The sequence below is a fragment of the Notolepis coatsorum genome (genome assembly GCF_963971535.1).
Source record: "Notolepis coatsorum genome assembly, chromosome: 11".
Taxonomy (NCBI): Eukaryota; Metazoa; Chordata; class Actinopteri; order Aulopiformes; family Paralepididae; genus Notolepis; species Notolepis coatsorum.
Window position 1 is genome coordinate 84,259,760 of NC_140175.1, and position 144,179 is coordinate 84,403,938.

Here is a 144,179-nt window from a genome sequence, read left to right on the forward strand (position 1 = left end):
TACACCACCTAGCCGCCCAATTTTCTATCAGCTTCTATCTTCTAACTCTTCAAAAATGGATGTGAAAATACCCCCACGTTTATAGGGTACAAAGAAATTGTGCATGGAGACTTATTTTCCACAGTTTACTGGAAAAATAAATAATTCTTCAAGGGTGTAGAGGTCAAGCTACTGGTTAATGACATCTCCATGTAGACATGTAGTGTGGCTTTCTCAATGACTTCTGTGCAGTCCAAACATGACACGCTTATATTATTTCAAAGTAATTATCAGACAATACAAAAGTTATTTCTGTTTGATCAGGAATGTTCTAGGGAACTCAACCAATGGTTAGTAAATCCAAGTGTGCATGTGTGTGTGGGGGGTGGGGTAGCACTGTTAGGATATTCCTTTATTGATCCCCTTGGGGAAATGTGGGCATCATATCATAGTAGCAATGTAGCATAGGGGAGGGGATGTACAGGTATGGGCAGGGTAATATATTAAAGCCATAACTATAGTGTTAACAATATAAATAACTCTGAATATAAAAATATGAGGAAGATACAGTATACACAAGGTGCAGGTGAGGGTCTGTACCCTAACTGGCATGATATACGTCATACGTTATAATCTTAGTGGTCAGACTTTCTAATAATTCTCGAGTTCTGCAGCTGTTAGTCCATGCCCACAGTTGTTGGAGCCTGAAGGACTGGCCGAGACGGTTGGTGGAGTGTCTGGGGAGTATGAGTCTGTGGATGAACATGCTCCTCATCTTAGCTAGCTCCTCATAGAGGGGTTCTCCAGGATAGTGGCCAGCTTCCTTCTCATCCTCCTCTCTGCCACCACCTCTAGTTTGACCAGCTCGAGTCCCACCACATGAGCTGGCCTTCCTCACCAGCTTGGTCAGTTTGTTGGCGTCCCTCGAGTTGATGTAGCCCTCCAGCATACAAGGGCAAACAAGAGGATTCTGGCCAGTACAGACTGATAAAACGATTGCAGCAGTCTATTGCACACATTGAAGGACCAGAGTCTCCTCAGGAAGAACAGCCTGCTCTGTCCCTTCCTGTAGAGGGCCTCCGTGTTGTCCGACCAGTCTAATTTGTTGTTCAGGTGTACTCCAAGGAACTTGTATGTCTCCACCATCTCGACCTCATCCCCTTTGGGGAGGCCTCTTCTTGCCTCTTAGGTAGTTCACCTCCAATTTCTTGGGCTTGCTGATGTTGAGTTGGAGGTGGTTGCTGTCGCTCCACCCTACAAAGCTCTCCACCAGGGATCTGTACTCGTCCTCGTTGTCATCTGTGATGTAACTTACAGAAGTTCTCAGATGACTCCTCCATTGCAGGTGGCACCTGCTCGAGTTATGGCAGTCGGAGGTGTAGAGGGTGAACAGGAAGGGTAACAGCAGAGTTCCTTGGGGGGCGCCGGTGTTGCTTACCAGTACATCCGACTGCAGTCGTCTGTTGGTGAGGTAGTCAGTGATCCAGGCCACACTCCAGCAGCATCACTGTGAGCTTCTCCACTAGCCGCAAATGCTGGATGATGTTAAAGGCGCTGGAAAAGTTGAAGGACCTGATTCTCACTGAGCTGCACGGCCTCTCTAGGTGCAAGTAGGCTCTGTGGAGCATGTAGATGATTTAGTAATCTAGCTGAAGTTTTTATCCAAAGCGACTTACAAATTGTAAACAACAAGTCAGCAGGAGGGGTACATCTCTGGCAGCTAAGGGTCAGTGACATTGTTCAAATAATGTTGAACTTGAGTGTTACACTCGGAGTGCATAGTAGCATAGATATATTAGCATTATAGGTAGTAGTATAAGTAGGTACATAATAGTAAAAATACAGTAATTGTTTGAAGAGGTGTGTTTTTAGTCGATGGTGGAAAATGTCAGCTATCCTGACGGTTTTGTGAAGTTAGTTCTACCATTGTGGAGCGAGGATCGAGAATAGCTGGCTTCTCTTTCCCCCTGGATAGGATAGGAGTGAATCTGAGACGGCCAGAAGATGCAGAGCATAGGGGTCTTGAGGGTGTGTAATTAGAGACCATTGACCAGAGGTAGGAGGGAGCCGTTCCCCTCGCTGCACGGTATCCCAGGTCAAGGACCTTGAAGCAGATTCGTGCAGCAATGGGAAGCCAGTGCAGCTCTCTAAGAAGTGGGGTAACAAGGGCTGACTCGGGTAGATTGGAGATCACTCAGGCGGGCCGCTGCGTTCTGTATGAGTTGAAGTGGCTTGGTGGCGGTAGGCGGTAACTCAGCTAGCACTGCATTGCAGTAGTCGAGGCGAGACGTGACTGTTGATTGCAGGAGTTGAGTGGCTTTGTTTGTCAGGAAGGGGCGGATCCTTCTGACGTTGCTCAAGAAGAATCTGCATGTTCTGGTTGTTGAGGTGATGTGAGCACAGAATTTCAGCCGGTCGTCAACCTCGATGTTTGCCTGGTATACAAACTGCAGGGAGTCAAGCAAGTCACACACCATTATTGCCCCATCTCCGCCCTCTACAAACATGGGAACTCTCTAACCCCTGTCCCGGGAGGATGCGACCCTCTCTGCGCCGCCCCCTGTCTCCGGCCGACTCGGAGTGTTGGACGTCCCGTGATGAAGACCGGGAGGACACGATCCTCTTTGCGCCACCCCTTTGCCTCAAATAGATCCGCTATCAGCTCTATCTTTAATCTTTCAAAATGTTCAGTTGCTATCGCATGCACTTATCTGTGTTTCACTACACACGAGTGCATGCTTACCAACTGTTCGCCTGTTTTTACTGCAACACTACTATCACCGACATCTAAGAAGGGAGATCCCCCCTTGAATGGCCCTTCTAAGGTTTCTCTCCTCCACATTGCCTGTGGTGCATTTTTTCCTATTCCTAGGTTTAATGTGTTTTTCCTTACCTTCGCGTGGGGTATGTCTGGGAGTGTTGCATTTATTTTGCATTTATTTAAAAAATGTTGGACTTTATGGTGACCTTGTTTTGTTCTTGACTTATTGTGATGTGTCTTCTTGACTTGTTTAAAGAAGACGTGTCCGGCCCATGGGGACATTAACGTGTGTTGTCGGGCCTTACAAATAAATTTGATTTGATTTGAGGTGCTGCAGGACCAGCCTCTCAAAGGTCTTCATGGAGTATGACGTCAGAGCAACTGGCCTATAATCATTGAGGGTGCTTGGGCAATGGGCATCCTTTCTTGGCCACCGGGACAATGCCTTTGGGGTGCTGTGGTTGTTTCAAGTTCAAGTTTCTTTATTAGTTGACATGCAAAGATACAGAATACCTTCACATGGAATGCTTTTTTCTGTTATGCTCCTATGAGGATCATACACATACAGCTCATTACAGTAATATTCCACAATTATTACATTTTAGATAGTAATAATGGTACAGAGCCTTGAGACAAACATATGCATATTCACCACCGCAAACAGACAGGTTGGTTCTTCATGCGGGGAGTCCCTGGGGTGTCGGTGGGTTGGGGGAGTTCAGTGGTGGGGACTGGCCGGGGTCCGTCGGGGCACATGCGGGAGACTGGTGTTTGGCTCTGGGGGAGGTCTGGTTGGGGCCGTGGGTGCCGGCGGCTGCTGGATCATGGGGGTTCACATGCTTGTGAGCACGGGGATGTTTCATGTTTGGTCATTGTATTTGGTGAATGGTACGGGTGTGGGTGTATTCGGGCTATTTGTGTTTTCCTTCGGTCATGAACATGCATTATCAGAGGGGGGGGGGGGTCTTGGAGAGGGATGTGGTGGGGATTGATGTGTGGGGTGTTTGGGGTACTGGCTGTTCCGGGGGGGTTCACATGCTTTTGAGCAACACTGTACTTATTTTATGCCTATTATTGTCTGCATTTTCTACATTGCCCTACTTTTATTGTCTTTTTATACCTATTCTTATGTCTGCACATTATGCATTGCTTTTATTCTGTCAACTGTATGCAAATTCTATGCATGTTCATTTTCTGCTATTTGCTGTGAAGCACTTTGAGCTCCATGTATTAAAGGTGCTATATAAATAAAGTTATTATTATTATTATTATTATTAATGCAGGTCTCCAGAGCTGAGGCACCCTTCCTCCTAGCCCCTTTCGTGACTGTGATGCACGCCAACATGGTTTGGCAGAGTGTGGATTCACTCGGCCAAAACATGTTGGCGTGCATCAGTCACGAAAGGGGCTACCTTCCTCCAGCCTCAGGGAGAGGTTGAAGAGGTGCAGAAACGGTGCTGCCAGAACACGCCAACATTTTGGGAAATTCGCTTATCGTCTTTTCCAGAGAGAGACAAGAAGATAGATACCAGTCTCCTCTCTGTGCGTTCAGTAGAAAGCTATCTGGCTGCATGTTAGCCTAGCTTAGCACAATGAATGGAAACGGACAGTGCCGGTTAGCCTTCGGGAGAGGTGTTAGTTGGATAATGCCTAGGCTAACCGGTCATGTCCGTGTTCCTTTAAGCACCCTGGGGTTGGTGTTGTCTGGTCCTCTGGCCTTGTTCACACTGATCTTGGAGAGCTGCCTCCTCACCTGGCTGTTAGTGATGGTCACGGGCCGGGTGTGGGGGAGGGGGTTGCTCAATAATAACAAGACAACCAGGTAACAATACAAGACAGACACATTAAAGAAAGGCAACGGTATTTTATTCAAATAATGAACTGGATACAATATGTAGAGAATTATTTATTTTCAGTTCCCGTTTGTCTTTGTGAGGAGAACTCCTCGTTTCATGCTATGACAATCCAGTGGTAATTAAAAGTATTCAATATGTTGACATGCATTTGGTGGGGAGGGGGGCAAAACTCTCACTACAATGAATGACACTATTTCTACAGTACGTAAAGTAAACGGTAAAGGTAATCGTATCGCCTATAGTAGCCCTTCTGAGAAGAATGGCTTAAGACTGTGATGAAACCCAAAAGGTTAAATATCATCCATCATAGCACTGTATGTATAAACATGGATATCTTACGGCTTTCTGTGGGTTGCATTCTCTCATGTTGCCTTCATACAAAAACCTACGGAGATACAGTATTACCAGGGAGCAGGAGAACACAGTTAGCCAGATAACTTATATATCATATTATACATGGTATTACATGGTAAAAAAAAATTAAAAAGTATAGCTATGTTGTTTTTTGTTTTGTTTTGCTTTGTTTACTGGCTAAGTATATTATATTGGATTTTAGAGTAACATCTTTCTGCATTTATTCCATATTGGCCAAGGGGGAAAGTTTTCACACCATAAGAGGGGAAATGTCTTGTTTTTTCCCCCGTTGTTGCTGAAAAAGTGTTGTAATGAATTAATCCCAGTAAGTGATTAGTCCATGACGATCATTCGTGTTAGAATGCTGTGGGGTCTGGGGGATTGGTAACTATTTTACATTAACTGGATATTCAGAACATAGTCATTAGTCATCTATGACAGTGGTTCTCAAAGTGGGATCGGGGAACCCCCAGGGGTCCTTGAGAGGGTCCCTGGCAAAATGAGTAATAGTTTAATTAGAAAAAAAAAACTTTAGCCTTGAAGTTTATCCCAATGAGAGAATACAAGAATGACTATTATGATCATAGGTTTCACCCTCATCTCTTATCTCTCCACCTACATACATTATAGACAATGGAATTATGGACTAAATCACATAAGTCCCTGACCTGTTACGTGTCAATTTGGTGGTCCTTCACATGGAAAAGTTTGAGAACCATTGATTTATGAATGCATTATGCTTGTGAAATAACAGTGTCGTAACACATTCATGACATATACATATTTAGAGTTGGAATTCTCTGTATGCCTGTGAAGACCCCCAGCTACACTGACTTGTAGAGGTGGGGGGAAATCAATACAGCGATATTTCGCAATATTTTGCACACCGATATTATATTGATTCAGTGGAGCCAAGTATCGATATAAACGTTTCCTTTTGCGTGACAATCCCATTTTTGCGCCAATAAAAATGCGGCAATAAAAATTATTGGAATGAGGTGAACAGACTGAAAACGTTAGATAAAACAGATGCTGTATATATATATTTATATTGCAGATGAGGACATAATTTGCAGTTAGGTAGTAAATCGCATTACAATACAGACTCTAGTATTGTGATAATATCGTATCGTGGGGCCTGGTGATTCCCATCCCTACTATTAATGACCAGAGACAGAGTTGGACATTCTCTGTACGCCTGTGAAACCCCTCTACTACACGACTGACTTGTGGATATGTTATTATAACCCTATTATTTCACAAGCACAACGCGTTCATTAATGAACACTAATGCGTTCTGAAGAAGCGTCCACTTAATGTAAATCAAGACATATAACTGAGGTAGGCTTTAACATTGTATGACAACAAGTCAGGACTATGCAGCACAATTATTATTATTATTAAATTTTTTGCTAAATCCTGGGAATAAAACCATCACGGATGACGTTCACTGGTGTTCCAACAAAACCTTGACATCCGTGGTACGAGACAATCATTTCCTGTAAGTGCCCTTCAGATGATGCAAGATAGAAATCTCTCCATAGGACAATAATGTAAACAGAAACTGTCACCTGAGGGACGTCAGGAAGCACGAAGTTAGCTAGAGAACTGATCATCTGTAAGTATTCATAATGAGAGATCATCCATTGGTTTTGTTGCAAGACATCCATAGGAACCAATATTGAAAATTGAATTTGACTAAACTATTTAAATCATGTGATTTGTTAACCTTTATTTACCCAGGGTATAGGTTTGCTGAGCATGGATGCTCTTTTTCAGCAACGCCCTGCTTCACACTCGCACAGTTCCACACATTCACACCTGGGAGCCGCCCAGTACAACCACAGGCTGACACCGTTGGCCACTGAGCAGCTACACTGGGAGTTTAAGTGCCTTGCTCAAGGACATTCCAGTGGTTGGTACTAAGGGAGGAGGGAGGGGAGTTTTTCGTTCACTTTCCAACCCAGATTGTTCCGTCCAGTCCGAGGAATCGAACGGGCGACCTTCCAGTCACAAGCTGGCTTCTCTAACCTTCAGGCCACGGCCGCCTGTTTTCACAGTCATCTAGAAAACGGTGTCGTTGTGCTTGTTGAAATCCCCCCACCCCAGGCCCCTGCCTGACCCTTATGTGTAGATTCATTCAATATTAAACCAGTATCATATTTTTCCATCGCTGACTATGTGTATCTCAGCCACCACCACCATTAATAACCCAACAGCCCACCCCAGCCTGACACCACCACTAATAACCTGACAGCCTGTAAAAATCACTGCATTCCGATACCAAGTGGAACATGACAGGCTGACTGACGGGGCCCAGTGTTGCACCATCCAGAGATACACTTCTTATGCATAGTAAGGGTCTTAAAAATGCACCATATACAATTCAGAGAAGTCTTTTCAAACAAGCAGCAGTGACATGCAAGAAAATGTGCAAAAACTAAAAATAAACATTAAATGTCCCTTTTCTCATACATTCAACACCTAACTGAAATAAATCCAATGTGGAAGCATTGATTAATGTGTATTTATCCTAAATGTATTGAGTGACACTACTACTACTACTACTACTACTACTACTACTACTACTACTACTACTACTACTACTACTACTACTACTACTAGTATTAGTACTAGTACTAATACATGCAAAAGGGGAAAGTGGAAAAAACTAAAACGATAAGGGCTGAAATCGAATAAATAGGATGACTGCTCTGGGATCATCTCAAATAAAATAAAAATACAATCCAAAATAGAAAGAGAAAATACATAATTGTCCTGGGTACATATTCTGCAGTATAGTCTATCTTAATATATTCCAATTTTGTCTATTTAATCATTTACAAATCAAGTTCAACATGTTTAGAGATATGCCATGCATAGATTGTACAAAAGGTCTGCAGCCACACAAACAAATAAGACCATTTTCTTCTAAGACCCAATTGAACAAAGACAGATAAATAACACATCATTTTAAAGGTCTTTAGCAGTAGTCTATATATAATTGAAGTTAGTATTCTGTACAAAAACATAATCAATGTATTTTTTTGGTGTCCTTAAAAAACACGACACAACGTTAAATCTATTAGCATACAATATTAAATCAACATGTCAAAAACAACTACAGGTTGACTTTGAGCTTCAACAGCCACCATTTTGTGCTTTCAGTACACATACCACCATGTCCACCCATATTGAGGAGTCAAAGAAATAAAAGATGATTATTCTTCTGGCACGATTGAACGTTTTTACAAGCACAATAATATTCCCCAAACTTGCTAACATCCTATTCTAGGTCTTAAATCAGGATAAGGCAGTACGGTCTGTAATTTACCTGTGAAATGCTGAAACGCCCCCTTTTTCCTGATCCTCCAACCGCAACTGTTGCTTCCTTTTGTCCGAGGGAAGCGACAGTTGTGATTGGAGGATCGAGAAAAGAGGACTGGGTTTGAGATCCATCGTTTTGTAGCAGTCGTATCAGGGGGTAATCTTTGGTGTCTGTTAAATATCCATCCTGGTTCCTCTTCATTTTGGCTCTAGTGCAGGTTGTAGCACTGGAAACAGTTTGTATTTGGATAGATGATTATGATTAAAGCACTACTTCTACGCACTGGATGTACAATTATTGTGCTTTTTGATGGAACTTGAGCTAGATTAATAGTTAATTTCCTATTTCATCTAGCTGTGGTAGTCCACCGCGGCTGAATGGAGAGGAAACACTGTACAATGTCTATATATGCATCTTCATATCCTGATCATTAATAGTATTAATAATTAATTAATTAATTAATTAATTAATTAATTAATTAATTAATAATACCCTGTATTCAAGAGTAAACTAAATATTGCTAGTATTGCCATGGTAATGGAACACACACACACACACACACACACACACACACACATACCACAAAACCCAAAAATATGTAGCAGGGCTATTCGCAGCATTTCAAATTAAACGTTCTCACAGTTGGGATATAAGCTATATATATATACTAGGGTATTGTAAATAGGTAATGGCTACTATGTGCCAGCTCAAAGGCAGAATATTAATGTGCATGTAAAAACACTGGTTGGTCACATACATGAGATTTTCTTTCTTTGCTTGTGGTTTGTGCTTTCCATTTGTCTCCCAGCTACAGCTCCATGACAGAAGAAGAAGAAAAAGGACAATCCAGCTGAATCTGGTTTATCCAACCCCCTCTGGGGGAACTAGGAAGGCCAAGCTTATTTCAGGGACTAAAATGGCCACAACCCCAAGCCAAAAGTGTATTAAAAAACATGTAGGTTATTTAAATACCCTGTGAAATAAAAAATAGATTTGTCAACGTGTTACCTCCTGCCCCTATATGTACCACCTTATAGAATCTATATTTGTCTATTAATATTAAATCAATATTATCAGCAATGGAGTGGAGGCTCACATCAACAACATAATGAAGGCCCACATTAACAAGGGAGTGAAGGCTCACATCAATGGAGTGAAGGCCAACATCAACAACAGAGTGAAGGCAAACATCAACAACAGAGTAAAGGCCAACATCAAACAGAGTGAAGGCCAACATCAACAATGGAGTGAAAGGCCAACATCAACAACGGAGTGAAAGGCCAACATCAACAACAGAGTGAAGGCCAACATCAACAACAGAGTGAAGGCCAACATCAACAACAGAGTGAAGGCCAACATCAACAACAGAGTGAAGGCCAACATCAACAACAGAGTGAAGGCCAACATCAACAACAGAGTGAAGGCCAACATCAACAACAGAGTGAAGGCCAACATCAACAACAGAGTGAAGGCCAACATCAACAACAGAGTGAAGGCCAACATCAACAAAGGAGTGAAGGCCAACATTAACACTTTCAGTGCCAGGGACGTCATATCTAGTTTTATTAGACCCCCCACTGAGTGCCGATGACGACAAATATCGTTTTATTGTTTTATTAGCGATCTGAAATCATATTTCATCAACCGAGTCTCCCGTTGGTACAGCAGCCCCTACAGGAGCTCAGAATGGAAAAAAGCGCCCCCTATCGTCTATCCCTGTGTAACTGCAGGTCAGTCGCTTAGACTGACCTGGGATCTGTAGATATGTAGGGGCGGAGCCAGCTGGTTCCTTGTGCTGGCGAGCAGTCTGATCAACATGGAAGTCATCGCGGGACGGGAATCAGCCTGGAATATATATTTACAGCAGCCAATACTCAATCAATAAGCGTGATCGATATTTGGAATGGCGATCAGGAATTGGAATGATCTTTTTGGAGAACATCTGATCTGAGGTAAGGAATCTATTTTACCAGTCTTGGGATAATCAGAGTTGTATTCGCTGAGATATCAGCGTTTGCCCTATGTGTGATGTGGCTGTGTGCGCAATCGCTGATGAGGAAATAAGAGAATCGATTTTTCAGATCGCCTCTATAGCGTGCATACGTACACATATACTATCGATAATCTAGCGTTTATTTGAAAACGTTTCATAAATAGGCAGAAAAATTACAACGTTTTTGTGTATTCTAGAATATTCCAGTAAATGTCTTTTATCATGGAATCTTTATATTTTCCTTGAAAACGAGGGCTTTTCAAAATGCTATAAAACGAAAATGAACCGATAAAAAAACAATCCGCTTCGACAATGTTGACTGGAAAACGAGTCATTGATAAGCGACGGGCAGATTAGACACATAGCCATAATTTAAAACATAGATTAGGCGTTTTTAATGCTAACATTGAAGTGGGTCGCGGCATTCAAGGAGGTTCCGGGGCACCGAGCTCCGGCACGGAAAGTGTTAACAACAGAGTAAAGGCCAACATCAACAATGGAGTGAAGATCAACAACGGAGTGAAGGCCAACATCAACAAACAGAGTGAAGGCCAACATCAACAACGGAGTGAAGGCCAACATCAACAAACAGAGTGAAGGCCAACATCAACAATGGAGTGAAGATCAACAACGGAGTGAAGGCCAACATCAACAAACAGAGTGAAGGCCAACATCAACAACAGAGTGAAGGCCAACATCAACAATGGAGTGAAGATCAACAACGGAGTGAAGGCCAACATCAACAAACAGAGTGAAGGCCAACATCAACAACGGAGTGAAGGCCAACATCAACAAACAGAGTGAAGGCCAACATCAACAACAGAGTGAAGGCCAACATCAACAAACAGAGTGAAGGCCAACATCAACAACGGAGTGAAGGCCAACATCAACAAACAGAGTGAAGGCCAACATCAACAACAGAGTGAAGGCCAACATCAACAATGGAGTGAAGATCAACAACAGAGTGAAGGCCAACATCAACAAACAGAGTGAAGGCCAACATCAACAACAGAGTAAAGGCCAACATCAACAATGGAGTGAAGATCAACAACGGAGTGAAGGCCAACATCAACAAACAGAGTGAAGGCCAACATCAACAATGGAGTGAAGATCAACAACGGAGTGAAGGCCAACATCAACAAACAGAGTGAAGGCCAACATCAACAACAGAGTGAAGGCCAACATCAACAACGGAGTGAAGGCCAACATCAACAACAGAGTGAAGGCCAACATCAACAAACAGAGTGAAGGCCAACATCAACAACAGAGTGAAGGCCAACATCAACAACGGAGTGAAGGCCAACATCAACAACAACAATGGAGTGAAGGCCAACAACAACAACAACAATGGAGTGAAGGCCAACAACAACAACAACGGAGTGAAGGCTCACATCAACGTCACGTGCACCATTTCTCCGTTATCTTTGTTCATGTTGGCTTGATACCATTTGATCAGACCCAGATTGCTCAGTCGAGACGTGTGAAGTTCAGATAAACCAGATTCCACTGCATTATTACAACTTGATTGGCTGCAGACCCGTCGATAGAACTAACACTTAAAATCAGTAAGCTGTTGTACAGTACAGTACCTTCAATTTTGCGTGGCGAAAATCTTAATTATTATTATAAAAAAAAATTTAAAGCTTTTGTTTTCTATTGGTTGCTCAAAATGAGCCAGTGGTAAAGATTAAAGACACATAAAAGGTAAATGTATGAATATGCAGATGATACAATAATAAAGCTCATACGTTGTTTTGCATCAGGAAAGTAAGTCAGATTCATACTATGAAGTAAACCTTTTCTTTTTTTCACACCTTTGTATCAAGAAACTGTACAGAAATATTTCTCCTTTCAAGTAGGGGGGGGGGGGGGGGGGCAGAAGTCTCTGGCTGAAAATATACTGCCATCCTTCATCATAAAAAACACCACCATCACCTGCTGTGCTAAACCTATTCTACCATTACGGAGGCTTCCCCTGCTTCATCACATTGGAGGCGACCCGCCAACGTAATAAAATGTTCCCGTCACCCCCGAAAAAAGAATCTTATTTATCCAAAACAATTTTGTATCTTTTACTTACATAAGGGTTCTAGGTGCATGAATTCCACTTGTGTTTTGCCCTTGAATATGGATCCTAACCGGGTCCCAATATCCTTTAGTTTGCTCCAAAAGTTGTCTCCAATAGGGTCTTCATGCCCCCCCGCCCCCTAATAAGTGTTTAAGCTCGCCCCACTGGTGACGTCATCACCCAAGTCTCTCTGAAAGCCCTGACCGTTGCCCCTGCCGTAAACATGGACATTTTGGTGGAGTGGAGAGAGAGAAAGACAGGGTGTCCAGGGCCACAGTAGAACACACAGCCGTACAGTAGAAAGACAAGAGTGTCCAGGGCCACAGTAGAACACACAGCCGTACAGTAGAGGCCTGAGACCAAGCATGCCGGGACCACAAATGCATGCAGGAAAAGAGAAAGAGAGGGAGGAGGAAGGGGGGAGGCTCCCTTCAGGAAGTGTCCGTGTTTTTCACTCACGTCTTTATCCAAAGTCCTTCAACTTACCACTAAAGTCCTTTCAAACCTACGTACATATGGAGGAGTCGATGTAACAAAGGTGTTTTCATTCTGTATTTTAAGTGCCTAGGATCTTCAGAGATCCTCCCGTGTCCTTCAAGCAGTCCTCTCCACGTCCCAGGGAGGCCTTGGTGGCGGGTCGGTTGTACCGTATATATAAAACTGTGAGTGTAAAGGGGTCAGGCTGTGTAGTTAGCTGGCTGGCTGGCTGGACTCTGCATCAGGACAGAGCCTCGTCCTCGCCCACGTAGGGCAGGTCCATACTCCTCATGCCGTCCGCACTCTCACGTTTCCTAGGAAACCAAACGGGAAAGAAAACAGGGTTCAAGTTTAAAAGGAATTCATCCATTTACTGCTCCGTGCCTCCTGACAATACTGTACCTAGACAGTGTTGAGAGATCGCCTTAGTAAAAGCTCAGGAACCGCTTAGCTGTTATCAAGCAAGATGGCAAGCAAGGGAAGTGATTCTGACTAGAGCTGGGTCGGATGGAATTGCGCAAATAATTCTTAGCGCTTGGTGTCAAGGACGGGTTGGGTTTACCACAAAGTACAATACCACGAGTGCCACAAAGTGTAGTCACTTTACCGTATTGTGCCGAATATAAGACATGTTTTTTTTCTCCTAGACAACATCCTATATTGAATAAAACAACGTGTTTTATTATCATTATTTTCAAGGTTTGGTCTTTAAAAATATTTTTTTTCAAAATGAGTCTTCTAATCAGGGTTGTCTTATATTCTAAACGTTACACTAGCTTACGTTTCTGTGATTGTCAACTTATCTGACACTGAGTTGTATTGATGGCATAAACCCCACCTATCAGACACTCCAAGCCTGTTTAGGGAGAAAATTAAGAAACATTCGCAAAAAATAGTAATTGTGCCTATAAGTGCATTCTGGGAAGCTTGACTGGAGATCAAGTGCTCCGGTCGGAAATATGGGGTAACTGTGAGAATGTATATATTTTTTGGGGGGGGGGGTAATATTTACTATACAAAGCATACAACTAACAATACAACTTGCAACAACTAAAGTGAAACTAACTATAAATATTTTACCATATAATAACTAGATATATAATTTTATTACGATCAACTACCATGCTCTCCACCATTTTCACCATTGTGAAACGTCACATCTTGGAAACGTGGGTAATACGGTTCAGAGGAGCACTTGAAGGCACAATATCTGATTCTAGAAAGTAGTTACTGTAGCTGGACAATCAGGGCAAAAAATGGGCCATGTGACAGATAGGAGATATAGAAGTTGTTCTCTTGTCCTGGGGAAGCAGGGGAAGGGTTTACTGATGCATCATGCAAAAGAACAAGTAGCAACCGAGAGAAGAACGGGTGCTTTGTGAACGGTCACATATGTTCCCTTGGCTGGTGTGAACGGTCAAGGATCGGACGGCCCGTATTCTGGCCGTCACGCACTCGCGCGCACATTGTGCTCGTCTATCGGCTCAGGGCTGCGTTTTCGCTGATCAACCAATACATTGTTGGAAAGTTGAATTTGCTGCCTTTCGTCACCACACTCACCCTATTGCGTGATTCCATTCTCGAGTTACAAGACGAAACATCCGGCGAGCGTCATTTGATAAGCCGTGACCACGTCCGGTTGTGAACGGTCCTGAACTGACCAGTCATCGCTGATGGCGAAAATTATTGACCACCGTTGTAGTCAAGGAGCATCGGCCCCGAAAGAGATCTCAGATGGGCGCCCAGAGTGGGGGAAGGTGACACGAAGAAGTCCATTGTTTTGACGAGAGCCTCTGAATGAATGGGAGTGGATGGCCATTTAGGACTGTATTGATCTATTTATGACGTGAAATAAATCTTGTACCGGTACCGGGCCGATCTGGCTTAAGAGGTTAACATGGCTGGTGTGAACGGTCTGCTAACATGGCTGGTGTGAACGGTCTGTTAACATGGCTGGTGTGAACGGTCTGTTAACATGGCTGGTGTGAACGGTCTGTTAACATGGCTGGTGTGAACGGTCTGTTAACATGGCTGGTGTGAACGGTCTGTTAACATGGCTGGTGTGAACAGTCTGTTAACATGGCTGGTGTGAACAGTCTGTTAACATGGCTGGTGTGAACAGTCTGTTAACATGGCTGGTGTGAACAGTCTGTTAACATGGCTGGTGTGAACAGTCTGTTAACATGGCTGGTGTGAACAGTCTGTTAACATGGCTGGTGTGAACAGTCTGTTAACATGGCTGGTGTGAACAGTCTGTTAACATGGCTGGTGTGAACAGTCTGTTAACATGGCTGGTGTGAACAGTCTGTTAACATGGCTGGTGTGAACGGTCTGTTAACATGGCTGGTGTGAACGGTCTGTTAACATGGCTGGTGTGAACGGTCTGTTAACATGGCTGGTGTGAACAGTCTGTTAACATGGCTGGTGTGAACAGTCTGTTAACATGGCTGGTGTGAACAGTCTGTTAACATGGCTGGTGTGAACAGTCTGTTAACATGGCTGGTGTGAACGGTCTGTTAACATGGCTGGTGTGAACGGTCTGTTAACATGGCTGGTGTGAACGGTCTGTTAACATGGCTGGTGTGAACGGTCTGTTAACATGGCTGGTGTGAACGGTCTGTTAACATGGCTGGTGTGAACAGTCTGTTAACATGGCTGGTGTGAACGGTCTGTTAACATGGCTGGTGTGAACAGTCTGTTAACATGGCTGGTGTGAACAGTCTGTTAACATGGCTGGTGTGAACAGTCTGTTAACATGGCTGGTGTGAACGGTCTGTTAACATGGCTGGTGTGAACAGTCTGTTAACATGGCTGGTGTGAACAGTCTGTTAACATGGCTGGTGTGAACGGTCTGTTAACATGGCTGGTGTGAACGGTCTGTTAACATGGCTGGTGTGAACAGTCTGTTAACATGGCTGGTGTGAACAGTCTGTTAACATGGCTGGTGTGAACGGTCTGTTAACATGGCTGGTGTGAACGGTCTGTTAACATGGCTGGTGTGAACAGTCTGTTAACATGGCTGGTGTGAACAGTCTGTTAACATGGCTGGTGTGAACGGTCTGCTAACATGGCTGGTGTGAACAGTCTGTTAACATGGCTGGTGTGAACAGTCTGTTAACATGGCTGGTGTGAACAGTCTGTTAACATGGCTGGTGTGAACAGTCTGTTAACATGGCTGGTGTGAACAGTCTGTTAACATGGCTGGTGTGAACAGTCTGTTAACATGGCTGGTGTGAACGGTCTGCTAACATGGCTGGTGTGAACGGTCTGCTAACATGGCTGGTGTGAACAGTCTGTTAACATGGCTGGTGTGAACGGTCTGCTAACATGGCTGGTGTGAACGGTCTGCTAACATGGGCACCGAAAGGAAACTGGCTGCTGTTCCTGACACTTCCACAGGCTGTGTTTCTGGCCCAAGTGTATTATGTGGATCTTGAATGGTATTGAAGATAGGTAAGCTTGGGTTAGCATTAGCACAGTCCTACAGGCATAGATCCAATGTCATACCCATGCTATTTAAAGGGATACCATGACATTTAAATTATTAGTCTGTTATCTTTCTTTACTAACCACTTGACCCATAATGTAGGGCTAAAATCTCTACGATGGAAATTAAATAGCCTGAAAAACAGTGTACAAGCATTTTTTGTATTTCTCATTGAAGCTACAGTAGTTCAACAACAAATCCTACCAAGTTGTTTCCCATGATGCGACAAGTGAGAAGAAAAATAACAGACTACAAATGAAAAAGGCAGTGAAGTATTACTTCAAGTAGTCTTGGGGTAGGTACCGGATATGTTTGGTCAGTTCGGGTTTGTTCTTCAGTTGAGTCGTAAAGCAAACATCGGACGTTTATCACGCTGTACCGAATGTCATTGGCTGTACGTGGCTTCACTGCGATAGCATCAAATCTGTAGCTGTGTCAAGCTAGCTTAATTAAGCTTAAATAAGACTTCCTATGGAGAAGTTTTGCCATCAAAATAAAAGCGCCAGCCAAGCCAATTCATTCATCACGTTAGCACGTTAGCTAACGTTAGCCAGCTAGCAGAAAAGCATAGCGGTGGGGCAATGGTCTCAAAATCTAGAAATGTGTTCGCACCTGTGAACCCTTGCTAGTTTAACACAATCCCACGTGATAAAGACAGTGTTTATTTCTCATTTATTACATGGCGTTTTAACATTCGCCAAAATGCTTGATTGTGATTGGTCAATAGCGCTCGGTTGCCCCTGACAGCGGTCAGTTATTTCTCGATAACTGACCGCTGCCATGGGCAACGCGCAATAATGACCGCCGATACGGGTAACAGAGCGCTATTGACCAATCACAATCAAGCATTTTGGTCGCAGTCACGAAAGCGCTCAGCATATGCACAGCTGCACTGATCAGGTGCAATCAGTCCACACACCTGCCGGCTGCTGGCGATGACAGAGGAGCCACAGAACAACTGCGTCTGCATTTGATCTCGTCTTGTCGATGGTGTAAAATGAATTAGGTATATTGTTAGTAAGTTAGCCATGTAATAAGCGGGATAATGTATAGCTATACTCTGTCATTGTCGCAAAATAATTGACCTTCACTGCGTTTAGAACTCTGTGTCTGTCAATTATTTTGCGACAATGACCTCGTAGCTATACATTATCCCTTATATAACAGCTAGTTCAGTCACTCGATGACAGAATTGACACCATTGCCATGAAGCCACGTACAGCCGATGATCTTTGGTACAACGTGATGTTTGCTATGAGACTCAACTGAAGAACGGATTTGCCAGGCCGAACATATCCGGTACCTACACCAGTATTCTGTACCACCTAAACAGCAGTCAGGCAGGCAGGCAGGCAGGGAGGGGCTGCTGGTGTAGTCCTTTACCTTCTTTGGTTACTATGAATGTAGCAGTGTTTCATATTGCGCACTTTGCCTTTGCTGCTGGGCCGGAGGAGAGGAAGAGTCATGGTAAGAGCCTGCTCTGTGTTTGCATGACAAGAACTTCAATAGAGGCCTTGCACGGAATGTCTTCCAACATGGCTGCCTGTAACATAGCAACCGTTTTGTACATGGCAATGGAAGAGACAGTGGTTGCCATGTACAAACCAACAGTTGCCAAGTGTTGATATATGAGAAACATATCAACAGAAATGTGTAATTTGGTGTCTAATTACTGGATCTTGTAAACAAGTCAGTGGAACAGTAATATATGCTTTCCCAGTGTTTGACCTACTCTACCACTGCACAGAAATTAGGCGTTTTCTTTTGAAAGACGTTACCAATGGTTACAGGTAGGCATCCTGGCACACTCCTACGCATAGCAGTCTAAACACATCTGCCCGAATGATGACAAAATTGGTACATCCACAATCACATTCGTTTGAAAGAAAATGCAGCTATAATGTTGAATTGGGTATATACAGAGTATCACTAATAACTAATAATAATAAATTAACCCTTTCACTGCCACAGGACAGAAGGTTAACCCTTTACTATCACACAACAGACGGTTAACCGTCTAAGAAAAACATACCTTTATGGCTGCATTGATTGTCATTTCATTGTCAGACCAGGCAAATAAACAATGTTGCACAGACGCTGTGAAATTAAATTATTTAAAAAAAAAAATCAAACGATTTTCTGGTCTTATTCATAAAAAGAGACAAAATATTTACTAATGGTAAATAATATAATATGATTTATTCAATATGTTAATGAGTCGCACCAGTTGGTTTACTTCCTGTTTGGGCAGAGATGTGGGAACGTCGTCCAACTCTCTGCATAGGAGAATGGGTATCACTTTATAATAACACCCTGTTATAATACATTTATAAGGTATTTGTAGATAATGAACTAATCATGAACAAACCATTTATATACATTCATAAATGATTATTAAATCATTTATAACTATATTTGTATACCATTTACAAAGTATTTATAACGCATTAGTGGATAATGAACTAATCATGAACAAACCATTTATATACATTCATAAATGATTATTAAATCATTTATAACTATATTTGTATAACATTTACAGATTAGTTCTACATTATTTATAACTCATTATCAACATTGTTTGTACTTGATTTGTTCATCATTAAATAATGTTTAATGTGTAGTAACACATTTGTAGATGCTTTGAAAAATGGATATGAAAAAACGACTATAGTGTATCTCCATTTATTTTTCATGTTCAACAAATGATTTGTTAAGACATTCATAAAACATCTATAAATCATTTGCAGATGCTATCGTGGGGGCCAATCTAAAGTGAAGCCTATTCATCATTAACAAGTGTCTAATACAGTTAATTATTTGTTTACTTTTTCATCACATGTTACAAATGTTGTAGGCAGCTTTCGGATACACCCTTCTTTGTGACATCAAACAGTGACAGAATTAGGACTAAAGATAAATGCAATTTTATTAACATATAAAATACATGTGCATGACATATAGTGTAACATCGGGGGGCACTAGGGCCCAGGAGTACCCTGGCCAGGTATTGAAGAGTATCTAGAGAGGAAGTATCACGCGAGCGAGACTTGACGTCACGTGTGTTGCCGTCTGTTTGAATGGAAGCACAAGTTATCCGTGCTGCGTCTATACTTTCGCTTTTAATAAGGTATGAGCAGGTTAAACACCTTTTTTTGGTGTTTAACCTGCTTCTACAATGTGTTACTACACATTAAACAACATTATTTAATGATGAACAAATCAAGTACAAACAATGTTGATAATGAGTTATAAATAATCTAGAACTAATCTGTAAATGTTATACAAATAGTTATAAATGATTTAATAATAATTTATGAATGTATATAAATGGTTTGTTCATGATTAGTTAATTATCCACTAATGCGTTATAAATACTTTGTAAATGGTATACAAATATAGTTATAAATGATTTAATAATCATTTATGAATGTATATAAATGGTTTGTTCAATAACAGGGTGTTATTATAAAGTGCTACCGTAGAATGCCATGGAAGAAAGAGAACTACAAAGATTCTGTGCAAGGCCTCTATTCTAAAAACTACTTTAAGGAATACACTTTTTCAGGTGTACATTTGAAATTAGTTTGAAATGAAATTAGTTCCATCTGAGAATGTTGACCACTTTCAGTGGCCAGTAGTCATATAATGTGCATTAAAATCCTTAGAACCTACTGTGGCAGGTTGGAACATGTTGTTTCCTAGTTTGAGATATAAACGAGCCTTACTGGAGTAGTTGCCCCTGAGCGTTCTCGCTGCCGCGGTCCCCCCTGCGAGCCCAGTCGAAGGGGTTCCCAAAGGACCGCTTCCTCAGCATGGTCCTCACCAGGATCTGGGGATGGTCAATTGTAGATGGACTGCATTTATATAGCGCTCTTTTATCCAAAGCACTTTACAACTAATGCCTCACATTCACCCATTCACTCACACACCGATGGCGGAGGCGACCATGCAAGGTGCCAGCCTGCTCATCGGGAGCAGCTAGGGGTTACAGTAAAGGTGCTCCCATAGTCGAGCGGACCGTAGACGGTGCGGACTCTGCGAATGTCCGCGCGGACTCAAAGTGGACTCCAAGTGCGAAGCTCCAATTTTCTAATGCGCGGACGTCCGCGGTGCTCACTTGGTGTCACATAAAAGGCTGCTCTGCGTTTTGGTTGACATCGACCTGCATTTAATGTGACGCAGATCTGCATTTTGCTCTGACCACTCGCTCCGTGCCAAGTGAGAGTAGGGCAGGATCATAGCCACTTATATACTATTCTGAGAAGATAATTCATCTGTATCGCAACCGAGTCACAGATTTTGTCGAGGCAGGTAGCATTATGTAGGGAAAGATGAAATGAAATAAAGAAATATGAATTAAAAAAGTTAAAACGAAGTTTAGCCTATTAAATTGTTTTAGAAGCCTATAGCCAATGCCTGCGTGTACATATTTTAATGCTATGTGGACGACTGGCCGAGGACTGCGAGGAGGGGGAATTGCAATTATGTACAAGCACAACTTTGACTGTAAACAACTGTCATCGGTCTCATCATGATTAAATGGGTAGGATTGGTCCGGTAAAACGTTGGCAGGTAAATGACGCTAAATTTAGTTTTACTATCGCTAATCATCACCCATTCCAATTCATATACATTTGGACCATGATGTATTTTTTCATCATCTGAAGAAACTTGAGATGTTGGAATGGCTTTTCTAAATGAAGTGTGTAAAACTGCCAGTTTTATTTCGAAATATTGGAAACGGAGATAACACTCTTTATTTTGACATCGGAGGACGACGACATGACAGTAGTTGAACAGCGTGGGAAAACTGGCGCAGGACATGTAGGAAATTGGTCCGCAGAGGTACGCTCAACTATGAAAGCTCAAAGTGTCCATGCGGACCTCGCAGAGTCCGCTCCGCGCACTGTCCGCTCGACCATGGGAGCACCTTAAGTGTCTCGCTCAAGGACACTTCAACACACTGCCTGGGAGGAGTCGGAGGCGACTGCTCTACCTGTACAGAGGTGTTTTTGGCCAACAGCTAAAACATTTGTGCTGAGCTAGGCTAGCTTGCAGACGGATAGCTTTCTACTGAAACACACAGTGAGGAAATTGGTATCTATATCTTCATGTCTGACTCTGGAGAAGATGGTAAGTGCCTTTCCCATAATGTCTGTGTGTTCCTTTAATAGATTACATGTATCCCACATTTATATAGTAAAAAAGAAAAAAGGATTGGGGCTTTAATGAGTAGAATAAATAGAATAGAATAGAATAGAATAGAAATCCTTTAATAATCCAGAGGGAAATTCGGCACTACAGATTGCTCACATTGAACAACAATAAACATTTAGGCAGTTAATGGGACTAAAATAGGAATAAGAATATAATAATATTAAAAATAAGAATAAGATTGAATAAAGAATAAAATACGGTCCGGGATATACATTCTGGTATGTATATACATTCTAAAATCTTAAATATACAACTATCGAGCCAAAAATATACAGAAATATACAGTAAAATGTACAGTAATAAGTGTCAAAATGTTAAGTGAAAAGTCTCCAGGAAGATGAGTGACAGCATCAGCTGAATGAGCTCACCACGGTGGCCAAGCTGGGGATGTGTTTGACGGAGTTCTCCACCTCCTCCTCGGTCACTTCTATCAGCATACAGCAGTTGTCGTCCTCTGGGGGGAGGGGCTCTGCGCCGTGTCGCGTCACCCACGGCTGCACCTGCACACCAGGAAGAAGAGGAGGAGGCGGGACTTAATTTAACACTTTCACTACCAAATGTTTAACCCTTTCACTGCGACAATACATAAGGTTAACCCTTTCACTGCCACACGACAAAGGGTTAACCCTTTCACTACCACACTACAGAAGGTCAACCCTTTACTATCACACTACAGACGGTTGTGATAGTAAAGGGTTAACCTTCTGTAGTGTGGTAGTGAAAGGGTTAAAGCAATTTCATTGACTTCTTTGTTAAATAAACTAATAATGACTATTAGAATAGTCATAATAGCCATGTACAATAATACTGTATATACCGTATATATACAGTATATTTGTATATTTATATTTACTGTATATATTTATCGACACCAGTCTGAAAATACCTGCATATAATCCTGTTTACATACTATATCTACCGTAATTCCTCTAATAGTAACCCCGGCTTGTATTTGTTTCAACTGTAGCGGGTACCAGGCTTGTATTAGGAGGAGGCCTGTATAAGAGGGAGGCCTATATTTCAAATTTTCAAACGGATCATAATGAATAAATCAACATTTTGTGTCAGTTTGAACCCAGTAAAATGTACTGGGTTTATTTATTGAAACCAAGTACTGTATGAAATAGTAAACAGTGCAATTACAGGTGGTCACTGGTCATTTCAACGTTTTCAAAGTGAAATCAAGGTACTAGCTCAGTATGCAGCTCAGTATATTAGTAACCCGGCTTGTATTAGGAGGCCGGCTTATAATTGCTTAGCTCAAGAGCGCACCCGGCCATTAATAGAGACCCGGCTTGTATTTGAGACCCGGTTACTATTAGAGGAATTACGGTATATCTGTATATATCCCTTACCTACTCAGTATGACCCACTACTACATAGTGTATCTATTTATACCTCTATCACTATTTATACACAAATCACAACATGTAAATAAGACATTGTTTGGAGTTGTTGGAAAGTGTATTTTGTTACTTTTGATGGTAGGCTAATGGTCCCTATCCACTTCCAGTCATTGTGTAAGCTAGCTAGCGCACTGCAGGTCACTCTCTCTCTCTCTCTGCACTGCGCGCACAGAGATGAGAAAGGTACCTATTTTCTTGTCGGACGATGGCAAATAAGCTAATTTCCTTGTGTTCCTTTAAAGCTACAGGTGTATGAAGCAGACCTTAATCTGTGGGACTGATATCCTGGTCTCTGGGTTCTTGTCCAACATCTTCAGCAGCAGGTCTTTCAGGTCCTCTGAGATGTCAGCGCTGTGGGGAACAGCAAGAGGAACCCGCCGGGTTAAAGCCCCAATAACAACAACAACAACAGCTCCTGAATGTCAACACAGGTGTTTGGATACATTTCCTCCCTGGTCCTGCCCATGCTTTCCTGTGTTCATCCTTTTGACCATGACCCCCGACATATGGTGTCTCCTGGTGAGTTTGTATATATTATGTAATATATCATTATAGTGTGAATAAAAAAAATTAAATCAATCAATAAACATGCAGTTCTACATTGGGAAGCTGTAAGAGAACTACACACAAACACAAGAAATAAATCACAACTTGCATAAAATGCCATCTGGTGGCTGGTTTGATCCAAAGTGCCTTACATACTTTTTATGTATGGTTCACCCCAGTGGGAATCAAACCTCTAACCCTGACAGTGTTAGTGCCTTGCTCTACCCATTGAGCTACACAGGGGAATCAAACCTCTAACCCTGACAGTGTTAGTGCCTTGCTCTACCCATTGAGCTACACATGGGAATCAAACCTCTAACCCTGACAGTGTTAGTGCCTTGCTCTACCCATTGAGCTACACAGGGGAATCAAACCTCTAACCATCACAGTGTTAGTGCCTTGCTTTACACGGGGAATCAAACCTCTAACCCTGACAGTGTTAGTGCCTTGCTTTACACGGGGGAATCAAACCTCTAACCCTGACAGTGTTAGTGCCTTGCTCTAGTCTACCCATTGAATGAACCGAGTTGTACTTACTGTTCAGGCAGCTCAACAGGCTGGGTCTTGATCTTCTGATGCAGACTGAGAATACGCTCATCCATAAACGGACACTGGAGATTCAACAAGCAGAGCCGGTGATCAGCAGAGTGGAGACAGGCTATACTCTGGCTGCCATGTTGCTGCCACTTCTCTACAACTACAGTGTTGGCTAAAAGATTTCCTCCGTTACAGTGTATAGAACTCTGTTTACATCTGTAGGCTCCTGGAGATATGTCAGTACGCACATGGGAATCCACTGCTTAAAACGTGTGTTTCTACCTCTTTTATCTCCTTATTTTGTTATATTTCTTATAATCTATATATTTGATTGTCCATTTATGTTTTCTAAAAATTTCTAAACAATGGCTGTGTAGTGGTGTTGACAACGTTTTCACTTATGTTATCTTAACTTAAGGCCGCCATTTTTTAAATACCTAACATTCTAAACGCCAGCTCTTGCATAGAGTTAAAATGCACTCAGTCGGCATCCTGAGCAGGATATGGAGCCAACATGGCTGCCACGCTGAAAAGTACCTGGCTCTGTATATCAAGAGAATTAACGGTGAAAAAGATAATAAACTCTAAATGAACTGAAGATAATTATCTGTTGCACATGAGTGATAAGGACTCACCACTCCGAAGACAAAACAGTACAGTGTCACACCCATGGCCCAGACATCCAGAGCCTGCAAAACACCAGGAGGGGAACATTAGGGTTAAAAAAGAAACTGTACACCAATCAAATTAATAAATTTCAAAGAATGAAGGGCCTGCATTTCACTGCGATAACTCCAGAGGGCGCTATTTAACTGCAGTAAAAACACTCTAAAAGGTAAAGTGGGCATTTGGTTCAGCAACCAAAATCAGGCCATTTATTATAAACAGATGATCTTTTATTTAATCTGCACATAAAGCTGAAACACCACAGGGGAATTGTATGTAATAATGTATAGACGGTTTCAACTTGACACCATGAAACATTCCAAATGGACCCACGTCTATTTCCTAAATGCTAAAGCAATAACTGACGGGAAAATACACTTGGGTTCAAACTGTTCCCTAGCAACAGAAGTCCAGGGAAACCATTTATACAACGAAGACAGACTTCTGTCTGCTGTATTCTTTAGCTGTGACCAGCAGCTCTATAGCTATGTTGCTTGGTCCACAAAAGTGTCCCCACCCTCTAGAGGCCACAGTTTTTGCCCTAGGAGACTGAAATGTGTGTGCGAGTGTGTGTATTAGGGCTGACCTCGACTAGTCGAATAGTCGACTAATCGATCGAAAGGAGCTGTAGTCGACTGCCAACCTCTTAGTCGAATGCAATTATTATTTTCTTTTTTATACACTTTTTTTTATAATTTTTTGTAATCATTCTTTCCAAAAGCAAAGAGGCCTAGAAGCGTGGCTAACGCTAATGGTGCACATACCATCGAGGCTAACTGCCTAAGAAAACGGGCACAGAGGCACTGAAAGAGAATTTCACACACTAGACATATCAAGATGTATCCATCAGTGGACCAATTGCATGCTTTCGCAGAGGAGAAGAAGCCTTCAGTCAACTTCTTCATTTATTGTTTTGCATTCGGGGGGGTAGTCGACTACCAGTCGACTATCTGCAAATTTCGGCCAATCAAAGTCGACTATACAAATCCTTAGTCGGGGTCAGCCCTAGTGTGTATCATGTGATTCATGTCACAGACAGTATCCGCTTGTTTACCTTTCCGGAGAAGTTCTTCCTGGTCTCGGAGAGCGCCTCGGGGGCGAGGAAGGCGGGCGTTCCCACGGTGCTCGTCAGCAGAGCGTCAGCCCCTTCGAACTGGTTACTGACGCCGAAGTCTGCGATCTTGATGTGGCCGTCCTCTCCTACCAGCAGGTTGGATGGCTTGATGTCCCTGTGGATGATCCTCTGGTAATGCACTGGGAAACATTCAGGAGGGAAGAGACACACACATCATTACGTACGGTATACATGATGCATGTACAGGAGAGGATAGGAGAGGAGAGGAAGATAATAGGAATGTAATAGAGCAAAGAGGAGAAAAGAGAAGAGGGCAGGGAGAGAGGAGATGAGAAAGAGAAGACAGAGGAGAAAGAGGAGAGAGAAAAGAGGAGAGGAGAGAGAAAGAGGGGGAATGTAAAGGAGAAAGGAGGAGAGGACAGGAAGAGAGGAGAAGACATGGTCCGTAGTGCTAGCGGTACAAAGTCAGAGCAGATCATCTCACATCAAAATGTTCACCAATTAGAAATGTGACTAAATTGATTTGATAAAAAAATGCTTCCCAGATTATGAGACATGACCTTTGAAAAGAAACAGTTTGGTGTTTAATAAGAGAAAGAGAGGGCGCGGTCAGGTGGCGTAGCAGAGATTGCGTTCGTCACCAACACCGGAGACGCTGGATTCGCCTGTTCGAATCCAGCTCACAGCTCCGGCGTTGTCACCAGCTTGGCTGGCCGTTCACACTAATACAATTGGCTGTATTAGAGGGTGGGAAAGCTGGCGGGGTGGGTCCGGGTCGTTGTAAACAGCGACTCCTACAGTTCGGTCGGGGCGCCTGCTCAGCGCGGATAGGATCTAAGGGGGGTAGTGTGATCCTTCCACACGTTACACCATCTCAGTGAGAGTCCGCGCTGCCAGGTGAAAAGAAGCGGTTGATTGGCTAGACGTGTGTCGGAGGAAGCACGTGGTAGCCTCCACTCTCCCAGACCGACTGTGGGGGGTAAGTGCGCAGCGACCAGGAAGGGGATTGGGAATTGGCATAACGACTAACATTGGGATGGGAGAAAATCTGAGGAAAAAGGAGGGGGGAAAAGATCAATTAAAAAAAAATTAAAATAAGAGAGAGAGAGAGAGAGAGAGAGAGAGAGAGAGAGAGAGAGAGAGAGAGAGAGAGAGAGAGAGAGAGAATTTTAAAACCCCTAGGGTACACATATCCTTCCCTCTCTGCCCTCCTCTGCTATGGAGGAATACTTCAAACACCAATACAGGACTAGGACATGGAGCTGAGATACTAGGCTTATGAAAGGATATCAATAGGGTGGCCAGACAATTCCTGCACCCAGGCCCCATATGAGCAACTGACGCCAATGGTCCTCACCCTTAGCTAGCTATAGGCTGTCTAGAGCAGTGGTTCCCAGTCATAGCTAGCTATAGGCTGCCTAGAGAACATCTGATGAACCTCTGAATAAGAACCTAAGAACGTCTGGTTATCCTCTGAATAACAACCTAAGAACCTCTGAATAAGAACCTAAGAATGTCTGGTAAACCTCTAAATAAGAACCTCTGAATAAGAACCTAAGAACGTCTGGTGAACCTCTGAATAACAACCTAAGAACGTCTGGTGAACCTCGCACAGTTGATCAGTTAGTTTCATGTCATGCCTTGACATTTATATCTGCAACCCACAAAGATACCGTAGCCTGGAGAAAGGTTCCCATCCTCAGCCCCCAGAGGTTCCTACTGAACACATGTAATCTACCCTGTGACCCCGTGGCTAGGAGTTATTGGTGGTCTAGAAAGAAGGAAGGAAGACTCACAGAACTCGATTCCCCTGAGAAGGTCCTGGAAGTAGAAGCGAGCCTGGTCCTCAGTGAGAGGTTTGTCTGTAGGCACCTCCATCACAGCACTGATCTCACACACACACACACGCACACACACACGCACACACACGCACACACACACAAAAACATCCAGGAATACAAACACTTAAGTACACACACACAAGAGAATTAGCCGTCAGTACTTAACGTGATTGAGCCGATTCCAGCTTTACATTGAGTAACGAGAGGCTTAACTCACCCTTGTTTCACCAGCTCAAACACTGTGGGAGAGACACAGAGAGGGTTAGTGCTGCAGAACATGATATCCAAGATGATCTGAGACCAGTCATAGTGAGGTGTGTTATCGTCATGTGACCAGAGCAGTCTGATCCTAGGTCAGTACTCCTTCTCTTGATAAATACCGTCTATACTGTTCCTAGACCGGGGCCAACTGCATCCTGCAGTAGGACTGGTCAATAACTCAATATCATCGTCTAGCCTCTTTCAATGGGGTCACAATGTGATGGACATTATGATCAGGGATTACAATTATGTTTCATTTGTCTACATTAATGATAGCAAGCAAATATCTCTGATAAATTAAGATCTGAGGGAAACATTTACGTTTGTATTTGATATAACGTTCTACATTGCCACGCAGTTCAATGTGATGAACATTGTATTATTTAAGATGTGATTTAAAAAATGTGAACAGATAGTGTCATATACTGTATATAGATATAACAATAATAATAATCTGAACATCTTCCATATCACCCAACCCTGGTCAGGTATAACTACACTATCCCTGACTTCAAACATGTACTGTAGCTGTCATGAAATACTAATGATCCCTTATTGATTGAACCCATTAAAGAGTTAGCCTGGACTGTACAGGGATGATTGATGCAGCGTGGAAGTGTCAGCTCTTAACATACTGTAGGACTATAGCTAACCGTGGGCTAAGATTGTGCGTGTGCGTTTGTGGAAAAACTACGTTGGCCTTTTAAAATTACTTGAATGTGACCCTTTCTGCATGGATGATTTAATGTGTGTGTGCATGTGTGTGCATGTGTGTGTGTGTGTGTGTGTGCGTGTGCATATGCTGTGTGTACATGTGTTTGTATGTTTGTGTGTATTGTATGTTTATTTGTGAATGTATGTTTGTGTGTGTGTGTGTGTGTGTGTGTGTGTGTGTGTGTGTGTGTGTGTGTGTGTGTGTGTGTGTGTGTGTGTGTGTGTGTGTGTGTGTGTGTGTGTGTGTGTGTGTGTGTGTGTGTGTGTGTGTGTGTGTGTGTGTGTGTGTGTGTGTGTGTGTGTGTGTGTGTGTGTGTGTGTGTGTGTGTGTGTGTGTGTGTGTGTGTGTGTGTGTGTGTGTGTGTGTGTGTGTGTGTGTGTGTGTGTGTGTGTGTGTGTGTGTGTGTGTGTGTGTGTGTGTGTGTGTGTGTGTGTGTGTGTGTGTGTGTGTGTGTGTGTGTGTGTGTGTGTGTGTGTGTGTGTGTGTGTGTGTGTGTGTGTGTGTGTGTGTGTGTGTGTGTGTGTGTGTGTGTGTGTGTGTGTGTGTGTGTGTGTGTGTGTGTGTGTGTGTGTGTGTGTGTGTGTGTGTGTGTGTGTGTGTGTGTGTGTGTGTGTGTGTGTGTGTGTGTGTGTGTGTGTGTGTGTGTGTGTGTGTGTGTGTGTGTGTGTGTGTGTGTGTGTGTGTGTGTGTGTGTGTGTGTGTGTGTGTGTGTGTGTGTGTGTGTGTGTGTGTGTGTGTGTGTGTGTGTGGCCAGGTTTGGCTGTCTGGCTGTCTTACCCATGTACAGATGGTCCTCACTGGGATCGTCTAAAACCTGGTGCCAAGGCAGAGAGAGAGGAGATATGAGCTGAAAACACTCTCTACTACAAGGATCATTACAATGGAGTCTCTACCTGCAGGGCTTACAATTCATGTCGACTGTTCCAGGACCGTGCCAAATGGTGTCTTTCTACATGTCTTTTTTTTTTTTTTTTTATCTACTGGGACCTTCCGTAAATCTGTTTTATGCCAGTGTCGTATTAAATATGGATCAACCAGTGAAATATGGATCGTTGCCAAGGTGACACACTGTCGCCACCATTGTAAACGATAGGAAATTAACTAAATATTTTAAATGATTCAATATTAGCCATGCTCCCATGATATTGTTAAAAATCATTACAGCCTACCCTATCTGAATGTCTCAAATCAACCACAGGATATGTTTTAATGTGGTTTTATTAAAACGTATTAAACATACCTCTGACTAACGTCCTCTCTCCCTCTCTGTGTGGTGGTGTTTGTGGGGGAGGGGAGTAACACTGTTGTTCATGTAAATCTTTCTTACACAAGACTACTGAGATGAGTAACAAGCTAGGGGCATCCATAGAGAAGTTATACAATTTTGTTCTGTGTGCGTGCGTGTGCGTGCGTGCGTGCGTGCGTGTGTGCGTGTGTAAAAAAAAATAAATAAAAAAAAAAGTCAGAAAGACAGAAAGTCTACACTACAGGGAAAGTGAGGACAGTAGCGCTCTGGCCAATCACAACCTCTGCCACCCAGGGAACACAAGAACACAAAAACTACAGTGCTAAAGATATTATGATAAAATATACCTGCAAGCAGGGATGTGGGGGCCAGGCATACCTTTGCAGACATTAGTCTACAGATTATGTGAACAAAGTTACATGCAGACTGGTGAAAATCTGTAGGAAGAGTAGCATTTTAAGTGTTTTTCACAGGAAAATTACGTCATTGAGGGCGGTGAAGTTGGCTTGAGCGGAACCGTTTTTCAAAAACGGATGAAGTGCACAGGGCGTAATAGTAATGAATAACTACATGGACAGGTCGAGATTCGAACTCTGGACCTACTGTTGGCCACTGGCCACATGCCAAACATGCCACTTGGTGACAGAGATCACGTGAGGGTCCCTAAACAGTCTGCGGCTGTGGTTGATACATTAAAGCATTTCCGTTTTTTTTTTTATCCTCTATTTCTCCGCCCTAATTTTTCTGTGCTTTTTCCTCCCATCCCAATTTAGTAGTTATGCCAATTCCCCCCTCCCCTACCTGGTCGTTGTGCGCATGTGCCCCCTACTGGTCGGTCAAGGGAGCCCTGAGGTCTACCACATGCTTCCTCCGACACATGCGGAGACAGCCAGCGGCTCTCTTTTCACCTGACAGCGCGGACTCTCATTGGTGAAGTGTAACGTGTGGGAGGTCACGCTGCCTTCACCACTTCCTGCCTTTTGCTGTGCAGGCGCCCTGACCTGTAGGAGTCGCTGTCCACAACGCCAGATTACCACCCCATCGACTTTCCTCCCGCTAACTCAGCCAAACGAGTTAGTATGACGGCTGGCCCAAGCCGGAGGCAATGCTGACACCCAGATTCGAGACCGGAGTCTCTCGCATTGGTGACAAGCGCAATCTCCGCTGCGCCACCCAGCCGCCATTACATTAAAGCATTTCTGAGACATGACTCAACATCCCGTTTGGCGGCTTTGTCACCAAATTCAATTGGATGAATGAATTGGAAAATCAAAAACAAAAGTCATACCTGTGTAGACATTAGGGTTGGGTACTGTTCACATTTTAACCGGTACCTGTGAATCGATACCGGTACCCAACAGTACCTTTTTTCTGTACTTTAGTCTCAAAAATTTTTATCTACCTACCTCAGTTGTAAAAAAAAAAATCCAAACTTCAAATAATTTATTATCATTATTATTTATTTAGAACAATTTGTTAATATATATATAATATTGCAGCGAGCGTTGTCTGCATCTAGCTTTGTAAAGTGTAACAACACTTGCGACCGTTTTCGGCTTGCCATTGCCCCGACTGCGTGTAGCTTTATGCCAAGCAAGCAGTGCAAAAATTTACCGTAGTGGCATGCAGTAATGCGCCTTTCATTTTCGCGGAAATAGGCTGTCTATTGCCATTCTCTTTGACAAACTCTAACCTTAACCAGCTCCTTAACAACGCCTAAACTTAACCGTTCTAACCTTAACCAACTCCGAAACAATGCCTAACCTTAACCTTAACCTTAACCATGCCTAACCTTAACCATAGAAATTATATTGCCATTCTCTTTGACAAACTCTAACCTTAACCAGCTCCTTAACAGCGCCTAAACTTAACCGTTCTAACCTTAACCAACTCCGAAACAATGCCTAACCTTAATCGGCGAAAGAATACACGTTAAAAAAAAATCACGTTAAAAAATATTTTCGATGGGATTCGAACTCGCCAGCAAACAAGCCATAGGATCCACAGCCATGTGTCCTTGCCAATTGAGCTATTTGTTGGATACTGAATAATGGGCGGTGACTTATATATATTGAGCTCCGCTCGTGTCGCATGCGCGGGCACCTCGCGCGAGCACGCCGGCGCACGCACGCACCTGAGCGAGCACGCCGCCGCCGCCGGTGCACGCACGGTAGCATTTGTCTGAAAAGAAGGGCGCTTTACCGCACTAGCGTGCGGTGACGAATGCGGAAGCATTTTTGCACTGCTTGCTTGGCATTAACGTACAGGCGCCCCGACTGCTTTGTAGTTTTGAGAAGCTAGTGAAGGGCTACATCTGTTCCTCCCTCCCCAACACCTTGGACCCCTGCAATTTGCATACCGCCCCAACAGGTCCACGGAGGACGCCATAGCCCATGTGCTACACACAGCAGCATCACACCTGGACAAGAGGCAGGGGAACTATGTGAGAATGCTATGTATTGACTACAGCTCAGCATTCAATACCATAGTCCCCTCCAAGCTCGTAGTCAAGCTCAGAGACCTGGGCTTGAACTACGACCTCTGCCAGTGGGTCTTGGACTTCCTGACAGGAAGACCCCAGGTGGTGAGAGCAGGCAACTGCACCTCCTCATCCATCACTCTCAACACAGGTGCCCCCCAGGGCTGTGTTCTGAGCCCCCTCCTCTACTCGCTGTACACACATGACTGTGTGGCACAGCGAAACAGCAACACAATCATCAAGTTTGCTGATGACACAGTTGTGGTGGGCCTGATCTCTGCAAACGACAAGAGAGCCTACCTGGGAGAGGTAGAGAACCTGGCGCTGTGGTGCCGGAAGAACAGCCTGAACCTACCTGAATAACGTGGCCGTTATTGGCCGAGATATTATGGCAACAAAAGTGCAGCGCTAGCGTACGTCTGTTACAACTTATGATTTTAATGATAATCAGCTCTATAAAGGACAAATAAAGCATTGTTAATTTGTAAGAAACATAAATGAAAATGGCGCAGGGTAAGTTATATTCATTATAGTTTGTGAAAGTTTTATAGAATCATAGAATGCGTCCGTATTTGGGTTACCTGACGTCACCACCACAAACACCGCCAACAAGTGTTGCGAGGTCTGTCCATGGCTGTATCACTTCAAAAACCAACCACTCACCTCAACCAGCTTCACTACATTGGGATGATCCAGCTTTTTCAGGATGGCAATCTCTTGGTAGACCCGCTCTAGGGGTCCTTTGGGCTGAGGGGGACCCTCTGGGACAGCTTTGGCTCCGCGGGGAGGGGGCCTCCCTAACGAAGAGAAGAGAAGAGAAGAATGACACATATCCCCATGAGGGATAATACAGGTTTCTACTAGTACTACTACTACTGCTGATGCTACTACTACTACTGCTGCTGCTACTACTGCTAATACTACTACTGCTATTACTGCTGCTACTACTAATGCTAATACTGCTAGTTTAGTTTTTTTTGTTAGAGGGACAACATACATTAAGGAACATTTTATAAAATATAATGTAAATGTACCCAATTGTTGCCTAAAGGCACATTTACATTGGCAGTCCCCCTGCCAGAAATAATGGGCTAGTACCTAGTACAAAAAAGATGAAAACACAAGTACAAACACATTAGCAATAATATACATAATTCAACCCTTGCAATATACACAGTTAAAAATACTACTGCTACTGCTACTACTACTACTGCTGCTACTACTACTACTGCTACTACTACTACTACTGCTGCTAATACTACTGCTACTGCTACTACTACTACTGCTGCTACTACTAATACTACTACTACTGCTACTACTACCACTACTGCTGCCAAAGTCTGTCTTAAGAGAAGTTGGTTCACTCTGCTGCCATTTTGATACTGTAACAGGGACTAATAAGAGCCTATCTCATACGTATCTAAGAATCTGTCACACATATCATAGTTTTTCTTTTATATTTGAAGTCACTGGTAAATTACTGACAACACAGAATGGTTAATTTGATAGAGAAAGAACACATTCCACTTCAAAATACAGTAAATTATAATGTTTCTCAACATAAAAAAAACACTCAATGTTTGATGAACATTGTTACTCAGCTGTAACAGTTGTACCCTTCCTGCTGACTTGTCATACAGAACTTGTTAGTTACTTTGGATAAAAGTGTCAGCTAAATGACTAAATGTAAATGTAACAATTTTATTATTTTCTCTCTCTTCTATATTTCCCCTCTTTCAAAACCACAACAGTGCTCCATCTCATTATATAGACTGGCTCTGCTACTGGATCGGGACTTACTTGGGAACAAAACCTTCATCGCCTAGAGAGAAATAAAAGAGAGAGAGAGAGAGAGAGAGAGAGAGAGAGAGAGAGAGAGAGAGAGAGAGAGAGAGAGAGAGAGAGAGAGAGAGAGAGAGAGAAAATGAGAGAACAGAGAGACAGGATTGGATATCAAAGGTTAATAAACTAGGCCACCAAGATGATCATGGCTTTACACCAGCTGTCTGGAGGCAGGGTGGATGTTACCCCCTGCTGAGATCTCATTACATCACCTCCAATTAACTGTAGCTTAACATAACATCACACTTAAATAGTTAATATGATTAGCTGTAACATGATGAGCATCCACTGTGTGCCGCAGTACAGTAGCTGACAAGGTGTGTGTGTGTGTGTGTGTGTGTGTGTGTGTTAGAGTGTGTGAGTGCTTGTATGTGTGTATGCATGCGTGTGTGCGTTTGATGAGCCTGCAGCATCTTTCACACATGAACGGTGGACAATGCCCAGACAATCAGGTGCATCACTGCCTGGAGTTGCCCTTCCACACATGATGTCGCACACAGCAGGTGATTCTCCATGACAGACGCGGTGCCTCGGTTGAGCGAGGGCATGGCGCAGAAAGGGATTTTTTTTTTTTTTACATCTATTCAACTCACATATAACTCGACATTGTTGCAAAAGGAGGGCAGCCTCAACTTTTTTCAAGTTAAAATAAAATAAAGAACTTCTGTGAATCTGTATATAAATTGTTTACAATCAATACAAAACATTTGTATTACTCATGAACTGTTCATTTATGTAAACACTTTGGGATGACGAGCAAACAGCATTTCATATCTCTCATCCTCAGTCGAGGAGCCAACTGGCCAGCATACCATCTTGATTTAAAAAAAATCTCCTGTTTCAAAGAATTATTGAGCAAAATCTGAACTATTCATATGAATTATGATCACTTAATAATGGTTTCATACAGGCTAAAACACTGTGAGAAGCACTCATTTAACCCTTTCACTAGAGAAGGTTAACCTTTTCACTACCACACTACAGACGGTTAACCATCTGTAGTGTGGTAGTGAAAGGGTTAACCTTCTGTAGGGTGGTAGTGAAAGTGTTAACATTTGTTGTGTGGCAGTGAAAGGGTTAACCTTCTGTATTGTCGCAGTGAAAGGGTTAAGCCTTTGGTAGTGTGGTAGTGAAAGGGTTAATATGAATTATGATCAGTTAATAATGGTTTCATACAGGCTAAAACACTGAGAAGCACTCATTTAAGATAAGTCTCTCTCTTGGCGTGCACTTCCACACCGTCACTTTTGGAACATATCGGGCGCACCTCACAAACTCGCTCAAATCTTGATCTCGACTCAAATTCCTTGTGTGTCTTATCGTTGGTCAGGAATGAAATTGAAGAGAATGAGATAAGACAGATTACATTTAATCCACAACCCATATGTTTTCATTGAACTATCAGTGGGAAAAGGCCATCTGTATGCAACATTGTGGTGTATGGAACACGGTTAGTCTACAATAATCAACTCGCTGTGTGAATTCTGCAAACAAGGATCTGATGTATTCTAACACAGGCTCAGTTGGTCAATACGCAGAATTAAGAGGGTAAATCATTTGAACAATTGTGTTCGCAGATACAGCCCCTACGATGAATGTGCAGTTAAGTCCAGTGCATGTGTGAAAGGCATTTGTGTTAGTGTGTGTGTGTGTGTGTGTGTGTGTGTGTGTGTGTGTGTGTGTGTGTGTGTGTGTGTGTGTGTGTGTGTGTGTGTGTGTGTGCGTGTGTGCGTGTGTGTCTGTTTGATGAGTCTGTGTGTGTGGTAAAAATAACTCACATAGTAGGTGTTGTCATCTTCATTGTACGCCAACTTAACAACACCATAGGAACCCTTATCAGAGAAGAGAAGAGAGAGAAGGAGGGAGATGGAGAGAGAGGTGAGAGAAGCAGTGAGCAAGATAAATATAGAGAGGAAGAGAGTGAGAGGATATAGATGAAAGAGAGAAGGAGAGAGAGAGGAGAGTGTGAGATTCAACAGCTGTCATTTCTTCACACTAAATATAATAGAGCAAACAAACCAGAAGACGTGGAGTTAAAAACAAACACACACCAGCATAGTATACACACACAAGTACACACAAACAGGAACTATACACAATAACGTAAATGTGCACACACAGACACACAGTACATGAACATGTGCGCGCACACACACACACACACAAAGTGCATGCAAACACACACCACTCCAAAGCTGTTGAAAGTGAGTGGGCTGAGAGAGAACATTCAAAGAGGAGCAGCTGCTTAATACTGAGAACAGAGACGCTCAAATCCTCTCTATCCCTCTCCTACTCTACTCCCAGCCCTCTCACTCTCCCTCTCCATCTCTCACCCTCTCTTTCACATCCCCCTTCCTCTCTCCCTCTCTCTCTCATATGAGTCTTTGAAACATAGAATATACTTTATGTTCTCAAGCTCCCCATCCCCCACAACCAGGTAAGTCTAAAGAAAGTCTAAAGAGCCAGGCCAATTAGTGGCTAAATACTCTCTCTCATCCTCACTCTGCAACGCACGCACACACGCATTTAAGGGCTGTAGGGCTCATCTCTATGCAGATGACACTATTGTCTATTGTGCTGCTGACTGTACAACTAGCCGTTGAAAAATTAACAACTCTCATTTAATACTTTGCAGAATGCACTTGTTCATCTTTTTTTTTATCCACTTTTTCTCCCATTTCTATATTTTCTCCCATCCCAATTTCGTAACATCCAATTCAACCCTCCCCTGTCACGAACGCTGTTTCTTGCCTCCCACAAGCCGGCTGCAATGTGGACTAAGTCATACATAGCACAAGTCCCCTCCGGTACTTGAGGTAACAGCAGTGGCATCTTTTCACCTGCGCAGCTCGATCTCTCAGTGGCGAGGAGTAACGCGTGGGAGGCTCACGCTGCCCTCGACACTTCCTGATTCTACTGCGCAGGCGCACCAACCGACCTGTAGGAGTCGCTGTCCACAACGCCCGATCCCCACCCATCAGTTTCCCACCCCCTAATACGGCCAATGTGTATTAGTACGGACGACCAGCTAAACTGAAAGCAAAATGTGGAGCGCTGGGCTCGAACAGGCAAGCCCAGCGTCTCCAGATTTCGTGGCGAGCGCCTTGCCCACTACGCCACGTAGCCACCCTGCACTTGTTCATCTTAAACTGGTACTCAATGCAGACAAAACAAAGATCATGCTGTTCTCTAGAGCGTTTGTGATAATGATAATAATACATTTAATTTGGGGGCGCCTTTCACGACACCCAAGGTCACCTTACAGATCATAAAAACAAAGCAAGGCAGTTAAAAGTCGAGGTTAAAAACAAAACAAACAACAGGAAGTATAAAACAGTGAAGTTAAAATAACAAAACAAACAAACATCAGGGGGTATAGAACAGTGACACAGGTTATAGTGATATGCAAGTTTAAACAGATGGGTTTTTAGTTGTGATTTAAATGATAGGGAGTCAGACTGTCTGACTGACATGTGGGGGCAGGGAGGGGGTGATGATTTGCATATATTATACAAAGTGAATGGATCTATTATTGAGTGAGTTAAAGAATATAAATATCTTGGCATCTGGCTTAAATGCCATGTAGATTATCTTGAAAGTAAACTGCGACAGAAGGTTGACTTTTTGTACAGAAACAAACCCTATTTTCCTACACTTAGCAGAAGGAGGGTCGTTGATTTGGATTATGGAGACGTAATTTATGGACATGCTGCTGCTTCCACTCTAAAGCCTCTGGACTCCTCTTATCGGTCCTTGCCCCACAATGCTCTTTGAATTGAATTCCTCTCCTCCCCTGCTGTGTGCGGTTGTCTATCGTCCACCAAAATACAACAGTGACTCAGGAGATAGAGCAGTCGTCTGGCAATCCGGAGGTTCCCGGTTCGATTCCCGCTCCTCCTGGGCAGCGTGTCGATGTGTCCTTGAGCAAGACACTTGACCACTAATTGCTCCCGATGAGCAGGTTGGCACCTTGCATGGTTGCCTCCGCCGTCTGTGTGTGAATGGGTAATATGTAAGTAACAAATTGTAAAGCGCTTTGGATAAAAGCGCTATATAAAAAAGCAGCCATTTACCATTTACCATTTATCCAGGATTTTGAGAACTTTGTCTGAAACCATGGTGGCTTTCGATCATTTTCTAATCACTGGTGATATGAACATTCATGTTTGTTGTGAATCCAGTCCTCTGGTTAAAAGCTTCTGGTCTCTAATTGAGTCTTTCAATCTCACTCAGTGGGTCTCTGGTCCAACGCACGAAAAAGGACACACATTAGACCTCCTCATGGTTTGAGTGTCTGTGTAAAATAAATATGTGATAGTGCTTGCATTTCTGATCATATGCCCGTTTTATTTTCTGCTGTTGTCCCATGCTCTGTAGTTGCTATTTGTCCTCCTGCACACCGTTTTCGCGCTATAAACACAGACACTGCGCTGAATTTCCATACAGCTTTTAATGACTTTGTGCTTTCTAGTGTGGATGGGTATAATGCCCTTAATGTAGAGGAGATTGTTGCACTTTTTAACTCCACCTGCACCAGCATCCTAGACTCTATTGCCCCATTGAGGAGCAAACACCCCAGGGCTCCTTCGGGACCATGGATAAATGACGCTATCCGTGTGCTCAGACGCTCATGCAGGCTGAGAGAAAGTGGAAGAAGGATAAGTTGTATGTCTCATTTGGGATTCTAAAGGACTGTCTAATGGAGTATCAGAGAGCCATGAAGGCTGCTAAAACTGAGTATATCTCCAGAATATTAGCAAACCCAGGGTTCTATTTAATACTCTTGACTCTCTTGTAAACCCTTGTGATACTGCCCCTGTTGTACCATCGCCTGCTCTCTGTAATGATTTTTTTAATTTCTTTGTTGACAAAATCTTGTCTCTTCGGTCTGTACCCCCTCTTGCTGCCCTTGACCCCTCGGTTCCACCTGTGTGCCCAGCTGCTTTTGAGGAGTTTAAACCTATATCCTTGTCCTCACTGTCCGATGTTGTTCGTGAGTTGCGGCCCACTAACTGCCTCTCTGACAGTGTTCCCTCTTGCCTTTTAAAAGAGGTTTTTGATTCAGTTGGCTCTTTTATTCTTGTTTTGGTGCATGCTTGTTTTAGTTCAGGAATCTTTCCAACTTATTTTAAACATGCTATAGTGCAGCCACTAATAAAAAAAACAAATTTGGACCCTTCTGATGTTAGGCCCATCTCGAAACTGCCCTTTCTGTCCAAAGTGCTGGAGAAAGTAATATCCATCCAGCTGCAATCTTTTTTTAGAGACAAACGACATCTATGAGAAGTTTCAGTCTGGTTTTAGACCTAGTCATAGTACTGAGACTGCTCTTTTAAAAATGTTCAATGACCTTATTTTAACTGTGGACTCTGGGTGTGATGCTATTATGGTAACACTGGATTTGACCACTGTCTTTGATACGGTGGATCATAAGACCCTTTTATCCCGCCTAGAACAGTGTGTTGGTATCAGAGGTGCTGCCCTTATGTTAATTCAGTCGTACCTGACTGATAGGAGTTTCTCTGTTCATCTGGGTGAATTCTCCTCAAATGTGGCCCCTCTTACCTGTGGTGTTCCCCAAGGTTCCATCCTGGGTCCCTTGTTATTTTCTTTATGCTGTCCTAAAATAAGGACTGTCTTGAACCTGGCCGCTCTTGCCGACATTAAGATTTGGATGGATCTAAACTTCCTAAATCTTAATGACGGCAAGATGGAGGTAATTGTGTTTGGGCATCTGGACCGGTTGGGAAACTCTGCTGGTGTTTTAGGGCCCCTCGATGCCAAAAAATAATTTTATAAAAAGCCTTGGTGTCACTTATTTTTATTTAATAATTTTTTTCTTTTTTATACTCTTTTTCTCCGCCTGGTTTTCTATGTTTTTCCTCCCATCCCAATTTAGTCGTTATGCCAATTCCCCCCCTCCCCTACCTGGTCGTTGTGCGCATGTTCCCCCTACTGGTCGGTACAAGGGAACCCTGAAGTCTACCACATGCTTCCTCCGACAACCTTGGTGTCACTTTTGACAAGTGATCTTAAACTTGACAAACAGATTGGGTCTGTGGTTAAAGGCTCCTTTTTTCAACTTAGGCTCCTGGAAAAAGTAAAGCCCTACCTCTCTCCCAAAGACCTGGGCCCTCATTCATCAACGTGTGCGTAGAACATGTTCTATTTCCACACGTAAGCACAGAATTTAGAATGAGTGTACGCACAGGAATATTGGGATTCATCAACCGTGCGTACACAGGTCCTATGCTCCTCCGTGTTGATGAATACCACTTTGTTCTACCGTCAATGCTCGTGCATGATTATCCATATATGGTCATGAAAGTGAGGAAACACCCCCCATGGGATGTGAAATAATGGACTGACCCGAGCGGAACTCTGAGAAGCTTCACGGAGATTTTTCACTGCTGTCGAACCAAGAAGACACAACGCGCGTGTTTATGGGATAAATAAAAGGCGGACTTGTAAACGGTGATGTCAGATATCAACGGCTCCCTAAGACCATTGCTGCAATTCTGCCTGGACAGCTCAAAATACTAATAAAGACCGTTCGTTGACCACTGTTTGGCGTTGGTTGTGTGTCATTATAACCGTGCTGTAATATGAATGCCTTTATTAGTTGTGTTCGATTGGCTATATGATTTTTAGAGGCATCTATTTTGTTGTCGGTATTACCGACAACAAAATAGATGCCTCTAAAAATCATATACTATTAGGTAGCCTATATGAATTACATATAATAGCAGCCATAGCCTACATTATGCAACAGTAACTTGCGCATACCAGTGTATGCGACGGACCAGTGTATACCTTGTATCATATCATATTCATATAATAGTTTACTCTATCAGCATACCAGCATGTAATATGTTCTTTGTTAGAACTCAACTCGTTCGACAGGCTGACAGACGTGTACACTTACGGTGATGTCGGATATGATATCTATTAACCATTGCTGCCTGGGCAGCGCAAACACAAAGACCGCGCTGGAATATGACTGCCTTTTCCCGTGTTGTTTGATTAATACCCAGGGATTAAAGTTCTCCTCAATTTTATTCCAAATCGCGATGGATCTTCCGTCAATTTTCTACCTGCTGCATATGATTTCTAGAGGCATACTACAATCTATTTTGATGTCAGTATTGGGTAGCCTATATAAACAATAATACGAGAGCATATACAAGAACAATGAATCTCACTGCATGTATGATGTAGCCTGCCTTTCAATACATGAACTTGAATCCCATCATATACATAGTCTGTCCACTATCTGGTGTCATTGCAATGCGTTTTCTATTCTTTCTTAAGGCGCTCCCATAGTCCAGCAGACTGTACACAGAGCAGACTCCGCGGATGTCCGCGCGGCTCTTTGAGCTTTCATAGTCGAGCAGATCTCAGCGGACGTCCGCGGTCTATTTCCTACATTTCTCGCACCAGTTTTACTACATTTCCCACAATTCTGTCTGTTCTACTGTACTGGCAGATCAGAGGGAACATTATCAGCGGGAGAGAGCGAGAGGGAGAGGGAGAGAGAGAGAGACAAAGAGAGAGAGAGAGAGAGAGAGAGAGAGAGAGCGCGCTTCACGGGCTCATCTCTCTCCTCGCGCCACCAATCGCTCGCGCGGCGTCACATTAAATGCAGTTCGATGTCAACCAAAACGCCGAGCAGCGTTTTGTGTGACACCAAGTCAGCGGCGCGGATGTCCGCGCCTCAGAAAATAGGAGCGTCGCACCTGTGGGTCTGCTGTCCGCTGAGATCAAAGCTCAAGAGTCCGCGCGGACGTCCGCGCGGACATCCGCGGAGTCTGCTCTGTGTAGTCTGCTGGACTATGGGAGCGCCTTTATGCAGTAAAAAGGGGGAAGAACACTATATCGTGGGTGTTCATATGACTCTGCTTACAGCTTCGAAACTCCACTTGTTTCGTTTAACGTAAAGCCTTTTAAATATAATCAAAACGTTCCCGTGTTTCTGCGGTCTGTGCGCAAAATAATAACGAGTTGAGATACGCGGAGCGCAGTCAGTCAGTAGCCTTCACCCCGTATATTCCGATAACGCTATATAAACCATGCTGCATTCATTCTGAGAGAAAGATCTATTATTCCAAATGCTATTTATAGGGTTAACTTCTGTATGAACCGTAATTCATTATAGTTCATTGTAAAATAGCAACAGTAGTGTAATTATGGTCAAAACCCTATAAATAGCATTTGGAATAATAGATCTTTCTCTCAGAATGAATGCAGCATGGTTTATATAGCGTTATCGGAATATACGGGGTGTAGGCTACTGACTGACTGCGCTCCGCCAGTGTTGAAACTAATGCACATAAGCTCATTTCCTTGTTGTAATAATATATTCTACCACTGGGCATCAGCTAAGTGTGCTCAGAGCTTTGCGTAGACATAAGCACAAAGTCAAGTTCAAGTTGAAATTGATGAATCCCACTCTTTGCTTAGAAATGATCGTACGCACAGGGTAAGCACAAATCTGTGCGTAAGACACGTTGATGAATGAGGGCCCTGGAGAGGGTCATCCAGGCTTTCATATCGTCCAGGCTGGACTACTGTAATGCCCGACCAGCTCTCCCTACGACGCCTGCACCTAGTGCAGAACGCTGCTGCGCGCCTCTTGACTGAGCACATCAGACCAGTACTAGCTTCCCTGCATTGGCTCCCTGTTCGCTTAGGTTACAGGGGAGGGAAGAATTGGAAATACGAAATTGGGATGGGAGAAAAATAGAAAATGGAGAAAAAGTGGATAATAAACCTTGTGGCTCCCTGGTACCGATTCTGTCTTTTGACTTTTTTTGTGTGTGTGAGCACAGCGGTGTCTGTGTTTATTATTATTTTATTATTATTATTGAAATTGGGACCATATCTTCATTTTACATATATTTTCATTATGTCAAAAGATTATGATTTGAAACGCTCTAAAAAAAAGTTAGTAATATATGGGTACACATGTGTCCCTGGCGTCCATTTTCATCAGCTCCACTTCCATGTTAAAACGCATTTTTTAATCTGCACTAATTCGTTCAATTCTAGATAGAATTATCAAATGCAATCTCTTTACACAATGTCAGGCCACAAGCTTTCGACCCATGATGCTGTTAACGATTTAGAACACACGGGGGCGCAATTGCTCTACAGCCCACTTTGCCGGCTACTAAGCAGGCAGGAGGCGGGGATAGATGCTGGGGAGTGAAATACGCTGAAATACGAGCCCCCCAGGCCAGCCCCCGCTTCTATGCGGAACTGACACTAGAGCTCCATACGCGGAAGTGCGCTGGTGCTCGAGCCGACAGCGATCTGTGTTCAGAATAATACTGGGAGATCGAGTAGTGCTCGCCCGCAGAATATAATAATAATAATCAGCGCTTCCTAACGTTAGCGTCTCCGCTATTTCTTACCGAATTAGTCAACCTTTTTTTTTTTATAAGGGTAGATTCTTATTCAAAGGGATTTTGTCGAGTTTTCAGACGCTGTAATGTGGTGTCAAAAATGTATAGATATATGATGAATATGGCCGTTTCTCAGTTTTTTTTTTCAATAAAAACGGACTTGGTATCAAACAAACACGAATATAAGTGGTTAAAATTCGGAAATATTTGTAATTTGTTATGGATATCTTGAGATTAGGCTATTAATGTTAATCATGGGGAAAACTTTTTTTTTTTAAATAGTAAACGGTTAAAATTATATGACTTTAAACATGATCCATCATTTCATCTCTTGAGCCCCATGAGTGTCAGCAGTTCTAGGGAGGCATAACGAACCTTCTCACACTCTTCCTAATATACTAACATACACTCAACACTGTAGCACTCAAGTCTGAACACTTTGATGAACATTGTTACTCAGCTGCTAGAGTTGTACCCTTCCTGCTGACTTGTCGTACAAAACTTGTAAGTCGCTTTGGATAAAAGGATCAGCTAAATGACTAAATGTAAATATACTCTACTCTGTATATCATTCGGCCCTTAGATGTATCACTGGTGACAGTGATAGTACCCATCATTGTGTCCTGTATGATAAGGTTGGGTGGTCCTCTCTGGCAGAGAGACTTGCATTGGCATCCGTTTCTGTATAACGCTACTGATCTTTCGAGATTAAATAAAAATGTAATATGTATGTATTGTATAGAGAAAGAGAGACACACACACACACACACACACATATATGTATTTATAGAGAAAGAGAGACCAATTTCAACATGCACCTAATGTGCCAGTACACACACACACACACAAACTGACACATATACACGAGAACACACCCAAATATAACCGTAGATTATATATTATATATTGAGCCGTATTGTATTGTACCCATTCTGCAATCTGTTAAATAATGTTTACATCCATTTATTCTGCTAGCATTAACGTTACTACGCTGCTAGCCACAATGCTATACTGTTATAATGGCATATCCCAATCACGTTAGCACGTAAGCTAACTAAATCTGCAACCTTTTTGTGAGAACTCCGCTCTTGGTGGTCAATTGTGTTGATTGATTGATTGATTGAAAAGTTTATTAACAGATTGCAGAATGGGTACAGTACAGTACAGCTCAATACATACAATTGTTAAGGGGATGCAGACCAGAGAAAGACTTTCGTCTTGTTTCCATCAGGGTCCCCCATTTTCAATTCATCATAACATATATGACATACATGACATACAGATAGACAGTACTGCTACATCTATACATTTATGACATATCAGATTTGCAAATACAGTACTGTTTGTGATACAAAAGTGTCCAGAAAAGGAGTGTATATACATTTGGCATAGAAACTGTACATTGGAGGAGGTTGGTTGGGTGGGTTGGGTGAGGGCTGTATATTGGAGGTGGGGGGGGGGGGGGTTGGGAAGGGGACACACACACATTTTACACTGTACATTGGAATATTGACAAAGCCTTACTTGGTCATTTACTGTACAACTAGGTTAGGACATTTGTAGGGGCCAGTTTCGAATTGCAGTCTCACGTAGGTGTTTTTTGAGAGTGTTTTTGAAGGTGGGTAGTGATTCACATTCCTTTACAGCTTTAGGTAGGGCGTTCCACATTGATGTGGCATAATTGCGAAACGTGTTTAGTCCCTTGTTTGAGCCGAATCTGGGTTTTACATGATTTGTGGAGCTCCCTCTGGTGTTGTGATCGTGGTATTCACTGACCTTTGGGAAGTATTTTGACATGTACATGGGTACCTTGGTCGCGTAGTGTATCTTGTAGACCAGGCCCATTGCAAGTTGCTGTACTCTGTCGTCTACTCTAAGCCATCCTAGGTTGTCAAAGTGGGCAGGGGTGAGGTGGGTTCTAGGAGTCAGGTCAAGTAGTAGTCTGACTAGCTTGTTTTGAGATGTTTGTAATTTGTTTTTTAGTGCCTTTGAGGTGCTTTGGTACCATGAGGTGCAAGCATAGTCGTAGTACCCTTGAATGAGTGCTCCTGCTAGAGTCTTCAGGGTATTCTTGTTTACCAGAGAGGAGATCCGGTACAAGAATCGCGTTCGTTGGTTGACTTTTTTTATTACATTGGATGCCATTTTGTCACAGGAAAGATTAGCCTCTAGGATGGAACCCAGGTAGGTAATTTCATCTTTCCTTGTGATAATATTGTCACCCACTGTAACCGAGAAGCCGTCGGTCTTGCTGAGTTTGTTGATGTTAGTTTTGTTTCATCAACAAATCATCAACAAATGAGGCAGAACACAGTGAATGTATCCGTTTTTGTTTATTGCACTTTATTTCTTGCTGAAAAATAAATGCTATGTAGCTAAATGGCTCATGCAAGGTATAAACATGGTGGCTTTTGAGCAGGATGTAGAGTGACTCGTTCAACCTTTCTGATTGGTTGAAAATGGCCTTCATGTTTGAACTACATCGCCACCTACTGCTTTGGCATTGTACTACATGTATATACATCACTCGGTGGTCAGGAGACAAAACGATGTCTAACTTGCCTGCCATTACGTAGCGTTCTGAAAAACGAAACTGAAAACGAAACTGGCCCTAGTGTAACCGCAGCCTCAGGCACACATGTACATTACACAGACAACCGTGAGAGATCGCTATTTATACAGGCCCCTCGTCGTCTCTCTTATGGGCAGGTATTTGAGGAGAGGAAATGAGGCCAGGCAGCCATGCAGTAGAGCAGAAGTCAAACACAGGTGAAACTAGCAGTATGCAGCAGAGGATATGGAGAGGAAACCAGTGCAAAAGAAAGGGGGGGGGGGGGTTGGTGGTTTCAGTCTAAACATATACTTCTGCATGGGCTGTCACAGCTCTTTTCTCCCACCGACATACTGTACCTACATGTTGTCAGCGTCGTTGAGTATAAAACAAGCTTTACCCCAGGGGCGGTCAGGTGGCGTAGCGGAGATTGCGTTCGTCACCAACCCCGGAGACGCTAGGATTCGCCTGTTCGAATCCAGCTCACAGCTCCGGGGTTGTCACCAGCTTGGCTGGCCGTTCACACGAATACAATTGGCAGTATTAGAGGGTGGGAGAAGCTGGCGGGGTGGGTCCGGGTCGTTGTAAACAGCGACTCCTACAGTTCGGTCGGGGCGCCTGCTAAGCGCGGATAGGACTTGAGTGGGATAGTGTGATCCTTCCACACGCTACGCCCTCTCAATGAGAATCCGCGCTGCCAGGTGAAAAGAAGCGGTTGATTGGCTGGACGTGTGTCGGAGGAAGCACGCGATAGCCTCCACTCTCCCAGACCGACTGTGGGGGGTAAGTGCTCAGCGACCAGGAAGGGGATTGGGAATTGGCATAACGACTAACATTGGGATGGGAGAAAATCGGAGGAAAATGGAGGGGAAAAAATATCAATCAATTTTTTTTTTTTTAAACAAGCTTTACCCCTATCTAGAGTCCTCTACAGGCAAGCTTGTCGAGTGTCAGGCTCCTCATTCACTTCCATACATTTTCAGGACCATGTCTAAATATCATACTGTGTAAGCAAACTATACATTATTGTATATACAGTACGTATATGTAATATACTTTTCTGTGTCAAAGGTACTTGTAGCCATTTTCAAATTATCAGTAAAATAACAATTTCTCACTTGAGGTGTAGTTTGACCCACACTGCTCTCTATGCGAGTAGGACTACGTTCATCTCTGCCCAAACATAAAGTAAAGTAACCTGTGCTATTTTACTTGTATTATTTCCCCTCAATAAAGAACCTTCTTGGGTTCGAGCCCAGCTCTCGGCGTTGCCAACAGCTTGGCTGGCCGTTCACACTAATACAATTGGCAGTATTAGGGGGTGGGGAAGCTGGCGGGTGGGAATCTGGCGTTGTGGACAGCGACGCCTACAGGTCAGGTCTCGGCGCTTGCTAAGCGGGGCAGGACTTGGTGGAGATAGCGTGCCCTCCCTCCCACGCGTTACACTTCACCAATGAGAGTCCTCGCTGCCAAGTGAAAAGACGTCACTGGCTGTCTGCGCACGTCTCGGAGGAAGCGTGCGATCGACTCGGGACGCCCTTGTACCGACTCGTAGGAGAACATGCATACAGCAGCCAGGTAGTGGAGGGGGGGGAATTGGCACAACGACTAATCTTTTGCATTTTATTGATGTTTTTACTATGTGAAGCACTTTGTGACCCTGGTCTGTGAAAGATGCTATATAAATAAACTTTACTTAAACTTTAATTGGGACGGGGAGAAAATCAGAGAAATCAGAAACAGAAAAAAAAAAATATAAATAAAGAACGCTCTCCTGTGTCTCCCCTACTCTGTCTCTCTCTCAGCCTTCCTACTGTCTCAATAAAGAACCTTCTCTCCTGTGTCTCCTCTACTCTGTCTGCCTCTCAACCTTCCTACTGTCTCAATAAAGAACCTTCTCTCCTGTGTCTCCTCTACTCTGTCTCCCTATCAGCCTTCCTACGGTCTCAATAAAGAGACATAGTAAGGGGAGGGGACTGCCGACTCATAATTCTAGTTCATACCGATGTGACTGTAGAGATCAAAGGGTCAAGACATACAACTGTAAAGGATTACATGATATGATTATACTGTATTTAAATCCAGTTCAGACCTCTTAGTGATAATAGAGTATAAACATGCTTTGGTATAAACAAACACTGACAACCAGCTTAATATTCCATGGCTCCACAGTCAGTATCTATCCATCCCTTCCTCTCTCTCTTTCTGTAGCTTTAGAAGACTGATGCATAACTGAACTGAGGAAAATAAATAAAGTGAATAATCTTTTTTTCATATGGAAGAGAAGCAGGGGGTAGTAGATTAAATGGAGAGGCGTACATGAAAAAGAGGTTATATTCAATCCAATTCAATTGAAATTCTTTTAAAAAGGGGCAATTCAATATCATTCATACCCATAGAAAGATGTATAAAATATATACCGGTATATATTATTTGGTATTATTATTTTCTTATATATATATATATATATATATATATATATATATATATATATATATATATATATATATACATTACACACACACTCACAAATAAATAAATAAAATACATTTACATTTACATTTAGTCATTTAGCTGACGCTTTTATCCAAAGCGACTTACAAGTTCTGTACGACCGGTCATCAGGAAGGATACAACTCTATCAGCTGAGTAACAATATTCATCAAAGTGTTGCGTGTTACAGTGTAGGTTAGTTTATTAGGACAAGTGCATGACACTAAGTTTTTTTTTTTTTTTTTTTTTTTTTTTTTTAAGATAATGGTTGAAGAAACACGAGCTTAACACATTCACGGCCAGGGGTCGCTGTTTACCTTCTGTATAGAACGCCAGTGCTGTAAGTCAATGGGGCGCTTTGTTCACTTGCGAGTGCTTAAAATATATCTTATATTATAGCTATGGGTCTAATACACCCGTCGATTGTCAGTGAGTTGCTTCCAGTCAACATGCACGTACATTTCCGTTTTATACCGTTTTGAATATGAGTATAGTTTTGGTGATTCTTAGTAGGGATGCTCGATATTGGCTTTTTTACCGATACCGATATTCCGATATTGTCCAACTCTTAATTTCCGATACCGATATCAACCGATACCGATATATGCAGGGTTTCCCACCCCAAAAAACGGAATAATTTCAGGTAACTAATCATTTCACTGGATATATATATAACAAATATTGTTAGTTTTTTTCTTTTTTTAAACCAATACCGATATTTTCCAAATCACATTTTACTGCCGATATCGGCCGATAATATCGGTCGGCAGATAATATCGGACATCCCTAATTCTTAGTAATCCCAGGAAAAGACGCGATAATAGCGTTTTAGTGGAATCCACTAAACACTAGGGCTGACCTTCGAAGCTTTTTTTGGCAATCGAAGCTTCGGGGCCGAGCTTCGGTTTTAATTCTAAGCTTAAATTTTTTATTTTTTTTTTATCTTATGTTGTGGTACTTGTACAGCACTTTGGTAAACGTTGTTGTTTTTAAATGTGCTCTATAAATAAAGTGGATTGGATTAATTAATTAAGTAGCCCCTTTCGTGACTGTGACGCAGCCAACAAGGTTTCACTCGGCTGTGTGATTTAATTCAAGGTGGATCGCTGTTGTTTGAACAACTTCAGATTTCATGGGAACTACCAATCCCCAAAATCAAGAATGTTTAAGATGAATGAAGTAAGATTTTGATTATTTGAAATATGGCCTGTGTAGACTATGCACAGAATTATGTCAGTCTACAAGGTCCGGATTCTACATGGTCCGGCAATGTAGACCTTGTAGACTCCACTACAGACCAATTATCAGTGAATGTTCATGCATTTTTAAGAAGGGCTACTTCCACAAAAAAACAAAGAACTCACCAAAACATCTCAGTAGCACCTTATCTAAATGTTCTATTTCATATATGGAGATTCATATTTATTGATGTATTGCATGCATTTCTACATTTTATTTCCTATTTTGTTTATTCATCCCAGTATCTTTCTTTCTTATGTGTGGAATTCTACAAGGCATGTAGGTGTATATGTGTTTGAGGATGATATCCTTCAAACAGGCAATAGTTATGATATAATTTGGGCAGTGCTGAGCTGGGTTACTTTCCTCCAGTGTAGTTGTCCCCCGGCCCCACCCAATGGCCCCATGCACACACACACACACAGACAAAAAGCGAAGTAAAATTATTATTATTCTTTTTTAACTTCGATAATTTTTTCTTAATGTTCAAAGCTTGTGCCATTGAACGAAACTTCGAAGTATTTAAGACAGCCCTATTAAACACGTTGTCATTTTTCGCCTGATTATCTAATCATCCTGAAATCAACGCTAGATTATCGTTATTATCCTTCCTCATGCAAGAATGAAAAGGACCCTGGAGCGCGGCGCGGCGCCAACCACCCCCCCCCCCCGCAGCCAATGGTAAAAAGCCACACACAGTCCACACAGATAGCTTCAATCGCAGGAGAAAGAAATATCAGATCAACACAAGATTGGATATATAGTGTTCTTACCTTGTCTCTGATGTAATGCAAAAAAAAGAATCCAATTATCTGATCGCCCGTCCGTGCCACGTTCAACAGCATTGCATATGGAGGGGGGGGGCAGCCTCGCAGATGTATCATTGAAACAGGTTACCTCGCCGGAGTATTTAAACCCTGCCTGCACGGCTCAATTCGGCCCAGATAACAAACCACAGCGTTTCTAATGTAGTGCAGTTGCTGCCACAATGTGTTAGGGGGCGGTATTGACCGTCTGCAATCGCAGACACACTCAGAACAGTATGCACAAGGTGCCTCGATGAATTATGAATGGCAATAGCGAATAAAAGAAATAACGAGTTAAACACGTATATATATGTGGTTGGCCGTCAAGCGTCGGCTCCCAATCATGTATATATACGTGGTTGGCCAGGAATGTGTTAAGTGATTTTATAAAAAGTATTAAACAAATGTAAATAAGTCCCACCACAATATCAGCAAGTCCCACCACAATATCACAAGTCCCACCACAATATCAATAAGTCCCAGCACAATATCAATAAGTCCCAGCACAATATCAATAAGTCCCAGGCATATCAATAAGTCCCACCACAATATCAATAAGTCCCACCACAATATCAATAAGTCTCATCACAATATCAATAAGTCCCACCACAATATAAATAAATCTCACCACAATATCAATAAGTCTCATCACAATATCAAGTCAGAAACTTTTTCTGTCACCGTCCATGAGGATGTCTTGCATTTTATAGACTAACCTTTAACATATCCATGATACAAAAGCCATACAGACACTGTTGTGTTTAAATCTAATACAAAATGTATCATTATCGGTTTGAGCAAGAGAACTACGATACCCAACATCCCCAGCAGTAGTTTCTATATAACTCTATGGCAGGTCTGCAAGGAGTTGTGAAATTACACATGAACCGGATTACGTGCCACGTTTTCGCTATCTTAATCATATTCAGCTTTTCTCTTCTTGGTTATGCTCTGAAGGACATAAACTCACATCACGCTAACATTTTCTCTAGCTATTGGCTATTTTCTTACATATTATAATTGGTTACGGTTGTGTGTTTTAAGTCAAGCATTACCAAGTAAATGACAGTACCTTTCCAATCTCATCCTTCAGCTTATACTGGTTGAGCTGTACGCAGTCCTAGAGGAGAAGAGAAGAGAAGGGAATAGAAGAAAATAAAAGGAGGAGATAAGGAGAGAAGAGAAGAAAGGAGGAGGAGACAATGTGGAGAGAAGATGAGAAGAAAAGTGAAGAGGGGACAGGAGAGAATAGAAGAAAAGAGGAGATGAGAGAAAATGAGAAAAGATGAAAAGAGAAGATAAGAGAGGAGAAGAGAAAGGAGGGGAGGTGAGAAAAGGAGAGGAGATAAGATGAAAGGAGCAAGGAGAGGAGAGGAGAAGAGAAAGGAGAGGGGAGGAGAGAAAAGAAAAGAGGAGAGGAGAGAACTCAATTAGCAGATGAATGATTCAGAAGTCGCATCAGCCCTTCCAGCCTTCAGACACCCCAGACACACCACGTCCGCTTATGCTGATGCCTGCGAGTGTGACGGATGAAATCCCATTAATTACACACCCCTCAAAACTAAAACCTGCATACACAGCAGAAGTGTTTTGATTCCACAGAATGCCCCCGCCCCCCCCAAAAAAAACTGCTGGATCTATTCCAACATACACAGACAAGACACGTTCTCTAAGCTTGCCAGTGCAGCATGACTCATTGTTTTTCAGTTGTCAGCTTCTACAGTACATAACAACCTTGAAAGAATTGTCGTGAATCTGGAGTACAGCCTGTTGAAGGCAGGCATGGCTAAAGCGTGTGGCCATTATAACTAAATTATTTGAGGGTAATTCTATCTGCTAATCTCACAGCAATTAAGGATATATGGCTCATCTGGGATTCTAGAAGCAAACTGTATGGCTGACCCCGCGGTGACCGGGTGACGGTTTGGATGTTTTGAAGGAGAGCAGCGTAGTTAAAGAATCCTATCCTGAACTCGGACAATCCTCCACCCTACAATCTGGAGAATAGAGTCCTGGTTAAGGATTAGAGTCAAAAGTACAGTCGTTTCTGAATCTTTGACTACACACCCTTTTTTTTGGCTGATCTGGTGAAGTTATCTCAACAACAGGACTTGTGGGAAGAAGAAGCCCTTTGCTTATCAATTAAATTAGCTATTTGTAAGGACCATGTCAATTCAACCACAAACAAGAAAACTTGGAATAATTATGTCATCCAGCTTAGGGGGACGGGTGTCTATGTTTATAGATATTGACTTGACTGTCCATGACCTTTGGAATAACACAATTTACATTCTGGTTTAGAGAGGATGTTCCCTTTAGAAGCACAGAAAGTATGACTTTATGCCACTACTGTTAACTATTCAATCTTATCGCTTTCTACTGCATTCTTTTTTTTTTAATTCTTTTTTTTTTTTTTTTTAGCGTTTATCGCTTTTCTGGTCAAGCATGACCGACAGAAACAGGTTGAAAATGGGATGTAGAGCAGGGGAAGACATTCTGAGAAATGACGGCGGGTCCGGGAATCGAACTCGTGTCCCCCAGATCCGTGACGAGCACGGTTTTCCCCGACGCAGAAATAGCGCCGAGATATGCGGTGAGCTACGGGAGCTCCCCTTCTACTGCATTCTACCTAAAATGTGTTTTGGTTTTGCTTGTGGTTGAACCAACCAATAATATATATATAGTCAGGTAGGTATGACCTCACAACTGTGAGCATCAAATGAATGGAAGCGGATACGGACCACTAGCATAGCTGTTGGCCAAAAACACCTCTCCCAGAGTTTTAAGCTAGACTAGTGGTATGTATCCGCTTTCATTAATTTGTGCTAAGCTAGGCTAGCTTGCAGCCGGATAGCTTTCTACTGAATGCACAGAGAGGAAACTGTTATCCATCTTCTTGCCCGACTCTGGAGGCGATGGTAAGCACATTTCCCATAATGTCGGCGTATTCCTGTAACGTGCATTTCTGGGTCCGAAACTCATTCATCCGAAAAGAAAAAGGAAACAACACCACATGAACAGGGCATTTTGATCAGGGATGGGAAGGACTTGATATGTTAATAAAAATCTACCGGTCTCTGCTTCTAAGTGCGACCGCTCTAGAAGGTAAAGCAGCTATCCACTACCGCAACTAGAGGTCCTTACCTTCACATTCAGAATGATCAATATATAGACCACATTTACTGCAGCGTTCAGGAGACAAACACACAAACTAGCTTTACTTAGTTCCAGAGATGTTGATTTAACTGAAGCCTCGTGGCAGATGGAACATATAGTGACAATATCGCTTTGTCACATGAGAACTATGTTACTCCCATGTCGTTCTGGTTTTCACTCCTTCATCGCTGATTGAAATAAGGGCCGTGTAGATTCAACCTCAAATATAAAACTTGGAATAATAAGTAAGTAAGGGGGGCTGGTCCCCCCGGCAGGGCCCGCACCAGACTAAAAAAGAGAGGCGATCGCTCCTTCAAGGCCATAGCCCCCAAACTATGGAACCAGCTTCCCCTGGAGATTCGATCTGCCCCTACGCTGGAGACATTTAAGGCCCGTTTAAAAACCCACTTTTATTCCCTAGCCTTCGATTAATCCCGATTCTCCCACACCCTAACCCACACACTCCCATGCAATTTTATCCTGCCCCCACCCTCTTGTATCTCTTCTTGTGCTCCTCTGTCCCTGGTGTGCTATACTGTACTTTGTGCTCCCCTATCCGCTTGTCCTATTTTTTGAATGTACTGTCCTGTCCTGTTGTGCCTTTTTGTATTTGTGTATTTTATAGGGCATTGATTTTATGCTTTGACTGTACTGTACAGCACTTTGGTTGGCTCTCGAGCTTTTAAATGTGCTCTATAAATAAATTACTTGACTTGACTATTTAGAGCTATTAGCTAACTAACACTATAAAACCATCCGTATCTGTGGCCATACAACTGGCATTACTGTGTTTCTGAAATACCCTCCAAAGAACGCCATTTAACGGGGGCGAGACTGAACGGTAAGAGTCTAAATGGTCGTTATTGATGGTCCTCATTCCAAACTATTAGAAAATCTTACAAACAGCACCTTTAAGAGTGAAGACAGCAGCTCTTTTGTCGGGATGATTAATTTGCTTGTTTTCTCCAGAGGTGTTGATTAACTGAGGCCTCGTGGCAGATGGAACACACATAGTGACAATAACGCTTTGTCACATGAGGACTATGTTACTCTGCTCTTCACTCCTTAACAAATGTCTTCTTTTTCTTTTTTTTTACTTCCATAGCTCCTCCTTATCTGCTGAGTAGGTTTCCTGGCTATATGGTAATTTCCTGGCTATAGGGTAGTTTCCTGGCTATAGGGTAGTTTCCTGGCTATAGTAATTTACTGGCTATATGGTAATTTCCTGGCTATAGGGTAGTTTACTGGCTATAGGGTAGTTTACTGGCTATAGGGTAGTTTACTGGCTATAGGGTAGTTCCCTGGCTATAGTAGTTTCCTGGCTATAGGGTAGTTTACTGGCTATAGGGTAGTTCCCTGGCTATAGTAGTTTCCTGGCTATAGGGTAGTTTACTGGCTATAGGGTAGTTCCCTGGCTATAGAGTAGTTTACTGGCTATAGGGTAGTTTACTGGCTATAGGGTAGTTTACTGGCTATAGGGTAGTTCCCTGGCTATAGAGTAGTTTACTGGCTATAGGGTAGTTTACTGGCTATAGGGTAGTTTACTGGCTATAGGGTAGTTCCCTGGCTATAGAGTAGTTTCCTGGCTATAGGGTAGTTTACTGGCTATAGGGTAGTTTACTGGCTATAGGGTAGTTTACTGGCTATAGGGTAGTTTACTGGCTATAGTTCTGAGGTTCTGAAAACACACTAAAACACATTCAGGTGTGGGTGTTGGCGCTAACTAAAACACATTCAGGTGTTGGCGCTAACTAAAACACATTCAGGTGTTGGCGCTAACTAAAACACATTCAGGTGTTGGCACTAACTAAAACACATTCAGGTGTTGGCACTAACTAAAACACATTCAGGTGTTGGCGCTAACTAAAACACATTCAGGTGTTGGCGCTAACTAAAACACATTCAGGTGTTGGCGCTAACTAAAACACATTCAGGTGTTGGCGCTAACTAAAACACATTCAGGTGTTGGCGCTAACTAAAACACATTCAGGTGTGGGTGTTGGCGCTAACTAAAACACATTCAGGTGTTGGCGCTAACTAAAACACATTCAGGTGTTGGCGCTAACTAAAACACATTCAGGTGTTGGCGCTAACTAAAACACATTCAGGTGTTGGCACTAACTAAAACACATTCAGGTGTTGGCGCTAACTAAAACACATTCAGGTGTTGGCGCTAACTAAAACACATTCAGGTGTTGGCGCTAACTAAAACACATTCAGGTGTTGGCGCTAACTAAAACACATTCAGGTGTTGGCGCTAACTAAAACACATTCAGGTGTGGGTGTTGGCGCTAACTAAAACACATTCAGGTGTTGGCGCTAACTAAAACACATTCAGGTGTTGGCGCTAACTAAAACACATTCAGGTGTTGGCGCTAACTAAAACACATTCAGGTGTTGGCACTAACTAAAACACATTCAGGTGTTGGCGCTAACTAAAACACATTCAGGTGTTGCCGCTAACTAAAACACATTCAGGTGTGGGTGTTGGCGCTAACTAAAACACATTCAGGTGTTGGCACTAACTAAAACACATCCAGGTGTTGGCGCTAACTAAAACACATTCAGGTGTTGGCACTAACTAAAACACATTCAGGTGTTGGCACTAACTAAAACACATTCAGGTGTTGGCGCTAACTAAAACACATTCAGGTGTTGGCGCTAACTAAAACACATTCAGGTGTTGGCGCTGGCGCTAACTAAAACACGTTCAGGTGTTGGCGCTAACTAAAACACATTCAGGTGTTGGCGCTAACTAAAACACATTCAGGTGTTGGCACTAACTAAAACACATTCAGGTGTTGGCGCTAACTAAAACACATTCAGGTGTTGCCGCTAACTAAAACACATTCAGGTGTGGGTGTTGGCGCTAACTAAAACACATTCAGGTGTTGGCACTAACTAAAACACATTCAGGTGTTGGCACTAACTAAAACACATCCAGGTGTTGGCGCTAACTAAAACACATTCAGGTGTTGGCACTAACTACAACACATTCAGGTGTTGGCGCTAACTAAAACACATTCAGGTGTTGGCGCTAACTAAAACACATTCAGGTGTTGGCACTAACTAAAACACATTCAGGTGTTGGCGCTAACTAAAACACATTCAGGTGTTGCCGCTAACTAAAACACATTCAGGTGTGGGTGTTGGCGCTAACTAAAACACATTCAGGTGTTGGCACTAACTAAAACACATCCAGGTGTTGTTGTTAGTTAGTTAGTTAGTTGGCACTAACTAAAACACATTCAGGTGTGGGTGTTGGCGCTAACTAAAACACATTCAGGTGTGGGTGTTGGCGCTAACTAAAACACATTCAGGTGTTGGCGCTAACTAAAACACATTCAGGTGTTGGCGCTAACTAAAACACATTCAGGTGTTGGCACTAACTAAAACACATTCAGGTGTTGGCGCTAACTAAAACACATTCAGGTGTTGGCGCTAACTAAAACACATTCAGGTGTGGGTGTTGGCGCTAACTAAAACACATTCAGGTGTGGGTGTTGGCGCTAACTAAAACACATTCAGGTGTTGGCGCTAACTAAAACACATTCAGGTGTTGGCGCTAACTAAAACACATTCAGGTGTTGGCGCTAACTAAAACACATTCAGGTGTGGGTGTTGGCGCTAACTAAAACACATTCAGGTGTGGGTGTTGGCGCTAACTAAAACACATTCAGGTGTGGGTGTTGGCACTAACTAAAACACATTTAATAGCAACGCAATTTTAAGCCAGGTTGTGTCGTCTACTAACACATAATGTACTATGCATATGCATATGTAACGCATACATATGTGTTAGTAAACGACACGACCTGGCTTAAAATTGCGTTGCTATTAACACATGTTCTGAGGTTCTGTGTTATTTCAACACAAAGAGTGCAGAATGTGCTCGGCCGGTATAAACACTCAGAGGTACGCCTACCTGCAGGTCGGTGATGGAGACGCGGTGGGACTCCACGGTGGGCCTGCGGGGCATGCGCGGGGACGAGTGGGGAGAGGTGATGGGCGAGTAGGGCAGGGAGGGGTAGATGTAGCGTCCGTTCAGCCCCGGGGAGCCGCAGGGCGACGTGGTGGCCGCCTGGGAGCGCTCCTGTAGCGACAGCTTCCTGTCGGACATGTCGAGTTTGCCCCGGTGCTCCTGGGAGTCGGGGGACAGGGCCTCGGGACGGCCTACCGTGTGGGAGAGTAGGTCACAGGACGGCCCGCGGAAGGGAGTACCCGAAGAGGCCGGCTCGGGCGTCTCTGAACTGTCCATGTCTTCAACCTGGGATGCGAGAGATGACGTGACGATGACGTTCAACCTGGAACTCTGCACTTTATATATATATTTATTTATTTATATTTATATGTAGAGCATTGGTTCTCAAACCTTTTCATGTCAAGGACCCCCATATTGATTTGTAACCAGCTGCGGACGACCCCCGTTTGATATATATAAGATTTTTAACCCTTTCACTGCCACACGACAGAAGGTTAACCCTTTACTATCACACAACCGACGGTCGGGGTTAACCGGCTGTCATGTGGCAGTGAAAGGGTTAACCTTCTGTGAATTGTCGCAGTGAAAGGGTTAACCCTTAACGTTTTGGTAGTGCGGCGGTGAAAGGGTTAATGACTCCTATCTGAGAGGATAGTTGTTGTTGGATACATTTTGTCCAGAATTCCATAACAGTCTATGCTGTAGGTGGGGACATAACAGTGGAGAGAATTAAGCCTATTATAAGAACGGTCATTCTTATACATTGTGCTAATTCATAGTGGATAGAAGATTAATGTTATACTGTAATTGCTGGCAGTTAAATGTTGCTAAGTATCTGGTCTGGTGGAAATACAAAAGGAGAATTTCATTCAGAAGTACTAAGATGGTTGAGAAATGCTCTAAAGACCCTGTTAAAGTGCTGCTTTAGCTCTAAAAATTATCTTGTTAAAGTGCTGCTTTAGCTCTAAAAATGATCTTGTTAAAGTGCTGCTTTAGCTCTAAAAATTATCCTGTTAAAGTGCTGCTTTAGCTCTAAACGGATCTTGTTAAAATGCTGCTTTAGCTCTAAAAAGATCTGGTTAAAGTGCTGCTTTAGCTCTAAAAAGATCTTGTTAAAGTGCTGCTTTAGCTCTAAAAAGATCTTGTTAAAGTGCTGCTTTAGCTCTAAAAATATCTTGTTAAAGTGCTGCTTTAGCTCTAAAAATTATCCTGTTAAAGTGCTGCTTTAGCTCTAAAGGGATCTTGTTAAAGTGCTGCTTTAGCTCTAAAAAGATCCTGTTAAAGTGCTGCTTTAGCTCTAAAAAGATTGTGTTAAAGTGCTGCTTTAGCTCTAAAAGGATCCTGTTAAAGTGCTGCTTTAGCTCTAAAAGGATCCTCTTAAAGTGCTGCTTTAGCTCTAAAAAGATCTTGTTAAAGTGCTGCTTTAGCTCTCAAAATATCTTGTTAAAATGCTGCTTTAGCTCTAAAAATATCTTGTTAAAGTGCTGCTTTAGCTCTAAAAAGATCTTGTTAAAGTGCTGCTTTAGCTCTAAAAAGATCTTGTTAAAGTGCTGCTTTAGCTCAAAAAATATCTGGTTAAAATGCTGCTTTAGCTCTAAAAAGATCTTGTTAAAGTGCTGCTTTAGCTCTAAAAGGATCCTCTTAAAGTGCTGCTTTAGCTCTAAAAAGATCTTGTTAAAGTGCTGCTTTAGCTCTAAAAAGATCTTGTTAAAGTGCTGCTTTAGCTCTAAAAAGATCTGGTTAAAATGCTGCTTTAGCTCTAAAAAGATCTTGTTAAAGTGCTGCTTTAGCTCTAAAAACATCTGGTTAAAGTGCTGCTTTAGCTCTAAAAAGATCTTGTTAAAGTGCTGCTTTAGCTCTAAAAGGATCCTCTTAAAGTGCTGCTTTAGCTCTAAAAAGATCTTGTTAAAGTGCTGCTTTAGCTCTAAAAGGATCCTCTTAAAGTGCTGCTTTAGCTCTAAAAGGATCCTGTTAAAGTGCTGCTTTAGATCTAAAAATATCCTGTTAAAGTGCTGCTTTAGCTCTAAAAAGATCCTGTTAAATGCTGCTTTAGCTCTAAAAAGGATCTTGTTAAAGTGCTGCTTTAGCTCTAAAAGGATCTTGTTAAAGTGCTGCTTTAGCTCTAAAAATATCCTGTTAAAATGCTGCTTTAGCTCTAAAAATATCTTGTTAAAGTGCTGCTTTAGCTCTAAAAAGATCTTGTTAAAGTGCTGCTTTAGCTCTAAAAATATCTTGTTAAAGTGCTGCTTTAGCTCTAAAAAGATCTTGTTAAAGTGCTGCTTTAGCTCTAAAAAGATCTTGTTAACATGCTGCTTTAGCTCTAAAAGGATCCTGTTAAAATGCTGCTTTAGCTCTAAAAAGATCTGGTTAAAGTGCTGCTTCAGCTCTAAAAAGATCTTGTTAACATGCTGCTTTAGCTCTAAAAGGATCCTGTTAAAATGCTGCTTTAGCCCTAAAAATATCTTGTTAAAGTGCTGCTTTAGCTCTAAAAGGATCCTGTTAAAATGCTGCTTTAGCTCTAAAAAGATCTGGTTAAAGTGCTGCTTTAGCTCTAAAAATATCTGGTTAAAGTGCTGCTTTAGCTCTAAAAATATCTTGTTAAAGTGCTGCTTTAGCTCTAAAAAGATCCTGTTAAATGCTGCTTTAGCTCTAAAAAGATCCTGTTAAAGTGCTGCTTTAGCTCTAAAAGGATCTTGTTAAAGTGCTGCTTTAGCTCTAAAAATATCCTGTTAAAATGCTGCTTTTGTCATAATCACCGCAAGAGCATTCTTCACTCCTCCTCATCCCCCCTTCACATTCACCACACCCTCCTCACTCCTCTTCATCCTCCCTTCCATCCACCACGGAAGCCTCACGCCCATATATGGTCAGCACCCCTTCACCCCCTGTCACTCAACTCAGCTGCACCTCATCTCCTGATTCGCACGCTGCCAGGCACCTCACTCCTCACAGCTGTATCCCATTCCCTGCTGATGAAGACCCTACTTCTACCGGAGGATGCTGACCAGAAGTCGTCGTGGTGTTAGTATCATTACCTAGGACCTCCGTTCCAGCGAGCCCCTGTCTGGACCCCCTGGAGCTTACTAAGGAGTTCCTGCTCTCTCTCTCGACACGGACCTGTGTCTTCCGTCCGCAGTAGCACTGGAGTGCACCTGCTCTCATTTCCCCAAGAACATTCCCAATTCCTATCTGTTGTACATTTCTGGATGTAACTCTTGTCTGCTTGGGAATACTATTAAATATCCTGAAACGCTCCATTCTCTATGATTGGGCTCTGCTTAAAACCCATTCTCACAGCTTTAGCTCTAAAAAGATCTTGTTAAAGTGCTGCTTTAGCTCTAAAAAGATCCTGTTAAAATGCTGCTTTAGCTCTAAAAAGATCGGGATCATCCCTATGTTCCCCGGGTCCTATGTTCCCCGGGTCCTATGTTCCCCGCTTGATTGATTAATTGAACATTTTATAAAATTTTATTATTTTATTAATTATTAATGTCCGCCTTGTTTCGAACTGGTTAAGCTTAGGCCCTCTTTCGAAGTTGGTTAAGGTTAGAGTTAAAATGCTGCTTTAGCTCTTAAAAGATCTTGTTAAAGTGCTGCTTTAGCTCTAAAAGAAAATCCTGTTAAAGTGCTGCTTTAGCTTGATTTCAGAGTGCATTCATGGGAAAAATAAAACACAAGTAAAGTTAAATGAAAATGTTTAATTATCTGTATTTTTTTATGAAAACAAAATGTTTAGATGCACCGATTAATCCATAAAGTAATTGTTGTATGAATCGATGACTTAAATAATCTTTATTAGCAGCTCTAGTTGGTAAATCTTCGATTGCGGTTGGCAGGTCATCTACTCTGCCTGCCATTTTAGCAAATAACTAAACTACTAAACCACTAGGGGTTGGAAAAATCAATCAGTGACGCCAAGTATCAGTATTTTAAAAATATCTTATCAAATAAAACAGATGATATATTTTTATTGCAGATGTTAAAAGTTTTCCGTTGGGGACATAATTTGAAAAGGGTAATATATCGCAATATATCACAACATTGTGATATTACAATACCGTGACTCTAGTATTGTGATAACATCGTATTGTGGGGCCTCTGGTGATTCCCACCCCATTAACCACCATTTTAAAATATTGATAAAACAGTGGGAGTGTCTGGGTGAACAGAATATTCCAACCACTAAGGCCTGTAGTGGATTTCAGTTCCGCTTTCTTAGAAGTAATGAAGCCAAGTCATATCTCACCTCCTCCTCCACGGCCTCTGCTTGCGGCCGGGCGGGTTCATACTCCGTCACCACGATGAGGGACTCCATGGGGTCCGGAGAGGGGGAGGGGACGGCGGCGTGGGGGCTGTTCAGGGGCGGGGCGGGGCAGCTGCAGAGCAGGTCAGGCAGAGGCTGCTGGGACTGCTGCTCTGAGGAGGCATGGCAGGGCACGGGAGGCTCAGCAGAGGTCCAGGGACCAGACACGTGACACGGAAACATGGTGACTCTCCACCGGGAAGCACTGCTCCATCAGTACACCAGCCTCAAGACGAGGGGAGCTGCTGAGAGGGAGAGAGCGTAGAGTTAGCAAAGATAGAAAGGACACCCCCCCCCACCCTTATCTTCATCAAACAGGGACTGCAGAGAAAAAAAGCTAGTTAGAATAGACAGAAAAGGAGACGTCTAGTTCCTCATTGAACAGGAACGTCTGTGTTTTCCCATTCATACATTTATTTGTGGCGGCCAACTACAACATCAGAGACACACCACAAATAGATTTACAGCACAGTAACACGTTAATGGTGCTCAGTATGGCACAAACAACCCTAACACTAAACCTCCTACCACCACAAACAACCCTAACACTAAACCTCCTACCACCACAAACGACCCTAACACTAAACATCCTACCACCACAAACAACCCTAACACTAAACCTCCTACCACCACAAACAACCCTAACACTAAACCTCCTACCACCACAAACAACCCTAACCCCAACCCTCCTACTACCAGCACAAACAACCCTAACACTAAACCTCCTACCACCACAAACAACCCTAACCCCAACCCTCCTACTACCAGCACAAACAACCCTAACACTAACCCTCCTACTACCACCACAAACAACCCTAACACTAAACCTCCTACCACCACAAACAACCCTAACACTAAACCTCCTACCACCACAAACAACCCTAACACTAAACATCCTACCACCACAAACAACCCTAACACTAAACCTCCTACCACCACAAACAACCCTAACACTAAACCTACTAGTACTACCACCACAAACAACCCTAACACTAAACCTCCTACCATCACAAACAACCCTAACACTAAACCTCCTACCACCACAAACAACCCTAACACTAAACCTCCTACCACCACAAACAACCCTAACACTAAACCTCCTACCACCACAAACGACCCTAACACTAAACCTCCTACCACCACAAACGACCCTAACCCTAACCCTGCCCAACCTCCTACCACCACAAACGACCCTAACCATCCCCAACCTCCTACCACCACAAACGACCCTAACCCTCCCCAACCTCCTACCACCACAAACGACCCTAACACTAACCCTCCCCAACCTCCTACCATCACAAACGACCCTAACACTAACCCTCCGCAACCTCCTACCACCACAAACGACCCTAACACTAACCCTCCCCAACCTCCTACCACCACAAACGACCCTAACACTAACCCTCCGCAACCTCCTACCACCACAAACGACCCTAACACTAACCCTCCCCAACCTCCTACCATCACAAACGACCCCAACACTAACCCTCCCCAACCTCCTACCACCACAAACGACCCTAACACTAACCCTCCCCAACCTCCTACCATCACAAACGACCCCAACACTAACCCTCCCCAACCTCCTACCATCACAAACGACCCCAACACTAACCCTCCCCAACCTCCTACCACCAAAGCCAAAATTGAAAGTAAACACGGAAGGGCAAAGAAAACGTTTATAATAATAAAACATTGAAAAATAAATTGCTATGGTTCTATGAGGTACGAAACGTATTCAGTTGGTACATTAGATTAGACTCAGGCAATATGGGTGAACATTTGAATGTAGGAAAATCAATCACGTCCATGGAGAACACGAGGCTCTCTCTCTCTCTCTCTCTCTCATTCAGGAGAGGTTCTACCAGGCTACCATGAGTTAAACTCCCCTCCCATAACCAGCTCAATCCCCATCTCTGCTGCTCTCATTCATTATGCCAGGTGCTAATACCACCCGGGCCCGGCACCTCTGGGATGGCCTACTGTGCCACCTCTCTGGTGACAGGCTGGATGGGCTGCAGGCGGCTTCTGGAGAAGCCTGCAGCTGGTTGCACAAAACACTTTAAGTTTTCTCCTTACGTATGACACTTAAGACTTAACTTCTCCTTAGCTGAGTGTAGCTAAAGAAAAACATTAAGGCATTTACTCCAGTGAAGAGATTTTACAGCAGAAAAAGTCTACAGTTTCCATGGAGACTGCTCCCGTGCACCCAGCTCCACGCACTCGTGATCAGCCTCACCTGTATCGCCTCACAAAACGGTATACAGTAAAAATGGTAGAAGAAAAGCTAATTGGTCAGAGGAAGAAAAGATTATACTATTGGAGGAATACAATAAAATAAAGCAAATACTGAGCACATATTGATACGCAAATAACGGCAAACAAAAGACAAATAATGTGGAAGGAAATGGCAACAAAAATGTATTCAAGAGGTCTTGTGAAGAGGTCCATTCAAGAGGTCCCAAGCAATATAACGTTAGGTTATAACTATAACCAAGTTCTGTTAGTAATGGTGACGCTCGGCGTCACTCACGCACTGTACCTCGCTTGTGCACGCGCACTGAATAAAATTCCACAATGTACCTTTATCCCAATATTCGTCTGACCACACCCCTCATCAGCTTACCTTCATAAGCAGGTGTGTGGCCACCTACTCACCTCCTTCCCAAGCTTTCACCACAAGGTGAGATCAAGGGCTGCAGCGGCGTCGGACGCCGAGCGTCACCATTACTAACAGAACTTGGTTATAGTTATAACCTAACGTTCTGTATCGTAACGGCTCTCGCTCGGCGTCACTCACGCACAAGGGAGGCCGAGCGAGAGCCATCGGCCGACAAATACACCCCGCTGAGGCCCCCCACAACCATCAGATCAGGGAGGACCGAGCCCCCCCGACCCCCCCTAATGGAGGGCACCCCCCCTATTGGGGAATCACGGGAGGGCGACGGACCCGACCGTGCGAAGAGGCACTCAAGCAACTCAACGCACAGGGTGAGCAGACCATGGCCTGACCCCACGACTACCCACACGCACAACCCGCATGCCACCCGGGAACGAATGGAAGGAACGACCTCGTTACTGCCCCCGGAAATCACGGGGTCAAGAGCAAACCCAACCCTGTGGCAAGGCCGTAGCAGCGGAGCGCGAAGGAAGACCCAGACCCACCAAAGGGACTGGACCCCTGGAAAACGGGGGCCCGGAGAAGTCCATGATGCCAGCATCAAGACCCCACCAGGTGGTCACCTAGTGACCCCACCCCCCACATCGCCAGCGTATTCGGACAAAGGCCCCTCACAAGAGCGGGCCCTGTCCCCCCAATAGCACACCGCCTGGCACACTGACCCTGCAGGACAGGCAGCCAGCATGGCCGTAAGAACCAAAGGCTTACCACGGAAGCAGGCAGCGCACCGGGGAAAACCAGACAACAGGCTGTAACCCGAGCCTGGAGTACTGCGGACGAGACAGGCGCCAGAGGGGTCAGCTGAAACAGCCGCCCCGGCGGAAGGGGCATATGCTGGCGTTGTTGACCACCATGACAAAGCCTCCCTCAATGAGACAGCGAAGGCTGACATGATCGGCAGACGTCATGAACGTGCAGGGGCACACTCAACCGGGCAACCCGGGAGTTGACACTGCACCAACACACCAGAGAACCAACCACCCAGACGTTACCCTATGCGGTGGTTGGTCCCATAACCCCTCAAGAAAAAACTCCAAAACGTACCTGCGGGCACTACCGCAGTACAAGTGTTTTAGTTTCCAACAGGGTTATCCCAGGCCTACGGGTCGACGAAACATTACTTCGGACCGGGCCCGGCGATACGGGGAGCACAGGGTCCCCCGAGGAGGTCAAAGACCACCCCAACAGGCCCCTCTTCGCCATGCATAAGAGAAGAGCGAAAAGAATGGAGAACCAGCCCCAAGCACCCCGTACTTGGTATTCCCAGGAGGTCTCCCAACCAAGTACTAACCAAGACCAACCTGCGTAGCGGCCGAGATCTGACGAGATCGGGCGTGTACAGGTTGGCACGGCCGTAAGCCATTACGACAGTGCAGAGTACTATGTACCCACAAGGGTCTCCATAGCGCCTAACCCTGTGACACCCGGACCGACCTGGCATTTCTCCCCCTGGAAAAAGCCCAAGTCCCTCAGGGTACCAGAACAGCAGATCTGCATCCCCGGCGGACAACGGGTTTAACTGATCCGGACCAGCGTGACCAGAACCAGTCCCGTGCCCTAACCACGCCGACATGCCAACTCCAGGAGAAGGGGCAGATATGCGTGTTGATCTTAAACATGAAAAGAAGGCGCCACCCAGACGTTCGGTGCGAACCGCGCCTGGTGGCCCACCCCCAGGGCGTGAGACCCTTCTACGTATGTTCAGATCCATTCAGTCATCATCCCCCGATATGAACGAGAATCCGTCGACAACGAACATAGGTCGTCGGAAGAGGAAAAACCCCCATCCCAGTTGCTTTATAAAAACGCTGTTTTAACCCCAAGCAACCAAGGCGCGCCAGTCAGTTGCTTGATGTTCAACAGAACACCCCGAGCTAGCACTATGTGTGCGTCTGGCATATCCACATCAATAAACAGGCTATTTAGACCTTTCATTGAATCCCCAAGGCACCCAGGGGAACGACAAGAGGGGTGTGATGCTTCCTAACCCCAACTCTTTTTAATAACAAAGAAAGAAGCATCAACAACATAAAACCCAAGCTGCACAGCCGGGAGTAAAAACGGTTTACATTTTTACATCCAGTCACCCCTTACTTAGAGGGTTTAGACCGAAATTCCCCAGAAAGCCTTCCCACATGAGTCGTAGTATGAAAAAGACATGTCAACCGTGAGTCATGTGACCAACTGACTTAAGTTTACACATAAAATCGAGCGTAGCAGACCCGTAAGCCCTACGCTCTAACCCGACACTTTAACACCACAGACTAGGGCTGGGCGATATGGCCAAAAATGATATCGCGATATATTTTGGCTATATCGCGATACACGATATATATCACGATATTTTTACATTTCCTCTAAATCACTTAAAAATGCTTGATTTAACACTTTGATGCATACAGTCATGCCAATATGATGATTATAATAAGTCCCTGCAACATATGTTTGCATTATTAAACCATGAAGATGCTTTAAAAAATAATTTAATGAAAATGTACTAAGAGTAGTCTACTGACACACTAATAAAAAAAATTATTTACATCTAAGACAATTTATATAAAAACTTGTGGGTGCCTAAGACTTTTACACAGTACTGTGTTTTCTATCCACTTTAGCCAAACACACACACACATATATATATATGTATATATATACACACCCTACTGTGAGAAAATAATAATCACACACAAAGGTATAATGGCTTATAGCAGACTTAATGATTTTAGAATATTTCAGATAATGAAATTAAATGTTTATATCATCAACTATCCAGTTAGTATTTATACTGTCTGTAACGTTTGGCTACTTTAAATCATTGAATGTAGAGAGAGCGAGAGAGAGAGAGGGGGCGAGAATGAACAAGAGAGCCAGCCCCCCCCCCCCCCTCTGGGTTTGTTCTAGGTTCGCGTTTTGATCGTCTAAGCTGCCGTAGGTGATAACGTCACACTCGAATGTAAACAGGAAGAGATGGAGATGGAGACACACGGAGATGGAAATTGAATGATATACAGAAACGAATAACTAATAAATATGAAATTATGTTTAAACTGCTGTTGTAAAGCGTTGTCAATATAACCCACCCCCTGTCCTCACGAATGGAACTAGTCTTGTGGAGTCCGCTTTGACCGTTTACCAGGGTTAGCAGCTATCGCTAGTTAGCTTAGCATAATCCTAATGGATACCTTGGTTAGCAGCTACCGTTAGCTCATTGCTCGTGTCAATTAAATTACATGTTATTAAAGGTCCGCGCTGGTCTGTCTAATGAAATTACAACCGCAACATTATATCGCACTGTACAGCCCTGACTACACTAACGTTAGCCTATAGCTCCGCCGTCCCTTCTCGAGGAAAGCACTGCGAGTGTCTCGGCCGCGGGCGGTGCCATATAAACTAAATACTCGATATAGTACAGTACTACATCTCGGGTAGAACAATCCGAGATACATCGAGTATACTCGATATATCGCCCACCCCTACCACAGACCAGCGTTTCCGTTAGCCGGTAATTACCGGTATTTGACCGGCAAAATCTGTTGAAGTCCGACATATTTAATCTCTCCGGTCTTAAAGTGGAAATGAAGCAGTGCGATAAATACATATTCATAGCATCACATTAGTATTTAGATAAGCCACAGAAGAAGTCACGTTATAAAAATAAGCAGTTTCTAAGAAAAAACGATTTGTTGTGTACATTTCTGAAGCATTTAGCATTATGGGCGCGGCCATTTTGTTGCTGACGTCATACCGGGGGTTGGGTGTATACACTCTGGTTAGCTGCCTATATTGAATGGGTCAGTCAGCAAATAAAATGTTGCCTACAAAACAACGGGACCGCGGTGGTTCTGTTTGTATTGCTCCTGGCTGTTCAAACTAATTTTACCATGTGAGAGAGAGGAAAGTTGGTTAATTTCCACAAACTACCAGTGAAAAAAACAGTTGTTGACATGTTGGCTCGGGCTGGCTGCACTCAGGCGGCGCGACCAGCCTGTTGGACAGGGAAGGAGGATCTGCAGAGAACACTTCATTGCCTCGGATTATGTTGTTGGGGTGGGATGTTTGTCCAGAAGACCACTAATCAGCTGAAGCCGGACGCGGTTCCCTCGGTCTTCGACAGACAGACCGGCGTTAGCTCTCGGGAGCGATCGCTAGCTAGTTGGCACCAGCCGGGGCCCGGCGTTAGCTCTCGCTAGCTAGCGTTAGCAACCGGAGCGTCGCGGAGCATTCAGCCTGCTGGCTACACAGCTTGTGTAGCCAGCAGGCTGAATGCCGTCGCGGAGCATTCAGCCTGCTGGCTACACAGCTTGTGTAGCCAGCAGGCTGAATGCTCCGCGACGCTGGTTGAAGTGGGTCTAGGTAGCCAGCAGGCTGAATGCTCCGCGACGCTCCGGTTGCTAACGCTAGCTAGCGAGAGCTAACGCCGGGCCCCGGCTGGTGCCAACTAGCTAGCGATCGCTCCCGAGAGCTAACGCCGGTCTGTCTGTCGAAGACCGAGGGAACCGCGTCCGGCTTCAGCTGATTAGTGGTCTTCTGGACAAACATCCCACCCCAACAACATAATCCGAGGCAATCAAGTGTTCTCTGCAGATCCTCCTTCCCTGTCCAACAGGCTGGTCGCGCCGCCTGAGTGCAGCCAGCCCGAGCCAACATGTCAACAACACTGTTTTTTTCACTGGTAGTTTGTGGAAATTAACCAACTTTCCTCTCTCTCACATGGTAAAATTAGTTTGAACAGCCAGGAGCAATACAAACAGAACCACCGCGGTCCCGTTGTTTTGTAGGCAACATTTTATTTGCTGACTGACCCATTCAATATAGGCAGCTAACCAGAGTGTATACACCCAACCCCCGGTATGACGTCAGCCATGACGTCAGCAACAAAATGGCGGCGCCCATGTTGAAAACAGGGATATTATATTATATTTTTCAGACAAATAAGATAGATTTCACATTTGATTATAGAACCCTGTCTTACACAAGGTACACAACAAACAAACTAGGATCACATTGCTCACTGCTTCATCTCCACTTTAATGTCCGGTGAAAATAATTCCCTGAGTCTAAGCACAATTTGATTATTTGAATTGTATTAAAATAGGCTAAAATTAAATAGCCTATGCGATGAACGAAACAATCATTACATTTGTTTCATCGTTGCTTCTAATAATGACAACAACGTTGTCAGCGAGAGCTTAGTGCTGGGTGTGAGAACTTTTGTGAAGCTGCAGAGCCGGAGCAGCAGCAGCACAATGCAGTACTCCAGCAGTACTCCAATTCAGCCATTTTCAATTCAATGTTGGGTGGGGGGCGCTGCTGTGCGGTCCCCAGAAAAGAGCCAATAACAGCTGAATCTGCTGCTCTGCATCGACATACTCTCGCAAATAAGTCCTTGGGAGGTGGAGAGAGAGAGAGTCGTCACGCAAACCCACGATAATGTTGCCGTCTCTCTCTGCCAAATTTCTCAGTTCTTCGCTTGATATAATTAATACAAATGTCCAATATAACGGAATTCGTTAGCTCATAAAAATGTGATTATAACAGACTGTTGTTTATTAATGTCGGGCGACTGCCCACAGACACCTATTTGATTTAAAGTCGGCAGCAGCACGAGTCTCTGGACTTATTTTATTTGGAATATAATGACTTTATACGCAAAAGTAGCCTAGTTTTAAGTAAAAATATTATAAATCTACATGCCTTGATGATGTCATTATTTTGTTTTGTTGTCATTCTTTTGCCTATCAATTGTTTTTAAGCTCAATAAACTCTGACCGGAATTTCTCTCATTTGACCGGTAGATTGAAATCTACCGGACACTGAGGCCGGCAACAATTTTTTCTAACGGAAACCCTGCCACAGACCTTATGTAAAGACCTAAATCACGGAAGCCGTCGTCATAGCAACGTATATGCTATGACGGGGGGAAACCCCGCACACGACTCCTGTTTGTAATAGGAGCCGTGTCAGGACAACCCTTCCCCCCCCCCCCCCTCCCCCGCCAAGTCGTTGAACGGCTCGGCCCTGACTGGCTCAACAGGAAATGAGAAAAAATCCCCTTGACCAATCAAGTGGGAAGGAGGGGTTTATCCGGCACCCCCTCACAAAAAAAACCTTTTTCCCTACACACAATAACAACTGTAGCATTTTGAGACCTTTGGTAGAACGCTAATGTATAGCGTAAGCTAATACAATGCCCGCTACCCACAGACTGTGAACAGGATTTATAACAAAACCAAGTCATGTGTGTGAGAATCCTACACCCGCTTTCTATGTTGTACATAGAAAAAACACTGACAGAGAGTATAACGGCTAGGCCGTGGAACGTGTGTATATGAGTATTACTGCAACTAACACAACAGTGTTGTGGATAAACATTACTTTGCTTAAGCAACAGATCATACAACCAGCTTCTACCTGCATGTGGAGCGTCAGGCTAAGATAGAACCTTTCTATGACTGAGTGTATGCTTGCAGACCTTGCTTAATCTCATAACACGAACGTGCCTCATCCCTCAATGTAACAATGCAGATTCACATTTCGCAACCTCATCATATGTATTGTTGAAGAAACACACAGTTTGTTTGGCCAAATAATATAGTCCCCCTTTAAGGGGACTTTTTATTTATTTAAGCACAAAATTATCATGAGGGCCGGGGAGGGTATAGAGGGGACCACAGGGGGAAAAAGTCACTCAGCGGCGTCTGCTGCCTCGAGCCGCTCGGGTTTTGCCACCCCGAGAAGCCCCGGAGGGACGGTAGTTAATCGGCTGCTGGTCTCGTCGTTCCCTACAGTCTCCTCCGGTCGTGGATGGGCCGGCGGCAGCAGAATCACCGTCTCTCCTCCTGGCCTTCTTGGACGGGCCAGCAGTGGCGGCGGAGGCAGTGGTAGGCACGGCGGAGGGAGCTCGACGTCGTCGAAGCCTTATGACTCCACCGGCAAGGATGGGAGGCGGAAAATGGGGTTGGAGAACGGATCTCTCCTCTGCCATCTCTCTGCACGTTGAGGTCATCAGCTGCAGGGCCTTCGCGAATAGTCCAGCATCGGAGAGGTTGGCCGTCAGAAGAGGGGCTCTCTTCTTCTCTGGCACTCGAGCCTGCTCCAGCCAAAGGTGGCGCTGGTTCAGGGTAGCCAGGGCGCGCACTTTCCCAGAGGCTATGGCCTGCACCTGGGTAAGATGCAGTACAGCTCCTGCCGCCTGGGTGATCTGATCGCGTTGCACCTCGGTCAGATCCGTGCCGCCCATCATTATCCCCGATACAAATCTAACCAGCTGCGCGATGTTAGAAGCAGCAGCCAGCGACTGTGTACCAGCGATAAATGTCTGGTCACCCCAATATGCCAATCGCCAAGCCGATTTTCCTTGGAGAACCGGCTTGCATAACGGCTCCCACACCACATCCGGACAGAGGAGAGCGGCCATCGGCCTATCAAGCCATGGCACGCCCTCTCTCATACCTTTGACCAACCTCGCCACCCGCGTAACTGGTACGTAGGCGGGGGTAAGTCCCATGATGCGAGACACCACCTGGCCCCGACGAACATAGGCCCCCATTGAGGGGAAAAATGGGTAGACAACGTCCACCCCTCTCACCGGGCGACGCTGCCAGAGATGACCTATGAGATCATCAGGGGCAGGAGCAGGCAATGGCTGCGGCAGCGGCACGCCGTTTGCAGCGGCAGCTACCGCCATGAGCTCGGGGAACAAAGCCTGCAGTTCCCCCTGCTGACCTTCCTCCACCGAACCCGCATCCCTCACATGCAGCAGGCTTCGACCGGTTGAGGAGCCACAGTCTGATGTGGCTGATAACAGGGCATCCTGCCGATGAGGCCGAGGTGGTTCCCCGACATCCTCGAACAAGGCGCCCCAAGGAGACATTTCTCCCCCCTCCAGTGTTACCTGGACAGGAGGGATACTCGTCTCCACAGGGCCTTCAAACAAGAATCCGTCCGACTCTTCCATGTAATCCTCAGTTTCCATCGGGCATGCAGAGACCGACGCATCCTCGCTGGTCTCCAGCAATTCCCCAAACCCAGGCCGTTCGCGCCTGCAGGACACCATCTTGCGACGTGAACGGGCAGACGCGAAAAGTTTGCGTCGCAAATTCTCCGGAACCAAAGGAACCGGCTGCTCACGAACGAACGATTCCCCGGAACCAGAGTCGGGATCAGGCCACCGCCGGGGCGGCGGCACTGATGCACCGGCTCCTCGGAGAGGCAAACTACCCATCGGCTGTCTCCTGGGCTGGGCTGGCAACCACGAAAGTGGCAGCAGCCCCGCAGCAGCGCGCACGACAGAGGCGGGAATGGAGAACCGCTGGTGAAGAGTGGGTCTACTCTCCGAGGTAGACATTATGACTTAGATTTTCCTTTTTGAATAGTTATGAGAGAAGAAAAAAATAAGCACAATGTAAACACGTCTCAACTTTCTTCAACTAGCAACACGTCAAGTGGGGATCTCCGAAGGCACTCCTTGTGGTGAAAGCGAAGAAGGAGGCGAGTAGGTGGCCACACACCTGCTTATGAAGGTAAGCTGATGAGGGGTGTGGTCAGACGAATATTGGGATAAAGGTACATTGTGGAATTTTATTCAGTGCGCGTGCACACGCGAGGTACAGTGCGTGAGTGACGCCGAGCGAGAGCCGTTACGATACAGAACGTTATTTTCTTCATTTATCATCATAAACTCGGGCCATGTTGAGGTTAATATTGAGTTTTTCCTTTACTTTGGTTGCTAAGGTCTTAATGGTTTAACTAACTTTAACGGACTCTTTAAGTATAAGACCAAGATAAGGAGAAAACCTTAAATACTTAAGTATACATTTTTGAAGAAAACCTAAGGAGAAGAACTAAGGGTGTTTTGTGCAACCGGTTTTATTTTAAAGGACACTTTAACTCAGATTTTTTATGGATAACTTAACTTACGGCGTTTTGTGCAACTGGCCCCAGGGTTCTGTGTTTGATGTTCCCTTTTTCACTACAACAGGGTTAACTGTAGTCTCTTTATGGAAAAAACAAAAGCCTTTTGTACTTAAATATCTAAGAGGACCATTTACATCTGCTAGGGCACTCAACCTATTATAGTATGAGAGAGAGAGAGAGAGAGAGAGAGAGAGAGAGAGAGAGAGAGAGAGAGAGAGAGAGAGAGAGAGAGAGAGAGAGAGAGAGAGAGAGAGAGAGAGAGAGAGAGAGAGAGAGAGAGAGAGAGAGAGAGAGAGACAACACTGTGTAGGGCAGTCATGAGGGAGCAGAGGGAGCAGAGCAGAGGGAGCAGAGGGAGCAGAGCAGAGCAGAGGGAGCAGAGCAGAGCAGAGGGAGCAGAGGGAGCAGAGCAGAGCAGAGGGAGCAGAGCAGAGCAGAGGGAGCAGAGGGAGCAGAGGGAGCAGAGCAGAGGGAGCAGAGGGAGCAGAGCAGAGGGAGCAGAGGGAGCAGAGCAGAGGGAGCAGAGGGAGCAGAGCAGAGGGAGCAGAGGGAGCAGAGCAGAGGGAGCAGAGGGAGCAGAGCAGAGGGAGCAGAGGGAGCAGAGCAGAGGGAGCAGAGCAGAGGGAGCAGAGGGAGCAGAGCAGAGGGAGCAGCCTAAGTGCCTCTTCAGGGGGCGTGAGCGTCGAGAGGAAGTACTGTGGAAGCATAATTTAATATCGGAGGTTATCAAATGGCTACTTCCCACACACATTTCCCCAGACCTCTTGGAAAGAGCCAGACGTGTGCCACAGACAGACAGAGAACAATAAAGACAGATACAAATGGAAAGAGATTGACCCCCAAAACTACACTGAACTACACTGCCTCCATCGTGAAGTTACTAACATGTTGACAGACAAACATGTAGACAGACAAACAATACTAACATGTAGACAGACAAACATGTAGACAGACAAACAATACTAACATGTTGACAGACAAACATGTACAGACAAACAATACTAACATGTTGACAGACAAACATGTAGACAGACAAACAATACTAACATGTTGACAGACAAACATGTACAGACAAACAATACTAACATGTTGACAGACAAACATGTAGACAGACAAACAATACTAACATTAGGGCTGTCTTAAATACTTCGAAGCTTCGAACATTTAAAAAAAAAAAATTACTTTGATTTTTTTTTTATGTTCAAAGCTTGTGCCATCGAAATAACGTGTATCCATTCAACTAGCTGCTGCACTGCTATGGTAGCTAGCCTAGCCGCAATGCTATGGTCGATCCCATTCACGTTAGCATATAAGCTAACAACAACAAGAGCGTTAGGGTCTCTCGCTTTTTGAGAGACATAAACTCTCCACTCTTGGTGGTACATTGTGTTGATGACTCTGCACCCCCCCTTAACAACGGTTTGTATTGAGCCGTATTGTATTGTACCCATTCTGCAATGTTAAATAACGTTTATCCATTCAACTAGCTTCTGTACTGCTATGGTAGCTAGCCTAGCCGCAATGCTATGGTCGATCCCATTCACGTTAGCATGTAAGCTTTTCGATTTTCATTTTTTATTTTTTACTTCGATTTGTGTGTGTGTGTGTGTGTGTGTGTGTGTGTGTGTGTGTGTGTGTGTGTGTGTGTGTGTGTGTGTGTGTGTGTGTGTGTGTGTGTGTGTGTGTGTGTGTGTGTGTGTGTGTGTGTGTGTGTGCATGGGGCCATTGGGTGGGGCCGGGGGACAAATACACTGGAGGAAAGTAACCCAGCTCAGCACTGCCCAAATTATATCATCACTATTGCCTGTTTGAAGGATATCATCCTCAAACACATATACACCTACATGCCTTGTAGAATTCCACACATAAGAAAGAAAGATACTGGGATGAATAAACAAAATAGGAAATAAAATGTAGAAATGCATGCAATACATAAATAAATATGAATCTCCATATATGAAATATAACATTTAGATAAGGTGCTACTGAGATGTTTTGGTGAGTTCTTTGTTTTTTTGTGGAAGTAGCCCTTCTTAAAAATGCATGAACATTCACTGATAATTGGTCTGTAGTGGAGTCTACAAGGTCTACATTGCCGGACCATGTAGAATCCGGACCTTGTAGACTGACGTAATTCTGTGCATAGTTTAGTCTACACAGGCCATATTTCAAATAATCAAAATCTTACTTCATTCATCTTAAACATTCTTGATTTTGGGGGATTGGTAGTTCCCATGAAATCTGAAGTTGTTCAAATGACAACAGCGATCCACCTTGAATTAAATCACACAGCCGAGTGAAACCTTGTTGGCTGCGTCACAGTCACGAAAGGGGCTACTTAATTAATTAATCCAATCCACTTTATTTATAACAACAACGTTTACCAAAGTGCTGTACAAGTCCCACAACATAAGATACATTTTTTTTTTTTTTTTTTTTTTTTTAATCAAAGCTTCGAATTAAAATCGAAGCTCGGCCCGAAGCTTCGATTGCCAAAAAAAGCTTCGAAGGTCAGCCCTAACTAACATGTTGACAGACAAACATGTAGACAGACAAACAATACTAACATGTTGACAGACAAACATGTAGACAGACAAACAATACTAACATGTTGACAGACAAACATGTACAGACAAACAATACTAACATGTTGACAGACAAACATGTAGACAGACAAACAATACTAACATGTTGACAGACAAACATGTAGACAGACAAACAATACTAACATGTAGACAGACAAACAATACTAACATGTTGACAGACAAACATGTAGACAGACAAACAATACTAACATGTTGACAGACAAACATGTACAGACAAACAATACTAAAACATGTGATAGAGAATGTTTTTTGTGTTCCTTAACTCATTCTGCACCATCGCTTAATGCGTTAGAGGGCGCTATTACGCCAGTGCTGTAAGTCAATGGGGCGCTTTGTTCACTTGCGAGTGCTTAAAATATATCTTATATTAAAGCTATGGGTCTAATACACCCATCGATTGTCAGTGAGTTGCTTCCAGTCAACATCCACGAAACTGTCATGGTCTTCCTCTGCCCCCATCCTGCCGCGCCCATATATGGGCAGCTTCCTGCTGCAGCATTCCCACGGTGCCAGACAAGCATCAATCAGCGCGGCTGTGAGGGATTCCCTCATCAGCAGCTCCTATATCACCTGACGGATCCTGTCGTCCCTCGTCGCAGTGTTAAACTGCCTATCTAGGTACGACGACGAACCTAAAGCCTTGCAACCCTGTCCTCGTTGATATACCTTGTCCTAATCTGTTTCTCTCTGTGCCCAGGATCACCGCTCCAGTAAACCTCCAACCTGGATGTCCCGTGCTGCACTAGGAGTGATCCTGCTCTCGTCTATCGTACATCCCTGTACCCGTTGTCCCGTGCTGCACTAGGAGTGCACCGGCTCTCGTCTATCGTACATCCCTGTACCTGTTGTCCCGTGCTGCACAAGGAGTGCTCCTGCTCTCGCCTATAACAACACGTACCTGTACATTCCTGTATTTGCCTGTAAACTGTCTGCTTGGGGAAATACTATTAAAACACCCTAAACCACTCCATTGTCTCTCCTCCTGTGTTTGCTATTGGGCTCCGCAAAACCCCCTCCTCACAGAAACAGATTGTTTTTTCATCTGTACATTTCCATTTTATACCGTTTTGAATATGAATATAGTTTGGGTGCTTCAGAGTAATTCCGGGAAAAGACGCGATAATAGCCCTTTAGTGTAATACACTAAACACGTTGTCATTTTTCACCTGATTATCGAATCTTCCTGAAATCAACGCTAGATCATCATTATTATCCTTCCTCATGCAAGAATGAAAAGAGCCCTGGACCGCTGGGCTCCCCCCGCCCTCCTCCCACCCAATGGCACACAGCCACACACACAGAGACAGCTTTGATCGGGGTAGAAAGAATCCGGCCTCGATCACGTGATTTTTTTATTCAACAAACATGACCATGTTCACGTCTTAAACTCATACTGAGGCCTTAGTTTTGGTTTTAAATTGCATATCATGATTCATTTATTTATTGTCACACAGAGCAGAAGAATTTTGCCAAAACAAACCAATAGTATCCAGCTGCAGAACGGCAGACCAGCCACACTCTCAGACCCAAATTTAAAAAATATTTAAAATTCTCACATTACATTCACCCTGAATGTTGACGTTATCCAGGTGAAAAGTTAACTTCATTCAAGCGAGGCATTGCAATCCTTGACATAAATCATTTGATGTATAATTAAATCAAAGGAAATGCGTTTGGGTCTGAGAGTGTGGCTGGTCTGCCGTTCTGCAGCTGGATACTATTGGTTTGTTTTGGCAAAATTCTTCTGCTCTGTGTGACAATAAATAAATGATGATATGCAATTTAAAACCAAAACTAAGGCCTCAGTATGAGTTTAAGACGTGAACATGGTCATGTTTGTTGAATAAAAAAATCACGTGATCGAGGCCGGATCGGATCATCCCTAATTATATTATTATGAATGACTTGAATGAATGACTTTATTTGACAATATAAAAATAAACATGTGACAGAAGAGCACAGTCAGGATATACTGCCAAGGATAAAACACAAAAAAGCTCAGAGCTTATTTCCATTGTGGTCCTTAGACTAGTAATATTATAATTAATCTATAGTTGATTTGTCTATAATTGATTACTCTATAGTGTATTAGACTATAGTTGATTAGACTATAGTTGATTATATTATATAGTTGATTAGACTATAATTGATTACTATTATGTACCATGCTAGACGGACAATAACACTGACCCTTAGCCGCCAGGTGTACCACTCCTGCTGACTTGTACACAATTTGTAAGGCACTTTGGATAAAAGCATCAGCTAAATTACTTAATTGAAATGTAAATGATTAGACTATAGATGATTTAATCAACACCTTTTCCCACATGCCTCTTTTAAAGGTTGTATTTACGAGAGATGTGCTCATCATTTCTCAAGAAATAACTCATTCAGTATTGATTAAAACATAAAAATCTACTTGGACTTGGTCGATTAATGGACTATGAGGGGGCAACCTTAGGTAATGGTTAACTCATTCAGCGCCAATCGCGAGAAAAGTCGGGTTAACTCGCCAACCGTTCAGCGCCGTTTTTTTTTTTTTATCGGATCGGGAAAGATCGGTATTGGTAGATACTCAAAATCACATGATCGGATCGGGAGCAAAAAAACGTGATCGGGACATCCCTAATTATAATATAATCTAATAAACTAGTCAACTATAATCGAATTAACTATAATCTAATCAACTACAGTCTAATCAACTATAATCTAATCAACTATAGCCTAATCAACTATAATCTAATCAACTATATGTCATAATCACGGCGAGAGCATACTTCACTCCCCCTCCTTCTCCCCTCACATTCACCACGCACTCCTCTTCATCCTCCCTTCCATCCACCATGCACTCCTCTTCATCCTCCCTTCCTCCCACCACGCACTCCTCTTCATCCTCCCTTCCTTCCACCATGGAAGCCTCACGCCCTTATTATGGTCAGCATCCCTTCACCTCCCGTCACTCAACCCAGCTGCACTTCATCCCCTGATTCACACGCTGTCAGGCACCTCACTCCTCACAGCTGTATCCCATCCACTGATGATGAGGACCCTACTTCAACCGGACGACGCTGACCAGAAGTCGTCGTGGTGTTAGTATCATTACCTAGGTACGACGCCTCAGTCTGAAGACCTGCTAGGCATCCCTGTGTGATCATCCCTGTACTAACTTCCCTCTCTTGTGCCCAGGACCTCCGTGCCAGCGTGTTCCTGTCTGGACCCCCCTGGAGCTTACCGAGGAGTTCCAGCTCCCTCTCTCAAACACGAAACCGTGTCTCCTGTCTGCAGTGGCACTGGAGTGCGCCTGCCCCCGTTATCCCCCTATTCATACCTGTTGTACATTTCTGGATGTAATTCTTGTCTGCTTGGGAATACTATTAAAACCCCTTGAAACGCTCCATTCTCCTCTCCTGTGTTCAGCGATTGGGCTCTGCTTAAAACCCATTCTCACACTATAGCCTAATCAACTATAATCTAATCAACTATAATCTCATCAACTATAGTCTAATCAACTATAGTCTAATCGATTAGTCAACAGAATCCATGTCTATTAGTGGACTAAGAATTCCTTTAGTGGAGGACAGCCTTATCATTACCAAGGTATATATCTGTGACATATCAAATATGGATAATGTGAAATTTGGATCACTTCTGTTCTGTATACCTTTATTTCACATTTCTAAGCAACAAGACGATGGGGGACCCACATAAAACAAAATTAAAACATATATTTAAACTTTTTAAACCCACATAAAACAAAATGAAAACTGTGGTTGATCTTGATAGATAAGCCTTTCAAACAGAGACTACGGTAATACAGTAAAATACAGATAGGGTAACCTGTTAAAGCTTGTAAACAATACTTTTTTTCTTATCGAGCATTGGTAACATGCCTAATATTGAAACTGTTAGTTAGCTAGATTCAAACATATTTCATATGTCATATTTATTTAGTTGATTCCCTATCGTTTACAACGTTGTCATCGGCAGTGTTGTTACCTTGGCAACGATCCACATTTCACCCTGATCCATATTGAACACAACAGCGTGGTATGGATTTCAGGTCATAATGCCCAGCCAAATGAAACGCTTCAACCTTATCGTCCTACTGAGCGTGTTGCCGTGCCGACCAGAGGTACAGGGATGACAAATGAGACAGAGAGAAAGAGCTGGAGAGTGTCGAGAAAGATGATTGAGCCTGTGTGAGAGAGAGAGAGAGAGAGAGAGAGAGAGAGAGAGAGAGAGGAGGAAAGAGAGAAAAGAGAGAGAGAGAGAGAGAGAGAGAGAACCTCAGACTGTACTCACTGTGTGATGGGCACATCCAGAGGTGACAGGCGGAGTCAAAAAAGAAAAGCCTGCACTAAACTGTGTTTCAATGATTTAGCATTTCAAGTAGGTTGGATCTTCGTGTGGGTTGGATCTTCGTGTGGGATGTTTGTGAAGGTCAGCGCGATAGTACTACAGATGAGACTTGGAGATAGGACTTGGAGACAGAGTGAGAGAGACAAAGAATCAAAGAAATGTGTGCAAGAAATGTGCGCGAGATAGAGATGGAGAGATTGTGCGTGTGTGAGATAGATGGAAAGAGACATATAATGAGTGTGGGAGACCGAGAGAGAGTGTGGGAGAGAAAGAAAAACGGTGAACAAAAGAAAAAAAGAGAGTGAGATAAAGAGACACCCACAGAGAGAAGATCACTCTGCAAAGGCAAAAGGCTTTTTTAGGGCAGAGTAGCCCTCTAACATGTGTACAGTATACCACTATATCTGTACCCTCTACATATACATTTATACCACTATATCTGTACCATCTACATACATTTATACCACTATATCTGTACCATCTACATATATATACCACTATCTACACAATTTCAACTACAATTTGGGCTTCCCACGATCATGGAAACAAGATAATCGAGATAAAACAATTATTGTGCCGCATGCCGTGTTGCTCTCATTTTGTCTCGTGTTGCAGCGCACCCTTCCTTCACAGTGGTGCGCTCCCCCAAACCCAAACAGTAGTTTCAGCGCTCTCTTTAGCCTATATAGTGTATGGCTATCTCTCTCACTCTCTCTTTAGCCTATATACTGTATGGCTATCTCTCTCACTCTCTCTTTAGCCTATATACTGTATGGCTATCTCTCTCACTCTCTCTTTAGCTTATATACTGTATGGCTATCTCTCTCACTCTCTCTTTAGCTTATATACTGTATGGCTATCTCTCTCACTCTCTCTTTAGCTTATATACTGTATGGCTATCTCTCTCACTCTCTCTTTAGCCTATATACGGCAGTCTCTCTCTCTTTAGCCTATATATACGGCCATCTCTCTCTCTCTCTTTAGCCTATATACGGCCGTCTCTCTCTCTTTAGCCTATATACAGCTGTCTCTCTCTCTTTAGCCTACTGTATATGCAGCCTTCTTTCTCTTTAGCCTACTGTATACAGGCTTCTCTCTTTCTCTTTAGCCTACTGTATACAGGCTTCTCTCTTTCTCTTTAGCCTACTGTATACAGGCTTCTCTCTTTCTCTTTAGCCTACTGTATACAGGCTTCTCTCTTTCTCTTTAGCCTACTGTATACAGGCTTCTCTCTTTCTCTTTAGCCTACTGTATACAGGCTTCTCTCTCTCTTTAGCCTACTGTATACAGGCTTCTCTCTTTCTCTTTAGCCTACTGTATACAGGCTTCTCTCTCTCTTTAGCCTACTGTATACAGGCTTCTCTCTCTCTCTTTAGCCTACTGTATACAGGCTTCTCTCTCTCTCTTTAGCCTACTGTATACAGGCTTCTCTCTTTCTCTTTAGCCTACTGTATACAGGCTTCTCTCTCTCTCTTTAGCCTACTGTATACAGGCTTCTCTCTCTCTCTTTAGCCTACTGTATACAGGCTTCTCTCTCTCTCTTTAGCCTATATACGGCCGTCTCTCTCCCTCTCTTTAGCCTACTGTATACAGGCTTCTCTCTCTCTCTTTAGCCTACTGTATACAGGCTTCTCTCTCTCTCTTTAGCCTATATACGGCCGTCTCTCTCCCTCTCTTTAGCCTACTGTATATATGGCTGAGTGATGGAACTTCTCACTCCACATTAAAACAATTACTATTTCAGAACCACATGCAGGCTAGGCTACTCTGGCTACGCTGCCATTAGCGTGAGCATCTCACAGTAGGGCTGACCCCTATTAGTCGACTAATTTGTCGAAAGGAGCCGTAGTCGACTAGCCAACCTCTTAGTCGAATACAAAAAAAATATTATAATATTATTATTTCTTTTTTTTAATCATTCTTTCCAAAAGAAAAGAGGCCTAGAAGCGTGGCTAACGCTAATGGCACGCATACCAGAGGCTAACTGCCTAAGAAAAAACAGGCACAGAGGCACTGAAAGAGGATTTCACCATCTAATGAACACACTATACTAGACAAATATCAAGATGTATCCATCAGTGGACCAATTGCATGCTTTTGCAGAGGACAAGAAGCCTTCAGTCGACTCCTTCAGACATTAAGCACCCCCACAGCCCAAATGGAATGATAAAAAAATTAATAAAAAATCAATGTTTTTTTTATTTTATATTATACTTATTATTATTTTTTTTTAGTCGACCAATAATCGACTAACGGCTAATTTTGGGCAAACATAGTTGACCATCCAAATCCTTAGTCGGGGACAGCCCTACAGTGGTGTAAGGAGTCATGTCCAGACAGAGACACCCACTGCAGGTGGCCTGCTCCGCCACCACAAGCCGTTATAGGAGGTGCAAGGCTTTACAAAACAAACCACCAGGCGATGTTCCATATTCACCATACTCACTTTGCAGCCATATTGGGTCGAGTTTGACTTCAAGATCCAAAATAGTAAAAAGAAATTGCATGCAGGAATACACAGATTGTTTTTCAATTATGGAGTTTTTTTCATGTTTTGAAATGGGGTTAGTGAATTAGTCATCGGCTAAAATAACAATGGCGGCAAGGTGGATTTGACGCGTTATTTCTTTTCCTAGCCGCATTTCTGGCAAGACGCTCTCTGATTGGCCGACGCCTGTTTCTACACTGGTTAAGCTTAGGCACTCTTTCGAAGTTGGTTAAGGTTAGAGTTTGTCTTAGAGCATGGCGATAGAACGCCAAGTAGTTTGCAGGCTGTTCGATGCGGAAATGGGCAAAGACACAGCTCGTCACGCGATTGGGCAAACATGTCAGTGGCCAATCAGAGAGCGTCAGTCAGTGGCCAATCAGAGAGAGTCTGCCAGAAATGCGGCTAGGAAAAAAAACAATGCGGATTTGACTTATTCACCTCGCCGCCATTTTTGTTTTCTTAGATCGTAGATTCTGACTGTCTTGACTACTTTGGTTCTTGAAGTGACATTTTTATAGCTAGGTTTGAACAGTGAAGTGAACGGGCACTTCCTTATCCTCACATTGCATCAAACTTGACCATTCTGGCAGCGAGGTGAATAAGGTGAGGGCCAGGACTTAATTTATGCACCATAAATAAGGGGGGCTTGCTTTATTTATTAATAAGAGATGGTGTAAGGGCGGTCAGGTGGCGTAGCGGAGATTGCGTTCGTCACCAACACCGGAGACGCTGGATTCGCCTGTTCGAATCCAGCTCACAGCTCCGGCGTTTTCACCAGCTTGGCTGGCCGTTCACACTAATACAATTGTCTGTATTAGAGGGTGGGAAAAGCTGGCGGGGTGGGTCCGGGTCGTTGTAAACAGCGACTCCTACAGTTCGGTCGGGGCGCCTGCTCAGCGCGGATAGGATCTAAGGGGGGTAGTGTGATCCTTCCACACGTTACACCCTCTCAGTGAGAGTCCGCGCTGCCAGGTGAAAAGAAGCGGTTGATTGGCTAGACGTGTGTCGGAGGAAGCACGTGATAGCCTCCACTCTCCCAGATGATCTGACTGTGGGGGGTAAGTGCGCAGCGACCAGGAAGGGGATTGGGAATTGGCATAACAACTAACATTGGGATGGGAGAAAATCGGAGGAAAAAGGAGGGGGAAAAAGATCAATAAAAAAAATAAGAGATGGTGTAATCCAGACCATATAACAATCAAAGAGAGACACTGTGACCCGAATATAGAGAGTTAGCTGTAGGACCAGGGGATGCTTTGCTCATGGGACGGGGTTGCACGCCATGCAACCGGTGTTAAATAATTACTAAGTTAAGACACAGCACATAGGCCACGATCCAGGAGACACAGCACACCCCCCCCTCACTCTCAACACACACACATTGACTTCAAGTTCACGCTGGACACGGCTGCATCTGGCAAAGCTCCAGACCAGATCACAATCAGTGTATCCCAGCGTTTCCGTTAGCCGGTAATTACCGGTATTTGACCGGCAAAATCTGTTGAAGTCCGACATATTTAATCTCTCCGGTCATAATGTCCGGTGAAAATAATTCCCTCTAAACACAATTAGATTATTTGAATTGTATTAAAATAGGCTAAAATTAAATAGCCTATGCGATTAACGAAACAATCATTACATTTGTCGTTGCTTCACCAAGCAGCCGGTCTAATAATGACATCCTTTTGTCAGCGCGAGCTGGCTGCTGATATATTTGCGAGAAGCATGGCTTGGCAGGGTGCAGTACTCCAATTCAGCCATTGGCAATTCAGCTGTTGGGTGGGGGCGCTGCTGACACCACTGCTCTGCTCTGCCTGCTCCATGCTTCACGTAAATATATCAGCAGCCAGCTCGCGCTGACAAAAGGATGTCATTATTAGACCGGCTGCTTGGTGAAGCAACGACAAATGTAATGATTGTTTCGTTCATCGCATAGGCTATTTAATTTTAGCCTATTTTAATACAATTCAAATAATCAAATTGTGCTTAGAGGGAATTATTTTCACCGGACATTATGAGCAGCACCAAGTCGTTGGGAGGTGGAGATATACATCACGGCGCAAACCCACGATAATGTTGCCGTCTCTCTCTGCCAAATTTCTCAGTTCTTCGCTTGATATAATTAATACAAATGTCCAATATAACGGAATTCGTTAGCTCATAAAAATGTGATTATAACAGACTGCTGTTTATTAAGGTCGGGCAGACTGCCCACCGACACCTCAAGTCGGCAGCAGCACGAAGTCTCGAGGGACTTATTTTATTTGGAATATATTAATGACTGTATATACGCAAAAGTAGCCTAGTTTTAAGTTAAAATATTATAAATGCCTTGATGATGTCATTCTTTATATAAATCTACCGGACACTCAGACCTGCAAAAGAAAATTCTAACGGAAACCCTGGTGTATCCACATAAGTCCATTAGAACCTTCTCACCAGATTAGCCCAGATCAAATAATTCAACTCAAAATGCCACAAGTCACTAATATACGACTAGCCAAGGGTTATAAAACCCCGGTCAGTTACTGGTCAAATACCACAGTCTCAATTAATCACAGATCGTTATCGATAGAGACACACATGCACATATGTGCACGTAAATGTGCGTACCACGCACTCATGCATGCCTGACATACAGGCTGACCAATACACACAGACAGACAACGTGCACTCAGGACAAAGACACATACACACTGGACAAGGAGCCGCTAATAAAACACCCTGACAGGGAAGGAGCAGGTCTTCTGCTTTGACTTCTTCTGGACGGACTGGACTTCACTGCTTTGACTGGACTGGACGGACCAGACTGACACAATGACTTGACTGCAGTTTCTTTTATACACGACCGGCCGGTTGTACCAACTAGATTTCAATTGTACCTTGCTTATTCACTTTTTATATTACATTGCTTGTTCACTTTTTATAATAAATACCTTCAAAAGTGTTTAATCTCTTTTATCTTTAAATATCTTATTACAACTTTCACGTCCGAGTCTAAAACGTGACACCGGCTCTGTGAGCAGAAGCACGCGCATGGGCGTGCACACAGGAATGCGCTGCACTCGTCTGATGCGCCAACTCGCTAAGTACCCACCTGGCTACTTTGCATAACAAATACATTCACACAAAACTTGTGAATGAAATGCGTTACATTCCATTCGTAGAGGCAATTAGGCATTGTCTTTAGTCTGTGCACACGCGTGGGAACATTTATGCGCATGCGCGGGAGCGCACGTGCATGTGGCGTCATTAAAACACTGTGCAACCAGCTTTGAAATCAGCAACGCAACACTGTGTAGGACTCATGTTATTTGCCCAGGAAGATTCCCCATGTTATCATGATGGCGGTTTACAAACCACCCTCGGCAAACCCAACTGCTCCGTGTGATGTCATCCACAGCACGATTGCACGTCTCCAAACCAACCATCCGAAAGCTCTAATCCTCATCTCAGGGGATTTTAATCATGTTAAACTGGACAAATCACTACCAAACTTCACACAATATGTCAGCTGCCACACCAGGGAAAATAGGACCCTGGACCTGCTTTATGCCAACATCAAGGAGGCGTACAGCTCCTCTCCACTACCACAGCTGGGCCGGTCGGATCACAACCTGGTTCACCTCAACCCCTGTTATGGGCCTCTGGTCAAAAGACAGCCTGCTACCAAAATAACAGCGAGAAGGTGGTCTGAGGAGGCCCAAGAGTCACTACAGAGCTGTTTTGAGGTTACTGACTGGCAGGCACTCTATGAGCCCCATAGAGAGGACATCGACGAGCTCACAGAGTGCATCACGGATTACATAAACTTTTGTGTGGACTCCAATGTTCCATCAAGGACTGTTACCTGCTACCCAAATAACAAGCCTTGGGTCACGAAGGACATCAAAGCCCTACTGAATGACAAAAAGAGGGCCTTCAACGCAGGTAACAGAGGAGGTGAAAAGAGTTCAAGGGCTGCTGAAAATCAACCTTATTAGAGAGGCCAAGAATAACTACAGGAGGAAGCTGGATGATAATAACATGAAAGTAGTTTGGACCATAACTGGCATCAAACCAGCGGGGGGAAGGAGAGTGGATGGAGATGTGGATAGGGCTAATGAGCTAAACCAATGAGCTAAACCAGTTTTACAACAGGTTTGGCACAGCGGCCCCTGCTAGTCTCTGTCACACTCCCGACAACTCTGAACAGAGCCTACACTCACCTGGACAAGCCTGTGAACACTGTGAGAGTCATGTTTTTTTTTTACTCCTCCAGTGGTTTTGATACCATATGGCTTGGGCTGCTGGGTAAGAATTTAGAGGCGATGCAGGTTGACACCCCCCTGGTGTCCTGGGTTGTTGACTACCTGACGGGCAGACCACAGTATGTGCGCCTACAAGACAGTCAGACAGTCTGGTCAGCAACACGGGGGCCCCGCAGAAGACAGTCCTCTCCCCCTTCCTCTTCACTGTCTACACCAAGTTCTGCCACCTTCAGAGGTTTTCTGATGACTCTGCGATAATGGGATGTATAAAAGATGGTGATGAGGAGGTATAGCGGGCACTGGTGGTGGACTTTGTCACATTGTGCGAAAAGATGGCTGGGAACTGGCTGTGGATCTGGGGAGGAGGAGTACACCAATGACCCCCGTTTCCATCAGGGGGGGTCGACGTGGACATGGTTGAGGATTACAAATACCTCGGAGTACACATTGACAATAAGCTGAATGGGTCCAAACACGCTGAGGCACTCTACAAGAAGGGCCAGAGTAGGGCTGGGCGATTAATCGATATTATCGATTAATTCGAATGAATGATTTAGGACGATTATTTTTGTGCCTTTTATTTTACAAAAAGTCATGTTTGGTGAAAGTTAGATTTGCACTTTATTAATCCCAATAGGAAAATTCATTCTTGTTTGATGATCAATAGGCACCTTTTATTTGTTTTAAGTGAAGTTTGGTGAAAAAGCAAGTTATTGCACTATTAATCCCAATAGGGACATTCATCTTTATTTGATCAAGAGTAACCTTTTATATTATATATATATATATATACATTTTTTTTTTTTTTTTTTTTTTTTTTTTAAGTGAAGATTGGTGAAAGTTAGGTTTGCACTTCAATCCCAATAGGGACATTCATCTTGGTTTGATAATTTTTTTGTGTCAAATAAAAACAAAGGTTATTTGAATGATTTCCTTGGCGTTTCTAGTTTTCAAGAGAAAAAAATTGATTAAAATCATAAATCAGATTTTTTTTTTAATAATCAGGGATTTTATTTTTAGGCCATATCGCCCAGCCCTAGGCCAGAGCCGACTCTACTTCCTCAGAAGGCTGAGATCCTTCAATGTCTGTACGAGGATGTTGTACGAGTCGGTGGTGGCAGGTGCCTTCTTGTACGCTGTGACCTGCTGGGGCAGCGGACTGAGAGCGGGGGACACAAGCAGGCTGGAAAAGCTGGTCAGGAAGGCCAGTAACGTGGTGGGGGTGGAGCTAGACTATCTGGCGGTGGTGCCTTGCTAAACTCTACGCCATCATGGACAACCCCTCCCACCCACTATACCATAGGCGGAGTTTGAACTTGACGCCAGGGGGTGCGACTGCTTGGCGAACGATACCGCGATTTTTTTGACCTTTATTTTATTATTTTAGCGTTTTTACAATGCCCTAACCCCTAATTTTTTATTTTATTTAGGTAGTACAGCAGCACACACACACACTCACACACACAGCACTACGGGGGATCATTTTTAACTGACTTACTCTTAATCATTGACAAAGTGACAAAGATAAAGAAGGAAATACTAAAATAAAAAGTCCACAACAAGTATATTGCTGCTCCACTAGACCACTTTACTGTACCAAACATGACATACAAAAATAACAAAATACTGTGCAACACTCTGCCAAGCGCACAGCCGCGCACACGTATGCATACAGTAGGTTGTCAAAGGCTGTACAAACAAAAGTTCACATTTTCTAATAACAGCATTATTAGACATGCCAATCCAACGAAAGATGTGCTGGTCGCGCTGGAGAAAAGAAAAGAAAAAGATGTTGCGTTTGTCTTTTGTTATTTGTTATTCTAAGATGCTAATTCATCTGTATCTGGATAACCAATGAACGGATTATGTCGGGGCAGGTAGCGTTATTTCGGGGAAATTGATATCTATAGTCTGGTATATTTTTCGTCCATGAAAAATGGAGGCTCTAATTATTATTATTCATAGAGACTCTCGAGCAATAATAATTATTACAGCCTCCATTTTTCGTGGACGAAAAATATACCAGACTATAGATATCAATTTTCCCGAAATAACGCTACATGCCTCGACAAAATCCGTGCATTGGTTATCCAGATACATTAATTATCATCTCAGAATAAGTGGCTTTGTACAAGCGTTACAATGTACTATCGCGCGGGGCATTCTGCTGCTGCGAATGGTGGTGCTTGGCCGCGCGTTAACCCTTTCACTGCCACACTACAGAAGGTTCGCCTTATAAAGTTATAATGTGACATGATTACTACTATAAAATGAATGTATTGTAAAACAAAACATAATAGAATTCAGATTTGTTTCTCACAATTATTATAATTTTATTAAAATAAAAATAATCTTGATTTTTTTTTTTTAAGGCAATTTCACCCCCGGCCACCAGGGGGTGCAATGCACCCCCTGCACCCCCATAAACTCCGCCCATGCACTATACACAGACTTGGCTGACAGAAGGAGCACGTTCAGTTTTTGACTCCCAAGATGCAACACTGAACCGCACAGGAAGTCCTTGATTCCAACATCCATCATACATAACGCATCACTGTGCCTCACTGAGCACAGAATGACAGTACAAACTCTGGCATACCTCCTGGACTTTTTGACTTATGACTTTTTACCTTTATGACAACACTTTAAACACTTTTCTTTTTTACACCTATTACTGTACATTTTACTGTATATTACTGTATATTTTAGAATGTATACATGTTTTAGAATGTATATCCCTGACCCCGACTGTATTTTTATTCTTATGTGATTTTTTTTACTACCTAAATGTTTATTGTGAGCGATCTGTAGTGCTGAATTTCCCTCGGGATCAAGAAAGTACTTCTATTCTAATATCAAACAGGCCCACCACAAACATATTTCCTAAACTGATAATGTCTCATCTTTCATGTACACAGTCCTTTCTGCTGGTCAACTGTGTATATATTGCCTGTCCCAGTTCAGTTGTCCTTTCTGCTGGTCAACTGTGTATATTGCCTGTCCCAGTTGTCCTTTCTGCTGGTCAACTGTGTATATTGCCTGTCCCAGTTGTCCTTTCTGCTGGTCAACTGTGTATATTGCCTGTCCCAGCTTGCCGCCACCACAAATAGCGGAGGGGAGCGCGGGGCGCGGGCACACCGCTCTGAAGGAAAGGTGTGCTGCATTTACAACACAAGATAAAGTGCTTTTGTTTTCATGATCGTGGGTAGCCAAAATCGTAATCGAAATTGAAACTCGATTCATTGCCCAGTCCTACTGGGCATGTAGTCTGATACTGGAGATATGCCGCCGAAAATTAAATCTGCGAGGAATAAGATCCTGCTCTCTGCTCTCTTCTCTCTTCCATTCCTGTGTGCAGAAACGTATCACGTTTGCAGGCCGGTCTGCTGGGGTGTCTCGTCTGTCCACCATGTTCAAGTTGCGTTTATTATCATTCTCCTCATTACAGACGAGTGTAAGGAAAGAATCCTAAGACAGAGCCACGACATGTGCGCGGTGGGGCCGTGGGACAAAGATGAACCTGGGACCTCGATGTAGCTTACTTAGTGTTGGCACACCTGTGGGACGTTGCAGTCCTCTGAATGCCACCCCTGAATATCTTCAACAACACCTTTCTAAGCAATCCTGTCTTTCATTATCATGTCCTGAGGAACACCCACATTATGGGAAATGTGCTCACCAGTCTCCTCCATAGTCAGACAAGAAGATAGCTTTCTACTGAGAGGACATTGGTATCTATCAGCCTGCAAGGTAGCCTAGCTTAGCACCACATGAATGGAAGTGGATACAGCCCATGCGTTTTTCTTATACATTTAGTCATTGTTCATCAACAATGCCATGGCTGAGCGCTTCACTTGGAGTGCGTCTAGTAGTAGAGTAGTACATAGATAGCAGCATAGTATAGTAGATATTACTTAGTATATACATAGTACATAGTAGTATAGATGATATAGTAGTAGACATAGTAACATATGATATAGTAGTATAGACATAGTAGCATATTACATAGTAGTATAGACATAGTACTAATATAGACATAGTACCTAGTAGTACATAGCAGCATAGTAGTATAGACATAGTAGTATAATACATAATAGTACATAGTAATAGACATGATAGTAGCATATTACATAGTATAGTAGTATCTATAGCAGCATAGTACGTAGTATAGACATAGCACATAGTAGTATCTATAGCAGCATAGTACGTAGTATAGACATAGCACATAGTAGTATCTATAGCAGCCAGGGGTGCAGTCGTAATATGGGCGGAGGCCAAACGGTATCCTATTATTATGCAAAGTCTAGGCACTTATCACCTATACTTTGCATAATAATAGGATGCGCGCACTTCGAAGCCCAAACGCCGTTTGACCGCGGTTGCCCAGCACTGCACCACTGATAGCAGCATAGTACGTAGTATAGACATAGCACATAGTAGTATAGACATAGTAGCATAGGCATTAAGAAAGGCAAGTTGTTGTTTTTGTTTATTTTATTCGGATAGTAATATCTTAATAAAGACGCTGTGCAAAATCCAATCCCTTTGGAACACACAGTATGAGCAGCCTATTCCCAACCATCAAGAGTATCCCGAGAACCCTTGATTAACGATTCAGAGATGATGAACATATCGCTCTAAAGACCCCGTCTTTCCACCCCCTTCATGACGTTAAAAGGAGACTGTGACATTTGGAACTCCCACTCATTTTAGAAAGGACTTTCAAATCTTGTTGAATATCAGGAGCAGGGGCCAACCGTCTCCATCCTCACTGGCTCGTGTGTCCAGTCACATGTTTCCCCACACACACAGCCTAGATTTAGGCTATTTTCAGACAGGCAGGCCCACCATGAAGAGATTTCACACAATAACCACATATTTAACCCTTTCACTAGTGTAGTGTGGTAGTGAAAGGGATAACCTTCTGTAGTGTGGTTGTGAAAGGGTTAACCCTTTGTCATGTGGAAGTGAAAGGGTTCATTGAATGCCAAAAACGAGTATATTCGTTTTTATGTTTTTTTTATTATTATTATTTATTAATATTATTATTATTATTATTATTATTATTATTATTATTATTATTATTATTATTATTATTATTATTATTCTAAACAGTCAGCCGGACCTTGTTGTGTGATCCTGGTAACTGAGTGAATTATAATTGAAATGACGATCGAATTCCGATGGCAGTCTCTCCCTACCTTTTGAACTGGTCTAGTTTCCTGTGGGGGGGTTTGCTCACTCACTGGCCACAGTAGTAGCCACTAGCCTGCAAACTGCCTCTGCAATGGCGAGCGAACTATTGGGGATTATTATGAAGAGGACAAAATGATCACACTTATGGATGATAAGGTGCGTTTTCACCAGACTACATTGGACTCAGCACTTCTGGTAAATCATAAAAAAATACTATAGAGTACTAAGAGTGGACAGGGTTTTGGTGGACCTGCTGACAAAGGTAACGTCTATTTTACCGAACCCCATCATAAAACATGCCTTTGTGATGATCCCAGCGTCATAAAACGAGTCTGCACATTTGGTAGTGAAAGGTTAACCTTTTGTCGTGTATCAGTGAAAGGGTTAAACAAAGAATCTGTCTCACAACGCAGTATCATGACTCACCATGGACACCCGGTTGGTCCTCAAGAGGACAGAGGGGGAGAAAAGAAGAGAACATTTAGAGAAATAGAGAGACGTGACCCTTGGATGGGACGCTGTGCACCAGCTAACTCTGAGCTTTTTATAACTCACCAAACACGACCTACTTGGGTCTCTCAGATAGACGGCAGGGCCCAGAGCAAGTTCAGCTCAATTGGATGTAGGAAATAACACTCACTCTCACTCTGTGAAACAGTTTGACCGGGTGAACGTGGGTTGATTTTTCTTTTACACCCGTTAAATGCACTTCAGTCACGAGGGAGCGGTAGAAGGGACTGGTTATGGAGGACTGAGATGTGGGCTGTGTAGAAGAGCAGGATTCAGAAAGGTGTTCCTATTTTTCTTTAGCCTATAGTCACACACAAAGCCTAATATTTGAAATACCATGGAGGCTGAGGTGGATTGAACGCAGTTCTTCTTGATTAAAGCATGACTAAACAAAACGTTGCCCAACAAGCTAGATTTCCTTCCTGTAAACTGTTGTCTACCAAGCTGCTATTTCAGCTAACATATGGCCATGGGGTATGCAAGGCAAGCACTCTTCATCTGAGCGTAGTGATTGATTGGTTCACACTTCACTCAAACTATAAATGGCGGGGTAGAGAGAGGGCAGGACACACAAAAGACAACTACCATGCAGCTGCTGTAGTAGGAACACGGATACTGAAACCAGAGCAATCTAATTAGATTCAAATGTATTGTCATTATACAGAACAAGTACAGTTGGTTACATCATCAACATCAGGCACGTGCAGAGGGGGGGGGGGCTTTGGGTGCCCAAGCACTTGCCCATGTGCCCCCTGATGACCAAAGTGCCCTTTAAAAGAAGATTATAATAAATTATAATACTTTTTTTGTAAAGGGCAGTGCCCATGGTCCTCATCAAGAATAATTTGAACAATTAATAATATTGTAGCGTCTGGGTGGCGCAGCGGAGATTGCGCTCATCACCAATGCAGTGATGTAAAGTAAAGGATGTGTTAGAGTATGAGGCAATGAGAACACTCTACTGCTCACTCATCTCACCTTATATCAGTTATTGTGTTGAAGTATGGGGGAATACTTATGGGACTAATATAAAACCATTATATATACTACAGAAGAGGGCTGTACGAATCACACATAAAGTGAGTTATCGAGAACACACAAATATATAATTTATTAAATCTAGAATAATTAAACTTGAAGACATGGTTAAGTTTCAAACAATGTTAATTATGTTTAGGGCAAGAAATAATACACTGCCAGAAAAACTACAAAATCTTTTTCATTTAGAAAGTGCGTTCAGTAGGAGAAAATACAATTTTAAACATCAGTTTGCACGTACCACACTTGACAGATGTGTCCTTCAGTTATTGGTGTAAAGTTGTGGAATTCTCTCCATAGCGAGCTTAAGGGATGTAATAGTGTTTATCAATTCAAAAAGAATTATAAAAAAATAAATTTAGTCAGTATGAAAATCAAATGTGATCTGAATGGTGAGATCTTTTCTTTTTTTTCTTCTCTTTCTTTTCTTCTTTATTCTTTATAATTATTATTATTATTTAATTTTTTCTTGTTTAACTGTGGATTGTGTGTTTCTTTTATAATGGTATAAATTATTATTTGTGTAAATTAGGTTGTACGCCGACCATTAAGTAAATACTTGTTAGTTTAGGAATAAGGGGCAGGTAACTATAAGATTTATTCTTCTTCCTGCTCCTTTTGTCCATGGAATGACTATTTATGATTTTGTAATGAAGAAACTATGATTGTATGATTCCATGTGGCAAATAAAAACTCTGAACTGAACTGAACTGAATGCAAGAGACTCCGGTCTCGAATCCGGGTGTCAGCATTGCCTCCGGCTTGGGCCAGCCGTCATACTGGCTCAATTGGCAGGGTCAGCGAGTGGAAGTCGATGGGTGGTAATCTGGACGTTGGACAGCGACTCCTACAGGTCGGTTGGGGGACGGCTGCACAGCAGAGACAGGAAATGGCGGGGGTAGTGTGAGCCTCCCACACCTCGAGAGTCCGCGCTGGCAGGTGAAAAGACAGGCTGCCTCCTCGTGTACCGGAGGGGACACGTGATGCAAGGCTTCTATCCTCCATACAACCGACCAGTGGGGGGCATATGCGAGCAACGTTCAAGACAGGGGAGGGGAGAATTGGAAACACGAAATTGGGATGGGAGAAAAATAAGGAGAAAAAGTGGATCCATTTTTTTTTTATAATATTATAAATAAATATTTGGTGCATGGTTTTCTGTTATGTTGCGCGACCCATTGCCCTCCCTCTTATAATAGAAATCTAGCGCAAACAGCCATAAGCAATTATTGTTAATGAGCCATGCATGCAAGTGGCTTTTAGAGTGAAATGTAATGTGTGGTGGTGAGTTTAATTAGTTTCAAAGCATTCGGATCATCATCTGTTATAGTGGGTCTGATTGTGAAGATTAAAGCAATACTTCCCTTAGTTTTCACCATATGGGCGAATATGCCTATTACCCCCATGTAACCCACTTGAGAAGTCAATCACCAAGTTTCTGTGATGAGTTCGCAAAAAAATATTTGTATTCTTGTCTGCTGTTTCTTGTCAGTTTCTGCTGGGGCTGTAAGCAATGTCCAGGTCCACCAACTCATGTCCTCTAGCAGCCTGACAGTAGTCTGCAATTGAGGAATCTTCAAATAATAATTATAAATACATTGATAAATCCCAAACTATTCTAAGGCATAATTATATAGTATGATGCAGTTTGTTGTACGATTCAGTGTTACATTCTCTGAATATTGGTTGCTAATGCTATAGTTTGGCTGGTTACATTACGCTGTAGTTGGTGTTCTAACATTTTGATAAATGTGCCCTTTTTAAAATGTGAGCACTGCCCCTCTAAAGGTCTCTGCACGGCCCTGATCAACATAACTCACTGAACACCTTCTCAGAGCAACAACAGACAACAGCCGACAGAATCAGCTTATGACCAGGCTAACCAATGTAGGGATGGGCAAAACTCACAAAATTACTATTCGATAGTCACTGGGAACTATTAAATTACTAATCGAAAATTGGTTCTCCCGTTCAGTGGTGTAACAGTTAATAGGGTCCCCTCGCAATTAGGGATGCACCGATCCGACTTTTTCAGTTCCGATACCGATACCTGGGTTTGGGTATCGGCCAATACCGATCCGATACCCATTGTCCAATATTTTTTCTCCAAATAAGTAAAGAAAAATAATTTAATCCACGTTTAAAAAGAAAAAAAATTATATATTTTGTTTTTAAGAATTGTAAAGGATCACAAGTGTGTTTTTGATTTGTTGTAAACAAAGAGAGAAAATAAACATCATTCATTCAATTAATAAACTGTATGCCTCACTGTCACTGTGTGGAAGAGACTGGGATCATTATTTTGTGCAAGGCAACATCAGGCTACATTACTTTCCTAACTTAGTGAAACTAAATGTAACAAATTAACACATAGATATAAATGTACTGAATGGTTATTTCTTATTTTATTTATTATAAAAAAGAAATTTAAAATTAAATAAAAAAACTATTTATTTTTTTACAGATTCCCGATCCAGCTATTTTACTGATATCGGCGGCCAATACCAATATCGGATCGGTGCATCCCTACTCGCAATACACTACAGACTACACAGTGTAGTTAACGGTAAAAACAAAAAGGGAAATATATTTTTTGAGACTTAACTATTTGCATAAACAATTTTTTTTTTATAATTAAACGACTATTCGAAAATCGATGTCCATCCCTAAACCAAAGAGTACACAGTGTCTGCTCATGACCAGACTAACCAAAGAGTACCCCCACCCCACCCCCCACCTACCCAACCTCCTTCAATGTACAGTTTCTACGTCAAATGTATACTCTCTTTTCTAGACTCTTTTTGTATCACAAACAGTACTGTATTTGCAAATCTGGTATGTCATAAATGTATAGATGTAGCAGTACTGTCTATCTGTATGTCGTGTGTGTCATATATGTTATGATGAATTGAAAATGGGGGACCCTGATGTAAACAAGACGAAAGGCTTTCTCTGGTCTGCATCCCCTTAACAATTGTATGTATTGAGCTGTACTGTACCCATTCTGCAATCTGTTAATAAAGTTTTCGATCAATCAATCAATCTGCTCATGACCAGACTAACCAGAGTACAGTATCTGCTCATGACCAGGCTAACCAGAGTACAGTATCTGCTCATGACCAGACTAACCAGAGTACAGTATCTGCTCATGACCAGGCTAACCAGAGAGTACAGTATCTGCTCATGACCAGACTAACCAGAGAGTACAGTATCTGCTCATGACCAGGCTAACCAGAGAGTACAGTATCTGCTCATGACCAGACTAACCAGAGAGTACAGTATCTGCTCATGACCAGACTAACCAGAGAGTACAGTATCTGCTCATGACCAGACTAACCAGAGTACAGTATCTGCTCATGACCAGACTAACCAGAGTACAGTATCTGCTCATGACCAGACTAACCAGAGAGTACAGTATCTGCTCATGACCAGACTAACCAGAGAGTACAGTATCTGCTCATGACCAGGCTAACCAGAGAGTACAGTATCTGCTCATGACCAGACTAACCAGAGAGTACAGTATCTGCTCATGACCAGACTAACCAGAGAGTACAGTATCTGCTCATGACCAGACTAACCAGAGTACAGTATCTGCTCATGACCAGACTAACCAGAGTACAGTATCTGCTCATGACCAGACTAACCAGAGAGTACAGTATCTGCTCATGACCAGACTAACCAGAGAGTACAGTATCTGCTCATGATGACCAGACTAACCAGAGAGTACAGTATCTGCTCATGACCAGACTAACCAAAGAGTACACAGTAGAAAGGAAAACAGTAATCACTCAGTGTGCACACAGCACACCCCATCTAGGCTAATGAGGCACAACAACAGTTTCCAATCACAGACACAGCTCAACACCACAATACATCCACTACGGTTTCTGGATTCCAGATGGCAGAGTTTCAAGTGGGACATTGGCACCAGCCACCAGCCTCAGGCTCATTTCCCCACATTCATACATCCATCCACTTTCAAACCAATCAATTAAAGAAGTCTTCTAAATTCACCCATGCATGAGCAGGTTGTCCTAGATTTAACCTGCAATGACATAATTTGAGTAGGAAATTATCTTAACATCAGCGAGACAAACAGCAACATTTCTGTTCACATTTTGAATGGAAGAGCCAGACCCTGGCTTGCCGTGCGGCGCAGGCAAACAGTACCCTCACCGACGTGATCCCTGCGCCGCCCTGCAGAGCTAAAGCTCCTAAACTTCACTGATCCCTCCCGATCACCGCGGCTCGCCCAAGAACAAACAGAGAGAGAGTGGGACTGTAGCCCTGCCTGCCTCGTACACAAACAGATGCTGCCCTGAGTCCAGATGCCTCTTATAACAACTAAAGTCACATGACCTCACCTTCCGTTCCTTTGCCAGGGGGAGGGTGGAAGGGAGGTAGCCAGGGAGGTAGGGAAGGGGAAGAATTATCAGGAGTCAGGGGCGCAGTGTGTGGGTGTGCTGTGGGGTCCAAGCCAAGGACAACAAACACAGGCCAAGGCATCCATACAGGCCCTGTAGGCTGCAGCATGGGACCATCTGGAGCCAGGAAGGGTTCTCAGCATCATTAAAAGATCAGCAACAACAACCATAGTCCCTGATCAGCCAGGCCCGGGAGAGATAAGCCTCTTGAGGATGGAGACGAGCATCCTCCTCGTCTGAGCACACAGAAGCATTAACACACACCCGGAGAACTCCATGAGAGTGAAGCCGCCCCCGGGGTGGTGATTTGTGAAGACTGTAATATCATGACACAAGCTATAGCCTGCCACCATAATGTATCCTCTAATCTCTTTTAGCCATGATGCACCAATGCCAGGAGACACAGACTCAGACATGGCTTTCTATTCACAGATAACAGAGGATAGATAGTGTGCTAGCATTAGTTATTCCGATGATGAAATTATATTTACATCAAATCATAACAATTCATGACCAATTATTTAGGCCTATATTTCCAAGGTATACATTTTTTTATGATGATAGGACTGCTTTCCCCATATAATTTCCTATAGTTAATAAATTAGTAAATAGGCTGCTAGATCAATAATCTGAAAATGTGCAGTACTTCACTGTACTTGCCAAGTAAACTAAGCAAAATTAAATAACAGTTCAGTCGACAAAGAATAAATCTTTAATTTGTTGATAAGTATAAAAACGTGAATTACTGTAGGCCTAATTTGGCCTATAACAAATGTTATTGACGTTCTCTGGTTGGTCTAAATCATACAAGAGCCTATTATAGCACACAACCTCATCCCATTATATGGTAATGGTTAATCCCATTATAAATAAATTGTGTGAGACATGAATCTGTAGTTCAGGGCAATACCAGCACACAAGGCTTGAGCTGCTTCTGAAATGTGAATGCAAGCAAAGGATATTTTGGGGTTGAAATTATGCTTTAGGTGATCTGGAAATATGCATTAGTGAATCGGGCAAAGAAATTGGTAACCCTGGAACGTTGTATCAAAGATTAGTTCTGGATTTCAGTAGTGGTCTGGATCCAGTTTCAAGACAACAATTCCAGACCTTGCCAAATGGCCCACTGAAGAAAGCTCTCCTATACAGAATACAATTTAGTGTGCAGTGCATGGACATAAACATTACAAATACAGTTGACTAGTTGATTAGCCCTCTAACGTTAAGTAGTCATAAACATACCCTAAATTAGGTGCATGGAGATTATATATATATATAGAGAGAGAGAGATGGGGGAGAGAGAAAAGGAGAATGCAGCCTCACGCGAAACAAACCAACACAACACCCTATTAGTATTAGAGGGGCTCGTTCGGATGATCATGTAACCTTACTTACAAACAAACAAACTCATTGTTGGACAAACTGCAGCAGTGTTGTTCAGGTTAGATGCAGCAGCTGACATTACGTTACGATGATGCACCGTCCGTGCAGCAGTCTGTCTGTCTGGTCTGGCGTTGCTCGCTATGTTACCATCGCTACTTCGATATCTGTGCATGATCGTCGAAATAACTTGAGGAAAGCAAACACTCCTTTGTTTTAATGACAAATAAAAGGTTTCAGCTCAAAACCAATATCAAGCTATAGCCTAACGAATAACGATAGCAGCTGTCTCAGCTGTCAAGACAGATGTTTTGTTGTTGTTGGTCGCGGGGGGCGACGAGGAAGATGCTCTGCCGTCTTGGAAATGTCCAACAACATGCTCGTCCATCAGCCTAGAATAGATTTTTTGAACTCCATAGCTGTTGTCAATATCTTACCTTATCATGTGCAGTTCAGAGCTGGGGCTCGTTATGTCCAAGATGTGGGCTTGATGATGATAATGTAACGGCAGCTGATGGTGCCTATATAGACCACTGATGGTGCGTTCGGGGTGCTTTTCGTAAACTGGTAATGTTAGGTGTGTCACACGAAAGATATACAAATATTTTATTAAAAATATACATTTATATGCTATAAATTGTGGAGAACAAACGTATGTTTTTTTGTTGGTTTCTTATTGGTCACGTTTGGAATTAGTTGTTTACATGCAACTAGGGTGTATGTCATAAATGTATAGATGTACTTACAGTACTTATACTGTCTATCTATATGTTAATGAATTGAAAATGGGGGACCCTGATGTAAACAAGACGAAAGTCTTTCTCTGGTCTGCATCCCCTTAACAATTGTATGTATTGAGCTGTACTGTACTGTACCCATTCTGCAATCTGTTAGTTTTCAATCAATCAATCAATCACAGATATATGAAAACGTTGTCCGATACCAATAACTGCTAGTCTGGCTATACTTAGGTTGTATATGTGGTCTTTATGAAGAAAATAAAAGTTCATATGGTAAACCAGTTTTGTACATTGAAAGTGATGACATGAAAACCTGCATGGGAAAAAAAACACCCAGCTAGATAAAAAATAATCATTTGGTTGCTCAATTCTCACATCTGCCCCATACATTTTTTGTAATATGTTCACTGGTATGCGGTTTTGCTCATTAGACTGCTACTTGTTTTTTATTACAGATGTCACAACACAGCTGATTTAGTGATTGATTGAAAATTGTATTAACAGATTGCAGAATGGGTACAATATAGTAGGCTACAGCTCAATACACACAATTGTTAAGGGGATGCAGACCAGAGAAATACTTTCGTCTTGTTTACATCAGGGTCCCCCATTTTCAATTAATCATAATAAGTCAATATATTATAATAAGTCAAGGTATTATCATCCATACTGATTGATTGAAAAGTTTATTAACAGATTGCAGAATGGGTACAGTACAGTACAGCTCAATACATACACTTGTTAAGGGGATGCAGACCAGATAAAGACTTTCATCTTGTTTACATCAGGGTCCCCCATTTTCAATTCATCATAACATATATGACATACACTGTATCTGTAGTTTGTATAACAGCCTTTCAATGTTCCGTGGTACAATTTCCCAATGGATAACTCTTAAATCCACAACTTTACCAATCTAGGAGTGACTGAACGCACCATGAGCTGGAGGGAACAGTGGTGCTGCGAGACCAGCCCAGCGGAACAGACCCCGTGTGGCAGATGGACGAAGTACTTGAGGATTAGCAAATGTAACAAATCCCACACGTCTGATATTAAACATCGGCAGTGCATTACCCATTCCCCCTTATTTAACTAGCTCCATCTATTATGACCACAATAAAAAAAAAAAAAAAAAAAACGTGTTCTGACTGGAGGCCCCGACGACACTGAATATTAAAGGGGAACTATTTTACTATTTCTTACACTATTTGGGCACTTTTACACAATTCCTGTGAGTCTACGGAACACCTCTGTAATATATATATGTTTTTTATTCATTGTTTTGTATTTCTAATCAAGTCCTCAAAAACAGCATTTTTCTACCTCAAGATCTCGAGCAGTTTTGAGCCTGGGCTCCAACCACTGTGTGCAGCTCTACCTGATGCCACACAGCCACATTATCATGCAGCTGAGTTTCTCTGACATCACAAATCATCACATTTTCAAATGACTCAGTTCAGTGAGGGTGAATATTGTGAGAGGAGAATTGGAAGAATGCGCCAATATGAGAATTAGAGACATAGATCATATTAATATAAGTTCACATAGCTAGGAAACAATGCTAAAAGGCCATTTATAAGATAGTTCCCCTTTCAGATTTGTAGTGGTTTGGCTCCACCTCGTGGTGAAAAAGCTATTTGCAATCAGCATCAATCAGATTAACTGATCCTCAGCTGGCTAAATGGATAACTCTGAAAAGATGGCATTCGGATAGTTTACTCTAAACCAGTTTCCTTTGCAACGCCCCCCTTACAGATCCTCAAATAAAATGTTGTAAGGAACCCAATCTAAATGTTTTGCTGATCAAAGCCAGGGTCTCCCAGTCCCAACATATTGAAGTAGGTGGTACATCGTTTTCTGACCACCTAAAAGGAAAATCCAAACTTCTGCATAGCAGCATGTTGTCTTGCACTGGGGCTTAACAAGTAGTAGTAGTATATTTTCCATGCGTTTGGAGTGTTGGCAACTTGGACCACTTAAGATTCTTAAAAAGCCAAAAACATTAAGGCAAGTGGATTTCAGACTTGAAACTATTAATGTCAACACCAGAGCCATATCACAACTGCAACATTGGTAAAAAAAAAACACAAGATATTCTGTCAATTTGCACTCTTAAATGTAAACAGTCAGTTAAGATAGATGCTCAAATGTGCTGTAGGTGATATTGGCATTTTGGCCAATTTTCCTGTCAAATACAAATGTATTAAGATCCAGCATATCCCAACAAGCCTAACATTTTGTCAGAAACATGGAGTTTATGATATACCACACAGCAGCCGGTGCACCAGGCTCACAAATTCAGATCAAACTGTCAAACTAGGCATTGTAGATCAATTTATAACAAAACACAATTATTGTGCTGTAATGATAAGCGCTCAATGAAGAAACACACTCCTCACTACACAAATAAAGTCTAACATGCATATAAATACTTACTATGGATCTATAGACCCTAATTGTATATTACGTGGCCCACTGGTCCCCAAACAGCATTGCAGACTTCCAACAGACTTGTGGCCACTTTGATATATAATTCTATTCTAGAATTAAGATCCAGTTTATTGCATGTCATGCATTTCTAACCTAAAATGTTATCAGAAACATATTTCAGTGAACAGTTTGGGTGGAGAAAAAAAAAAATTATGAGCAAGCGCAAGCCGCCATGTTTTTCCTACAACCCACGCCCCAGAGTTCTCTCTCCTGATTGGAGAAAGTGGAAACGGGACAACAGGAAATGCATTTTGCGTTTACTGCAGAGACCGGGAGACCCATGTTACTGACCAAACACCTCAGTGATAGCTGTCAGAATGTAGAGCCACGTAACACTTATTTTTAACCAAAAAAATTGCACTTACAGCTCCTTTAAAATCAGACGCAAGACAGAATCTTAATTCAAGTTTATTTTCATTAAAAAAGAAAAAAATCCCAAAGCTAGTCTGCAACGCATACCAATGGACAAAGAATTACAACTAAATGACATCCGATTCCAAGAAGCATGGGAGAAAAAACATAAAAGTAAAACACTGTACAATAGAATGATGTTAAAGATAAACAAAAGTAGAAATTATCGCCTCTTCTGGAAGATGTTGCCTCTTCCCATTCCTCCACGACCACGGCCCCTGGCTGCCACTGTAGGGAACAGACACAATTCAGTTACGATGCAATGGAACCACATGCATTCCTGCTGGCTTTGGAATCTGGGTTCAAATCCCAGTCAAGGAGATATAAGATATTTTATACATTTCTTTCACAGTTCACACGCCATTTTCGGAGGCCTTCAATAGCCTAGGATCAAATCCCACCATACAGAACCTTCTCCCCTGCGTATCGTAAACTCTAGTGGAAGTGAAGTTACTTAAAGGATAAACCACGAGTAGGTGTGTTAAAACGGTTTTAAGGCGCGACGTGGAGGCGAAGAACCACCTGAGGTGTAGCATGAAGTGCCTTAAAACCGTTTCACGCACATCTACATTATTACATGCTTATACTAGGGCTGGGCAATTAATCGAAAAAAAATCACGATCTCGATTCATAGACCTATGCAATCTCATTTTTTTTTTTTTTACTTTACTTTTTAAATTATTTTATTGAAAAAATAAAAATCGTGAGAGCATCGTGATCTCAATTCTGAGAGAAAAATCGTGATTCACATTTTAGCAAGAATCGCCCAGCCCCTAGCTTATACCATGGGCACATCAAAGACAAAAGATGTGCCACTTATTGATATTCTCAACATTAAAATATAAAGAAATGTTATTTACGCTTTGCTCACAGTCATTATAGTCCCTCTGCGCTACCTTAGCAACTGCTTGACAACCACCCGTCACTTGATTGATGCCAGTTAACAGTGAATATGATCCGACACCATGTTTGACAAAAAAGCTGGCTTGCTAGGCAGACATCTCATTGTCCTCAAATCAATAAAAGAAATAACATTAAATATGCGGTCAGTCATAGCCTCAAGTACAGCCATTGTTGGAAGTTGAATTTCGAGGACAGGATGTGCCAAGAAGGGATGATGCAAATCCAGGAATAAGTAATCTGTTTTGCTAACTGTCTTGGACAAAAGAATAATACTGCGTGGGTAATTGCAGAATAACTATACATGCGTAGAACACAGCAGTGCAAAGAAATTAATGGTGTGAATTCATTCATCAGTGCTACTGGTGGGGTCCACTGTGAGTATGACACTTTTATGTTCCTTGTAAAACAGGCACAAATACGAAAATTATAAATAAAAGTGCCCATTATTAGGCTACTCAAATATCTTCATTCATAAAAAAAAAAATGTATGTATGCTGCTGAATATTTATGCCTCATCGTCTGTGAGATGGCGAGATATGCAGTTGGCGCTGTGTGAGGCCACGACGTGTAAGCCAATGAAAACAATGGGGATTTGAGCTAAACTTGCTTGGGAATAGTTAAGACACGGGCGGCGTGCGATAAGTGAAGGGATTATGAAGTGTAGGTTGGGTAAAGGATTAATTTAGATGGTGATTAATGTTGTGCTGAACTACATGTGCATTCAACAGTTAGCCATGCAGTATATAGAAAAATAATCAACACCAATACAGCCAATCAGAATAGAGTATTCACCCAGGCCATGGTATAAACAAACGAATCCTCTGCATTTGACCCATCCTAACCACTTAGGTGCAGTGGGAAGCTACAGACAGGCGCCCGGGGACCAACTCCAAATAATCCAGCATCCTCTTTTATGTTAGCGAGTATTAGCCCTAACATTTGCTACCAAACATCAGAGCCGCAATGTCAGCTACCAAATACAGCCAACGATAGCTAGCGTTAGTCAAAGATGGCCTTTGATTAACAGCAGCTAGTGCTAGCTGCAACATTTGGTAGCAGATATTAGCGCCAGATATGTAGCTAATGTTAGCGCAAAATGCTAGGGAACAGCAAAAGAGGAATGTGTTAAGACCCTTCGCACTGTGATGCAGTGGTAGTGTGATGCAGTGGTAGCCTTGCCCCTTCCTGTGCCAGAGAGACACCACCGACCCTGAGCTTTTGAGGATGGCAGCCTTGCCCCCTACCTACCCCAGACTCTGCGAATGACATCACTTACCCTGAGCTTTGAGGATGGCAGCCTTGCCCCTTCCTGCCCCCGAGCCCTGGTTCTTGCTCTTCATACTCTTCAACATGGGAGCATTCTTTAACATGTCCGGGAGGATGAGGAACCGGATCTTGCTACCGCGGATGTAGACCTGCTCCAACTGGGCCACCCTGCCATCACGATAAGTCACTGTGATGTTGGACATCTGCAGCGGAGGGGGGGAATTAGATAGATACTTTTATCCAAATCACTTTACAACGTATGCCTCACATTAACAGCGGAGGCAACCATGCAAGGTGCCAACCTGCTCATCGGGAGAAGTTAGTGGTTAAGTGTCTTGCTCAAGGACACTTCGACACTTTCTTTTGTGCAAAAAGATAAAAGCCAATAACATACTGGAATGTTGAGACACAAGCTGGGATGTATGGTACATCATTTGTGTGTGAAAAATATCTTTAAAAATAAATAACTAAACTAAAAACAGCCTCTGTGTAGCTAGTCTAACCTAGAGGATGTTGGAAGTGGGTATATATATATATAACTCCATTGCCCAACAGTGAGAATTCTCCTGCCCTTCTGTACCATTTGGTGAGAGCAGTCTCCCATCCCTCAGAACAGCCATAGACAATTGCTCTCTACTCTACCACTGCACAGAAATTAGGCATTTGAGGTCTTTTTGAAAGTGGTTACAGGCAGCCATACCGGAAGAAAGAGTAAACAAACATTCCATTGCAAGGCCTCTTATTGTTTAGTTTGTTCATGACGAAGAACCGGCACAGAGGAGCAATGCACCCACCTGGCAGTTCATGTTGTCCTCGGCCTCGATAAGCTTCCCTCTGTACACCTCTCCAGTGTTGGTCTCACAGGTGACAATGTGGCCCTCGGCCTCATGAAGGACCTTGATGGGAACGCCGATGGACATGATTGTAGTTCAGCTGAAACACACAATGTTTAATGTTATATAGGGCTGGTTGACTAAGTCTTGTGTTGTAAATGCAGCACACCCTTCCTTCACAGCGGTGCACTCCACCCCTCCCCCTCAAACAAAAACAGTAGTTTCAGCTATTTATTTTGAAACATCTTTTCTTTTACCAGTACTAAATTCTACTTGACACCAATGTTGAATTGTATATAGTTTTATCATATACAAGTGATTTGATATGAAACATGATGTTAACCGCCACTTACCGGTAGTTCAACTGCTATTTTAACATGATTCATTCCCACTGACTTGATTTAACAACTAAACAGCATTCATCAAGCCTAAAACTTGAGCTTTGTTGTCATGTACTGATGGGTGGAAGCCAGTCGGATTGTTTGCTAGGTTTCTTTTCATAATTTTGACGACTCAGAATCAGAACAAATTCCTGGATGAACGTTCAAATGAAACTGATCGTTGATGGCTAAAGTTAGCTAGCCAACCACCAGCTAGCCGACTAGATTATCTTTCTAAATGTACGCGAACTGCGCGAGATTATAATGATGTTTAAAAAGCCTACGTTGAATCTGTTGCTTAAAAAAACACCCATATTCAAGGAGCCCAATTTCTACGGAATACAATAGTTATTCGCATGTGTTCCCTGTTCAACCATTGATTCAATGGATTCCAACAAATAGCTGGAGCCATGTTGGCCACTAGAACGAATGAGGTGTGCGGATGAAAACGAAACAACACAGCCACATTTGTTGGTTGACGTAAACGCAATATTAATATTCAAAACTGCGATAATATTTACCTTATTTCCGCCTTGGAAGATAGATGTTTTTGTTGTTTTTGAAGGGGCTTCGAAACTACAGCAACGTGCACTCGGCGATTTCGAGTATCTTTTGAGCCTTTTCCGCCTACCCACAATGCAAGTGGATCCGAATAGTGCTTCCGGGGGACTGGAGAGTGAAGCTTTCTGGGACTAGTAGTATTTTTTGTTCGCTTTGATTGAATTGATTGAAAACTTTATTAACAGATTGCAGAATGGGTACAGTACAGCTCAATACATACAATTGTTAAGGGGATGCAGACCAGAGAAAGACTTTCGTCTTGTTTACATCAGGGTCCCCCATTTTCAATTCATCATAACATATATGACATACATGAATGAATGAATGAATGAATGAATGAATGAATGAATGAATGAAAACTTTATTTAACAGATTGCAGAATGGGTACAATACAGTACAGCCAAGGGTGTAAAGTACTTGAGTAATTGTACTTCGTTACAATACTTAAGTACTGTTTTGGGGGATTTGTACTTTACTCGAGTATTATTAGGTTTGTATACTTTGTACTTTTACTCCATTACATTTCAGAGAAAAAAAACATACTTTTTACTCCTTACATTTAAAATGCAGACCTACAAAGTACAAAGTACAAATCTCACAGGTCCAACAATTTTAATTAGTATATTTGAATTGTTTATCTGGCCGAACTAACGTTAACGTTATTAATCCTGCCACCGCAGGTAAACAGCCAATCAAATCCCCATCAATGGAAAAATGAACCCACCCATACCCATGCTGATTGGTCCTTGTGCAAGACTAGAAAGCGGGGATCTTTGATTAAACACCTGCTATCAGAACAATAGACAGTCAGATCTGCATTATGCTGTGGTTAATATTGTGATATTATTCAGGGTACTCCAGTATTCTGTCTTAATTATTGTGATATTATTCAGGGTACTCCAGTATTCTGTCTTTAATATTGTGATATTATTCAGGATACTCCAGTATGCTGTGGTTAATATTGTGATATTATTCAGGATACACCATTCTGTTTTTAATATTGTGATATTATTCATGCTGTGATGTGAATGCCCTCCATGTTAGTTTACCTTCAATGGAGAAGTGCATTAAATAATTTTAATGCAAAAAAAGTGTCCTCTAATCTTTCATTTCAGCATTGTCTATCGCAGAACACATTCCATTGTGGGCAGAGTGTATGCTTGGTTTCATTCCAGCCTTGCCTAAACACCAGCTGATGATTTCACTAATAGGCTCACCTCTTCAACTAACTCACCTGGTGCAATGTGTAGTTAAAATGAAAACTTGGCCCACGATGGAATGAGTTTGAGACCCCGTCTATCCCTTTTTTTACTTTTACTTTTTAGTACTTAAGTACATTTAAAAGTAGGACTTTTTTACTTTTACTCAAGTGTGTTTTTAGCCAGATACTTTGACTTTTACTTGAGTCAGATTTTGAGACAGTACCCATACTTTCACTTAAGTATAATTTCTGGGTACTTTTTACATCAATAGACCTGAGAAAGACGTTTGTCTTGTTTCCATCAGGGTCCCCCATTTTTCAATTCATATAGACATTTATGACATACACAACATACATTTACATTTAGTACTGATACATTTGTGACATAAACGGTATTCAAAAAAGTATATACATATGATGGGGATGGGACTGTACATTAGGAGGGGGTGGGTGGGTGGGAGAGAAATATACATACGGCGGGGAGGGAATATATACATGCGGTGGGGACGGGAGAAGACTGTCTATTAGGAGGTGGTGGGGGTTTTGGGCATTTACGGTGGCCAGTTTCGAATTGCAGCCTCCCGTAGGTGCTCTTTAAGAGCGGTTTTGAATGTGGGTAGGGATTCACATTCCTTTACAGCTTTGGGTAGGGCGTTCCACATTGATGTGGCATAATTGCTAAACGTGTTTAGTCCCTTGTTTGAGCCGAATCTGGGTTTAACATGATTTGTGGAGCTCCCTCTGGTGTTGTGATTGTGGTATTCACTGATCTTTGGGAAGTATTTTGACATGTACATGGGTACCTTGGTCGTGTAGTGTATCTTGTAGACCAGGCCCATTGCAAGTTGCTGTACTCTGTCGTCTACCCTAAGCCATCCTAGGTTGTCAAAGTGGGCAGGGGTGAGGTGGGGTTCTAGGAGTAAGGTCAAGCAGTAGTCTGACATGTTTGTTCTGAGATGTTTGTAATTTTGTTTTTAGCGCCTTTGCGGTGCTTTGGTACCATGAGGTGCAAGCATAGTCGTAGTACCCTTGAATGAGTGCTCCTGCCAGAGTCTTCAGGGTATTCTTGTTTACCAGTGAGGAGATCCGGTACAAGAATCGTGTTCGTTGGTTGACTTTTTTTATTACATTGGATGCCATTTTGTCACAGGAAAGATTTGCCTCTAGGATGGAACCCAGGAGGTAGGTAATATCTTCTTTCCTTGTGACAATATTGTCACCCACTGTAACTGAGAAGCCGTCGGTCTTGCTGAGTTTGTTATTTGAACCGAAGAGAATGGACTCTGTTTTGCCCATATGTAATGATCAGCGAGCCATATGCAGATTTTGCCTAGTTCTGAGCTGAGGGTTTTTTCAACCTGTAACTTGTTCTTGTCAGAGACCAGCAGGGCTGAGTCGTCCGCAAACAGGAACAAGTTGCAGTCACAAGCTGACGACATGTCATTTGCATAAATTAGGAACAGTAGCGGACCTAGTATGCTTCCTTGTGGAACACCACAGCTCACTGTGAGGGGGGGGATATGGTACCGTTTACCTCCACCATCTGCTCTCTCCCCTCCAGGTAGGATTGCATCCAGCTCACTGATAGACTATCAAAACCAATTGCTTTTAGCTTGTCAATCAGAATGGTGTGATTGACAGTGTCGAAGGCCTTTTGTAGGTCCAGCATGAATGTCTCTGCACTCTGCACCTCAGTCACATAGACGACCTGGATGGCTTTGCTTTGCACATGTTTATAATTATAATTAGATCAATTCTTTTTGAGAATTTTTTTTCTTTACTTTACATGTTGACTTTCACTTCTCAACACAGATTTTAATGTAGGTGCCTGGGTGTAATTTCAGTAAATGCCAAGGTATAGACCACCGCAACACTTCCGGGATTCTGAAATCGGGGAGGAGATTGCGGGGGGAGCATATGAATGAATGTGGATGAGAGCCGTGATGTAAGTGGTTGCAGCTACGGCTGTGGGGGTGCTGGAGACATGATCGAATAGACTTTTATGCGCCTGAGTTTCCTGAACACGGCGCGACCCATTCCTAATCGATCAGAACTAAATCGGCCCCCTTGGTGGATTTTTTTGTCAAGTCAGTTGTGCAATAGTCACTTTTGGTGAGTTGTTTCTATACAATTCACTTATAAGACATTTAGGTATGAGACAGGCATTTAGTATAGAAATGTGTCAACAGACTAAAGCAGGGAACCACAATATTTTGCATACAAATTATGCTGAGAATGTAAAAGCATAACTGTCTATTATTTTTCTTGCAATTGAGCCAATGTTCCTTGGTTTTGAGGTGTGTGTTCAACAGAATGTAGTATCATAACTGTCTATTATTTTTCTTGCAATTGAGCCAATTTTCATTAGGTACGGTTCTGAGGTGTGTGTTCAACAGAATGCAGTATCAAAAACACGTTCACAAAAAGTAAGGGTTACTGAATGCTGAACTGCACTGTTATAATCACTAAGCCATTGTAAGACCTTACCTACAGTATGTCCCTGTATCACTTGTCTCTGCTGCCCTTTGACAAAAAAACATCCATATGTCCATTCTCCATTTTTCTTCTTGCGGCATATTTGAGTTAGTCACCTAGTAAAAGTGAAATAATTGACAATATCAAAACATGCTAGAGCTTTACCGAATAGTTCGAAGCTTCGTTCATAATGTTGACATTCGTATTCTAAATCAACGTACAATTAAAAAAAAGAATAATAATAATACTTCTTTCTTTTCTTTTTTAAATCTTTTTCCCCCTTCTTTTTTCCGTTTTTCTCCCCTCCCAATGTTAGTCGTTATGCCAATTCCCAATCCCCTTCCTGGTCGTTGCGCACTCTACCCCCTACCGTCGGTCTGGGAGGGCGGAGACTATCACATGCTTCCTCCGACACATGTGTACCCAGCCCACCACTTCTTTTCACCTGGCAGCGCGGACTCTCACCGAGAGAGTGTAACGTGTGGAAGGTCACACCCTCTCTTAGATCCTTCCCTCGCTGTGCAGGCGCCCCGACCGAACTGTAGGAGTCGCTGTCCACAACGACCCAGACCCACCCACCAGCTTCCCTCCCGCTGACTCTGCCAATCGAGCCAGTATGACGGCCGGCCAAGCCGGAAGCAACGCTGACAGCTGGATTCGATACCAGCGTCTCTTGCGTTTGTGACGAGCGCACCACCCAGCCGCCCAATTGTTTTTATATATATTAATTTGCCAAGGTATGGCGAGTGCGGCTTATAGCTATACCCAATCAATATTGACTGTTTTGCCTGGAATGTTCATGATAACACGCTATATAACCGCGATAGCATCGTAACATTATTGGCCGGGTATAAGCGGTTTCAACTTGACAACATAAACATGGACCCAAGTTTACTTCCTGTGTTTGCTGATATTAATAACTGACAAGGGAATAAACAGGGTCCAAGCTGTTCACTAGCAACAAAATTCCAGTCTATAAAAATTGTTTAAATTAATAGTTTATGTGGTTAAAAAACTAACTACCTACCTATAGTTTACCCATATACCTCTGTATGATAGAATGTGCAATAGTGCTGTATATACTGTATATATACATTTATATATTATATGTTACAGCATATATATATATATATATATATATATATATTATATATATATACACATATCCGTCTTAATATACATGCATATAATTCTTATATACACCAGCATATATAGCTCTGTATGATAGCATGTACAATAATGATGTATATAATGTATATATGTATATATATTTATTATTTCTTACCATATATATATCCACATCTGTCTGTACATACCTGCATGTAATTCCTTTTTACATATCTGTAGATTCTATATCTATATCTATACATATCCCTTACCTACTCTTACTAGTTATGCTTCTGGCCAGTATGACTACTACCATAGTGTTTTTATACCTGTATCATTAATACTACAACTCTGTGCATACATCTGATTAGCACTATTACTCAGTAGTACTAATCTATATATTGTATACCCCGTTTTATCTCATGTACATTGTATATTGTATATAATATAATCTACCAACACCTTGAAATTATGAAAAAATAACAAAGCCTTGGCTTATAGGGACTGTTACCTTATCATTTAATTAAACTGTAATTAACACAATACAATAATTCAATGACATCACTGGAGAGTAAACTAATTTATTCTCAAACTAAATAAATGTGTGCAAACAGTTTTTAGAGTTTTGGGATGTGTGTGAGATTATGTGCAAAATAAATCAGCATTGTTCTTTGGTGAAGAAGTGCCCCTTTAAGAGTTTCATCTGTAGGTTTTCCTTTTCTTTTTTTACTTTCTTAATTCATTGTGAATCACAATATAGATCTGTTTTTTTATTCCAGTCCTTACAAACATTACCAACATAAACGTTAGGTTATGACTATAACCAAGTTCTGTTAGTTAGGGGCGATGCTTGGCTTCGCCTTCTGCACTATCTCGCGTACGTGCACGCGTACTGAATAAACCACAAATGTACCTCTAATACCAGTATTAGTCTGACCACACCCCTCATCAGCTTACCTTCATAAGCAGGTGTGTGGTCACCTGCTCTCCTCCTTCCCAAGCTTTCACCACAAGGTGAGGTCAAGGGCTGCAGCGGCCGTCCGAAGCCAAGCATCGCCCCTAACTAACAGAACTTGGTTATAGTCATAACCTAACGTTCTGTATCGTTAGTGGCTTAGCTTGGCTTCGCCTTCTGCACAAGGGAGGCCAAGCGGAGCCACTTGGCTGACAAATACACCCCGCTGACAGCCCCCCAAAACCATCAGAACAGGGAGGGCCGAGCCCCCCCGACCCCCCCTAATGGAGGGTATCCCCCCTATTAGAGGCTTCACGGGAAGGCGACGGACCCGACCGTGCGAAGAGCTCTCAAGCAACTTAACGCACAGGGTGAGCAGACCGTGGCTTGACCCACGACTACACACACGCACAACCCGCATGCCACCCGGGAACGAACGGAGGAACAACCTCGTTACTGCCCCCAGAATCACGGGGTCAAGGGCAAAACCCAACCCCGTGGCAAGGCCGTAGCAGCGGAGCACGAAGGAAGACCCAGACCCACCAAAAGGACTGGACTCCCTGGAATGGGGGCCCGGAGAAGTCCATGATGCCAGCATCAAGACCCCACCAGGTGGGCACGTAGTGCCCCGCCCCCCACATCGCCAGCGTATTCGGACAAAGGCCCCTCAGTCACTGCACCTGGTATTCCCAGGCGGAACCAACCAGGCCAGTAAGCCGAGCGGGCCCCGTCCCCCCAATAGTACACCGCCTGGCACACTGACCCTGCAGAATAGGCAGTCAGCATGGCCGTAAGCACACAAAAAAGGTTAACCAACGGAAGCAGGCAGCGCACCGGGGAAAAACCAGGCAACAGGCTGTTAACCCTAGCCTGGAGACTGCGGACGAGACAGGCGCCAGAGGGGACAGCTGAACACAGCCGCCCCGGCGGAAGGAGCGTAAGCTGGCGGTGTTGCATGACCAAGCCTCCATTTAACAACCCCCACCCAGAGGGGTCGAGGCAGAGAAGGCTGACACGATTGGCAGACGTCATGAACGTGCAGGGGCACCCTCAACCGGTGAACCCGGGAGTTGACACTGCTCCAACACACCAGGGAATCAACCACCTCGGTGTTACCCAATGCGGTGGTTGTTCCTATAACCCCTCAAGAAAAAACTCCAAAACACACCTGCGGGTATACACCGGCTATACCGCAGTACAAGTGTTTCAGTTTCCAAAAAGGGTTAACCCAGGCCTACGGGTCGCAAACATCACTTCGGACCGGGCCTGGCGGTACGGGAAGCACAGGGTCACCAGAGGAGGTCAAAAAACCACCCCCACAGGCCCCTCTTCGCCATGCGTGAGAGAGGAGCGAAAAACAATGGAGAACCAGCCCCTAAGCACACCGTACCTGGTATTCCCCGGCGGTCTCCCAACCAAGTACTAACCAGGACCAACCTGTGTAGCGGCCGAGATCCGACGAGATCGAGCGCGTACAGAATGGCATGGCTGTAAGCCATGACGACAGTGCTGAGTAAAAACATACCCAACCAGGGTCTCCATAGCGCTTAACCCTGTGACACCCAGACCGACCTGGCATTTTTCCCCCTGAAAAAAAGCCCAAGTCCCTCAGGGTACCAGAACAGCAGATCTGCATCCCCGGCGGACAACGGGTTCAACTGATCTGGACCAGCGTGACCAGAACCAGTCCCGTGCCCTAACCACGCCGACATGCCCCAGGAAAAGGGCAGATATGCGTGTTGATCTTAACATGAAAAGAAGGCGCCACCCAGACGTCGGGACGAACCGCGCCTGGTGGCCCACCCCAAGGGCGTGAGACCCCACTACATATGTTCAGATCCATCCCGTCATCATCCCCCAGACATGAACGAGGATCCGTCGACAACCCACCCAGGTCATGGGATGTGGTCGCCGGAAGAGGAAAAACCCCCATCTCAGTTGCTTTATAAAAACGCTGTTTCAACCACAAGCAACTAAGGCGTGCCAGTCAATCGCCTGTTTACAGCGAGCTAGCACTATACGTGCGTCGGGACACACCCCCATCAATGAACAGGCTATTTAGACCTGCCATTGAATCCCCAAGGCGCCCAGGGGAACGACAAGAGGGGTGTGACACTCCCTAACTCCAACACTTCTGGAATAGAAAGAAGGAAGCATCAACAGTATGTATCCCAGTCTACACAGCCGGGGTAAAAAATGTTCACATTTTTACATCCCACCACCCTCCCATAGGAAAGAGACGGGGATCCCCAGAGAGACTTCCCACGCGAGCTGTACAGATTGAAAAGAATATATTGCACCTTGAGCCATGTAAAAAACTGGTTTTAGGGCCTCCGGGGAAGAGGCACCGAACCCATACACACTCAATAAACGAATTGAATCGAATATACATACAATAGAAAAGGACCCTTCTAGAGGGTCCACTCACTTTGACAATCTGAGGAGGAAGGCTCTGTACTCTGATGGAGGCTTCCTCACATGGATCACATGGAAGAAGGAGTCCGAACTCACAGAAGGCCTGAGTAGGCGCTTGGTGAGGAGGAGCCCTGACCACCCCCCCTGAAAACAGATCCATCACATGGACCTGAACAGCACACGGAAGTCCTACCAACAGAGACGCGCACGGTGACGTACTCTATGGCGGGGGAATTCCTGCGGTGCACACGCCCAATATACCAGGCCGTGGGACCAGGAACTCCCTCCCCCCCCCCCCCCCCCCCCCCCGTAACGTGCCGAACCGCCACGTGACGGGAACCTTGAAGGACAGGGGGTGTACCCCTGACCGACAGAACAACGGGGAGAGGAAAGGTTACCAGTTCACCCCTTTACGACCCCACACCCATGATACGACGTAACGACAAAAAGAGAATATGACACAGTCATAGTCAACCCTATGAAGCGTTTCACAGCTCCACACAGCGCACGAGCTAACCTGCTATCTGATTTTTACTAAGGAAAAACACAGAATAGAGAGGGCTCTAAGAACCCCGGTCCAACATACACATGTGCTTCTGTGGTCAGTACAACCCAGTTGTAGGTCACATGACACACACAACCCATCATCATCACAATGAGAGAATACATCATTCTTGATTAGTATCGACCACAGGCCTTGCTAAGCCCACATGACAGCAACCAAACCAATTTCCCTTTAGGAAATAAGTTTCTCCAGCAGACTTAGCACAACCTCAGCAATCAAGCTGAGAGTTACATCGTATCCCTACCACACAAAAGACACAATTAATGCACAACATGTCTGATAGGAGGTGATAAAGTCCCCAGGGAACCGGGGGGGGAAAAACACAATCCTCCTATTTTACCCTCAATACGGCCAGTTAAAACAGGAAAACCTGTTAATGTGTGAACTCACTGTCCATTGTCATTACAGTCTGAGAAAGAACATTCTTTTACTCACTCGTCACCAAGCATAGCTTCATAGGTTAGTTGCCTTAGTAGTGAGTACACGGTACACATAAACACCATGATGTTTCTCACACAACAACCAGATCAATACATCACGACCTGCACAGAGAAGCTACTGCCAGTGACAAAAACAGCTCACACACAACCCGCAACGTATCTCAAATGCATTGCAACAACACACGTTTTGGGAAAAAACACCGTCATTCACAATACATTTAGCAAGGTAAAACCAGAAGACGTGTTATGAGGGTCTGGCCAACCCCGTACCTGCCCGGAACGCAGATCAGCGAAGTGCAGTCATAAGCCACCGTAGAACACAGCCCTCTTTGTTGACGCAATCCCCGTCTAGGCTCAGGCAGGGTTGACGAACATCCCCTGTCAAAGATGACGTCGTGGTCAAGAGTGTAAAACATGTTAAAAATCAAAGCACGTTCAACAGAATAGCATCAAGCTAACGGCTGCTCCAACCGTTCGGGTGCTATCGCTTCCGCTCGCGAGACGCCGATCTACGACGCACGCGATCAGGAGCGAGCTCCCGGCGGCGCGCGAGAAGCCTAAGCTACCCCGCGCCAGGCCACCGACCGGCTAACCGTAAGCTATGAACATGTAACAATGACATAACACTCACCCAGACAGGCCGCCGTTCTGAACCCTCCTCACTTTTTAAGAGAAAAGAGAAAACAAGACGTCAACACCGCTTCACAACGGTGACATTAACACGTCCGGCGGAATCAGCACAGTACCAACTGGCCTGTATAGCTGACTTTGAACATGAATCTGCCGCTATCGCACATTACATGCACATATCCCCTCGTGAAGGAATACTCTCATTTGGATATGAAAGATGGGGTCTTAACACGGTGACAGAGAGAATCCACTCGTCCAGAACACACAGGGATCACCAGTGTCAATGGTCGCGGCCCACTAGTTAAAACTATAATGGTCGCCAGACCAAGGCCTTCTGTCGCCTAGACGGCTAAACAAAGGACCCTAGCCTGGGGCCGGTTTCCATAAACTTTGTCTAGTAGCCCCCATAGCACTAACAGACAAGTGGAGCCCGCCAGCAAACACTACTCACCCAACCTGGAACGCACCGCTCCTCACAACAGCGGCATGTCCGACAGTTCAGCTGTGGCCTGACAGGTTTCACCCCAACAAACACAGCAAGGAACTGCAGTTGAGAAGCATGCAGCGGCGTGCTCCCAATACGAAAACCGGTGGAGGGTTTGTAGAATGATCATCATCTTCTAGACACTCCAGTACGAAGACAATATCGCCGTATTTTCTCGAAAATAGTGAGAGAGAAAATAAAGATATGATGTCAACGTATCCTTGTTTCCCAAGCTGTTCCTAATCCAATTTCTTCCATCATGGTGTCAAGTGTGGGGATCTACCGAGGCACCTCTTCCTTGTGGTGAAAGCGAGAAGGAGGAGAGCAGGTGACCACACACCTGCTTATGAAGGTAAGCTGATGAGGGGTGTGGTCAGACTAATACTGGTATTAGAGGTACATTTGTGGTTTATTCAGTACGCGTGCACGTACGCGAGATAGTGCAGAAGGCGAAGCCAAGCTAAGCCACTAACGATACAGAACAAACCTTTTACAGCAAATACCTGTTTATTGTTAGTAAGTCAAACAACTAGAGAATGCTAACATCTTCATTGCTATTCCTTATTTTTAGTGGTGGGGCTACCATTTCTTTATGTTTGGATCACCGATTGGGCCTTTAAAAAACAAACAAACAAACAAACAAACAACAAGCTGTAATGTTGGACATATACAGTCAGGCCCGGACTGGCCATCGGGACGTTCGGGACGAATCCCGATGGGCCGGAAGTAAAGTGGGCTGGTCCAAAAATAAAAATAAAAAAACCTGCCCACATAGGGTAGGGCTGAAAAAGTTAGATGTAAAAATGAAAATTGACACAGAAAGATGCTTAAAAATAGCCTACTAGCTCCTGCAGTGATTTCAGTCATCTCCCAGGCTACATGGTCTGTACGGCGGGCCGGTGTGGGCCAGTGTGAGTCGGTGTGTGGGCCACTAATGTGGGCCGGTATGTGGGGCGGTGTGTGGGCCAGTGTGTGTCGGTGTGTGGGCCACTAATGTGGGCCGGTATGTAGTGGGCCAGTGTGTGAGTCGGTGTGTGGGCCACTACATACCGGCCCACATTAGTGGCCCACACACCGACACACACTGGCCCACACACCGCCCCACACACCGGCCCACATACCGGCCCACATTAGTGGCCCACACACCGACTCACACTGGCCCACACACCGGCCCACACACCGACTCACACTGGCCCACACACCGGCCTGGTGTGAGTCGGTGTGTGGGCCACTAATGTGGGCCGGTGTGTGGGCCAGTGTGTGAGTCGGTGTGTGGGCCAGTGTGTGGGCCAGTGTGTGGGCCAGTGTGTGTCGGTGTGTGGGCCAGTGTGTGGGCCAGTGTGTGAGTCGGTGTGTGGGCCACTAATGTGGGCCGGTGTGTGAGTCGGTGTGTGGGCCAGTGTGTGAGTCGGTGTGTGGGCCACTAATGTGGGCCGGTGTGTGGGCTGGTGTGTGGGCCAGTGTGTGAGTCGGTGTGTGGGCCACTAATGTGGGCCGGTGTGTGAGCCAGTGTGTGAGTCGGTGTGTGGGCCACTAATGTGGGCCGGTGTGTGGGCCGGATTCAATTCCATAGTATGCATGCTTGCTCGCACAGAAACAGTCCATCCAGATGATGTAGCCTACACAGCGCTATACTACAGATACACTACCCAGAGCGCACCGACACACAGGTGACAATAGTGTGTGTGCGTGCGGGCCGGAGTGACTCTACGTCTCAGGCTGAATTTGTGAAACACAGAAAAAAGGCATTTATAATGCATGTCCCCTTTAGATCAACTTTCCAGCCCCCTGTCAACTGTCAAATGATGTCAACTGTCAACCTGAATTAACATTCAGTATTCAATATGGTCTGATATTAACATTCAGTATTCAATATTGTCTGATTCAATATTAACATTCAGTATTCAAGTAGAACAGCTAGCTAGCCGTTGTGGACACTCACCTTTCCACAGCAAAACGGTAGGCAAGGCACCTTGGTTGAGATGCAGGCTTCAATCTATGTTGTCTATCGGTTCAGTACTGTTCAAAGATGCACAATGAGATCTTCTTCTTCTTCTTCTTTAGAATTTCCGGCGAATTGTTGAATATATATAGAACACAAATGTTCTAGAATGTTTGATTATGACATCATACTGTGACATCACAAATGTTCTAGAATGTTTGATTATGTCATCATACTGTGACATCACAAATGTTCTAGAATGTTCTATTATGACACCATACTGTGACTTCACAAATATTCTAGAATGTTCTATTATGACATCATACTGTGACACCACAAATGTTCTAGAATGATTGTTTATGACATCATACTGTGACATCACAACGTAACATGTTTGCGAGACATTTGAATAATATAAATAATGTTTGGTAAGGCTGTCCCCGAAGCCTGTTTTTGGGATTCAAACTTCGTCAGGGTTCTTCGAACGGACGTTCGAACCTTCGTTTTTAATAAAAAAAAGTAAAATAAAAAAAATAAAAGTATAATATTCTTTATTTTTATATATATCCTCAAACTAAATCCTCATTTTGAATAAAGTGATTCAAACTTCGTCAGGGTTTTTCGAACGGACGTTCGAACCTTCGTTTTTAATGAAAAAATAAAAATAAAAAATGTATTATTTATTTATTAACTAAATCCTCAATTTGAATAAAGTGATTCAAACTTCGTCAGGGTTTTTCGAACAGACGTTCGAACCTTCGTTTTTAATATAAAAAAAATTAATAAATAAAAAAGTTCCAATTTATTTTTATAAATTCTTTATTATTATTATTTTTTATATCCTCAAACTAAATCCTCAATTTGAATAAAGTGATTAATCTGATTAAATGAGTATTTTTTCTTTTATTATTTTGTTAGTGATGTAATCAAAAATAAAACGATAATATACGATTGGTAAACACTCTGATTAACCAAAACACTTAAAAAACTGGATGGATTATTATAATAATATGTGGTTGGCACTTCTTTATCGTTGCTATTGTAGATAACTGTGGCAATTCTAGAGTTAATACATGTAAACATTTTTATTCATTGATAACCCAAAAAAAACAGTATCTACTTGAGGAGAGAATGTGTATATCTGTGTTTTAACTTTGTGTACACACTTACCGCCCATAATGGGAGTAGGTATGCGTTACTCATAAATTGTTTCTGCTTGGGGAGAAGTCTTGGTTTTGGGGAGAGTAATACTTAGGGTTTCCAACCTGCTCTACTTCTAGAAACAAAACAGTGAACAAAATGTGTATTTTAACAGCTTTAGGGGCTACAGGCGTGTAGTTCACCAGTTTGATAAGAATCTATTATTTGGGAAACAGAAAATACTCTGTTACACTATAACCACTTGGCTGGGCGTGGGCGATATGGCCAAAAATGATATCGCGATAACGATATCGATAACAATATCATCTCACGCAATATCCATAATTATCGATATTGTTATAAGTAAAACAGATGTATGTTTATTTTGCAGCAATTCTTTGTCGTTGCCGCCATCTTTAGTGTTACAGCCCCTCACACTCCAGTTTTCAGGCTGCAGTTGGTTTGAAAGCTAAAGTAAACAGGCTTCTCTGCTGGCTGTGGCTCCAGGGGAGTTGAACAGTTCTGGCTCTGCTAGTTTCTTTTCTATCTTTTGGCGCTTTTTTGGTGGACAAACCACCGCACATGTGCACTGTGACTCGTGACTGGAGACTAGCTCTGCTAGCACACATAGCCTACTGTGTACAGACGGTTTCAAACTGTATTTTACATTATAAAGAAAACAAGAGGATTGACTTCCGGTTTGACCGCGGAAGAAAATGGCAGCTTAACTCACGAGCTCCCCGACAGCAAAATGATATAGCCCCGGAAAACATTTATTAACAACACCAGGGTATATACTGTATTTAATAGGGATGAAAGAAGGGGCTATCACAAGACGTAGGGCGAACACGATTACAACTGGAAAAGACGACGGAATGGCAGAGAATGGCGATACAACGGGAGGAAAAGATGGCGACGATGAATCTGAACAAGAAGCCACGCTGTTGAACATCTACAGGGAGCTTAAAGAGTTCAGAAGAGATAATGAGCGTCAATTTCGGGAAATAAAAAATGAGATGAACAAAATGAACGACAGACTTGGTGAGGCGGAGGGGAGAATCGGAGAAAATGAAGATGTGCTTGATGCGGCGACGGTTTTGATCAAGAAGCTAATACAAAGACAGGCCGACACGGAGGCTAAACTGCTCGACCAGGAGGGCAGAGCGAGGAGGGAGAACCTACGAGTATATGGTATCCCAGAGGATAAAGAGGGAAAGGACATGCATGGATTTCTAGAAGGCCTGTTTAAGGACGCACTCGGCCTGCCTCGTGACATGGACCTTCATATCGAACGAGCACACCGGGCATTAGCCCCAAGGCCTACCAGCCCGCAGCTGAAACCACGGTCAATCGTGGTTAAGTTTGGGAGCTACAAAATGAAGGAAGAGATAATACGCCGGACGTGGCAGAAGAAAAACGTCTCATGTGACAATGAACGTTTCTTTGTCGATCATGATTTCCCCACTGAAATACTGAAGAAACAAGGAGAATATGCCGAGGCCAAGAGAGTGATGAAGGAGAGGAATCTCAAGTTCCAGACACCGTATCCTGCGAAAATGAGGGTATTTTACGAAGATGGCACCCGCCTGTACCAGAATGCGGCGGAGGCGACGGCGGATATGGCAAGACGTGGCTTCAAGATCACGTGGTGAACCCTACTGCCGACCCAGATCGAGAGGAGATACTGCGGCTGTCTACCTGGCAGACAGTGGGAAGAAAACGGGGACCGGGAGGCGGCATACAGGCGACGGAGAATGAAGGCCCCGCACAGCAGGGCAATGAACAGCACGGGTACCGGGAGAAACTCCAGGGATTCAGACGGGGACAGTCGGAGGCGGTCAATTAAGATAACGATCAAGAAGCACATGGATACAGATAAGTCGCAGGGGCATCGTCATAGAGTAACAAACATCGCAAAGTGCCAATTTGTATAAAAGAAAATAATAAAAAAATATATATATCCTGGATAGATAAAAAAGGGATGACGAAATGAACCACAGTCCAATATGGATATGACATAGAAGTTACAATGTACCAATATGTATCTAGGGGATATACAAATGTTAATTGTTGGAAGAGAAAAAACGTCGCCATTTTGACAAGTTCAGTTGAATTGATCACACTGTATATAGACTACAGTGTGAGCCATACGTTACATTAGGATTAGGGTATACAAAATAGTAGGGGCACAGTTTTGGGCAACCTGCCTTGTGCCAAATGCACTCCTCTGTTAGACGAGGGGGACCAAAGTGCACAGGTGAGTATCGATCTCACCCTCGGTACAATTGTTCTATCTGGGGTCATATCGAACGTAGCTTGGGTAAATGTGGGGGGGGGGGAATGTATTTATGTTTTTATGTGTTCCTTTTTATTTCATCATATACTATGCTGTTGTATGTATATCATCACCATCTCAGGTCCTAGATATGGAAATATGGGATATAGCGCCCCAGACATAGAAGCACTACGTGCAGGCAGGAATGCACAGGGGAAATACATTACAAGGGATATGGGGCTGATTAAAATAGTATCGTGGAATATAGACGGATGTCATCATCCCATTAAAGAAAAAAAATACTGACGTTCTTGAAACAAAAAAAGACGGATATTGCACTAATTCAAGAATCACACCTGAATGAGGAAGAGTCGGCCAAGCTTAAGAGGGATTGGGTGGGACAAATATTCTATAGTACATTCTCTTCTAGGAAGAGGGGGGTGGCAATATTAGTGAGAAAAAACATAGACATTAAGGTGCACAACAGTTTCTCACATGATGAGGGGAGATGGGTTATATTGGATGCTGATTTGGAGGGACAGAGAACTACATTAGCTAATATATATGCGCCCAACGTGTCGTCCTCAGACTTTTTTCATGAAGTATGTGAGGTGATTAGGAAGATAGGGAATAGCAACGTAATCATAGGGGGGGACTTCAACCTGGTTGGAAACACCTTGCTGGACAAGTCATCTCAACCCAGGACCGCCGACAACGCAGGGAGACTTGCGGTCGGTATACTGGTAGAGGAATTGGGTCTAGTGGATATCTGGAGGGTTCTGAACCCACAGGAAAGAGACTACACGTTTTACTCTCACCCACATGCCTCATACTCTAGAATTGACTATTTCCTGATCTCTAGCGCGCTGGTAGAACAAATAGCAGATAGTAGGATAGGGAACATTGTAATATCTGATCATGCTCCGGTTGATTTGGTAGTCACATCCATAGAGGAGGGGCAACGGTCTCGGAGATGGCGATTCAATAACCTAATGTTGAATGATGAGGTGTCATGTGCATACATTAGAACTATATTTAAGGAATTCTGGGAACTTAATGAAGGGTCAATAGATGATAGTGGCATAATGTGGGACACATGTAAAGCATACATGAGAGGACGACTCATACAATACAGTGCAATACTAAAAAGGGCAGAGAAACAAAAAATGACAGCATTGGACGAGGAAATTAAAGCACTCTCGAAACAGCACAGTCAGAGACCAGACCCAGAAACGTGGAGAAATTTGAACAAATCCTTAATATGAATTGAACAACATATACCAAAAAAAGGCTGAATATGCTTTATTTAGGACCAACCAAAGATATTATGAACAAGGGGAGAGAGCGGGTAAAATACTAGCAAATCTGGTTAAACAAAGTATTATATCCTCAATTCGTAATAAGAATGACAAAATTATTACGGACAAAAAGGAAATTAATAATGTTTTCAGGTGCTTTTACCAGGATTTATATACCCCACAGGCGGCGGTGGATCAGGTAAAAATGGACGCGTTCTTCAACAAGATTGAATTACCGTCGTTATCGAAACAACAAGTAAAGTCAATGGAGGGGGAGGTCTCGATAGAGGAAATACATGCGGCAATCAACAGCCTTAAATTAGGTAAAGCACCAGGAGATGATGGGTTTACTCCCGATTTCTACAAACAATTCAGTGATATAATCTCTCCAAGACTATTGAAAGTATATCAAGATTCACTGTTAAAAGGGAGCTTGCCCACTAGCCTGATATCGGCCACTATTACGTTACTACAGAAAAAGGGCAAAGACCCTCAATACTGTGGGAACTATAGGCCTATATCACTGAGCAATTTGGAAGAAAAAGTATTGGCAAAAATACTAGCGAATAGAATAGAAGATGTACTACCAAGTTTGGTACACTCAGACCAAGTGGGTTTTGTGAAGGGGAGAAACTCAGCTGATAATATTCGCAGACTCCTACACATAATGTGGAAGGTTAGGAATGATGTAGAGCCTACAGTGGCCTTCTCATTGGACGCCGAAAAGGCCTTTGATAAGGTGGAATTTGCATTCTTATTTCACACGCTAGAGCGCTTCGGATTTGGACCATCGTTTACTGGATGGGTAAAGCTGTTGTACACAAATCCGATGGCCTCTGTCTTGACTAACGGGATCGTATCCTCGCCCTTTGGTCTAGGACGGGGGACGAGGCAAGGCTCTCCGCTTTCTCCCCAAATGTTCGCGCTTTTCCTTGAACCACTTGCTATCGCACTAAGGACTAATCAAGACATCAAAGGGGTAATAGCGGGACAGGTGGAACATAAACTATTTTTATATGCGGATGATATCTTATTGGTGTCCAGCAATCCCCAAACAGCAGCTGGGGTCATTGGAACTGTTATCGAGTCCTTCTCCGAAATTTCTGGATACACAATCAACTGGAGCAAATCAGAAGCAATGCCTCTCTCTAAGTGCTGTCCCCCTGCTATTAGGAGGGGATGGCAGTACAGGTGGATGCCGTCAGGGTTGATATACCTAGGAATAAAGTTGATCCCAGGTCTGAAAGAGATAGTACAAGCCAATATTGCCCCTATAATCGAACACGTTAGTGCTCTGACCCAGAATTGGGCCAAGATGAATATGTCCCTCCTTGGGAAGATAAACTTAGTAAAAATGATATTGGCTCCCAAATTAAATTATATCCTATATATGCTGCCGCTGACTCTCCCGACTCAGTTACTCAAACAGTATGACAAAGTCATTAATGTATATTTGTGGGGGGGGCAAAAGGCCACTGTTTGGTCGGGCCAAAATGTATGCAGCAAAGGAAAATGGCGGCTTATCCCTGCCTAAGCTAGACTGGTATCACTATGTGTTCTCGCTCTCCCAGCTCTCCAAATTGAATCACTCGACTGAGGAGGCACCTGCTTGGGTCAAGATAGAGGAGGAAATGGTGTATCCCTCGTCTCTGGAATCCTTCCTGACACAATCAGACAGACCTATACCTCTTAAGAACCCTCTAATGGCGTTTGCCAGGGAAACTTGGAATCAGTCGCACAGGCTGACTGGTGATAGCCCATATCTGACTACAAGAGCCTCTATGGTATAATAAAAAACTAAAGATTGGTAAGAAATCAGTCATATGGGACGACTGGATTAAAAGGGGGATAGATGTACTAGGTGATATAGCCGGGGAAGATGGGGTTTTACCTTTTGAGGATATTAAAGAGGATTTTGGTATAGATAATAAAAACTTCTATAAATTCCTACAGATTAGACATTGTATATCGTCATCAATGGGAGGGCCAAAGTGTGGCCCGATTACTGCAATTCAAGAAATATTTTATAAAGGATGGCGTAGGAAAGGCGGTGCGTCAAGATTCTATGATGTTATAAGAGAATACAATGCACCCAAGTTGGCGGGTCTGAGGCTGAGCTGGGAGAACGATGTACGTGAGGATATTACTGAGGAAATGTGGGAGAAGCTGGTGTCCAAATGGGGTAAATTCTCTCGGGAGGCGCAATCACAACTTATTTTTTACAAAGTGTTGAACAGAAGCTATTGGACGCCTAGTAAACTGGCCAGACTGAAATTAAGGGACAGTGACATCTGCTGGAGATGTGAGAAGGAGACAGGCACTTTACTACACATGCTATACGAATGTGAGAAGGTCCGGAAAATGTGGGATCAAATTGTGATATTTCTAAGTAAGGTTCTGAATGTGAAGATAAATAACGCCCCAATGGCATGTGTTTTGGGTATAGTACCGAAAGGGATTAAACTGCCTAAATACCGGGGAATGTGGTATAGAATGGCCATGATATCAGGATGTAGAATTGCATTAAGACATTGGAAATCACCTGTTGATATTACTTTTAAAGAATGGATGGAACTAATGTTCCGGACAGCATCATATGAAAGGGTGACATATAGAGTCGCAGGAAGAGAGGATATCTTTGCTGAGGTATGGGACAGTTTTCTACACCTGACTAAACGGTCTGGGGACGAATGATTAAGGTGGGGTTTCAGTATTATCAATGATGAAGGTGAAAAATGGGATCTGACCTGATGGTACCTATACTTTATATTGTATTATGTATGTATATGCATTAACTTATATGCATCTTGGTTATATATGTACTAGAGGTGGGCATAGATGAATTTTTTTTAATCTAGATTAATCTATCTGCAATCCTGGATTAATCTAGATTAAAATGGCTAAAAAAAAAAAAAAAACCTGCCGAAGGCATTCAAAATATGTGTGTTCTACCCAAATAATTACCAGAAGTAAGTCCTTACTTTTTCTTTCCTCCTTATGTTTCTCAGGCCAGGTGGCCCATTACACCATGAGCCCATCTCCCGTTTCCAAAATGCATTACAGACTGTTTGAAAAAGCTGTTTTGCTATGATAATTGGTAATGAAATATCAAAATAATGTTCAATAAGATGTACTTGTGTTTAATAAGTTGTTTTATTCAGAAGTTAACACAAATACATAATATTACCAGTACTGTTGTGAAGGATCAGATTAAACCGAATATATATATTTATTTATATATATATATTTAATTGTATTTGTATATCGTTTGATATCCCCTGTATATTCCTTGTACAATATGCACTGAATATCCCTTTAGTCTACTAAACAGCCCATAATAGTTTCATTCTACCATTGGACGAGAACCTGGCGCCAGGTTGCCATACCCCTAGGTCCAAGTTCAATTGTGCCGCCTAACATGTCGTGGCAAGCCCCGGTTCCGCGCAGGAATATGTCGGGCGAAATACGAATGGTACTATTTGTTCATAGCGCATATATATATGGCGCAAGTAAAGTAGAACTTCCTTTTAGTCCAGTTCTTTACCCTCCAACAGAGTGACAGACGCAAAGCCTCCCCACGACGCACGTGTGGTGTAGTAAGGCCTACTTGGCCCAGAATAGGCATTGAGATATCGTGTAGATTAATAGTTGAATAGTCATAGTTTGGCACTATACCGTCGAGTTGGACGTATTCTATTAAGCTAATAATAGTCTATTTATGTATGGTGCATCGTTCGGTTAGAGTTCTAAAGTTATCAGTACCCCCATCGTTCCTGACGTTATCTGGACGCTTAACCAGGCTGAGCAGACCCCTAGTGGTGCTTGCATCCGAGGAGCTCCGGGCCAAGAGCGACTGGACCTGTATATTGGATTACTCTACCCGGACGACGGCGAGCCTTCCACGGCTTGGATTATGCTTTGGGTGCTTTGATTATTCCATGGATAAAGGCCAACACTGCGGAGTGTTGGAACTACCCCCCGGAGAGGACTCCAGGTGAGACGGCGCTCTACACCAGTGAGGTCGCCTCACGTCTCTCCGTTGTGGACCGGCAGCTACCGTCCACAGAGGGTCCAGCTGTATTCGTCTGCGGACCGAGGTTCTGTGGGCACCGTGTCCAAGACTTTGGATTCTCCCAAGACACCGTCGGCCAGATGGGATACCGCCAGCGGCTTCTCTAACCCCCCCCTCCTACTGTCTTACAACCAGCGGGACCCCCCCCCCCTTAGTGTATCCAGCTATAATCATTTTAGTACCATCGCTATCGTTTCCTAACTATTCCAGGTTGTATACTTACTCCCTGCGTAACCAGAGATTGGACATTCAATGTTTATTTACCTACGAATACTCATTTGCCATAAAAGTGCATGTTTCATATTTCAAATCATAAATGTAATTAAGTGAACGTTGTATATACCTTTTGCTATATAAAATATTCGATTTGGTACATTTGTGTGGATTCGTTTCATCAGGTGGGAAAGTGTTCATCATACTTATATCATGTACTGGATGGCCAGAAGTTAAAGTACAAGAGGTAGTGGTATTAAATATCATATCTAACAATACAGTCAGGGAATTGTACCCCTCAGTTACAAGTACAGTACAGTATCTAGCACACTCTCAGGAGCAAAACAGAAAGAATCAACTGCTCCAGTGGAGTTGCTCAGTGGCCAATGGTGTCAACTGCAGGTTGTACTGGGCAGCTCCCAGGTGTGAATGGAAAAGAACATCTGTGCTCAACGAACCTACCCTGGGTAAATAAAGGTAGAAAAAAAAATGTAAAAAAAAAAAAAAAAAAAAAAAAATTAGATTAATGCGTTAATTATATTATCGCGCGATACTAGTATAGCGTTAACGCAGCACGTTAACGCCGTTAACGGCCCAGCTCTAATATGCACATATAGTAATGTTTTTTTTGTAAGTATTTTTTATAATTTCCATGTCTGTTTTTGGTATGTCTGTATAAGTCTTTTGTATGTTTTATATGTCTATACGAAAAAGAAAAAAAAACAAATCTTGGAATTTGCATATTATGCTGTTGAAAGATATCTTTGAATATTTGTAAGATTTGTGCAAAAATATCAATAAAAAAAAAGAAAAATAAAGAAAACAAGAGAAAAATATATCTCAATTTGGTCAGTATGGTAATTTGGACAAGCAAAGCCATTACTTTAAGTTGCAGGCAAGAAAGACAAGTCTGTCCACTGTCTCTGGGTTTGTATAATATATATATATACCATCTTATATATCTTTACATATTGTTTTCAAGTGCATTTTTTTGGGTCTCATGAGTGTTTTACAAAGGTGTGAGAGAGAGAGAGAGAGAGAGAGAGAGAGAGAGAGAGAGAGAGAGAGAGAGAGAGAGAGAGAGAGAGAGAGAGAGAGAGAGAGAGAGAGAGAGAGAGGAGATAGAGAGAGAGTTTTAATATGCTCCATAGTTTTAATATGCTCCTCTGTACAGCACTTTGTGCCCCTGTGGCTGTTAAAGCGCTTTATAAATAAAGTTGGATTGGATTGGATTGGAGAGACAAACAGACACGATATAGACAGACAAATGATCTATATCCTTTGCTATTTTAAGCTTGTTCTGGAAGAAATTACCGTGAGTGTCAACCTTTAGTAATGTCCTGTCTTTAGTTATCCTAAATAAATCTTATACAATTGATATCTTAATTATAACTTATTAACCTTAGTTGTATAGTGCATAATGAAACGTTTGTCAATCTGTATTGTTCTAGAGAAAGAATGGGCATTCATTCAAGTCAAAGTTAATTTATCATGGATGATTCCATCATTCCAGCTGTGAGAGAGAGAGAGAGAGAGAGAGAGAGAGAGAGAGAGAGAGAGAGAGAGAGAGAGAGAGAGAGAGAGAGAGAGAGAGAGAGAGAGACACACACAGACAGAGAGAGAAAGACACACAGACAGAGAGAGAGAGAGACCTGGAAAGCGAACAGGCTCTTGGAATGGGTGTCTGGGAGGAAGTGGGGGGTCTTTCGATGTTGATTAAACGGCAAGCAACTAATGTCATGAGTGCAAAATTAAAGGACAATAAATCTAATCTAACTGAAATTGTGTAGCACAGACCTTTCTATGGATCAAAACCTCAATATTATTATGGTGTAGTTAATACTTCATGTATCCTTAATCCCTAGGCTAATGAGGCACTAAGATGTTAGTAAAAAAAAAAGAAATGTATGCCAATGACAGGAAGTAATGGTATATGTGTGTGTGTGTGTGTGTGTGTGTGTGTGTGTGTGTGTGTGTGTGTGTGTGTGTGTGTGTGTGTGTGTGTGTGTGTGTGTGTGTGTGTGTGTGTGTGTGTGTGTGTGTGCGTGCACTGTGCACAAGTGCACATCTAGGGGCGGGGTGTAGATTTTGGTCTCCCTGATGTTGACTCCTTAGCCACAGCCTTGGGTTGTTTAATACTGGACGAATGTTTCATAACGGCCGTTGTGTGGGCCGGTTTTGGGGCCGGTGCGTGGGCCGGTTTCGGGGCCGGTGCGTGGGCCGGTTTCGGGGCCGGTGCGTGGGCTGGTGCGTCTGAATGTCCCGGGCTGAATTTGTGTCCCAGTCCGCCCCTGTATACAGTACACATGTTACGTATCTTGTGAAAGCAGCATTGAGTCAGTTCATTGGCAACAGAACAAGGTGTGAAAACGGATGTTTCAACAAACTGTTGGCACCTTGCCCACACATGGGTTCAGTGGCGGACTGGCCATCGGGACGTTCGGGACGAATCCCGATGGGCCGGAACCGAAGTGGGCTGGTCAAAAAAAAAAAAAAAATGTGGGCCAGTGTGTGGGCCGGTGTGTGAGTCGGTGTGTGGGCCACTAATGTGGGCCAGTGTGTGGGCCAGTGTGTGGGCCAGTATGTGGGCCGGTGTGTGGGCCGGTGTGTGGGCCAGTATGTGGGCCAGTGTGTGGGCCGGTGTGTGGGCCAGTGTGTGAGTCGGTGTGTGGGCCACTAATGTGGGCCAGTGTGTGGGCCGGTGTGTGGGCCAGTATGTGGGCCGGTGTGTGGGCCGGTGTGTGGGCCAGTATGTGGGCCATTGTGTGGGCCGGCAATAAAACAATAAACAAGTTGCATAAACTAAATCAGATTAAAAATGATCACAGTTCTGGTTTGCCTTAAGATGCAGTTTAAGATGGGTCTTGAACATGGAGTATGTAGGGCACTCTCTAATCACAACTGGTAGGCTATTCCAGTAGTTACCACCTTTAACAGAGAACACAGTTTTTGCAATGGTAGTATACCGAAAAGGCACCTTACAGTCCCCTCTACTGATGGCCCTGGTGGTAATGCCAGTGTCTGCTTTCTGTTGGATGAACTCATTCAATGGGGGAGGGGCAAGTCCATGCAGAACCTTGTTGCATGTTATGTTTTTCTAAAACATTACAGTGATGAAATGAAATTGGTTTCCTATCAAATACTTTTATGGCTTTTTTGTAGAGTAATTCTATTGGTGTAAGAGTAGTGACATATGAAAGAGACCAGTTGATAAAACAGTACTCGATGTGTGATAAAATCATTGAATGCAGAAACATCCTTGCAGCATTAACTGGCAGGCAGGGCCTGATCTGCCTGAAGTTTTCGATGTTAAACTTGACTGTTTGTCACTTTCTTCACATGACTTTTTGAAGGTCAATGTAGAGTCCAATGTGACCCCAAGATACTTGAATTAATGGGATCATCCTTATGTTCCACGGGTCCTATGTTCCCCGGGTCCTATGTTCCCCGCTTGATTGATTAATAGATTGACATTTTTATTAATTTTTATTATTTTATTAATTATGAATGTCCGCCTTGTTTCGAACTGGTTAAGCTTAGGCCCTCTTTCGAACTGGTTACGGTTAGAGTTTGGAATCAGGGCTGGTGGTCTAAAAATTTCAATCAATCAAAGCGGGGAACATAGAACCCGGGGAACATAGGACCCGGGGAACATAGGACCCGGGGAACATAGACATGCTCCCGAATTAATGTACAATGTTCAGCTCCGCCTCTCCCAGAAACACATTAGAGTGAGTGACCTCTACTGGTGACTTTGTGAACATCATAGACACTGTTTTCTTGGTGTTAAGTGAAAGACATGCTTTTGTTTTTGTCTTGAATGAGACATGAGACATCAGTGAATGAGATTCACGTTTCCTCCCAACCGCGAGTAGGCCTAGAAGCGCAGAAATGGAGAACGAAAAAAAAAAAAAGTGGAGCTGAAAAAGCTAGAATAAAAAAACAAAAATTGCTAGTAAAAGATGCAGAACGATGTTCTAAAATTACAGACATGTTTAGTAGAGGAAGGGCTCTTGTTAGAGTAGCTGCTGCTGCTAATAATGATGAAGTTCAAGTGGAAGGAACCAACAGTAACATGACAGGTGCGTGCAGTAGCCTAGTGCATATTCTACTGTTGGTGTCTGCCGGTTCATGAGGGCTAGCTAGCCTATACTAGCTCTTGCAGTGATTTCAGTCATTCTATTACAAGACAATGTACTTTCCGTATTCCTGATTCCTTACAGCACGTGGACATAAATAGTCGTGACTCGTGAAGTTTTTTCTCTGACTAAAAGTTTAGTTAGCAATGTTAGGACTAGTGCCCACCACAGCATCAGAAGCTAAAGTGCTAACCTAGAGAGCCAATCAGAACCTAGGACGGGCTGCAAATTAATCGGCTACTAATATTATAATAGTAAATACTAAAATAAAATACTATTATGTTCCCTTCCAAATTTTCATGTTGATATAATATTGGTAATCTAATTGATTGAATTGATTAGTTGCCATTTTACATGCTTAAATAAGATGTACCTTAGAATTCCCAACTGTTAGCCATGTTCTCGATATGATTAGTCTCATCTACATGTTTGTAAATAACCACAGCTAACTAGCTTAAGCTAACAACTCGGTCAACTACTACCCCGTAGTTAAACAAATGTGATTGCATATAACAGCTAACTGCTACAGCTAAGTTGGTAGTTAGCCTATTCCATTAATGTTGAATGTATTTATGAAGGTTGTTGATGGTGGTTGGCGCTGAATAGCAGACATGATTCCGTCAGTCTGCCACAGGGCAGCTGTGTTTGCTGATGCTGCTCATGACCACCAGTAGTGTGTGTGAGTGTGAATGCAGAGAGAGAGAGAGAGAGAGAGAGAGAGAGAGAGAGAGAGAGAGAGAGAGAGAGATGGCAAGCAGCCATGATGAAGTTGAGCTTCATCCAGTAGAATGAAAACGTTTATAAAAGACACCTAGATCATGACATTACTTTTCAAATTGTGTATTATAATGTGTATATTTTAGTGATGTCCAATATTATCGGCCTACCGATATTGGCATTAAAATGTGATATCGGAAATTATCGGTATCTGTTTTCAAAAAAAGAAAAATTAAATATTTTAATTTTTTATATTTATTTAACCTTTATTTACCCAGGCAAGCAAGTAAGAACAAATTCTGATTTTATTTATTGTCAAAAGTATGCATAATGTTGTGTTAATTCCACAACAAGAGATATGTAATGTTAATTACCTGAAATTATTCGTTTTTGGGGGGGAAACCCTGCATATATTGGTATCGGTTGATATCGGTATCGGAAATTTAAGTGTTGGACTATATCGGATATCGGTAAAAAAGCCAATATCGAACATCCCTAGTATATTTGTATCTTCTTCCTTACTGCCCCCACTACTGGGTCCATCACTACTAGCACAGATTTCAACTTTATTTTCAATTCTAGTGAAGATAACATGTTTTTCTCTATTGGATGAAATGGTGCAGCGATAAAAACATTGTATTCAAACATTTTATTCAATAAAGCCTCAACAAAGTGTTGGAACAGCATACAGAATATAGATGTGATGTCAGTCTGAATCAGAGCATTCTCTGCCTCATTGAATTCTGAATAATCAGATTCCAATGAACCCTCAAATTCTGAAAATGGGAGTAGTCACCACTCACCAACTTCCCCATCTTCTCTAGTCACCCCCACACCTTCTATTTGACCCATGACTTCTCAGCAGAGCCCAGACAAAACTTCCCTTTTCCTATCAACTCTGCTAATACTGAGTCACTATTGAGAGAGAGAGAGAGAGAGAGAGAGAGAGAGAGAGAGAGAGAGAGAGAGAGAGAGAGAGAGAGAGAGAGAGAGAGAGAGAGAGAGAGAGAGAGAGAGACTGAGAGACTGAGAGACTGAGAGAGACTGAGAGACTGAGAGAGACTGAGAGAGACTGAGAGAGACTGAGAGAGACTGAGAGACTGAGAGAGACTGAGAGAGACTGAGAGAGACTGAGACTCTTGGAATGGGTGTCTGGGAGGAAGTGGGGGGTCTTTCGATGTTGATTAAACGGCAAGCAACTAATGTCATGAGTGCCAAATTAAAGGACAATAAATCCAATCTAACTGAAATTGTGTAGCACAGACCTTTCTATGGATCAAAACCTCAATATTATTATGGTGTAGTTAATACTTCATGTATCCTTAATCCCTAGGCTAATGAGGCACTAAGATGTTACTAAAAAGTAAAAAGCCAAAGTAACGGTATATGTATGTGTGTGTGTGTGTGTGTGTGTGTGTGTGTGTGTGTGTGTGTGTGTGTGTGTGTGTGTGTGTGTGTGTGTGTGTGTGTGTGTGTGTGTGTGTGCACTGTGCACGAGTGCACATCTAGGGGCGGGGTGTAGATTTGGTCTCCCTGATGTTGACTCCTTAGCCACAGCCTTGGGTTGTTTAATACTGGACAAGTGTTTCATAACGGCCGTTGTGTGGGCCGGTTTCGGGGCCGGTGCGTGGGCCGGTGCGTGGGCTGGTGCGTCTGAATGTCCCGGGCTGAATTTGTGTCCCAGTCCGCCACTGCATGGGTTGATCCGTCCTTGTGGGCTGCAGAGATGTAGTGAACGCTACAGGGATCGCCACCTCACCTGACACGGGCCAAGCGGCTCCCACACAGCAGAAAACTACCAATAGCCATACTGTCAACCATAAAACGTCAAATCATATGCAAAAGAAAATAATAGAAATGGTTGGCACTAGGGGCGGCTGGGTGGCGCAGTGGACATTGCGCTCGTCACCAACGCAAGAGTCACCGGGTTCGACTCCGGCTGTCGGCGTTGCCTCCGGCTTGGGCCAGCCGTCATACTAACTCAATTGGCAGAGTTAGCGGGTGGAAGTCGATGGGTGGTAATCTGGACGTTGCGGACAGTGACTCCTACAGGTCGGTTGGGGACACCTGCACAGCAGAGACAGGAAATAGCGGGGGTAGTGTGAGCCTCCCACACGTTACACCTCGCCAATGAGAGTCTGCGCTGGCAGGTGAAAAAATGTGACAGGCTGCCTCCTCGTGTATCGGAGGGGACACGTGATGCAAGGCTTCTATCCTCCCTACAACCGGCCAGTGGGGGGCATATGCGAGAGCAACGTTCAAGACAGGGGAGGGAAGAATTGGCACAGTGGAATTGGGATGAGAGAAAAAAATTAAAAATAAATTTTGGCACTGTGCACATTATGGCCTTAATCCCGTCTTCAACACAGAATATACTTTTCATTGCGCTTGCTGACTTTGTGTTGCATTTCTCTGTGCATTTTAGTTAGGACTACATTTCCCACGACCACAATACTAGGGCTGAAATTAATGCTTCAAAGCTTCAATCACTGCAATGCCAAGAGGACGTTATCCAGCCCTGCCCCCTGTCAAAACAAGTGGGGGGGGGGGGGGGATACTAACCATTGTACTTTTACTAGTATACACTCTACTTCACTTACGCCTTTTACCCCGTTTGGGGCACACTAGTATGCACTCTACTACTTGCCTATAATATTATGTCCTACTATGCTGTCTTTACTACTATACACTCAAGACAGTAGCACTGTTTGATGAACAATATCACTTACCCTTACTGTCAGAGTTGCACTCTTCCTGCTGACTTGTTGTGCAGAACTTGTAAGTCGCTTTGGATAAAAGCATCAGCTAAATGACTAAATGTAAACATTTAAATGTAAAACGAGCCATAAGGAGTGGCAGTCAGCGACACCAAGCATCAGTTAGCTGACAAAACGAACAACAATGGAGGCCTACAGAGGCCATGGTAGCTCTCCTATTGTTGACAAATAGTTGCCATAGCATGTACACAGTAATGTTCATGATATAATTTTATGTCATCAGTTCTGTCTTATCAATTTCCCTTGACTTATTTGTGTTCGTATGGGTCATGTGGTCGTCAAGGTGACATAAATGCTGCTCTGTCCGGATCTGCCAGCTATGATACTGTAAAAGGCATAGTGGAAATGGACCCAGTGAAACACTTTTTGTTCAGACTCACCGTATCAATGATCTACAACCATCTTACTATTGAAGATATAATGTTTGTAATGTTTGTGCTGGAGCCACTAGATCCAGAACAGCAACTCTGGTCAGAGAGCGGACACAGAGACAGAGAACAGTCCTTTGTATTTTAATGTTGTTCAAAAGGATTGAGTGATTGAGTGAGAATGGTATCTCAAGAGTGAGAATGAGTGAGTGGTTTTCTGCAACACATAAGCAGAACATACAATAATTAACAGAGGTACATACTTACTAATCATAACATGAACACACACAACTGTTGGCATTGGCTCAATTATCCACATGGACCAAACATAACAAAGTAACAAACTAGTCATAGTCATATCATACATATAAGTCACCTAACAACATAATGCAGGCAGTGTATAATGCATAATACATTATGACCTTTAGGAGGCTGTTGGTACCTTATATTACTTCCTCAGAAACGCACTCTCACTGTGACAGCATTGGAACACACACATATGCCAGCAAGATGGCCCCTGCATTTAACCATAGATATCTATCTTTTTTTTTTTAAACTTTGGCCATTCCCCTGGCTCTTTTATACGTTTATCGCATTTATTCTGGTCAAGGATGACCGACAGAAACAGGCTGAAAGGGTTCAGATGGGGGGGAAGACACTCTGGGAAAGGCACGGCTGCAGTCCGGGATTCGAACTCGCTAAACCCCAGATCCGTGACGAGCACGGTTGTCCCCGGCGCCGAAATGGCACTCGCGGTACGTGGTGAGCTACTGGAGCTCCCCCATAGATATCTATCTATGCATTTAACCATGCATTTAACCACACTAGGACCCCTGGGCTGTCCAGAGAGATGCCTGCCTGGAAGTAATAGGACCCCTGGGCTGACCAAAGAGTTGCCTGACTGGAAATAATAATAATAATACCCAGCATAACAAATAGCACAACAAATAATGGGGAATTTACAACACTTACATTCATACTGTGCAGCACCCCTCAGTGAAAACGCATCCCCCTGGCTACAGCGAACCAACCCACTCCTTTCTCTGCTATACTCTCCTCTCTCTGGTCCAAATGAAGCAATGTTAATTATGTTCTTCATTTGTTTTAGAAAAGAACAAAAATAACAGATAAGAGCACCGTTGAAGTACGGGATCTAATTGTCTGTTCCCCTTCAAATCTGAGCGATCTAGATTCCAGACACATCATGAACTCTTTTAACGTATCTGTAATTACTACAGTGTTGATGTTTTTTAGTTTCTTCTTTTCTTTTTTGTAAAACTAACTGATCACAGTTATGTGCCATTTTTGTAATGACACGAGCTAATCCAGTAAATCCAATTACTCCACAATACTGTCTTTGGTTTGTTATTCATGAACCACATTTGCCATCAACTTTGGACAGTTGCAGGGATAGAATGTTGTGAACATTTACAACCGGAGCTTTTCTGTTGTGGCACATTTCCCCCAAAACAAACAACTGCGGTCGCTGCTGCCATGGAATTATGTGTTTGAGAATGTGTTTAATCTTGAAGAGGTATAGTATCCACTAGACAGTTGCTCTACACCACTGCCAGACTCACTTTATGTTTACGACCATGTTACGTTGTAAAGCAGCCCGGTTGAATGAAGGTATTGTTTTGCTTCAGGACATAATGCCTCAGAGCCCACAGCTGCAGCCATTCTTCTTCTTATTATTATTATTATCAACATGGCTGCTTATGAATGTTTCATACTGTAGTTGTGGTTCAGTGCATGGCCACACATACGAAACGATGCTCGTTCCCACGGTATTGCATTAGCTATAAGATAAGATGAGATATTCCTTTATTGATCCCCTTGGGGAAATCGGGGCGTCATAGCAGCATAGCAGACATGAGCAGGGTAATATTGGCAATACAATTTGATCTGAATATAAAAATATGAGGAAAAATAAACAGTGTAAACAATATAATTAACTCTGAATATAATATAAAAACAGTGTAATCAAAGGTGAAGATGAGGGTTTGTATCAGTTATATTATATGTTACAATAAATATGACCAACAAAGAATTAGAATCTGAATATGCTATGAGTAAGAGTAAGAGTAGAAGTAAACAGTATACAATTACACAGGTGCAGTATACACAAAGTACCCTAACGGGCATGATATATACGTCATATGTTGAGTCAGAGTCAGACACACTTAGACCTTCCTAAAGGCTAAAGACAAACACGTAAGCTACTCGTGATACTTTAGGGGTAATATCTATAGGAGAAGTCTTTAATTGTCATGCAGATAAACACACACACATCATGTCTCTACACTTTTCCCCCCAAGGGCAGCCGGGAGCAATCCAATCCAAGTGCTCCTGTCCGTTTTAGCGAGGGACGCGACAGCGTTAGCGATCTGTTCTGCATGTTTTTCCATTGGGTTTATCTTATTGGGAGGGGAAACCCTTGCGATTGGGGAGAACATGCAAACTCCATACAGCAAAGGCCTGGAGATACCCTACCTGGGTACCTGGCAATACCCCAACTTGGTCCCCAAGCGGGAATCGAGTCTAGGACCTTTTAGCTGTGAGGCGACAGTGTGGTGTAGGTGTTCGCTGAGTACATTTTACTCAAACTGAGTACATTTTACTCAAACTTAGTAAAATTGTACTCACTTGGGCTCAAATGGACTCAGTTTGAGTAAAATTTACTCTGCGAAATGTACTGTGTATAGAACTAAAGTATCTATAAGAACTAAAGTATCTATAGGAACTAATGAGGAATGATAGGCGTTTTCCGACTGGAGGAACTTTATTAACAAAGATCCCCCTCCCTTTCTTGGAGGGAATTTTGAATATCTTTGATATCTGTGTAACCAATGGTATCAACCAAAACTCTACTGCAGCAATCTATTACATATAATTGAGCTTCCATCATAATGTTCCAAGCCCTTATACTGTACACTCTAAATTTTAATAGGCACAAATGTTTATTACATCATTTATGACCAGATAGAATAAAAAGTGCACAAATTGCATCGCAAATTACTCCATATAAGATCCTCGTCAGGCCTGTTTCTTGCCATATGCGGACTATGCAGTTGCATAGGGCCCCCCGAAGCCACCAGGGGGCCCCCTAAACTGCAATTTTTTTAAAATGACCAGTCTCTCTTGGTAGGTAGCCAAGCACTCTCATGTGTTGAGTGAAAGTACCTATATGCAAAAAAGAAATATATATATATATATATTTTTTTTTCCTTTCTTTATTATTCACTCAATACACTCTGAATACTGTATATACTGTCTTTGTAACAAAAAAAATCCTGGTGGGGGACCCCCAGACCCCCCGATTAAAAAGTGGCCTGACTGGGGCTATATTTCGCGCTATATCTCCCGGTATGAATTATTTCCCCAGTCCGGCCCTGGCTGTAGGGATGTAACAAATCATCAGCTTAAAAAATGTAACACTGCTTATGACCGCAAGTGGGCGTTTCTTTATAGAAAAGAAAAAGAAAATAAGTAGCTTACTGACAAAAATGTAGTTGCATTTTCAAACTTTATTTAACTTTAACTTTATCTTAAATAGTTCCATTTAAATTTCAATATTATAAGAAATGTAAGGAAAATGCAGTATCAGTCTCATTTATTTGCATTTGGGAGATGTTATAAAGAAAATACTGTACATTTCCTGTACGTTTTCAATAGTTTCTTGATGTAGGGGAGCCCCAGTGTTTCCCATTTATTATAATTTTCTGTCATTGCTGGGGTCAACTTGAGATGTTTGATTTTAATTTGTGAGAAAAAAAAGATATACAAGTTTTTCACGGATCTAGCTTCTTTCCCTCTTAAAGTGCACCAGATTGATGCATTTAAATGTTAAATGCATGCCCACCTTGAAGGGTTTGGAATCCCCCCAACATAGTTTCACAAAATAGGGGCCCCCAAACAACATTAAGCATAGGGCCCCCAAAAAGCTAGAAACGGCCCTGGCGCTACCTGTTGAATATGGCTATCTGACCTCCTCCACCCCTACACTCCCTCCCGGAGGCTGCAATCCTCAGACACGGATCTGCTCTCTATCCCCCACACCCGCCTATGAACCTTTGGGGACAGAACCTTCAGTGTGGCGCCTCCCCACCCTCTAGAACTTTCTCCCGGCTGAGATCCGCTCCGTCACATCCTAGGACTCCTCCTCAAGAAAAGTTGTCTCCCTGTCCTTCATTGTTATTATTATTTCTTCTGCTTATGTTTTGTGTCTTTTTGTTGCTTTGTAAAGCGTCCTTGGGTTTCATGAAAGGCGCTATATATTATTACATATTATTATTATATTATTATGGTTAGGTTAAGGAACCGCCTGGTACGGCTGCCAAATGACAGGGTGACTAAAAAGATATTTAATTGGGACAGAGCACACGGTCATCCCTGGTCAAGAGAGATGTCCATGATTTATTTTTTTCTGCTGACTTAAGTATGATTTTTAGGAACAATCTGCAGTGTAAGGTTCACATAATTAAAACAAAATAATCAACAATCCGGATAAGTGGAAGGTGGAGATATTGGAAGGTGGAGATATGGAAAAAACCTAAACTTAGAAAATATGTTGAAATTAAAGATGAGTATTTTACTGAACCTTATGTAATGTTAAACTTAAAGAGAAGACAGAGGTCTCTGTGTGCCCAGTTGAGGTCTGGCACCCTGCCATTGGCTGTGGAAGTGGGTATAGATTCCAAGGTAAACCTGAGGAGGATCGGTTGTGTGTTCTCTGTGATCTGGGAGTGGTGGAGGATGAATATCATTTTGTTTTTTATTGCCCTTTGTACACCGATTTGAGGAGGGCTTTATTTGAGAAAATTCAATTTGTAAATCCGGATTTGTTTTGGCAGTCTGAGAGTTGTATGTTGAGTTTTTTTTTTGTGGAGGAGATTTTCAGTTTTGCAGGATCTTTGGAGAAAGCATGGCACTTGAGACAAAACACACTATATCCTATATAATTGTATATGAATTCCTCTTGTTTCTTAGTTTACATACATTGTTTACAGCTTGTTATATTACGTTTTCTTTTGTTTTCTTTTTTTGTGGCCATCTTGGTCTATATAACTTATTGTCAAGTATACTATTATATACTTATTGTTTATGTGTCTTGTAAACCCATATGGGCTGGGCATACATCTGTATGTAAGACACGAAAATAAAAAAAACATCAATCAATCAATTATTATTGATTACTATGACTTGCTGTCCTGGAGTGCTGACCGGAGTGTCGGACATCCCGTGATGAAGGCCGGGAGGTTGCGACCCCCTCTGCGTGCCCCCCTGTCTCCGGAGGTCTCGTAGTGGTGACCGGAGTGCCGGACGTCCCGCGATGATGTCGGGGAGTTCGCGACCCTCTCTGCGCCGCCCCCTATCTCCCTGTCTCCGGCTGTCCCTGAGCAATGACCGGAGTGTTGAATGTCCCGTGACTAAGACGGGGAGGACGTGACCCTCTTTGCGCCGCCCCTGTGCCTCAAATAGATCCGCTATCAGCTCTATCTTTAATCTTTCAAAATGTTCAGTTGCTATCGCTATTTGCTTTATCTTTAATCTTTCAAAATGTTCAGTTGCTATTGCATGCACTCATCTGTGTTTCACTACACACATGAGTGCATGCTTACCAACTGTCCGTCTGCAACACTACTATCACCAACATCTAAGAAGGGAGATCCCCCCTTGAATGGCCCTTCTAAGGTTTCTCTCCTCCACACTGCCTGTGGAGCTTTTTTCCCTATTGTTAGGTTTTAGTGAGTTTTTCCTTACCTTCGCGTGGGGTATGTCTGGGAGTGCTTGCATTCTTTAATTTTTTATTTAAATTTTTTGCATTTATCTAAAAATGTTTGGACCTTATGGTGTTCTTGTTCTGTTCTTGACTTATTGTTATGTTTTCTTCTTGACTTGTTTAAAGAAGACCTGTACGGCCCATGGGGACATTAACGTGTGTTGTCGGGCCTTATAAATAAATTTGATTTGATTTGATTTGATTAATTTGTACCACACGCCGTGGACTGCACAGACTGTACGAAAGTGGGAGAAGTGACAACAAAACTCCATTGACCTGTAGGAAGTGTTTTTGCTTCTGTTTGTGACTCTTCTACAGCGCAAGGTTTAGGTTTTCCATCTGACAGCAGCAACAAGGGTTCCTCTCCTGCAGGGAGGGGTTAGTCGTGGGAAGCAACTGTTGCTTAATGCAGGTCTTTCCCACAGTCCAGGGGCCTTTTAATGAGGAAAGAGAAACGTGTAATGGTGTAATAAAACACATCAGCTGCACCTTCATTTGATTTCCATCGCATTAGGCTCAGTGACTGGCGTCAGCAGCCAGGCCACTCTGTAAACAGTGCTTGGTGAGCACCGCATCATGTGTGTGTGTGTGTGTGTGTGTGTGTGTGTGTGTGTGTGTGTGTGTGTGTGTGTGTGTGTGTGTGTGTGTGTGTGTGTGTGTGTGTGTGTGTGTGTGTGTGTGTGTGTGTGTGTGTGTGTGTGTGTGTGCATGCATGCCAGTGTGCGTAGCTTGCGTATGTGTCTGTGGGTCTGAGTCAGGGTATGGTGTCTGTACACTTACCGCCTTGATGGTAGTCTCTTCAACATCCGCCGGCTCCAGGCACACACAAAGACAAAGTCCTGCCAAGTCTGAGCTACAGTACGCTGATGACTGTGCCCTCTTAGCTCACAGTCCAGAGTCTATGCAGCATGCTCTCAACACCATATCCAGTCTGTACCAATCCTTCGGTCTTCAGGTCAACATCCAAAAAACCGAAGTCATGTCCCAACTCACTTCCCGAACCTCTACACTTCCCAGTTTTCACATAAACGGTGTTCCACTTTAAAACAGTGGATCATTTCACCTACCTCGGCTCCACTCTGTCCTCATGCTGCTCCCTTGACGCGGAGATACACACACGTATCAATAAAGCCGCATCATCCTTTGGACGCCTACACAGCAGGGCTTTTGAAAAACGAAACCTGAAGGTCAGCACCATGGTTGCCATTTACAACGCAGTATGTCTCTCCACTCTGCTCTATGGAGCAGAATCCTGGACCCCATACCGCCGGCACATCACCAACCTGGAGGCCTTCCACATCCGCTGCCTACAAAGGATCCTCGGCCTGACCTGGGAAGATCGAGTCCCCCACACAGACATCCTCAACAACACCAACTCAATCTGTATGGCCGCAGCTGTGGCCAAAAAACATCTTCGCTGGATAGGGCACACCATTCGTATGTCTGACGACCGCCTGCCCCCCGCCAAGTCCTCTATGGCCAACTGAGAGGAGCAAAGCGGGCTGCTGGAGGCCAAAAGAGACGCTTTAAGGACTATACCAGGGACCTCCTAAAGTGTGCAAACATCAACACCACGCAGCTTGAAACTCTGGCACTTGACAGATCAGCCTGGCAAGTCACTTGTGCCACTGCAGTTTCCCAAATACACCAAACGAACCAAGACCGAAGATCTGAGAGGCGCAGAC

General features: G+C 43.2%; 3 protein-coding genes across 3 annotated transcripts in view; all 3 read right to left on the bottom strand.

The window, feature by feature from the left end:
- Window positions 1-12,555: 12,555 nt before the first annotated feature.
- On the bottom strand, window positions 12,556-100,394 carry camkk2 (calcium/calmodulin-dependent protein kinase kinase 2). The gene is made up of 18 exons (XM_084324981.1): window positions 100,353-100,394; window positions 62,015-62,316; window positions 57,712-58,053; window positions 51,703-51,750; window positions 35,916-35,969; window positions 33,357-33,393; window positions 32,959-33,092; window positions 29,348-29,384; window positions 27,812-27,833; window positions 27,550-27,638; window positions 25,733-25,932; window positions 24,648-24,701; window positions 24,013-24,086; window positions 23,193-23,280; window positions 21,892-22,023; window positions 20,032-20,135; window positions 17,687-17,740; window positions 12,556-13,130 (listed from the first exon to the last, which is right to left on the bottom strand). Exons 2-18 carry the CDS (start codon window positions 62,252-62,254, stop codon window positions 13,058-13,060), a joined length of 1,782 nt encoding a protein of 593 aa, XP_084181107.1. The 5' UTR covers window positions 62,255-62,316; window positions 100,353-100,394; the 3' UTR covers window positions 12,556-13,057.
- Window positions 100,395-103,537: 3,143 nt separating this feature from the next.
- Window positions 103,538-107,581, bottom strand: LOC311237461 (small nuclear ribonucleoprotein Sm D3). Its single transcript, XM_084325353.1, has 4 exons — window positions 107,460-107,581; window positions 106,520-106,658; window positions 105,736-105,928; window positions 103,538-103,784 (listed from the first exon to the last, which is right to left on the bottom strand). The coding sequence occupies exons 2-4, from the start codon at window positions 106,643-106,645 to the stop codon at window positions 103,720-103,722; spliced, it is 384 nt and encodes a 127-aa protein (XP_084181479.1). The 5' UTR covers window positions 106,646-106,658; window positions 107,460-107,581; the 3' UTR covers window positions 103,538-103,719.
- Window positions 107,582-123,886: 16,305 nt separating this feature from the next.
- The window catches only part of LOC311237173 (adenosine receptor A2b-like), a gene marked incomplete at both ends in the record, with an annotated part of 37,044 nt that continues 16,751 nt past the window's right edge, over window positions 123,887-144,179 (bottom strand). Inside the window, one exon of the mRNA XM_084324982.1 lies at window positions 123,887-123,907. Within this exon, the coding sequence (XP_084181108.1) occupies window positions 123,887-123,907 (21 nt within the window). The remainder of the gene's footprint in view (window positions 123,908-144,179) is intronic.

Bases quoted from the DNA above. Each gene is read 5' to 3' on its own strand.
- camkk2 (XM_084324981.1), bottom strand. From the start codon at position 62,254: ATGTTTCCGTGTCACGTGTCTGGTCCCTGGACCTCTGCTGAGCCTCCC. The intron at 51,751-57,711 runs GTAGGCGTACCT...CTTCTCCTCTAG, and splicing joins TCTCCATCACCGACCTGCAG to GACTGCGTACAGCTCAACCA. The intron at 24,702-25,732 runs GTAAACAAGCGG...GGTGTTTTGCAG, and splicing joins GGAAGAACTTCTCCGGAAAG to GCTCTGGATGTCTGGGCCAT.
- LOC311237461 (XM_084325353.1), bottom strand. From the start codon at position 106,645: ATGTCCATCGGCGTTCCCATCAAGGTCCTTCATGAGGCCGAGGGCCAC. The intron at 105,929-106,519 runs GTGGGTGCATTG...CCTCCGCTGCAG, and splicing joins AGGACAACATGAACTGCCAG to ATGTCCAACATCACAGTGAC. The intron at 103,785-105,735 runs GTAAGTGATGTC...TGTTCCCTACAG, and splicing joins TGCCATCCTCAAAGCTCAGG to TGGCAGCCAGGGGCCGTGGT.